The sequence below is a fragment of the Leptinotarsa decemlineata genome, unplaced genomic scaffold, assembly GCF_025532065.1.
Source record: "Leptinotarsa decemlineata unplaced genomic scaffold, Ldec_3_MD MMD2_tig00026340_RagTag_RagTag, whole genome shotgun sequence".
NCBI classification, from domain to species: domain Eukaryota; kingdom Metazoa; phylum Arthropoda; class Insecta; order Coleoptera; family Chrysomelidae; genus Leptinotarsa; species Leptinotarsa decemlineata.
The window spans coordinates 13,680,238-13,824,416 of record NW_027412694.1 but is presented as its reverse complement, the minus strand read 5'-3'; the positions used below and the strand labels follow the sequence as shown (position 1 = coordinate 13,824,416).

The 144,179-nt window shown below is 34.8% G+C and overlaps 4 protein-coding genes across 10 annotated transcripts in view; 3 read left to right on the top strand and 1 right to left on the bottom strand.

Moving 5' to 3' along the window:
* Positions 1-15,801, top strand: part of LOC111502042 (esterase B1) — an 84,790-nt gene extending 68,989 nt beyond the window's left edge. For 3 of the 4 annotated variants that reach the window (XR_012467547.1, XR_012467545.1, XR_012467546.1), the window contains 3 exons: positions 6,419-6,759; positions 6,812-14,705; positions 14,759-15,801. Coding sequence is in view for 1 of the 4 variants with exons in the window: in XM_023156007.2 (XP_023011775.2) it covers positions 6,419-6,729 (311 nt within the window). In the remaining 3 variants the exon portion in view is untranslated. Of the gene's footprint in view, positions 1-6,418; positions 6,760-6,811 lie in introns of all 4 variants that reach the window. The other variant, XM_023156007.2, reaches the window with a different exon arrangement.
* A 14,559-nt stretch (positions 15,802-30,360) lies between these two features.
* LOC111505890 (uncharacterized) lies at positions 30,361-73,372 on the top strand. 2 transcript variants are annotated; one of them, XM_074183636.1, is made up of 5 exons: positions 30,361-30,697; positions 47,911-48,528; positions 61,503-61,682; positions 67,444-67,834; positions 72,957-73,372. In XM_074183636.1, exons 2-5 carry the CDS (start codon positions 47,911-47,913, stop codon positions 73,253-73,255), a joined length of 1,488 nt encoding a protein of 495 aa, XP_074039737.1. In that variant the 5' UTR covers positions 30,361-30,697; the 3' UTR covers positions 73,256-73,372. The 2 variants fall into 2 exon arrangements, with proteins under 2 accessions (XP_074039737.1, XP_074039736.1); XM_074183635.1 differs by having other exon boundaries at positions 30,363-30,576.
* Positions 73,373-75,742: 2,370 nt separating this feature from the next.
* Positions 75,743-89,881, bottom strand: LOC111505891 (cilia- and flagella-associated protein 45). Its single transcript, XM_074183667.1, has 10 exons — positions 89,729-89,881; positions 89,480-89,675; positions 87,160-87,306; positions 86,894-87,046; positions 86,716-86,837; positions 82,961-83,210; positions 80,245-80,418; positions 77,396-77,548; positions 76,342-76,574; positions 75,743-75,890 (listed from the first exon to the last, which is right to left on the bottom strand). Exons 1-10 carry the CDS (start codon positions 89,788-89,790, stop codon positions 75,827-75,829), a joined length of 1,554 nt encoding a protein of 517 aa, XP_074039768.1. The 5' UTR covers positions 89,791-89,881; the 3' UTR covers positions 75,743-75,826.
* Positions 89,882-113,684: 23,803 nt separating this feature from the next.
* Positions 113,685-144,179, top strand: part of LOC111504205 (potassium voltage-gated channel seizure) — a 741,437-nt gene continuing 710,942 nt past the window's right edge. Inside the window, exon 1 of one of the 3 annotated variants that reach the window (XM_074183663.1) lies at positions 113,685-114,280. In XM_074183663.1, the coding sequence (XP_074039764.1) occupies positions 114,205-114,280 (76 nt within the window). In that variant the 5' untranslated portion in view covers positions 113,685-114,204. The remainder of the gene's footprint in view (positions 114,281-144,179) is intronic. The other 2 variants (XM_074183665.1, XM_074183666.1) reach the window with 2 other exon arrangements.

Below are 144,179 nucleotides of genomic sequence, written 5' to 3'. Positions count from 1 at the left end.
TGATATTTTCTATCTACACGCCAATAATAATACATTCAAATGTGAAATGCGATCCAAATATGAAATTGATCTGACACATCCAAATTCAATAGCAGAAATGATGGGGTTCGCTCATGAAATATTTCCACCAAATCAGATACATGAATCATCATTACCAATAAACATTACAACTGTGAGACTTATCCGCTTAGATTGCAATATAATATCTGGTTCATATATAAATGGTGAAGAATCCCACATTCTTTTCTCATTCGATATTGATGTTGAACCTGGCTACAATCTTACTAAAGAACCACACAGTATTATATATATGCCTGTCAGTCCAGAAGGTCGTCAATTGATTCACAACATTACAGTGCGTATTTTGGATGAAAAAAATAACCTTATCGATTTTGGAAGTGAAGAAGAGATTTTCATTATTTTGGAATTGAAGAAAATCGAATAACTGTTGTTATGGGTTTCATTTATAATAGACAAAATCGCATTGAACAATCCCAAACGAGTTGCACTATCAAAAAGAAAGGTGTGCATAAAAAGAAGCTCATTCCACAAGTGTATGCTAAACAGTTAGCACATAACGCTCTGTCTGTGAGTGATCTTAAATTTTTGAAATCGATTGGATTGAAAGTGAGAAAATAACAATGGTGCTCGAAACAAACAATGAAAAGTTGAATATATTCAATGAACCAGTGCTCGATCATTCTCTCATAAGTTTACATGAGCACACATATAAGCCCTATGGATCACCGCTATTCAGGAATTCGGATGAAATCAGAATTGCAATCAATAATCAAGATGTTATACTAGATATTGCCGAGAGCTTCATTTACATAGAAGGTAAATTCACCCCAAAGATGTAGCGAAAACATGCTATCTCTCGAATAATGCAATTGCATTTCTCTTTGACGAAATTCGTTATGAAATGGGAGGTGAACAAGTGGCTGTTGTTAGAAAACCTGGGATAACATCTACAATGAAAACCATGATATCATTTGGACAATCTCATGCTAACACATTATTGACATCTGGTTGGGGACTTTCACAATTGAAGCAAGATATCTTGGATACAAACAGTCATGTTTTTAGTGGAAAACTACCACTGAAATATTTGATGGGTTTTGCTGAAGATTACAACAAAAGTATCTTGAATGCCAAACAGGAATTGATTTTGATTATCGCTCGATCATTCAAAAACTCATATATAGGTGAGGTTGATGCTGATTTGGAAATAAATAAAATCGAATGGAAAATAAGGCATATTGTACCAGATGATAAACACAAGCTCAAACTTTTGAGTAGAATAAACAAAAGCGGTCTGAATGCCAAAATCAAGTTGGCGTATCGTATGTGGGACCTCTATGAACTACCATCATTACGTGGGACTTCTTCAGACATATGGGCCATCAAAACAACTAACGCATTGGAAACTCCTCGTTTTGTCATCATCGCATTCCAAAGTACTACCACATCTGAAGATAGAACACAAGATATTACAAAATTCACAACTGCTGATATCAATAGTATTCGAGTATACTTGAATTCTGAAGTTTATCCATATGAGCGTTGGAATTTGAATTTCGATAAAAAACTTGATGCTCCTGCTTATTATGCTTTTGAGAGTTTCCAGCGAAGTTATTATGATAAAGATATGAGTGAACCTCTGATGGACATTGGACAATTTAGAGAGAATCCACTATTCGTCATCGATTGTTCCCATCAACCGAATGCAACAAAATCATCAACTATTGATATAAAGATTGAGTTTGAGACGAGGAAGACCAAGTTTCCAGACAACACTAAAGTATATGCATTAATTTTGCATGATACAGTTTTAACATACAATGCATTGGATGGTTCAGTTCATAGCAGATATTGACACTTTTTTTTCACTCTATCATGTACTGTTTTATGATCTTTTTTTTTTTTTATTTGTAACTGACTTATATCATGTATTGTATTTTATATCATATTTATTGTTTTGTAATCATTTTCTATTGTATTTCATCAGATTTAAATAAATAAAACATGAAAATAATACAAAGTTTTTTATTTGACATTATTTATGATTCACAGGAACATACAGACTATCTAAAATAACTTCTTCCTCATAATCATCATTTTCGCGACCATCTTCAATTTCCTCTCGATTTTCATCATTCAATTCAAAGTGATGAATAATCCATTCTGGCAAGTATGGTTGGAGGCTATACAGGAATCTTCTTAGGTTCAGTTCAATCATAACCTCACAAAGTTGCCACAATTCCAATTCATTATCCAAAAATTTGTTGCAAACTTCTGCACCACTCCAATAGTTCTCAGCATCACGAAGGCATAATTCGATTTGTTTTTCATCATAGCATACACTCATATCATAAACGCTTGCATGTTCGGCTCCATCACCCAACACCTTCAATTTAGACGACAAATGTTGAACCGATGATTTGAGATCTACAATATCGACCCAATCTTGACTTGCGTACTGCATCCACATCTTTAAATGGTGGAACTGAAATCGAACAAAAAAAAAAACAATAAGCAACCTCCAATTTTTCAGTGATATAATACTCACATTCCCATTTTACTTGTAGTTACAAAGTGAGTGTATTCAACTAAGTTAGTAATGTTTATATTTCCATATAATTATCATCTAATATATGAATATTAATAAAACAATAAGAAATTCATTATAATTACTATTATTATTCAATCATATTGAATTTGACTAGAGTTATCGTTTTCACACCAAAAAAAACTTTGTAAGCTATGACCTAAAGAAATTCACTATAAATTATTACTATTATTCAATCATATTGAATTTGACTAGAGATCGCGTTTTCATGCCAGCAAAACTTTGTTGGCTCTGTCCTAAATACATCATCGTATATTTACCACCTGATGAGTTGATACAAGATATATCGTCATCACTGAATTGCAACGAAATACGTTTTGGTAGCCATGTTTTAAATAATTTATCATTGCTCACATCTTGCAAAGTTAATAAAATTGATTTACCAAATCGTGTAGAATAAGTTGACATATTTTTAATTATGTACACTTCATCAATTGGCAATGATGATAAGGCCTTTTGCTCTAGTATTTCAACCTCCTGTACAATCAAATTATTAATTTTATTCAAGTCTACTTTTGAAACGGACATGATGAAAATATATATGAAAATATAAACAATTTCCAACAGACAAATACACTCACCGTCTTCCTTCTATTACGAACTGAATAACACTCTACCAATTGCTAACTGCTGCAGATATATTCGTCTACTGATTTCATAGTGTGCCAGGCATTTCTTTTATATTAAACAGTGTGAGTCACCCCCACCATGAAACCGTGAAAGATTCACATTGCTAGTTGCTATCCACTAGAGATGCCTGACGTCACAGCCAAGCCCATCTCCCAACTTGATGCGATAACAGTTGCCGGTACGAGCAAGCAGTGGTCGTTGCGGTCTCGGAGAGGGTAGACGCTAGGCAAACAGTCCTCGGCTGCCGTTGTGTCACCATCGATAGCGGGGCTAGAGCGAACCTTCATCGCTTCAGGAGAGGTGAGGGCAGACCGATGAATACGCATTACTCTGCCACACGTCGTGGAGTGAACATGTCGCTCTCTAGCCGTTGAACGGTTATTGCTGTGACGTCACTCCACTACTAACTTGGTGCCCTAACACCGATGGAGCATTTATTACTTGGAGGATCTTCGAAGTATGCAGACGTATGTTTGTACATAGACAAACAAGCACATGATGAAACCCTGTACCGTGCATTCTCCTACACACACACATAAACACACAAAATCTCATATGAAAAAAAAATCTGAACGATCCATGCACCAGACACTTCAAGGTCACAACGCCTTGACTTCACTGCACAACAAAAAAAACTTCACCAAACAACAACCAATAAAAAAAGCAATTAATACGTCATAGTGGTGGGGGGAGGCCGAGAATCAGCTGTAAACAACTACTAGTATTGTATGATTTGTACTGGTTATTCCGAGTGGTTTGGAATTTATGCCAAAAATAACGCCAAAAAGTTGATCTATACAGTCGTCCCTATTTTCAATCAAAACTCATTCGAAGATTTTCGAAAAATGTAGTTTCTTCGTTACCAAAAAATAATTCAGTCACATTTTTTTTGACGCGGGGTGAATTGAAACTCGAAAAAATTGTTGATGGTTCATTCTATGGTTCATTCCCTTTGGAAAGCTTTCTTCAAAAATATTATACAGCTCCATATAGGTCAATACCTACCTATCGGTAGGTAATGAACATCAATAAAGTCTAGCTACCTTTCCTTAGAGGTACACAAACAAAGTCTAGTAATCCAATTAGGAAAAACCAAGCCATGCTCACTAATAATAATATAAAACCAGAGCCACATATTAGCATCGTAGTTGATGCGTTCATAACAACGAGAGCACCAACTCGGTCACTGCGACCGTTACCACATCGCCTTTGATAATGTCTACCGCAGTAGTAGACGAAACATCATACATAAAAACCTCCAGATCATGGACTAAAAGCCAGAAAATAGCTTTTACACCGAAATACTGTCTGGTGAACAATACCTGCATTGTCGTGGGAGTGAACTATTTTCTATCCCACTCGATTTCAGATGGTACGACTCCATCTTATACACGTCCGATTCGTTATAATTTTATCAATTGGTGGATTGGTAGATCTGGTGGCCAGTAAGACCCCCAGATTCATTCCGGTTGGTTTTTTTCTGATGTTATTTATTGGACCTGAAATATTGCCGCCCAATCACTCAAGCAGTAGTGAATGAGAAGCCTTCCATTGAAGTCTAGAGTATCGCTTCGTTATTAATGAACAACAACATTCAAATTTATGTACTGTTTCAAATTTCAATGCATATTGTGCTTTATTTTTAGTGTAAATCAACTAACAATTTTTCAACCATGCTGAGGTAGAGTCCCGATGGTGTTATGGTGTCTGGGTCTAGGGTTGGTCTAAAACTGAAGATGGAGTTTCCTTGAATTTAAAAATTCATCATCATAGGCATGATTCATATGAGCTACTCAGAGTCTTGTAGATCTCTCTTCTGGAAATTATTAATACTGACGTTAATTTGTCTGTAATGGAAACTTGTATCTATGTGTTTGAAAGAAAAGGTTGTGTTCCCATTGTGAGCTCTAATTTTACAATTGATACGTGACAAAAATACTGATTCCAATTTTCTCTAGCGCAAGGGCGAATTCCTTTCAAAGGTCCCAATATTGCGGGTCCTCATTTGTTTATTGTTTCACCATTAGACATAAAGAAAAGCAAAACGTTAAGGGAGTCTGAAATAGGAATTGAAAAATATTCAGCTCTCAATTTGTTTTACAGCGTTGATGATTATTCACCATAAGGGTATACGTATATGCATTTGCTGTGTTTATGCGTATGTGTGCGTGCGTTTGGTGTGAGTGTAGTAATTTGTACTTTCATTTTGTCATATATAGTTCCAATACCTACCTACCTATTGACAATTCCTGTTAAAATTTATTTCACAAAATTGTCAAACAGTGAAAAAAGTCCATCAATCGAGTTGTCGAGAATAGGTAGTGAGTCCAAAGTGAATGGGTCTAATTGACCTTTTACTGCAACTCGTATTATGGCCTACACTCACTAAAAATCGACCAAACAAGTAGCTCCTCTGGTGAGTGATATTGCAGACCAGATTTAAACCGCGGGGAGGTAGGCACAGAGTATGTGGTCTGCATCGTCTTCCTTACAGAGGCGGTATGATTTGCCTTCCGAATGTTCAAGTCTCTTGTCATATGATGATTCAGACGACAGTGACCTGTGAGTATAACGGTTAGGCACAGTAAGTTGGCAGTTTCCACCAACTTGGACTTTGCTCAGCAAGAGCCAAGGGATTTTGAAGCCGCTCGACTGTCTAATAATATTTTTATTTTATTGATTTATGTTGGTTTCTGCCAACCTCTCCACATACAAATCAATGGCATTGATTTCTTCTTGGAATATGGTCGCATAGGCAGGTTGATAACTATACTCTGGGTCTGACGTTGTATACAGCTGCATTAGAACCAGGTGTTTTTTGATCCATAAGAGGAAGCACAGCACTTTGTGCTCGAAATTTCCTTCTATAGGAGAAACCACTTTTTTTTTAAATGGATGAGGACTCTATGAAGCAGGAGGTATTTTATGATGTAAGGAGACATTGAGTCGGAGGTCATTTCATTAATTTTGTAATTAGGAGGTAGGTTCTACAACGATTTCCATGGGGCTAGGGGCCCATGAGGACTCTTGGTGTGGTGCTGGGGTACTTTTGAAAGGTGGAGGAGTGGAGATTGAAAAAATGAATACTGTCTCAGATTTTCCTGAATAATGAAGCGAATATTTGATAGTAATTCTGATCACATTCAATTATTTTTCAAGGTGCTTGTCATGCAGACGAATTGGGGTATCTATTCAAATCCGACCAAATGACCAATGTTGAAGCAGGAAGTATAGAAGACTTGTCAATCAGAAGATTCGTGAAACTGTGGACCAATTTTGCTAAATATGGAAATCCAACGCCAGATAAGAAACATGTGAACATCATATGGAAACCTGTAGAGGAGGATAAAATTCACTTTCTGAATATTGGGAAAGTATTGGCATTGGGAGAAGATCCAGAAAAAGAAAGGATGGAATTTTGGAAAGAAATATTTCAGTACAGTCCTGTGACAGAAAAATTATTACCTTAGTTGTTCATTCTAAGGAGAAAAATATTTCACGTAAATATATAGATATTTTTGTTTTATTTCAGGCATATCATTTTCGTTTCAGTGGTTGGAATGTAATCTGTTGAAAGCACCTTTTCCTTACCAGAACAATAATGATGATGATGCTAACTTGATCAGCGAAATGCGAGTCGAGATACAGCAGTTTTGTTCTCATGTGACAAGATTGAATTCAAATGTTAATTATCAGAATACAATCTGATATTTTTTGAATTTGCAAATATACAAATCTTCAATTGATAACCAATGAAAAACTATAGAAATTTTGACAATATTCGTTGAGCATATGAATGATGATATAACAAATCATGGGAACACTGGGAACTATATAATATTGAAGAGAACAAAAAACCACCGTCACTATTTCAATATACATTAGTGTCATAATTAACTCTTGTTGAGGAAATATAAAGGGCCTTTGAAGTAAGTTAGTTCTTCCCTCATAAAAAGTGTTACTATTTTCGTCAGCATGAAACAGTATGATCTATGTTTCATATTGTTTTTTGAATTGAAAATATTCTATAATCTGGAAAATAAACGAAGTTATCTTGAAAGGTTATTATAAACTCAAAAAACAATAACATACATTGATTTCTCCTCAAAAATGTGTTCCAAAAATGTATGGTACTATTAAATTCAATATGATTTTTTCATCTTTCACTAGTTGGAACTTCAGTTCAGACTACCAAATTACTATACAGTACATATACAGCAAATTCATTCATTAACCATCTTTTGTTGAATTTTCATATGCCCAAACTATCTCTTATTCTTCATTATTCAACTCTTACTGTTAGTTAGTTAGTTGAATCATTAAAAATATATAAAGCAAGTTGATTACTAGTGAGAATTGAGCCACCAGTGCTACTTTTATTGGTACTAGGTTAGGTCCGAAGTGAATGGGTTTATTCGCCCCTCCACCGCAACCCGCAAAGGTTTATTGTGGCCCATACCTATTGACACTCGACCAGCGTCTTAACGAAGCCGAACAGTTTGTATGGTGGGTGGTCTTTCAGGTCAGATGGTAAAAGTACGGCTCTGTCGAACTATTAACACCTGATTCTATCCCCAGAGGGGCAGGTATAAAGTATATTAATCATTTTCCAAACAGAGGCGACACACACTGTGTTCCGACAGTCTGAGTCCCTGTATATGATGATTCAAATGACAGTGACCTGTAAGAAGGCCTGTTAGATATAGTAGTTCATCCCTACTGTAGTCCAACAACTGTTTGGTATCAAGCTTCGAAGGGTGAATGAACGCCTTGGAGTGAACCAATCCTGGAAGATTCTACCAGAAGTTCATAAATCTTCTTACCATCCAGGTGTTCCATCTTTGTTTGGCAAAGCCTAAAGCGATGCCAATGACAGGTTCTGGTCTGATGAAGCTGCTTGCAGCAACCTCCTTTGCAAGGGGAGTCAGCAGCCTCATTGTCTTCCAGGTCAGGAAAGTCGTTTTTGGCAATTCACTACCTATTTAGACGCTCCTCGGTAGGAGCCAAGAGCTATTAACGCCGCTAGACTGCTCAATAGCGGGAGTAGTCTAGCGGCGTACTTCAATAGCGTAATTTCCGCTTGAAATTTAGTCGTATAGGTTCTTACGCAGGTTGATATATCTGTCCTGGGTCTGCAACTGAAAACACCTGCACCAGATTCGGAAAGTGTTTTTGATCCATCTGTGAACCAACAACTATCTGCTCTTAATATTTCCTTCTCCCTATTGGTACTAGTTTCATTCTTTTTATTCTTCATCAAGAAGCATGGTCCTGATGTCCAGTGTGGTAATAACCGGGAAAGTAGTTGTTTGTCGGCAGGCATTTACCAGAACCTACTGAGTATAGATGGGAGATTCCATTTCAAAATATTCATTCTCTTTTACGTATTTACGTCTCTCCGATACAGTCTCCAGGTTTATTTGATTTCTGGAAAAAAATAGCTTTATGAAAAATCATACTTCTTTTCCTAGGGGACCTTGTTCTTTGAAGTGTTTTGAATGAAGTATGATTTTTCAAATTTTTAAATACATATTTAACATTTGATGATAATTTTCGCGTCTGTGGTAAAATGAGCGTTATTTTTAACGTTCAATTGAAATCATAATAATGGAGTTACATTTTCATGGAACATTTCCTTCTCTTGAAAAATCATTCTGTCACACTCCTATAATTATAGTTTCAATGTTAATATCGAAAAAACGGAATACCTCATTTCTTCTCGATTATTATTTTGTTTATAACAACCCCAACTTTTTATCCACCGTAAAATGCTTCGAATACATTTTTCTAGGGCTTATTTCGTATCGATTGAGTTATTGCCCATATTTTCATGAGCTTTATTTTTATTTTTCACGTTTTTCAACTTGTTAATCGAACTGGAGAACTACGTTTATGTGTATGCGTGAGAATCTTCGAGTTAACACGAAGCCAGCAGCACATTTAGATATTGAGTTTACAATAATGCTACTAAAATTTTCTGATTGATTCGGCCGTTATTTGATGAAGATCCATAGTAATTTTATAAACTACTCCTCATGATTTGTGGGGATCAAATCGTGATGCGTAGTTTATGAAACTACTAAAATCACTACGGAGGCAACTAGAGCTACCTGCGCTGCGTGCCATCCGGATCCAGAGATACAGACATTGTATACAGAGATGAAAAATTTCTAGTATTCTGATACAAATCCAACAGAAGAAACGTTCACGAAGTCGCATTGTAATAATATACAGTGCATTCCATTCAAAACGAGCCACCCTGAATAACTTATAGTACAATGATTTGCAGGAAAAATTAAATGACACGTCAACAATATTATACAGGGGGACACATTTTGACATACTCACATTTGATATAACTTTCCATATCGCAACCCCAGAACATGTTACCAATTTTTTTGTTAAATGGATCACCCTGTATTGTTTCACATTATCAGATGTTCCATGATGAGCATATTTCAACAAAGTATAAAACAAATAATATAATAAATAATACGTTTATTATTTACCTCAAACCCACAAATAATATTAAGTTTCAATAAAAAAAAAAACTAGGTAAATAAAAGATGAGAGTTCAGTTTTCTTTCAAGACCAGGAAGACCCTCACTACATACTAAACTTAAAACTAAAATACACTTACTGAGTAGTATCAGTAAACAAGAAGACGAGAGAAAAGAAAAGGAAAAAAAAATAAACGAGAGAGAGAGAAGATAGGAACCCTTTTCATAATTTATTTTCACTTGTGAGGGCAGAGATTCCTTTGGGTCGTGAAACCGCTAGATTGCTTGACGACGCTGTGAGAATTTTCTTTTTTGCTCTGAGTTGGGAGATATTTTCAATTATTTATTCATTTTTGTAGTTCACGCAAACATACAATCGTGGATTTTTTCAAAGAGAAACACGACCTACTGTAGTCGGTTATCTTGTACGTATTATTATCTTATACGCAATATTATATGAAAAACTACGTTTAAAAATTTCCTTTCTATGTCGAGGAAAAAAAGTTTGTCGAGTATTTCTATCATGACTTTCTATATATGACTTTATCATGGATATATTTGGGTTGCTTGTATTTCAAAAGTTTGTAGAAGTAGCAAAGATTATGTAGTTTACGCCAGTTGGATATATTGTGCCATTCTATTTCTTTAATTTTATGGGAGATTCTATGCCTGCTTTTTATACCAAAAATAAGTCTCAAACAGCAGTTCTGGATTTTCTGAATACGCTGACTATACAAGCCATCTAAGCATGGTCATATACAATATCACAATAGTTGAATTGGGAGAGCACTAATGAATCACACAGCATTTTTTTCACATCTTGGCCTAAATAGTGTCTATGTGGGTAAATCATCTTCAAGCTAGTGTAACTTCTTTTCAACATGGTATTAACCTATTCTTCGAATCTTAATTTTTGATCTAGTATCAAACCCAAGTTCTTTGCACTCTCACTAAAAGGTTTTGTGTCATTTCCCATCCTCAGTATAAGATTATAAAATATGTCTTTCCTGACATTGTCATTACAGAATTTATTTTGAGTATAGATGTTCATCACATATGACTTTTAGTGATTGTAAGTCAATATTTATTTCTCTGTTAGTTTGCATGACATTATCTGGTTCAAAGGTTTTATATATCTGTGTGTCATCAGCATACATTTGGTAGTTACAGTGCTGCAATGTTGCAGTAAACATATGGTCTGAAGCCTATGGTTTGGGAGCTACAAATTATTTGAGTTGAAAAAGATTTACCCTGAATAACTTTTGGAACAATATTTTTCAAGAAAAATGATAAAAACACCTCAACAATAGTGTACAGGGGGACATATTTTGACATATTCACATTTTATCTAAGTTTTCCTATCGCACCTTCAGAGCAGGTCACCAATTTTTTTAAATGGATCAAATGTTTTACATTATCAGATGTTCGATGATGAACAGATTTCAACAAAGTAGAATACCACCCTGAATGAACTTCTGTACAATCTGTTACCTAGGTTCCATAGGTGTTTTTGTGAAGCATCCGTAAAAATAGTCTTATTTTGCCTAGTTAAGTTCAAATTCGATATTCTTCATTCTTCATTTTGTATTTGTCTCATTCTACAATAACGATTACCTACCAGGTGGAGTTGGAGTTGCTGTTTCTGTTTTTGTGAATTTTTGAGAAGCAATGGTTTATACGCTTCGAGAACGGATCGAAATAGTGAGTTTGTACTACCAGAATGAAAATAATGCTAGAGTTACTGCCCGTATGTTCAATAATAATCATGTACGACGTAAATTATTGAACAAATTTATCGAAACTGGATCTGTTAACAATAAAAAGCATAACCGTTCACGAGTTGTCAACGATGAAGCTCTTTGTACTGTAGTTTTTGGGGCACGATGGACTAATGGAAAATTTGCAATCTTTCACACATGTTTTCAGGATTCTTCATAAGTAAAATTTCATCCATATAAGATTAGACTAGTTCATGGATTGAACGAAGATGATTTCAAAAGACGTCTCGAGTTTTTTGAAAGTGTCACTGAACGGATCAACTTGCATCAGAACTTCTCATATAAAATTTGTTTTTAGAATGAATGTACGTTTAGTTTGAATGGAGAGGTGAATCGGCAAAATTCTCGATAATGGAGTGATACGAATCCTCATTTATATCGTCAAGTTCATACCCATCGACCTGAAAAACTGAATGTTTGGGCTGAATTTCTAGGCGACCACATCATAGGACTTTTTTATCGATGATAATTTGACTAGTGATACATATTTGGATATGTTGGTGAATCGAATAATTTCGTGCATCAATATGGCAATTGAGGAGGATATAAATTTATTCGAAAACGAAATAGTTTTTCAGCAGGATCGTGCATCTCCTCATTATGCAGCTCCACTGCGATCATTTTCGGATGATCATTTTCCTGGTCGCTGGAATGGCAGAAGAGGTCCTACAGAATGACCACCAAGGTCTCTGGTTCCCACTCCTGTAGATTTCTTTCTATGGGGTCATTTGAAGTGTATGAGAGACCGGCAATGAACGCTCGTTTGTATCATTGTATGGAAGTTGGTGGAAACGTTTTTGAACATCTACTACAAAACATTTTTTTCTTCTCATTGCCCAGTCATCAGATTTTGATCAATGAATTGATAAAAAAATCTCTTTTTATGATTTATTGCTTCCGTATTTGTCTCTAGAACGTATATTTCAAAATGTGGTCTCCTGTATAATTGTTGACCTGACATTGTTTCAAATGTTATTCAGTCGCTAGTTTTTAACTCAGATAATTTGTAGCTCCCGAACCATAAGCTTCAGACCATATGTTTTATACTTTGTTGGAATCTGCACATCATGGAGCATCTGATGATGCGAAACAATATAGGGTGATCCATTTTAAAAAAATTGGTGACATGCTCTGTCTGTGCGATAAGGTTAGTAACATCAAATGTGAATATATCAAAATGTGTTCCCCTGTATACCTACTATTGTTGATGTGTTTTTTTCTAGTTCGTTTTAAATAGAATGCACTGTATTTTTCGACAACCTTCCTATTGATTCATGACTAATATGCCATTAACAGTGATTTTTTTATCTGTGAAAAGAAAAATACTTGAAAGAAAAATTCTTCATAATTATAACAAAATATTCTTCAGAGGTCTATTTGAATGTATTTACTTTCCAGAATGAAAACCGAAAAATGTCAAGTATCTTCTGAAACATGTTGATTCAATATTATTGGATCCCAAACGAAAACATTTCGTGAGCCTCCTTTACAGTAGGTCATTTGCTATTGTTTTCTTCGACAGTAATGAGTAAATTTAATATTTCATGAATTTTTTCATCTATGAAACGTAGATAGTTTCTACAATTGAGGTTTATGGATTTTCCAACTTCATTCGATGATTTACGAGCCATTCAATGATTTTTCTTTTGCAATTGACTGAAAACACAATCGATAAGAGTGTTGATCCATTTGAAATTCCCACTAGGAAACACCAATTAGATAAGCTGGTATTATCGATTTAATGGGACAACTGTCGCCCTTGATACACTTTTGGAACGATTTACCTGATAAGATTACAATAGGATATACTTTGCTGGATTTTTTACATTTACGTGGTTGAACGAACCGTTATCGAAGTCGCATCGTAATAATACGAGTATATTTCTCGACTACCTTCCTTTTTGATTTATGATTGATATGCCGATAACTGATTTCGCCATTTTTTCAACTGGATACATTTTGATATGGTATTTTATACTTGATGGAGCATGGAATTTACATTGATATATATTTATGAACTTCGTAACACTTATATTTATATTAAAGACATAGTCCATAGCCCAAAGTGCTGATACCACTATTGCTATCTCGGAAACGGTAGGTCGTACAAGGACGGGAAAATGAAACAAAAGTTACCTTTTTTAGGAATGCAACACAATAGTATTTTCAGATCCATAAAATCATCAACAGTTTGTGAGATATTTGCAAAAAAATTGAAAATGACAGATTTTATATTTTTTGCTCTACCGCCTCCATTTTCAGTAATATAAAAAAAATGACAAAGGCACTTTTTGCTTTGTTTCATGTGCTTTAAAATCTGGGTCATCTCATTTTTCAATGCAACGTTTCGTTCATTGATTTCCATCATCAATATATGTTTTTTAAATACGGACCTGTATATTGTTTTATACATCTTTGTAGTCATTATAATTACAAATTCTTTGGTATATCCCAACATCTATATTTCCCGACGTTTCTTCCCGAAACCACATCATCACTATCATTTTTTATTAAGAGCTCGAATTTCCGAATGTTACTGAAATACAGAGTTCTCCTGTCGATAATGTCATTCATTGTTATTATAAATATTTGTATTCAGTGAAATCCAATTAAATTTCTTTCAGGGTGGTTTTCAAAAAGAGAGACCAATACTCTTTGTATCAATACCAAGCCATTCATAATTTCCAAACGTCTTCTGAAAATTTATTGCTTCTCAAAAATTTCTGTTTAGAAAATGAGGATATCAACAAAAATTAACTAATGAAATTATTGTATTAAAAAAGTCATAGATAATTTTCACAAGAAACATGATGAGCGATAATTTCTTTTTTTGAAGTAAGCCATGAAATACATGAATGTGAATGTCAAGTTGATTGTCACACACAAAATAAAAGTTATTCAAATCGTTGAGCGATTTTAAGGAAGAAATATGAATTTTTCCAATGACGAAAAAGTGGATATGCTTTTTGTATATTCGAGATGTGTGAGGGATGCTACCAAATCTCTGGCAATGTATCAGCAATTGTATCCTGTATGACGGACAACCAAATCATTGATACTTTCAACGAATCGAAAATACTTTACGGAATTATGGATATTTTGAAAAATCCGCCGAAAGAAAATGTACGGTTACAGAATGTGGTGGCGATAATGAAATCGGCGTTTCAGGTGAGTTCAAAGAAGATTCACAAAAATGATAAAGTGACATTAATTTGATTTAGGATCTATGGAAAATGAAAAAAAATGAGAACAAGGAAGTAAGTATCTCTGAGGGAGATTGCTCATAATTCGGCCATATCCACTATGTCTGTACGGAAAATTTTGAAGAAAAATAAATTCAAGCCTTATTCAGCCAGGAAAGTTAATCGCAATTAACGCACTTCAACAGGAGAAAAGTTTTTTGTAGATGGCTCATTGGAAAATTTTGCCAAGATAATGAAATTTGTAAAAATAATTGTGGTGTGATGAAAGTACCTACATTTACCAATAACGGATGGTTCAACAGGAATATACATTATCATTGACGACAAGAAAATGAATATTCACATAGAGGTACCAATTTTCAAGAGAGATATGGTGTTAACATATGGCTTGTTGTTCTTGATAATGAAACTATTGACCCCAACTTTTTTTAAACATCTCTGACCGGAGAATTATACTTAGATTTCTTATCAGGGACCCTAATTGAGTTATTAGAAGATTTGCCACTTGACCTCATAAGAAAATACGAGTATTTCCAACACGACGGAGCTCCACCACATCGCAAGAGAATCTGCAGATATTTCATCAATACAACTATGCCAGGAAGGTGGAGAGGAAATAATGGTCCTATTGAATGGCCACCACGTTCACCAGACCTTTCTCTTCTAGATTTTTCGTTGTAGGGCTTCATAAAAGTTCAAGTATTCAGAACAAATTTTGAAAATATTGAAGGATTGAAAAATTCAATAAGGAGTGCTTGCATCGCTATCACTACACATATGTTAGAAAACTGCCACAAGCACACTATTTCTAGAGCAATTATTTGTTTAAGAAATGATGGAATACAATTTGAACATTTGATGTGATATCACGTGAGACGGTAACTTAAAAAATGTAACGTGAGACATTCCGTTATGGTGTTCATTTTCTATCATTTATTATTTCGTTACATTTTCTTTCGCAACTGTCTTTTTTTCAATTTGATGTATTAACGATCCTGTTAACTATGTGTTACAACAATAGTTTGATATTTTATTTCTCATTAAATAAAAAAAAAGTTAAATGATAGAATTTTGATGATGTGGTTTTGGGAAGAAACGTCAAGAAATACATATGTTGTGATATTTCAACGAATTTATAATTATAACGACTACGAAAATGTATTGAAAAATATACAGATCCGTATTTAAAAAAAGTATATTGATGATGAAATTCAATGAACGAAACGTTGCATCGACCCAGATTATAAAGCACATCAAGTAAAGCAAAAAGTTATTTGATAATTTTTTGATATTATTGAAAATGGCGGTGGTAGAGCAAAAAAATAAAATCTGTCATTTTCAGTTTTTTGCAAATATCTCAGAAACCGTTGATGATTTTATAGATCTGAAAATACCAGTGTGTTGCATTCCTAAACCGTCCTAGTAGGGATCTACCGTTTCCGAGATAGCAATAGTGGTATCAGCTAAAAAATACGGCCTGTATATTTGTGAGTTGGAAATAAATGGCACCCAAAGTGTAGTAAAATAAACACTTACAGAGAAGAAGGATATGAGACATACTTAGGTTGAACCAATTGAATAATAACGAAGTCATACGTGGTGATTCAACACATAACCTAAAGAAAAAGCCTTTTATCACATGAACATTTAATTATACTAAAATCAATTTTTTCGATTCAGTTTGTACTACAAATAATCGATATGGAATTGAATCAGATACTATTCATAGGATTGCTACACATTATGGTATATGAAAAAAGTTAAATTTCACTTATATTGAATACTGTCAGCATCAATTTGTTCAAAATTACGAAATGAAGCATTCAATTAATTCATCACAGTACGACAATCGTGTCACGAATGAGAAAGTCATGCAATGTGGAAAGTTTCAATTGGAAAACCCTATTGATACATATAGATATACTTTATTATGTTTAAGAATGTCCAAACACGTATGAATGAGATTATTCGTTATCGAGTTTTGAAAAGATGAAAGTTAGGACCAGTAGGAAAATTGAATTTTCAATTGTGGAATCTATTTGAGAATGTTAAGATTTGTTCATTTATTTTGACACTACGCATTATTGCCTCAAGTTATTCCAAGGAGTTTTTCAATCTCAATTCTAAACTTATCAATGGAATTGCATGATTTAATTAGCCAACCTGAGCAGCTAATTCAATGAAGTTTGAACCAGGGCTTGAACTATCAATTGGAATCATAACATACAGAGCGTGAATCAATACTTATTAGGACAATTTGTATTGCGTATTGAAAAAGTACATTACGTACTATATTTATCTATTTCTAATGAATTTTTAAGATGACCTTCCATGCCACTCCCTTCCTGACTTTCCGTTACGTGAAATCTTTGGGTAAACATTTAGTATAGACTGTTCTGAAAACCTAAATCCGTTTTTAGATCGTTATGTCTTATTTGCTGAATAAATAAACTTTGTTGCAGTATAGATAATTTTCAGAAAAAATCGGTATATTCCAAACAATACAACGTGCGCCTCTATGGGTAACTGACCTGATATAATTCAGTTGAGAACGCATTAATTTATCTCGAGTTGAGGCAGTGCAATTCTTGGACGCGATAAAAGAATTAGGAATGGCGATAAAGGTACACCATACAAGGATTAGGAAATATTGGGTAAAAAACTTCCTGTATGATAAATTGAAAAGTGAATATTTTCAGAAGTGATTAGTTTTTTGGGAAAAATGGTTCTTAGTTTTCTACTTATCTATACTTGAAAAAGAAATGTGGAAAACTCACGAAGAGATTAAAAAAAACTACAAAAAAAGACCCATGATTTACACAGAAGTTTCAATCAAATACAAACTGGGACGAAAAACCCATCGAAACAAATACTTTAATATGTACATTAAATTACAGGAAACTAACTGTTTCCCATTCAGTTTCTACTTCAAACACTATTTATAAAATTGTAACAGATATCATTCATAGGAACGTCACACAATGTAACATATGAAAGAGTGTTGATAAGAAATATCACTTACACTGGAACACCGTCATGCTCAATGGTGTACTTCAAAGTTTCGGGACAAGACACCTACCTTATTACTTCATCAGTACCACTCTGGAAGACATTACTCGACGAGGCACTCATTTCTTTCATAATATTAGGACTTCTCTATCATTGAACAAACAATGTGAGAAAGTTCCAAAGGAAGTAAGAATAAACTACAGAAGTAAGTATTCTTCATGAAGATATCTAAATCATGAAAGGAGTTCCTTTTAGATGAAAAATGAAGAAAAAACTCCTTTCGAAGCAATTACTCCAAAATGATCATTACAGAATCGATTGAAATTGAAGCATTGACCAGATTTTGTCATTTTTGTAGAAAGAGAGATACACCTCTTATGTCATTGTTTGAAAAATCTTTTGAGATTTTCATGGTAAAAGTAGTGAAAAAAGACACTTGAAAAATAAATGTACATGAATTCCACATAATTTCATATAAACACAGTTCTCAAAATGAAAGAGTTTTTTAACAGTGAATTGCGAGGTGTATTGAGTCGCGTTTTTCTGATATGTACTTGGTGGAATCAAGTGTGCTACAGAGTCACACACATTTTTCATCTGGAGTTTATGCAGTATAAACAACATGTATATGCTAATGATGTACAGTTTCATTTCTATTTATATTGAATGTCCTTCAACATGCGAGAATTACGCTCAACCGTGACTCAGGTAATCTTGTGCTCATATTTTGAAACGAATTACCAAAAACTGCACCTCGACAGCAATCGAGAATCTTGGAGATATGAATAAGGTTCATTATCTGTATGCTTCTATATAGATAAGTCGCCATCAACGTATCTCAACCAGACTCATGGCTTCTTGGGAGGTTTATCAATAACAACATTTCAAAATCGTTTCATGTACCTATATATTGCTCATAGTACAGTGTGTCAATTTTGAAACTTACAATGGGCTATATCTCACGAACGAAAGCTGATATCGAAAATGCTTGAAACTGTTTCTAGGATAGTAAGGGGAACTGACATGAAAGAGAACTCACCCCCATCAACCCCCTAGGCCCCACCCACCAAAACTCAAAAAGTTTAAATTGCAAACCCCTACTTGCGATACATCATTAAAAAGGCTATAAAAATGATATCCAATGGTATAAATATTAATTGTACAGAGTGAAGCAATAATTGTGGAACTTTGGCTTGAAAGGAATATTTAATGAGGTTTTTGTTGAACTACAAATTTATTAAAAATGTCAATTAAGTAAATGTTCAAAGTGGGTTCCGTTGTTTTGTAAACAATAATACAGCTTATTGTCAAAGTCTGCACGAACTCTAATATCAGCCGGCTTACTATGACTTTTTTTATTTGTAATGCTACCTCCCGGACTATTATTTTGAATGATAAGTGTCCGTCGATACTTTTTCTGTTAAATAAAAACTTAATTTGCGGTTTTTGCAAAACAAATTGGAAAGATCTGTTTTTTGGGTTTTGTCAGAGTCAATAATTTTTGGTTTGTTTGAGACTTTTAAATGACATTAGTTTTCATCATTTGTACGATCTGTACTGTCATTCAGCTGTAGTTGCCAAGACGGTTTACAGTATACCTAGGAGCGTGGAGATAATTTTCATATTTGCTTCCCAGAACCAGTGTTATTTAAAAACAGCTCAAATATTTCAAGAAATGCATCCGGACAAAAGATTAAGTCACGTGTACGTCCACGATTTAGTTGAAAAGTTTAGAGAAACGGGGTTAGTGCAAAATAATAAAAGGAATGACCCAAGATTACTGAATGAAGCAACCCAAATTGAGGTCTTTGGAAATTTTGCAATGGAGCCTACTGCATCAACACGTCAAGTATCTGCAGTGACAGGACTTTCACATGAGTCGGTTCGAAAGGTGTTGAAATTATATAAGGTTCACCCGTACAAAACACACATTCTTCAAGAACTAGGCGATGATGATCCAGACCGACGAATTGAGTTTTATGAACTCATGAATGAAAGAATTCGCGTTGAACCGAGAATGTTAAGAAATATTTGTTTCAGTGATGAATGTACTTTTATGCTGAATGGTAATGTAAATAAACAAAACTGTTGGTACTGGAGAAATTTGAACCCGCATCGATTCACAGGTCACACTCAATATTCTGAAAAACTGAATGTTTAGGCGGGAATATTAGGCGATGCTATAATTGGTTCCTTGTTTATACTAGGCAATTTAAGTAATTTAAGTGGTGACATTTATCTCGATATGCTGAAAAAAACACCATCGAACCTTTAATTGTGCATGAATTAAAGAACCAAAGGGACGACCCAGATAACCTAGCTGTAGACGAATATTTGCTGCACTTTCAACGAGATGGAGCATTTCCTAACTATGCAGCTCCAGTTAGGTACTGGTTGGATACTAATTATTCGAACAAATGGATTGGAAGGAGAGATTCCATTGAGTGGCCACCGAGGTCACCAGACTTGGCGTCAACTGATTTTTTTCTGTGGGGTCACCTCAAGTCAGTTGTTTATGAAACTCAACCTGCGTCACTTGGGGAATTGCGAGAAAGAATTACGCAAGCATGTCGCGCCATTTCTAGAACAACATTTGCCAAAGTTCGTGCAGAATTTCAAAATTGACTGTATTATTGTTCACAAAACAACGGAACCCACTTTGAACATTCACTTCATTGACATTTTTAATAAATTTGCAGTTCAACATAAACCTCATCAAATATTCCATTTAAGCCAAAGTTTTATAATTATTGCTTCACCCTGAACAATTATTAGTTATACCATTGGATAGCATTTTCATACTATTTTTCATGATGTATCACAAGTAGGGGTTTGCAATTTAAACTGGGCCTAGGGGGTTGATGGAAGTGAGTTTTCTTTCATGTGACTTTGATTCACCCTTACTATCCTAGAAACGGTTTCAAGCAGTTTTCGATATCAGCTTTCGTTCGTGAGATATAGCCCATTATAAGTTTTAAAATTGACATACTGTATAAAAGTTTATGTTCGCAAAACCATTTGGTTCTATTATTTTCCCACACCAGAACTGAATACTGTCTTCAGACGCGCGTTCCACTGAACACATTTGTACCAGCCACGGGTTTTAATGGCTGGTAGTCTTCGCCTGATGATGATAAAGTTGTTAACAAAATGCACGTTGAGATGCAGTTTTTTGTTCTCGTATGTGAAAAGAGTTTTCAATAAACTCATTTTACACCAGAGTTTCCAATTCTTCTTCTCAGACAATCTGTTTGTTATGTGACTGTTCATGTTATATTGCTTACCGGGTTCCATGTGTAGATTCTGATGCCATAAAGAAAAAAAAAAACAATTATAATGGAAACTACTACATCAGATGAAGAATCAACCAAACATTTCGAAATATTCCATCCTCTAAAAAAAGAGAAGTGAAACATATACTTGGTTTTCTTGATTCTGATGACAGTGGCAAATTTTGGTATTCAAAACGTTGAGATAAGTATCTGGGTATTTAAATGAATATTACTGGAGTTTTTTCCCAACACCAAACCGTTATTTCAACACTTCGACACATGTTTCGATAACCAAGTGATCATCTTCAAGAGGAGAGGTTTAATCTTTCTGTTGAAGATGACCACTTGGTGGTCGAAACGCGTGCCAAAGTGTTAAAATAACGGTTTGGTGTTGGGAAAAAACTCCAGTAATATTCATTACTACACCAAAGGTTCCAAACAGTGCATCACAAGTATCTGAGTATTTACTCAGACTTCCTCAAGAAGTCAATGAAAAGCGTAAGTAATTATGTTCTTATATATTAATGGTCGTGTAATTGTTATATTTATACAGGGCTATTCAAATTCAAGTCTATCATGGAGATTTTGTGAACGGTAAAAGAGACAGAAAAAGTGTGTCGGATAAATTGTTAATAATATACCAAAAATCGACTACAGTCACTTTCGATTCCTTTTCTGAATCGAAAATGCGAATGCATAGATATTGAAAATCTGTTTACAAGAATACGAATGCGATATTGAATATCTGTTTACGCTGTTTCAGAATATGATCATGAAATTTTTGTATAGGATTTTATTAGATATGGATCACCCTCAACTGTGAAATTTCAAATATGAGTCTGTACGTTTTGAAGATTCTTTTAAATTTTTTTTATATTACCGATGATCAAATCATCTAAAAGAACAATTCGTTCAGGCTAGTCTCAACTCTCTACCTGTAGGTTTATGGACTGACACCTATCAGAAAATAACTTCCTTGGCTGATACCACGAAGGGCGTTGGATTCGGAGCACACTTGCAGACCGGTTTCGGGCTGTTTGGCCACTTGTCAGGGCAAGGTAGTGTCCATCATCAAGTCGATGATTTCCGATAACTGAAAATCGAATTCCTTGTTCTAGGTTGAAACGGACAACAAATAACAGGTTTGCCATCGTCCCGTTTCAGATAGAGTGACTGGGGATTCTGGAAGACTTGAAGTGTGTTCAAATAATTGAAAATCTATTGCGGCAGTTATATCGCCAACAGCATATGCAGGAATAACTTCAATGAAGAATCCTGCACTGACACCTGTCGGATATAATCCAACGCCTTTTGTGGTATTAGCCAAGGGAGTAGTTGTTTTCTGATAGTTCTCAGTCTATTAACTGACAGTGTAGGCAGTTGAGCCTGGCCTGAGCGAATGTTTTTTAGATGATTTGATTTATAGTTAGTCTTCAAGTATGCCGACTGACTATATGTGAAAAATTACCGATAATTTCAGCAAATTGATACTCATCATATAAATTTAAAATTTTTATTATTACGGCCCCAATAATTATTCAATAGGAGTTATTGTTTACTCTATTTATTTACCACAACTGATCCATATTAGTCTTCCTATTAGTATTCCTATATTTATGATTTTCATAGCTTCATATGTTTTGTTCTTTATGAAAAGTATATATATATATATATATATATATATATATATATATATATATATATATATATATATATATATAAAAATTAAACAATTTGTGGACACACCACTCAAAAAAGGGGGGCAAACCGCGGCCACGTGTTTCTGGCTATTGGCCTCATCAGCGCGGTGCAGCCAAGTGTGAAGATGGGAAACACTTGTTTGCCGAAATCAGGAAACAACACAAACGCACGGTGTCAACAACAGGAGCCAACCGCACATTTATGGTTCCAGTTAGAAGACCTAGAATTCCCAGGCTACATCTAACATGACCACGGAGGCAGCTATAGCTACCTGCGTGACATCCGGGTCCAGGATAAATACAAATAGAGATTTAATCGAGTGTGCATGATATAAATGAAAAATTAAACAATTTGTGGACACACCACTCAAAAAAGGGGGGCAAACCGCGGACACGTGTTTCTGGCTATTGGCCTCATCAGCGCGGTGCAGCCAAGTGTGAAGATGGAAAACACTTGTTCACCGAAATCAGGAAAATTGTTGACTCCGTGCGTTTGTGTTGTTTCCTGATTTCGGCAAACAAGTGTTTCCCATCTTCACACTTGGCTGCACCGCGCTGATGAGGCCAATAGCCAGAAACACGTGTCCGCGGTTTGCCCCCCTTTTTTGAGTGGTGTGTCCACAAATTGTTTAATTTTTGATTTATATCATGCACACTCGATTAAATCTCTATTTGTATTTATCCTGGACCCGGATGTCACGCAGGTAGCTATAGCTGCCTCCGTGGTCATGTTAGATGTAGCCTGGGAATTCTAGGTCTTCTAACTGGAACCATAAATGTGCGGTTGGCTCCTGTTGTTGACTCCGTGCGTTTTTGTTGTTTCCTGATTTCGGCAAACAAGTGTTTCCCATCTTCACACTTGGCTGCACCGCGCTGATGAGGCCAATAGCCAGAAACACGTGTCCGCGGTTTGCCCCCCTTTTTTGAGTGGTGTGTCCACAAATTGTTTAATTTTTGATTTATATCATGCACACTCGATTAAATCTCTATTTATATATATATATATATATATATATATATATATATATATATATATATATATATATATATATATTTCAAAAAAGAAACAATTAGTGGACATAACACTCCAAAAAGGGGGGGCAAACCGCGGACACGTGTTTCTGGCTTTTGGCCTCATCAGCGCGGTGCAGCCAAGTGTAATGGTGGGTAACACTTGTTTGCCGAAAGCAGGAAACAACACATATGCACGGAGTCAACAACAGGAGCCAACCGCACATTTGTGGTTCCAGTTAGATGTTAGATGTAGCCTGAGAATTCTAGGTCTTCTAACTGGAACCACAAATGTGCGGTTGGCTCCTATTGTTGACTCCGTGCATATGTGTTGTTTCCTGCTTTCGGCAAACAAGTGTTACCCACCTTTACACTTGGCTGCACCGCGCTGATGAGGCCAATAGCCAGAAACACGTGTCCGCGGTTTGCCCCCCTTTTTGGAGTGTTATGTCCACTATATACTGATCGCTAAAGTATTTTCGTAACCTATTCAATGATGCCAAATTTTGATATTTTGCCTCTTTTTAGCTCATTACTACGAAGATGTTGCTAAGCGATTCTCAGCCAATTTTTCTCTACGATTTCTAATAGAACTAAATCGCTGTCAAACAGACCGAGATTTGAGGTACTGGTGGAGACTGACCCATTATAAACGGTGCGTGGGTTGGTGGAAGAATTATGCTGCAGCTCCCACGCGAAGTTTGATAGTTCAAAACGTTTCGGATATTACAAAAATCTCGAAAAGTTACGTACCCCACGGTTTGAACGCTCGTCAGAAATTGTCACGTTTCGAAGCATATTCCATTTTGCTTTTGCGCAACCAAAACGATCTTTTTTTGGATCGGCTCCGTCACATGTCTTGACAAATGGATCCTCTACGACAAAAGGAGATATTTAGGACGGTGGTTAGATATCGATGAGCCACTCATGCACTTTTCAAAAGCGAAAACCCAACAAAAACAGACAATGGTTATTGTATGGTGGGTAGCGACCGATGTGATTCACTTTAAATTTCTGCAACCTGGCCAAACCAACATAGCAAAATCCAATTACGATAAAATCGTCGGAATTTACCGAAAATTGTATCTACAGCAGCCGGCACCGGTCAACAAAAGATGTCCGATTCTGCCCCATGACAACACAGGTTTCACAGTTCACCGGCCAAAAATTATACGAATTGAGCATTACCCACCATACCTATTTATTTATTTATTTACCGGCAAAGCCAATTCACAAAAACATATTTAACAAAGGGTGAAGAACCACAAAGTATTTTTGAATGCTCATGTCTAATGTCTAATTACAATTTACAATTTTACCGCCGGTGGCTAGGCGGTTCGACGCGATTGCTTTGTTCACTCACTCGAATTGACTGCCGTGTTGGTCGGTGGTTCAAGCCCTAGTCTGAACGATCGATTTTCACTTGCTATCGTGTCAACCCGTGTTAGGAATCACACGTTAAATGGTGAGACCTCGTTAATCCGTAGCTCGCACAAGTTTCGACTTCTGAGGGTTGTAGTTCGTAGGGGTGCGACAGCTGGTTAACGGAAAAACAGATTTCAAAACAGATTTAGCGAAATATGAAATTCAAAATATTATTGAATCCTTATGACTAGTGACTACATTACTGAACGATAAAACAAATCTGGTATTTATAAGGAAAAAGATGTAAGAAATCTGGTACTTACAAAGAAAATGGTAAGGTGAAGAAAAGCTCAGAAAACGCTATAACTTTTTCAATTGATTTTTAAAGATCTTAAGTGACACATTGAACAGGTCTAAATTATTACGATATTGATTTCCCAGCTTCAGAATACGAGAAATCGGACTTTTCCAAAGCATAATTGGTATGGAAAAAATTCATATGAAAAATACCAGGATTTCTCGTATTTTCTTGTTTAATATGAAAAGTTATCAGTTGAAGTACTTCTGGGCAGTTTATCTCACTATTTACTATTTTGAAGAGGAAAGTCAAGTTCATAGAAATTCTCCAATTCTTTCAATGATTTTATATTCATGTTGGTTAAGGATTAATTTTACTCATATTCATTTCGTGGACTATCAAAGTGAAAAGCACAATTCCTCAAAAATTTCTTTTGGACATTCTAAATCAAATCGATATTTACATTATAGTATAGGTCCCATATAACTGAACAATATTCAAGAATGGATCTTACGAAAGCACAATATAACATTTTTTTTTGTTGTATTTGAAAACTACTAGAAATTCTCAACACAAAACCTAGCATTTTCAGGCTTTTTGTCACAATTTCGGATTCTTGAAGATTAAAATTAATTTCGCCATCAAACTCCCATATCGCGAATAAATGTTTCTCTTTCAAGAGCTATATCATTCAATTTATATTCAAAGAATATTGGATCATATTGATTTGAAACTTATCGTTGTTTACCTCCAACAAATTATTTCTACACCGCATGGAAAAAGCTTCGAGATCTTTTTGAACTAATTAATTCAGTATCTTCCCGGCAAGTAATTGCTCGATACATTTTGAGATCATCCACAAACATAAGAACTTCTGAATATTTGAAAACAAACTCTATGTCTGATACAAACAAGTTGAACAGCAGTAGTTCCATATGAGATCCCTGCGGTATTCCTGATGGAACCTGAATGGGCGTAGATGTTGTATCTCCGTATTTTACAGACAGAGTTCAACCAGTTAAGTAGCTATTGATTACTTGCAAAATATTCCCGCCTATACCAGTAAAAACGGACAAAACTTTTCAAACATATTTAATGTTCAATTCTGCGGGGTAAGGTTATTTGATATCTTACAATAAATTGATAAAGTTCCACATTAATGTGCATCATTGCATATGCGTAAACGCAACCGCAGGGTATTCGTAACGTGAGATATGTTTATGTTTCGTCTTTTGCGGGATTTTTCTCACGAACAATCAACGTAAGTAAGGAATTGCCATTTACAACAATTGATAGCTGATATCATTATATATTTCAGGTCAGTTTTTGACATTATGGTTAGTTGTGAATGCAACAAAATTTATTACAGCAGATGTAAGGTCTGTTACTTGAACTTTTTTTTTATCACGGCTCACTAGCCCACATTTTCTTCTTTTGAATCGTCGCATCATACCGCAACACCAATCATAATTAAAATTACAATTCGTTCCCTTCAAGATCAAGACATTTAAAAGAATAGTTTCAATATAAGCACATCAGATCAAATTTCAAGTAAACGTATCTATGTTGAAATATAACAATGAACTATCAAATGATATAGTGGAGGGACAACGATTATTACATACCTCGTTTGTGCTGATATGATACCTCTCTAAAATGTTTGATTTCCATAGTTTTGATGTTGAAAATAGGTTTCAGTTTTACGCCGTCAAGTGTAGGTGGTGCACGTGAAAATTTTAGGAAAGTGAAATAATAACAGATATTGGTGGATAGTAACTTGTAAAAAGTTGTTGTTCAGTTTTCATATGATACTTTTTACGACTAGGATCTTTCTTAGCCAATCGCTGTTCAGAAAAATGGTACCGGAAAAAAACCTCATTATGCATTGGTGATTTCTGGCTTTTTTTCTGGTTTTTCTATAAAAAATATCAGTTATATTGCCATGCCGGATAAATTAGTTGGTTTGTGGAGTCATAAATGTAAAATTAACTTCCTACCTCGGAATTAGGGTTCAAAATCTGATCTCACTTTTACCAATCGTTGAACAAAATAATATGTAGGGTATGATGAAATGAATGAATGGTTTCACAAAAGCCCTACAGGAATTTATCACCTTTGCATATATTTTTTTTCGCTTTTCTGTTCCAATTTTTTGTACAGCTCGACGTTTGACTGGAAAAGATCGTAATTAGTATTTTCATCTTGATGAAAAAGTGGGAGTCTTCCAAAGAAAGGAAGAAGGCAATCAATTTCAGAATGAACTCTTCACAAAGATGTGTGGATCATGCAAAGAAGTAACTTCCAGATACAAAACTGGAAGATAAAACCCCCTCGGAACATCGTTTTTCATATAAACATTGAATTATACGAAAGAAAAACTACTCAAGCTGAGGAATAACGAGGTCTTTCTTTTCAACGTTTGATTCCAAACACGTGTGATTCCCAGCCAAAGGAATCTTGTTAAAAATGAAAGGAATGTATTTGAGGATAGAACAATTTTTCGAAGAAAAAAGTATTGGCTTTCTACTTCTCCAAAGCACTCCCGAACAACTACTTCAATATAAACATTGAATTGTACGAAAAAAAAGATACTTTCGAAAAAATCAGTTTCATATGAACATTATTAGTTTTATACCTGGATAAAATTATACGAAAAATCATTAAATTCATTAATAAAATAAGGCTTTATGCAAGAAGTTTATTTCGAAATCGATTGCCTCCTTCCTTCTTTTGGAAAATTTCCACATCTTGTGTATGAAAGTGAAGAAGTAGATTGCCAAAACTTTTTTTCCCAGTTTCAATTTCAGTACGTTATTTAATTTCAGTTTTGTATTACGTTAATTTTCTGTTTGTTATTTAGTGAATAACTTATGATTTTGGTAATGTAGCCCACCCTGAACCAATTGGAAGTAACTTCTGAGACATTCCCATAATCAGCTCAGCTCAATTGAAAAACAGTAATAATTCAGAGAAAAATCATCTTTCATATTCATTTGTTCATTTGGAAAACAGTGAATCAAACTGAAAGTTCAGATTTTGTGAATGTTAGTAGCATTGTTTATTTAATTCACATTGTGTGCACATATGTGTTCCTTTATGGATGCACTGCATTCTCTAGAAATTCGTATATAGGGTGTTCCAACGAAAACATGACCCCCCTGTAAGTCAGAAACAAATGTGCAATCAAAAATTTTAAAGAACACGTCAATTTTTATTTCTAAGGGTTAGCCCCTATTTTTTTCAATGGCATGGGGGGTCGAGTGATACATCATTTGAAAAGTCTTTTGTCCCTCTATTACTACTGCGATTTTTTCGAAATTGGTTCATTCGTTATTGTGAAATAAATTTTTTATAAGAAAAAACAGAAAATTTCATGTCGTTCAATTTTTAATGAGGAAATCAGCAACAATAATATCAGTGGAAACAAAATCAACGGATAAATTATTCAAAACGACCTCCACCTAGTTTCATACAATAATACAGTCTACTCTCGTCTATTTAAGGTATCCGGAGTCAGTTATCGGCATTCCCGAACAATTCTCTGTCGCAGCTCTTCTAGATTTGTAAACTCAGTAGAGCACACTTTCGACTTCAGGTATCATCACACAAAGAAGTCCATCGGTGTGAGATCAGGAGTGCATCATCTTGCTGGAATGTTATTTTCTACCAAATTGTCATCATTTTATGAAATTTGTTCAATCATAGGATCTACACAGTCTTGTAATATGTTAAAGTATGTATCTCCATTGAGATTACCTTCAATGAAGAATGGTCCAACAATATGATTACCAAGAATGCCGGCCCTGACATTCTTTTTTTATGGAGTTTGTGAATGTGTTCCCATCACCAAATGAGGATTCACATCGCTCCAGTAACGACAATTATGTCTATTCACTTCACCATTCAACATGAAAGAACATGAACACATGAAAAATATGTATTGTTTAATAGGTTTGGGTTATTGGTCAATTTCTGGCTGAACACTTCACATAACTGAAGTCGACGGTCAGGATCATCTTCGTTTGAATCCTGAACTTGCCTTATTTGGAAAGGATGGAATTTGTAGGCTTTCAAAATCCGAAAAACTAGTAGCTGATACACCGGACGCTCTTTATCTTCTTCATATCTGACAGTACGGGATACTTTATGTTTTCTGTCGTGAACAGAACCTGAAGTTCGAATTGATGGCTCACGTTGTGGTCTGGATGATTCGTATTATAAATTCTTGCAGCAGCTTTGGTATACCCATTATTTCGATAATAGGTTGTAACAGTTTTTATTCATTCTTCAGTAGAATAAACCATGTTGGAACACAGTGCACAAGGATGACTAAATAATAATTTCGTGAAGAAATGACAGTCGCCAACTGTTTATTTTTTGTTCTAACAACTATATTCAACAAAAACTACCAGTACAGAAAAAACTAACAGTGTCGTCCATTTTGAAAGGTTTATCAGTAATTAAATAAATTCTGTAAATCTAGAAGACCTGCGACAGAGAATTGTTCTGGAATGCCGATTTCCGATTCCGGACATCTTCAATAATGTAAGCCACTCTTCCAAAAGTAGACTGTATACACTTTATCCGTTGATTGTGTTGCCATTGATATTTGTTTTTGTTGACTTCCTCAATAAAATGAGCGACATTCAATTTTCTGTTCATTCTTAGATTCAACGTTCAACATTTGATTTCTCAATTTCTCATCTGGAGGCAAGTTTTCGTTGGAACACCTTGGGAGTTGGATAAATGCTATGTGGAGTATATTTAAATGCTGTTGGCAAACTGGTTTTCCCTTTATCGATGACGACTTAAAACCAAAAGGATATAAAAAATAACTGAAATAACATGCAAATACAAAACTTCATATTGTTTTTTTCAAGGCTCAATAATATTCGATATGAAACCTAATCTACAAAAACTCAAGAGATTACATCAACTCTCGCAGTAAGAATTTAACGTCTCGGTGTATTGATTCAGTTCCATTTTTCGTCCTACATTTTCGCCCGTGAGCAAACATATTAACTCTTCTGAATAAGGCACCTTATCTATAGATAGAGGATAGCATTGGATTGCAGCGTATGAGGTAGTGCCATTCTTTTCGCCCGCTTAGTCCGCAGAGGGTGGCGATCGGTGCGAGCTGATCGTTGTTTATCAGTGACATCAGAGCTGATATCCGCCAAGGTCAGTGAAAATATAATATATTTGGGGAATTTCACGTGCGCAATTTCGGAGCAATAAGACACTTTATGTATGAATATTTTTTTGTGAAGCAGCGTTGGGAATATCACGAGTATTTGCGAAGGTATTCTTTTAATTGTTTTTTCTTTAAATTTTGTGAAGCGGATTTTCCTAGTCTTTGAAAGGTCGCTCACAGCTGAATCATACAATAATATCAGTTGGAGAATTTGGTGGAGAAGTAGTGAATTTTTGATTTTTTAGACTTTCATTTCAATTTTTAGTTAGATCGATATATAGAATGACTGAAAAGTAAAAGTCAGGGGATTCGCCTTCTATGTAAAAATTTTATTCTTCCAATTTTTCAAAAAACCGAGAGGAGTTTTCTGAAAAATATTTTTCAATTGCAATTTTTTGTCCATTTGCCAAATTCCATTAGTGATGATTTGGATTTTATTCGAATCTTCTGTCAATTGTACCACATTAGTAAAATGGGATTGAAGGCATTCTACTCAAAACTTGCTTAGTTTGGACAAATCCTACAAATAAATTCGAAATTAAAAATTAACTTTGAAATTTGGCTGGGCTTTAGAAATAGAATGCGTTTTATTTACAAAATTCGCTTTATTCATAAACGTAATCTTCTTCAAGGGCCACATAATCATTCGAGCGCCGCTCCAACATCTCAATACCACTTTTGTAGAAGGATTTATCTTTTGCCTCAAAATAGGCCTTAATTTCACCAATAACTTCTTCAATCGAGCTGAATTTCGTATCAAAGAAATACAGGGTGGGACATCGAAAACTTGACATGGAGGTTTTGGGTACTAATCTTGCAAATCCGAAAAAACGCTCAGACAGATCGATTTTTATTGGGAGGGGGACAGTTTTTCCCCATTTACAGCGTCGTCACTTCAACCCGGAGCAGAGGAATGAACAACCCTTGGAATTTTAATATAGGGAATAGGGGGCGAGTCGAACATCGTTTGAAAGATCTTGGAATTCTCTGAAAAATGGTGTACATTTTTTTTTAAATTTGGACGTATTCAAAAAAGTTCTTTCCGATACTAAACTTTTTCAATATTGTTAATAGCAACACATTGTTGTACTCTACTGTTCAGTTGGAATGTATTTTGAACTCTTTCATTTGTTTCTTACGCTACTTTTCTGTTAATTTTTCAGTTCTTCGATGATAAGAGGATTATTACAATTGAGAAATGGTTAAAAATGCTGTTTCTATCTCTCATTCTTATGTTAAAAGTGATATCTACATTAATACTAGTAGTAAGTGCCGTAAAGTGTTGCTGAAGGAACAATGGTTTACATAACTGCAGAGAGGGTTGAGTTGATTGAACTATACTATGGAAATAGACGTTGTGCTGCGAGAGCCGCTGAATTATTCAATCAACAACATGGGAAGAATGTGTCGCGACAGTATGTTCGATTTAATTGCAGAATTTTGCGCAACTGGATCTGTAGCAAATAAAAAATGGCAAATCAAACCACCAGTAACAAATGAGGCGACACAAGTGACAATTCTGGGCCATGTTGAGCTTGACCATAACTTTGAGCATAAGAAAGTTAGCATTTGTTTCCGGAGTGTCACGAACTAGCATACGACGTATTTTAAAAACCCACCAAATTCATCCTCACAAGATTAAATTAACGCAAGAACTGAATGAAGATGATTTCGATCGACGCTTGCAACTTTGCGAGTTGTTAAGTGAACGAGCAGTAGAAAATCCACATTTTGTTTTCAACATTTGTTTCAGTGATAAATGTTCTTTTTTTTTAAATGGCACAGTTAATCGCCATAATTATCGCTATTGGGCTGATTCAAATCCTCAATTTTTCATGAAGTGCATACTCAACGTCCACAAAAATTAAATGTATGGGCTGGAGTTTTTAGTGACCGTATTGTTGGCCCATTGTTTTTGGAAGGCAATTTAACCGGTTAATGTATCTGAAGCTTCTGAAAGAAACTATTAATCCCCTTCTCACTGATTTTATTCAAAATGACCTAATTATCGGGAGAATCTGTTATTATTTCAACAAGATGGGGTTCCCCGCACTATGCTCTGCCTATTCGGCATTATTCAGATGAGACTTTTCCGGATCACTGGATTGGGAGGCGGGCCACTATCGAATGGCCACCCACTACGATCACCAGACCTTTCGCCGTTAGATTTCTTTTTGTGAAGTCATTTGAGAGGCAGAATTTACTGTACTCCTCCTGCATCACTCGAAGATTCACGGCAACGAATCACAAATGAATGTCGCCAAATCACTTCAAAAATGCTCCACAATGTTCGGGAACGTTTCTAGCAGAATCACTATTATTGCATGGAAGCTTGAGGTGCTAACATGCAACTTCAACTCTAAATTTATTATGGTTCGTCCAAATTGAAAAAAAATGTACACTGTTGTTTAGAGAATTCCAAGATCTTTCAAACGATGTGCGACTCGCCCCCAGTTCCCTATTAAAATTCCAAGGGTTCTTCACACCTCTGCTCCGAGGTTGAATTGACGAAGCTGTAAATGGGGAAAAAACTGTCCTTCTCTTAAATAAAAATCGACCTGTCTGAGCGTTTTTTAGGATTTGCAAGATCAGTACCCAAAACCTCCATGTCAAGTTTTCGACGGCCCACCCTGTATTGATGATTTTGAAGCCAAAATTGGTGACATTACTATGCAGAATACACATGCAGAGGTAAGGTTTTTGGGAGTATCTCTGGATGAACATCTCACTTGGAAATTCCATTGCCAACAATTATCTTCCAAACTGAATTCTTTAAAATATCTCTTAATTTACGACCTGTTCTAGAAGTCGAATAGGGACTCAGATATGGCATTTGCCTATGGGGCAATGCACCAGGTGCGAAAGATATTTTCATTGCACAAAAACGAATTTTGAGATGTATCGCAGGAGTTTCTAACAGAGAAGCGTGTAGAGCTATTTTCAAAACATTTCGTGTTTTGACGCATCCATGTCTCTTCATTTTCGAAACGTGTGTCCATGTTTTTAAAAATAAGAACACGTTTATTCGCAATTCGGATAGTCATGGTTCTGGAACATTCAACATTTTTATGTAAAATTAGCAAAAATGATAATAAATTCATGTGCTACCGATCATTTTGGTCTCGAAATATTCAACAATCTCCCAGAAGAATTGAAGTGTATAAATAAATTGTCTTCATTTAAACATGAGTTAAAGAAATTTCTAATGGAAAAATGTTTTTATAGTATATGTGATTTTATAAAAATTCATAATATGTGATTAACTATGTGTAATATAAATTTCAGTGTTAGTGTATTTTAACCTTTTTATTTTTCTTTTTTGATGAAAATTTTTATTTCATTTCAATGTAATAATTTACCTGCCAATCGACAATTCCAGTACATGTAAGCCATGTCGAAAAATGAAAATGAATTTTGATTGATTGATTGGTCTGCGAACAGCCAGTAGTCGCTGGGAGCCAACTCTGGCGAATATGAAATACGCAATACGAAGTTCATTTCATGCAATTTTGCAATCGTTTCCATTGATTTGTGACACTGTGCATTGTCCGGTGTATTATGTTTAAACATGGCCAAACACTGCTCAATATCAACAAGACGTTTTGTGTTTTTGTTATTATCATAAAATAAAGACTTGAAATTATTTGTCAGCAATCAATCGACTATATCGTCAGATTTTTAATTTCGTCCAACTTATCCATAATAAATGGAAAAAAAACCTACCGAAAAGTGGAAGCCTGAAAACACCTTGAAATTGATAAAAAACACTTTAAAAATATTACCAAAAAGCACTACTATAATACAATACTGCCTGTTTCATAAACAAATAGCAAATATTATGAGGAAACACTAAAACGATTCATCGAAATATTTTTCAGTCCCGGTCCGTCACGGCATACTGTCCGAATGATTAAATAAAAAACAAACGCAATCGTACACTGACGGAGACCAACTGCAGGCTAGCCTCCTCTAACGATATAATTTCTGGATCTAAAATTACAAATCGGGACGTATGGTTCAGTCTCGCGGAGCTTGTGCTCTTTAAAATGGTTGGAGGAAGGTCGGAGGCTTGGCTCCCTTCCAACATATGCCATTTATTATTTCGGGTTGATGGTATATTCGTTCATGGGCGGTGTGTTTGAGATTTGTTGATGCAGGATACAGTGTGGTACGTACTACGTAGTGAGGGATAGTGTTTTTCGGGCATATTATGTATTTATATTAAAAATTAATGGTAAAGTAATGATACCCAAGCATTTTTAGAGAAAAATTATCATAATTATTTGTCATTATCTTCTAATTTATTGCGATGAATAGCCTCAAATTTTATGAGGAGGTTAAGCCTCCCTTGCCTCCTCTGAGGAGCCGCCGCTGCTATTATCCTTACTTACTTTTAGTATTTGTTGGGACTATTTCGATAATGCTTTAGACATACTGAATATACGCAGGTCTTATCAAAAGAATCGATTACTTCTGAAAAGAAAAGAAACACTGACAGTTTTTGAGTTTTTTTCGATTCGGCAACGTCTGAAATCTCAGTTGCTCAGTTGAGCAACTTACAAAATGAAATGTTACTAGTGTTCTTGCTGTTGAACGCATTTCAGTGGGAATTTTAAAGTTGGTATGTTAGATATACAAAATTACCAAAAATGACGTCATTCTCTTCTTGACGTGAACAGCCCATAACACTTTTCAAACCATTGCTTCGCTTGAATGGTATTTTTTCCCATCAAGAAGCAGTGTTAAATTCAAACACGAAATTGTTTTTGATCCATTGTTTTGAAAACAACAAAAGTAGTGTCACTTCCAGCACAATAACTCACAAAGTTATTAGTGTGGTATCATGAAATTTCAACAACTATCTTTTGAAGCTCAGTACTAACTGAAAAGGCTGTGAATGCAAGACTAGCACCATCTATGTGTTAGTCCCGAGACTTTTCAACCCATGTATCGAAGTTTGCATATTTATCTGACGTTCAAGTTGAGAGGCTAAAACAACAATATCAAAAAATGGAAAAATAATACTGAAATTCATCTTATGGACGAATTATCACAATTTTTGTTGAAAACTTTAATGTTTTATGGAACACATCCTTTAGAAACATGCAGATAAATTGAACAAACAATAAAAACAGAAATGAAAATACAGAGTGTAACTGAATAAGTGTAAAACATTCAAGGAGGTGATTCCCCATCAAAAAAAAGATAGGATCTTTCATATAAAGAAACTTCATTGGAGCATCCCTTGTTAAGATACATCCCCTTAAAGAAAGTACATAAAATTTGTATAACAATTTTTTTCACAAGCACTGAGAAGTATCAACCTGACGTTTTGTACTAATAAAAAGACACTTAGCCAGTAATTTATTTGATTCACCTCATGGTTGTTAGGGGTGGAAAACGCAACCCCTAAAATGTATTTCCAATGAAAATTTTTGTCTAATTATTTGTTTACCATTTAAAAATTCATTTCCGATAGCCTGTTTCATTCTGAACAAAAAATATCTCTTGGGTTTTCTGCCCAAAATAAACCAGTTCGCAGCAAAAAATTATTTTACGAACAACTACAGAGATACATCGTCATAAATGCGAACTGGATTTATTGTTATTTTGTAGTTAGTACCTACATTAAACGATTAGAGTGTAATAAACAAAACTAATTTATTAATAATAAAACACACAACATGTAGAAATTATAGTAAATGTTCAATATGTCTACCGTCAGACATTACGCATGCGTCTAGACGTCGGCGTATTCCACGTCGGCCACGTATTCGCTCGAATATTCCTGGAGTCTCTCTGATTACCCTGTTTCTTAAGTCCTCTACATTGCGAACAGGAGTACGATAAACCAAATGCTGTAAATGGCCCCAAATAGAGAAATCGAAAGGATTGAGATCCGGGGATCGAGCGGGCCAGTTTTGTGGTCCTCCTCGACCTATCCACTGATTTGCATACATATGTTTCAGTTAAATGCTGACGTGCTACTTGACTAAAATGGGAGGGAGCCCCATCATGCATAAAAACATATCCCTTCTGACGCCCAAAGGAACTTCCTCCAGCAGTACTCTCAAAAATTGAACGTATGCCTCACCATTCAATTGAGGAGGTAGAAAATGAGGCCCAAATAAATCATCCCTAATAACTCCGAGACACATGTTAAGAGAAAACTGTTCTTGATGGTTAGTTTCAACAATAGCGTGAGGGTTTTCATCAGCCCATATGTGGTCATTATGAAAATTAATAATCTTGCCTCGAGAAAAACTATATTCGTCTGAGAATTCTATCGTCTTCAGAAAGTCACAATTTCTTCTAATCATTTCCAGCATCCAATCGCAAAATTCAAGACAATTCGGAAAGTCTCGCGGTAACAGTGCCTGTACTCATTGCAGATGGTAAGGGTATAAGAGTTGTTCCTTTAGAATTCGAAATATCGTCATATGATCAACATTTAGCTGGAAAGCTGAAAAGCTGTGGTGTTCGTACTTCTCGATGGCGACCACAATCCTGCCTTCTTTTGTCGAATGAACCATTTTCTCGTAATCGTTGATGAAGTCGACCAAATATTCTATGTGAAGGATGCTGCCGTTGAGGATACATTTCAGCATATCTTCTAGAAGCTTCTAACCCATTCCCCTGCGACAGAGCGTAAACGTAATGCATATCAGCCATTTCCTCATTTGTGTATGCCATTTTAATAACAAGTGAATTATTAAAGTAACAAATTGAGAACAGAACAACAACACACAATTAGTATTAATTCAATTTCGAAAATTCACAAACTGACAGCGTCATACCAATTTTATTGTCACTATCGCTAATAGTGACCTACTAGATAGATCAGTTTCGTATTTTTGCATTTATGACGATGTATCTCTGTAGTTGTTCCTGAAATAATTTTTTGCTGCGAACTGGTTCATTTTGGGCAGAAAATCCAAAAGACATTTTTTGTTCAGAATAAAACAGGCTATCGGAAATAAATTTTTGAATGGTAAACAAATGATAAGACATAAAGTTACATTGGAAATAAATTTTAGGGGTTGCGTTTTCCACCCCTTACAATCATGGGGTAAACCAAATAAACTACAGGCTAAGTGTCTTTTTGGTAGTACATAACGTCAGGTTAATTTCAATATTGTAACTGTTTTAATGTTTGTGAAAAAAATAGTTACACAAATTTTATGTACCCCCTTCAAGGGGCTGTATCTTAACAAGGAATGCTCCAATGAAATTTCTTTATATGAAAACTCCTATCCTCTTTTCGATGAGGAATCACCTCCTTAAATGTTTTACACTTATTCAGTTACACCCTGTATAAAATACAGAGCTTTGATGGGCGGAGGGTAAATAAGTACGAATTAAAAAATATAAATACTATAGCAAACATAAGTCTGTGAGTGTATCAAGAGTCGAAAGTATCATTAAAATACTTCTGAACTCTATAAGAGACACCATCAACTAGAAGCATTTTGACCGCTTTCTGAAGCTATTGTACCGCATGCAGCAAATAGACAGTTCTACAGGGTATTCAATAAACATGCAGCAAAAATTCGTGGGACTATTCCTTGGACCATTCTAAGGATATTTTGTCCCTTGATGATTTTTGATAGGTCGCTTTGTTTCGAAGATACAGAGCGAAAAGAATTTCGACGATAACAATTTATTACCAGAAATTACATGTGATGTTTCTTAATCTACAAGAACTGTTGAAAATAACTACCCTCCGCTAAGAAGCAAGAATCCAATAATCTTCTCACCAACTTTTTCAAAAACACCAGGATCATTTACGAGACATACTATTCAAATTGAATGTCTGTAGCCGTTTGTACTAATCGGAATGTTGTTGACAGGTACCAACGAAATTGTTAGATTTTTATCACTTGGTATTCTTTCATTTCGGCAACGTCAATAATTCTAAAATTACCAAAATAGTTATTGTCGGAATTCTTTTTCGCACCGTATCTTCGAAACGAAGCACCCTATCAAAAAACGAAGTATCCTTAGAATAGTCCAAGGAATGGTCTCTTGATTTTTTGCGGCATGTTTAATAGACACCCTATATATTCCTATTGTGAATATGGGTATTGTAAGAAGAGTGGAGCACAAATTATATTTCTTTATTGAAGAAATAGTTTCCAAAATGTATAAGAAAGCTACTGTTAAGATACCATGAGCTTTTAAGAGAGATTTGCACTTAATCTGGAAAGCAGCTTTGCACATGTATCGGACAGCCATTTTTCAAAGAGCAGAAATCATTTGAAGTAATTACGCTATATCGTAAAGGAGATAAAGTCCATCTCCTGGAAACGCCTTTTCAGTTGGTGGAACGCGCATCGAGAAAGATCTTCAGGCAACTTCTGGAACATGTTGTCAGGTCTACAAAATTTTCCGCAAGTGTATAGTTATCTTAGTCTGTATCAATATGCAAGGTTTGGACTTGTCTTTTCTTATTACATATACTCCCACTAGAGGTGTTCGACTGTAATTGTCTATCGCTTCAAGTCAATTGTTTTTAAAGAAAATGTTCTTCTGAGATTCAAAGACAACCTAAATCGCATCCTGTAGTATTCTGCTGAAATGCTTCAAAAAATTTTCGAAGATTATCCAAGTCGTGAGTTTCCTTCCTGATCAAAATAATGTATGTTCATCAAATGTTTCAGAAACATTGATATCGACTATTTCTTCAAATCTGGATTTCCCAATTGCGAAAATTTCACTTGATTTTCAACTGTCACGTATTATAACTGGAAAATTTCGCAAACAAACGGCATGTGATAGCAGCCCGTATGCTGCTTGGGTGTGTGTATGTGTCACGCAGTTGGACTTTGCACTTCGTTTTATCTTGGGAATTAAACTACTTTTTCTGTGGGACGCAAATTTGCAGACGTACTGTGTTAGTGATGCTGAAATGTTATTGAACTTCTCATAGTTCGTTGAAATAAAACAGTGTAATGTTAGCTGAATCAACAATTCAATTGATGTTATTGTTGAATGCAAATCGATAAAATAATATCAGTATCTTACTGAGACTCTTGTAGAGATCGCGTAAATTCAATTCATGAAGTCTATGTTTGATTATGTCAATAACAGATCCAGTTGACAGGAAGATGATGATAGTTCCCAAGATCATTTTAGAAGCAGTGATCACAAATGCTCTTATTCAATTCACTAAATATTAGCATCATAATATACCTTCATTTCAAAATTAGGTGATCAACAACCGATGGAAATGTTGGGAAAGAAATTACTACGAAGGATCTTCGAATTACTATTAGAGAACTTGCTGAAGATGTCGGCATATTGGTTGGCTCGTGTCACGCAATTTTTTCGGAAATTTTGTGTCGCAGCCAAGTGTTTTCAAAAATTGCTGAAATTTGACAAAAATCCGTTGCTTGTTCGTAATTTTTTGGACTGAAACAACCTTGTTAATATCCCTCAGCCACCGTATTCTCCAGATTTGATCCCCTGCGACTTCTTTCTGTTTCCAATATTGAAGAGATCCATGAAAGGAAGGCGTTTTGTGACGATTGAGGAGATTATAACCAAATTGCTGAGAGCTCAAGGACATACCGAAAAGTGTATATCAGGACTGCTTCAAGGATTGAATAAAACGCTGACATAAGTGTATTTCTATATGAAAAAAATATTGCATTCTCTGTTTTGTTATCGACTTGATTTCACCAACTTATCGTTGTCGATTTCATTTGAATTTCAATTCGATACCTCACAGGACATTATTGATATTATAATGTTATACTCATCGATAATATCATACTACTAATGTCGACTACTAATTATCTAATTTGAAATGGTTTTGAAATATAGTAACTTATGGAAAACTGCCATTTTTGTATCAAACAGACATAATGTTTGAACTCATTTTTAACTATAATGCTGACTAATTTGAGCAAATTCTTCATAAAATAATAGTTATAATATGACACAATGATTTGAAAACTTTCAAATGACAAACTTGTACGCTTAATGTTCAGAAATCAAAAATGGAAGATGCATTCAGCTTCCATCAACCATCCAGGCGAATTTGTTTTATGCTCAATTGATTATTTGAGATTGATATCTGTTTGACGAAAGATAATGTTGTTACTAATGGGTAATTAAGGTTCTATTGTGTGTATCACACGTAGATATGCGTGACGTACGCAATTTGTATTTCGAAACTTCTATATTTTCATTTCCATAGGAAACTTTTCTTCTTATCTTCTGTATGATCTGTCTTTTTAGACTAGTTCATTGACAATAACTAACCTCTTTCTGAAACTTACTACTACTTCATGCACGGCCTCTTTGACTTTTGTCCGATTTCCACAAAAAAGAAAACCCTATTTGGAAAAGCTACTCACAAATCAATTTCAGCCCTACATACCAAATTTCAACCCAGAATTCGAAACTTGATTTTTTTTGTCCGATTTTCAATTGATGGTTCCCAATAAGTAGTGTTGCCGCCGAGACAAGAGATTCTCGACTCTTGTCTGGTCTTGTCTTGTCTAATCATGTCTCGATCGAGACAAGAGAAGATTTTCCTTTCGAAAAATTTTGTCTCGTCAAGACAAGACATAAGGTCCTCTTGGACAAGACAAGACAAGACAAGACAAGAGAGGCTTCTCTCGACAAGAGAAGTCAAGAGAGGTCGAGAGAGAAATAGTATTATAGAAATCCAATTATAATATTCTTTTGATGCAAAAATATATGGTTCATTACAATTTTTGTATTTGATAATTTCGAATCCTGACAATTGGAGTGAATGAAGGTAATAATTTGCAAATTAAGTTTTAATTGATGCTTATTTGTTTATTGATACCACCAAAATACATTTATAATGTATTATATATTTTTTGGTTAATCATACCAGCTCAATTTCAGAAGTAGTCAACTGGTAGTAGAGCTGATGTAACATTTCTACATTTTCTAATAGGAAAAACTATAGATTTTCTTCGGCTCAAATGGAAATATACCAGATGCACATGGTGCATTTCATAATTTACATAAAATTTAAGATTTGTTAAATTTGTATAAAATATTCTTCAGAACACAGAAGGATTTAAATAAATAGTTGTAGGGTATTCTATTGAAAATTCAGATTTGGGATTGAGGTTATAATGGGTAATTGTTTTAGTAATAAAGTCTTCTATGGTAACAAACCAGTGGTTCATTTCTTTTGCAGATTTTATCTGTAAACACATTTCTATTTATTTTGATTTCTTTAATTATTATATTGTCAAATCTAGTAGCTTTGTTACGTAAGCAATAACTGATATACTGATAATATATTATTCCATATTTGTTTTAGAATCACTACCACCACGAGTGTATTGATCTTCTATAAATTTTTCTCTTGCAAGTTTTTTTTTAATTATTGACGTGATTCTTTGTTGATTTATAATTTTGCAGAGCATTTTCATCATCAATATAATGTTTTTAGAACAGAAGATATGGTTGTGCATTCCACAATAATTTTAAGATTACTGAAATTTTTGCAATATTAGGATTTTGTTGTTGAAACTATCATTTCCAGAAAAACTTTTTTCAGATTGAAACAACGATAATGAAACTGAAATATATATTTTAAACTTGAAAATAAATTATTAAAATTCTATAAAACACTCTGATTTAAGATAACACAAGAAAATGAAACACTATAAAATAAAATATCTAGATGAAATTACTTCAGTTTATGGGCCATCGAACAGGTGAACCAGGAGTTCAGACAGAGAAGACTTCTAGCTGACTCAGCATTCAGTCTGTTTCTATGTTTCCTTATAGTAAGGTCAGCTTTTGAGAAAAGTCTCTCTGCAGGCACACTTGTTGCTGGAATTGCCAGTCTCTAGCCATTTTTGCCAGTCGTGGATATTCAATCTCATGTTCTTTCCACCAGTGCAAAAGATTGGTTTTTTGTGGTGATCGTGACAAATCTAAATATCTATCAATTTCCGTTCTCTCTCCCTCTCTTTGAGACTGTTCTTTGTCAATGGAGCCATAAAATGAGTTCAGATTCTGAAAGTCTCCATTTTCCGAAGGCTCTTCTAAATTTTCCTCAGAAATGACTATTTCCGGTGGCTGAGCATTTTTATGCGCAAGATAGTTGCCTTTGAAAATTCTTTCAAAATTCTCAACAGAACTTTCTTTCATTTCTCTCCCCCAGCTTGTTCTAGAAAATGTAGCTACTTTGTGGCGGGGATCCAAGATTAACGCAGCACAATAAATCCAGTTAGCCTTTTTGTAATGTTTGAGCATCTTATCCCTACCTGATTTGAATGCACAAATGATTAATTCATCTGATTCTGTTCTATTTTGTTTTGAATCGAGTTCAAACATAAGTTTTTCTATATTATCTATCAGAATATTGAAGCCAACAATTACCGATGGTAGAGTTGGATAATGATCTCCACATAAGATGGTTGAAAGATCCTTGAAATATCTCAGAAAACTATTTACTAAGGTAAGAGTGTTTCATTCGTCATCTCGAATTTTGAAATTTTTCAAACATTCATTGTGGTCGCATAAAGGGTTGATGGCATTTTTCATCTTGAGAGCAAGTGAAATCATGTTAGAGGTTGAATTCCACCTGTTAGCCACATCAATAGACACAGCTGAATATTTCACGTTGAAAACTTCGCATAAATGTCTTAGATTATTAGAAAGCTGTTCAGATATTTTTATTATTTTCATTAGTATCCTCAAACGTAATACTGGCGAACTTGCATTATCAATAAAATCAGGATCTTCATCAGATATCTCTTCGTAGTCCCCCTTATCCTCTTCGAAAGGCACTTTCATTGATTGGAGAATATATTGTACTCCTAAGTTGAGAATATGCGCGAAACATCTGAAATGTTGTTCACTTGCATTGAATTCAAAATTTTCTTTATTTTCAGTTAGTAAATTTCCTAATTCCAACGAAAAAGTGGTATTTGCTGAAACGTTATCTACTGGTATGCCTTGTATTTTGGTTAGTATATTGTATTGTTTCATACAATCGTAAAATAATGAGGCGATATGTTTACCAGAATGTTATCCTATGGATGGAATGAAATCAATGACGAGTGAATGCATTTGCCATAACTGATCGATAAAATGGGCTGTGATGCCATAATAAGAATTATTGTTTATGGAGGTCCAACCGTCAATCGTGAAAGATATTTTTGATGAATTTTCTACCAGAATATTCATAACATTCTGCTTACATTTCTCAAATGTTAGGAGTACCTTCTCTCTCATCGAGGTGCGTTTAGGCATGACTACTGCTGGGTTCAAACTTTCAAAAAACGTCTGTGTTGGCTGGTCATCGAAAAAATTGAATGGTAAATACTTTATGGCTAGCCACTCAACTATTTTTTCATCCATAGGGTTTGTGTTACACTCCTATAACAAAATAAAAGTATTTCAGATTTGTCTACTCAGAATTCAAGAAAATTATCTACTTTTTTTAGCCATGATGTATATTCAAAAGGCGTGAATCATTTGTTGAAATTATATTCACTTGTGATTAAAACAATTCAAAAATCGAAAATGAAATATAGTTTCTAAAATGAGCTTCTTTGGGACATTTTGAAACAGTTTTCTGCAAGTGGCCGAATCAAAATACTTTTAAAACTGATAATAATTATAACAAAGTTGATACCTCAACACGAAAAGGGCATTTTATTTTTTACAATGAACAACAACCAGCTAATAGTCAGTGTATCTGAATTTTACGTTATAACTATGCTACGAGTATACCGTATATCAAAACTGAAATTCTTCTCGAATTTAATTCAATTATTTATTCGCACTGGTGAAAATTTCAGCAAATTCATTACGCGAGAAAACCCTATGAGAAAGTGAAAGCGTGAACTGCTAGTAAAATTGCATATGTATTCTCTGGTAGAATGTAAAACGATATTCATAAGAACTGCATGCAATAATTTGTGTTTTGGTTTCAACATATTTTGAATCATTTTCAAGCTTCAGACTGAATAAAAAATGATATCACCTACCCCCTTTTGTTTGTTTTCCACCTGGAACATGTTCACAATTGTAGGTTGACGGACTGGATTGGTGAAATTTTGTGTGAATTCATTTTTGTGGCATTTCTTCATGTGTCACTTGAGACCGCTAGTATTAGAGTTTTTCATTTTAATTTCTACATTTAATTTATTTTTCATGTACAGTATCCGAAACTGTTTTGTCAGAAAGTTTTCGATTAAATAATGCCTAATATACCTACTTATACCAGAATAATTCGAAGTTATTCACAATTAGTATACAACTGACATCACTGTTAAACGGACGAATCCAGTGCAGCGTTCAAGTACCCAAATAACCACTAAGTTTCCGTTTACTGCAAATTCTGAATACCAAGGACGTTCTCTCGCCAAGAGAAGTCGAGACAAGACAAGACAAGACAAGAGAGTGCCTGAAAAACAGGTCTCTTGTCAAGACGAGAGACCATTTTCTCTCGACTTAGTCAAGACAAGACGAGAGAAATCATTTTTTTGTCTTGTCTCGACAAGAGGCATCACTACCAATAAGAAGCTACAGAGATGATGGAATAGTCAAAATCAAGTTAATCGAATTTAGTCTCCAATTTTGAGAAATTTTTCAATTTCTTGTTATGAATGGTTGTGAATTTGACTAATTTTGGATGGAAAATCGTCATTCTCAATGTAATAAAGCGGCCTCAAGCTTTGTGTTTCAACAGTTTTCAATTTGGGCTAGAGACTCATAGTAACAAATGAACTATTTATACCCCAAAAGTCAGTTTGAAAGTGAATACGTCAAGCAGTAACAAAATGCCGAAAAATCTTCTTAATTCACGAGAAAAATTCAAATAATGAGCAATGAGCAATCTCCAAAAAATCCAATTCAAGTCAAAACTGAAAGAACATGTGAATCAAAACTATGACATATTGAAATCTGTCTATGAACTGGATTCCTAATCGAAGTTCTCTCTAGGCTATCATATAAACTACATCATATTGTAGGTAATATCTTGAATTAGTTGAACAATCCAATGTCACCTTCTCTTCGACTATTACTCTCTCTGTCCACCAGTTTGCCTTCCTTCCAACTATTTGTATCATTTGTATTTAACAATCTATCTATCAATTTGGAGATGGTGTTCGAAGTGGTAGACAAGTTGCTCAAGAATTCAACAGAAGACATCTGCATCGAAATCGAATCGTCCAGCTAATATTAATCCACATCAAAATCGAAGGTACTATGATGATGATAATGTCTTAGCTACAATTCGTGCAAATCTCCAAATCAGGTTACATAAAAGGACTGAGCAAATAAATTTGAGTACGGAGAAAATCAAAAGATTTCTGGTTAGTAGTAATATAGACGCTGAACTAGGATAAGTCCATCGAGTTCTTTCAACCCTTTGGTATAACGGTGACATAGGTACGTAAAGAGTTATCAAAAAGGCTTGAATGTAGCCCGAGAACAATGAAATGACGTAAGTTATTGTACACCCTTGTTAGTTCTTGTAGAGGATATCGTCAATGACCAGATCTCAAGCTTGGGACTACTCGATGTTATGTTGATGGGTCCAAACATGCTCTGCTACTCCTGATTTGCTGGTTTTCCCTCGCACAAGTAACATACACAGCGAGGGAAAAAAGCCGCTTAATTTCGTTCTTTACTGTGCACAAATCACTACATGAAGGACAGTTTGGCTTCAGACAGAGCTGTACCGCTGTTCAAGCGATACAAAGACTTCTGGCTGATAGAGTCGGGGATTTTAAGGCGAGTCAACATACGATGGTGCCTATGTGTGACTTGAGCAAGGCCTTGGACTGTGTTTCTCACACAATACTATTAGACAAACTACGATTTTACGGTATACGCGGTACTCCATGGAAATTATTTGAATCGTACTTGAATGGTAGGAGACAAGCTATTCTTATTGACAACAGCTATTCTGAAACCGAGAACATTCATTTTGGGGTACCTCAAGGTTCTATCTTTGGCCCACTTCTATTCATTGTCTATATCAACGACATATTCGTTTACATGTGTCCAATCAAATGTATTTGTTATGCAGATGATTGCTCCCTTTATGATTCTGGCAAGAAACTTGATCACTTGAAAGAAACTTCACATGATTTTTTAAAAAAAGCTGAAACATGGTTCGTTTCTAATTGTTTGAAACTCAATAAGAACAAAACTCAACATTTTGTTTTTTCAACCAACAATACGATTGCCAAAAATTCAAAAGTTAAACTACTTGGAATTGTTATGGATGACAAATTGAAATGATCAGCGGATATTGAGCATCTAAGTAACAAATTAAACACAACTCTCTTCATATTACGGAAACTGAGCAGATTTGCTAACCTGGCAGTTTTGAAAACAGTCTACTTTACCTTATTTCAACTCTTACATTAATTACGGTGTAACTCTATGGAGAAACGCTGTAGCCTTCAGAAACGAGCTTTACGAATAATATCTAAAGCCAATTATAGTGACAGTTGTCGCCCCATATTTGAATACCTAGAAATACTCATCTTACCGTGTATTTACATTCTCAATTGTTTGCTGGATATTTATAGAAATAAAGAAAAACCTCAAAAAAAATTATTCATATCACAATTATACAACAAAAAATTGTAACTTGATTCGACCAACTAAACATCGTTTATTGACTTCTGAATACAATACCTTAGACGTGAAGTTATATAATAAATTGCCAGTGCATATTAAGGACTAATTCGAAAATATTTGATGTTACACTGCTTCTACTCGACGGGGGAGTATTTGGAGGCCGGTATGGGATCATGGGAAACTACTTAGTGTCATAAAAAAACAAACACATCACTACAACACATGCCATTGGGGAACACTCTTCACCCAAATTCTAGAACAAACATATTACTCAAGTCACCAGTTGTTGCAATGAGCAAACTCTACAATATGTGAAAATCTCGACGTTTATTATAAACCTATTGATCAAGTTAAGAACCATGTTGAGAAACTTTTATACTCTAGTCAAAATACATGAGCCTAACTTGAAAGTTACTCTACCACTGTAATACAGCCGAATTATGTTTTTTTGTAATACACCTGAAATATGTTTTTACTTATCAGCTTCACGTCTGACTTATGCTTTTTTTTCAATTATACTCTCCTATATTGCTGTTCACAAGTTTTCACCTAATTTTTTGCTTAACTCTGCTAAATGTTTCCTTTATTTTAGTTTTTCATGTTTACTCTCTTCAGGTGAGATTTATTCCTGTTTAGACATAATTTTTTTTATTATTCTGTAATGTGGCTGAATGAATAATAATTGAATAATATTAATTATATTTTCAAATTCACAGATGGATATGACCCTCACATTTCTGATCTTCCTAGTAGTAGGAATCGCAAGCGCATCAGTGGAATCCCCATGTTTTGACGCCAGTCACGAGTGCCACTCCACGGACTATCAATCATATGTGGACTGTGTAAGGGGGCGCCACAAACGTTCTACCGATTGCAGCATCTCCTGTGACTCCGGAAACTGCAGTGACACATGCAATGAATGTGATTGCGAATCTTGCAACTACAGCAACTGTCAGTCGGGGTGTAACACTTGCTGCAATTCTTGCTGCAGCAATTACGTCTCATGCAGAACCAATCACTGTTGTCACAAGACTTGCCATGCACAGTGCGAATCCTCCAGCTGCAGGAGTAAGTGCAGAAGAAATTGTTTTGATAACGTTAGCCGTAAGAATGAAGAGTCATATTCCAGAGAGACTGTGATAGAAAAGGGAGGAGCAGGTCCAGTGGATTTGAAAAATGAAAATAAGCATAATATCACTACCATCATCCATCTCAACAATGTCATCAACAATACCAATGTAGTGGATATTCCCATTGTACTCAACAACACTAATACCCAGAATATCACATTATATAATCAGGAATCGTCTCCAATATCAGGTGACCCTTCTCAAGTAAGTTTTATCTGAATTATTGAGTATGTGCACTGACTGTTCAGAAAATGAGGTGAATTTTAATTTTTTTCAAGAAATATTCATTTATACATCAATTTCTATTCTGTTCCCTTCAGAATAGTGTCCCTATCCAGCGTTTTTCCAATCCTGAAGTAGTAATGATATGCACCTTTGGTGTGTTCTTGAGCTCTCTTAGTGATTCGATTTTCATCTCATCAACAAGAATAGAAATTGAGAAAACAACCGTAACGAGAATTGTCAGTTTCAACTTCAGGGACTAATCAAGTGGAAATAAATGGTATAAACGTGAAGGATTTTCTCACAATGATATCCTCGTTTTCTTATACATAAATTGTATTCTCTTTAGTATGCATACCATGTATGTATGTAATACAACACACTGATTTGATACAATTCAAACTTAGTGAAATTACTTTGTAGCTGACACTTTAGCAGTGTTACTCCTGTGATGCCAATGCGCCCCATATAGACCCAAATGAACCTTGATGAAGAAATAATGCTTACTATCCACTCTTACGTCACTTTCAACAATCCTGAGCCAGGATTCCAAAAAGAGGAGATTCACCAAGCGCTATTTTCAAAGTTGAGAATTCTTGAGGGTTCAAAATTCATACATGTCTGGAAAGTATTTCTTGTAAGCGAGTAGATCGTATAAAAATAAAACACAAAATGTTTATTCATGCCTAGCATGGAAGGTGGCCTTTGAGATGTCCGAGCTTTTCGGCAAGATAGACTTCAATTGGAAAGTTTCGACTAATTTCAATAAAAATCCCACGACAGTAGATAATTGTTTATCTCCCTTCAGATGAATTAATTTTCGTTTAAACAATACATTCTTTCAAATACGCATTGTTCTTCCCGTATCTGACTCAAAACCAAAAAACTGAGAAAGAGACGTTTTCTTTTTAAAGTCGAATGGCATGAACTGTTATTCAGTAAGACAGATGAATTGTTTGGAAAAAACGATATCTTATAAATAAACTTCGTGGATGTGAAGGTTTTATTTTATTGAATAGGGCATTCCAGCGAAGAAAGAAAGACTCGTTTCGTGTCCTGGCATGTGCAGGGTCACATTACATCATGACACGAAATGAAATGTTTTTGTTATATTTTAAATAAACTATAAACTCATGTGAAGTTTTATAGACAGTCTTTTCTTCATTATGAAATATACCGGGGTTTACTAGAAATTGAACAATTTCACAGATTTTTGAGGTAGCGATTTTGAAACCGTTACAGTTTTTCTGATTCAGATTACAATCAGCGTATGCCACTGACAATATTTTTGAGTGTTTTTGAGTACTTCCATTTTCAACACAAAATTTGATGCAAATTCCTCGATTTTTTTTCGATAACAGAAATCGTCGAACATGTCAAAGACTTCTAACTTCAAAGCCTGTCACCAACAAACTAAACATGCTAAACAGCTGAAACTGGGAACATATGTTCAAAACAGGTGTACCAACTTAAAAATTAAAAAAAATCTGATCAAACGTACGTAGTCTGTGAAATTTGAACATTCCCCTTATTTTTTAACAGTGATGTCTATAAGACGATAAACATATTTGCATTCTTTTTTTTTCTGATTGATTCCGCCGTTACTTGATGAAGATCCATAGTAATTTCATAAACTACACCTCACGATTCGATCTTCACGAGCTTCATTTGAAAAATATATCACGACATGTTTCGCTAACACAGTGGCTTCATCAATAGTGATTTGAATACTACAAGATGCTTCTTACACTAATATTTATAAATGGATCCTTCAAAGAAGGCATATTTCCACAGTTCCTCAAAACATCAGTTGTCATACCGATCTATAAAGGTGGTGAAGTGAGCTCTCCTAGGAATTTTAGGCCCATAAGACTCGTTAAGAAAAGAATGTTTGACTTTTTGCAGGCGTGTGATATATTGAGCATCAAACAGTTTGGATTTCAGTGCAATAAACACAACTGATGCAATTTTTTCACTTTTATATGAAATATATACTGGAATCAATGATGGGGAAGTTGCGGCGGCTGTGTTTTGTGATTTATCGAAAGCTTTTGACTGTGTGAATCATGAGATACTGCTGCGAAAGCTTCACCATTACGGATTCAGAAATAAGGCACATTCATAGTTTACGACATATTTATCTCGCTGCACAAAAGTAGTAAAAACAAAAACAATGTCAAGCTTACGTAATATACAATGTAGTGTTCCGCATGGATCAGTCTTGGGTCCAATTTTGTTTTTACTATATGTCAATGACTTGACGATGCTTGACATTTCAGGAAGTTTCACACTATTCGCCGATGATACCACCATGCTATGGCATAAAGATAAGGAAGCCGATCTTCAACAGGTCATCAGTTCAGATATAATAAAGGTTAAAGAGTGGTGCAACTTAAACCTTTCATCCTTCAATATATCAAAAACCAAGATAGTGTCCTTCAAATGCGCAGTATCTGATATTTCTATCAACCACTAGATCATTGAAAACAGTGTGTTTTCTCAAATTTAATGAACATGTCAAAAACCTGAACGAAAAATTGTCCTCTGGTTGTTACGCTGTAAAAATTGCTGCAAACGAACTAAGTTACACAATCGCAAAGTCAGTATACTACTCCTTGATAGAATCACATTTGCAATATGGTATCCCATTCTGGGGAGTGTGCAATGGAAATGTACTTCAAAGTGTTTTTGTTTTACAAAAATGAGCCCTGAGATACATCTGTAAATTAAAATTTCGCGATTCGTGTAGAGTTCACTTCAAGCAACATAACCTTCTCACGGTAGTGTGTATATTTATACTTGAAACAGTGTGTCTCATTCATTAACATAAACAAAATTTCATTACAGATAGTAGATATGCCATACGCCAAAGTGACCATATCAAACTACCTTTACCATATTCCACTCTAGTTAAAGACTCCATTATATACAGGCTGATTCACGGTGGATGGCACATTAGACGTTTCTGGTGAACCAGACAACGGATCACTTTGAAAATTTAATGGAGGGCATATTCGGACATTCTCTAGCCAACTAAAATATTTTCGACAATACGGTGTTGCCTCTTCTATTAGAAAGCAGTAGCAAGTTTGATTTTTCAAATGGAACACTCTGTATATAATATTATTTTTGGAATCTCCAACAATTGCCCGACAACTTTTCTTGATATTTCCCTATAACTATCTGTTACCGTTTTCGAAATAAAAATTGATTTCAATTTTTTTCTTCGAAAATCATGACTTCTAAAAATGCCGATATCTTTTAGTTTAGAAGTACTATGATGTCGAAATTTGGTTTGAAGTTAGGTGATACTTGGATACTTCCCACACGTCAGCCTAATCTCCGTTACTTCAATACAGGGTGGTAAAAAAATACAGTTTTTTCGTTTTCTTGAAAAAGTTGCTGAAATTTGATTATTTTCAATGGAACAACCTGTATATTATTGAAAATTCGGAAAGCTGCTGAAATTTGCTTTCTTTCTATGTATATCATACCTATACCTAACTAGTCAAGTTTCGGACTTATGAACATTTATTTGTGAAAATGTCCCTTCAGAATGGTATTCCCATTCGGTATTTGGTAAGCAGGCCATGATTACTATTTGACAGTAGCGTTGTGACATTCTCCTAATAATATCGACATTTTCGTCACTTCAGAAGTTGCAAATACCTTCAAAACGATGGAACAAAACCATTCAAACGAAGTTCTTATGAATTTGTTCATTATTTTTGGACAGTGTGACAAAATCATCAGCAGAACATGTAGAAAGTTCAATGAAATGTATCCGAATCTACCGCCAATGAACCTCAAGAAATTTATACGAATTCAGAACAATTTCAATATGTTTGGATAAACTTCAAAAAAGCACCAAGAAACTTGAAATTGGAAATATTGATATGAATAATTATAAAAAAGTAAAACAATCATGTGGAATATTTCAAAATATGTTCGAATCGCTGACCGTTCACTTCCAAGCACTTTAAAATGCGGGTGTTGACTGCTTTCGTGGTGGCAGATCTGATTTCATTGGGATCCAAATCTTCAAATGTTTGGGCAATCCTTTCTAACAATTCATCTCTCGAACGCACGGGTATTTTGTAAACTTTTTCTTTAAACATTCCCCACAAATAAAAATCTAATGGATTAAGATCGGGTGATCTCGCTGGCCAATTCCATGGTCCCAAGCGCCTCATCCACCGATCGTCAAATAGTCTATCCAGTTCTGCGCTCACTTCTCTTGTGCAATGTGCAGGAGCTCCGTCTAGTTGGTACCAACAGTTTCGATAATCTTCGAGTGGCAGATTATCCACGAAACTGTCTACAGTATTCTCCAAAATATTCAGGTAGCTTCTGGATGTTTATGACTCCTCGTATATCACGTACCTCAATTTGTTGTCCATCAACATGCAGAAGACATTAAAACTAAATTTTTCTTGAAATCCGGCTTCTTTTGTGACGTGAGGATTTTCACTGGACCAATAATTTGAATTGAAAATTCCTTCTCTCGAAAATTTCGATTCGTCAGTTCAAATAAGTTTATTTAAAAAAAGTGGATCTTCTTGAATGCGTGTCAACAACATTTCACAAAATTCTACTCTCTGTTGAGGATCTTGAGGCTTCATTGCTTGAATTTTGGTTAATTTATAATCATGCATTTTATGTCTTTGCAAGATTCTTTGAACCGATGAATATTTTATACCCAAATCTTCTTCAGCACTTCTTATCGATGACTCGGGAAATGCGTGAAAATATGCTAAGACATTAATCTGGTTGTCTTCGAAAGTTACGAGTCGAGTCAAGTTTCTTGGTGCTTTTAAAGTTGATCCAAATTGTTCTGAATTCGTATAAATTTCTTGAGGTTCATTGGCGGTAGATTCGGATACATTTCATTGAACTTTCTACATGTTCTATGATAATTTTGTCACACTGTCCAAAAATAATAAACAAATTCATAAGAACTTCGTTCGAATAGTTTTGTTCCATCGTTTTGAAGGTATTTGCAACTTCTGAAGTGACGGAAATGTCGATATTATTAGGAGAATGTCACAACGCTACTGTCAAATAGTAATCATGGCCTGCTTACCAAATACCGAATGGAAATACCATTCTGAAGGGAAATTTTCACAAATAAATGTTCATAAGTCCGAAACTTGACTAGTCAGGTATAGGTATGATAAACATAGAAAGAAAGCAAATTTCAGCAGCTTTCCGAATTTTCAATAATATACAGGGTGTTCCATTTAAAATAATCAAATTTCAGCAATTTTTTCAAGCAAACGAAAAAACTGTATTTTTTTACCACCCTGTATTGAAGTAACGGAGATTAGGCTGACGTGTGGGAAGTATCCAAGTATCACCTAACTCCAAACCAAATTTCGATATCACAGTACTTCTTAACTAAAAGATATCGGCATTTTTAGAAGTCATGATTTTCGAAGAAAAAAATTGAAATTAATTTTTATTTTGAAAACGGTAACAGATAGGTATAGGGAAATATCAAGAAAAGTTGTCGGGCAATTGTTGGAGATTCCAAAAATAATATTATATACAGAGTGTTCCATTTGAAAAAACAAAGTTGCTACTGCTTTCTAATAGAAGCGGAAACACCGCATTGTCGAAAATATTTTAGTTGGCTAGAGAATGTCCGAATATGTCCTCCATTAAATTTTCAAAGTGATCCGTTGCCTGGTTCACCAGAAACGTCTAATGTGCCATCCACCGTGAATCAGCCTGTATAACGGCTGCGAGATGCACAACCACCTTCCAAATTATATTAAAAATATACAGTCCAACACTGGCTTCAGAAAAGCTGTAAAAAGAGTTCTTTCTAATAGAACCTATTATAGTTTGGAAGAATATTATGCGGATATGATAGACTAATAATAAATATACCAAAATTTGACATTTTGATATCATAACCCTACTATTGTTTGTTATATTTTAAATTTCAAATGAGTGACTGATTGCTTTTTAACAATTCAATTTTATAAAGTAGTGACTACGTATACTATGCATACTGAGTATATAATTATCTAAATGTTCATATAATTTCATTTAATTTATTTTATTTATACAGGCTTAATCAACAAGATGTTATTCTTTGATAATAAAGCATATTTTGATTGATTGCTTGATATATACTACAGGTAACCATAATTGAGACTACCTCCAACAAATTACCTAAACCTCTACCTGTGGTAGGAGAGATATGCCTGAGATGGCATACTTTTTTTCTATACTTAATTACTAGTAGCACCTTGAAGTTACAGAATTGGTAAGGAGTGAAATGAACACTTAAGACACTTATTTGTCAAAACATAATTTTATTACTCCGAAAAACTTCATTTTTTTTTTATACAAATTAAAAAAAAATCTCCATATGCCATCTCATCAACACAATTGTTGGTGAGATGACATAGTGTGAAACCGCCTACTAAAGTTGGCATATATCGAAAACAAATACTTTTGTTGCTTTAGATTCGCCAGCGCATTCGGTCTCGGTCCATTTCAAACAAGTCTGACATCGTACCCATGTTTCTCCCGCACGGAAAAGGGAATATAATTCGTTACAAAATATACATGCAATAGGTTTGTTCTGGTTCTAACATCCCAAAACGTTTGGAAACTGCCCAAGACATGGTGCGTACAAACAAAAAATCTCAAACAGTCCGAAATAGTCTCGGACACTTGTTCAAACCAGAACGCTTTTGAGGAGACCACTGTGCCACCTATCGTATATATGAAGAGATGAAGACGAGAAAATACTATCAATTATGTCCATTTTGTTATTTAGCGTATCCCTATAGTCAGCTCAAATGTTATCTACCCCCAATCATCAATTATTCAAATCAATTCAATAAATAAAAAAACAGCCTCGAGAGCAAGAACGATTCGGGACGGTTCAAAACAGTTTAGGATCATTTCGCAGTCGAAACCAGAACAGAGGATTCATCAGTCCGAAATTATCCTCAATAAACCAGAACGCTCTATATCAACTGCGCATGATCCTGACGTTCTAGAACCTGAATTTCACAGAACCAGAACAAACCTAACATCATCCTTCGAATCGCTACTATCCTTTTCAGAGTCTTCTTCAGGTATTGAGACTTTTTTTGCAGCTCAGGTGGATTTCCTTAGTGCTTGCGCTTTCTTGTCTAGCTGCTTTGCTGAGTCAATATCTGGGGTGGTATTAATAACTCCATATTTTCTTCTCTGTGACGCCGACACTTTAGGTAATGGTGTCTCTATTTTTATCAAAATCATCCTTATTACTCATTACACGTGATGGTCCTGGAACAATGGAAACAACTTCTTGCGTCCGTTCTCGCTGGATACTTCGGCAGTAACATCGGCAGGGTAAAACATCCAGTCTGGAAAGACATTTGCATCAAAGGGGAAAATGAATGTTGTAGAAAAACCACTTGTTGCGTTCTTAACAGAGGCTACTTTCATATATGCTGGGCTGAAAATCTCTGCAACTTGGAGATGTGTTACATTCCGGCCTGGATGATTCTTCAACCATGTGGTGAGCTCTTGATTATAGTATGAACGAAAAGCCGAATAAAAACTCACGTCCAGAGGCTGCACCCGATGGGTACAGTGTGGGGGAAGCAAAACAGCACTATGCCACTTTTGCGTATAATATAACTTCCAAACATGAACAAAAGTAAGTTTTTGTTGCCATTAGCCATCCCATCCTTTTTTGTTTAACATCATCGATGGCTTGCTGCATATTTTGGTCGGGCCAGTTTTTTCTGGATGATTTTCTCTCGTACCGACCCATCACTGTAATAATAAATAACTATGTTTGGAAAGAAGCCATCAAATTAACAAAATAAATATGATTGTATGAGATGCATACATACTCGTATAAAAAGGCATACCCTGCCATCTCGTCCACACGAATAGTATGCTATCTCAGACAGAAATACAGGAAGATCCTTTTGCTAACCTATATTTTAGTAGCTTTGTTTTAACGACACCATAATATAGGATATACTAATCAAGCCACCAAAAAACATAAATACATATTGGGACTTACCTTAATTTCAAATAACTATCAATAATGGGTCAACTTCTAATCAGTTCATAAAAACTTTTATGAGGCAAAAATCGACTGACTAGCCCACTGCCTTCAAAACGAATCTGTCGCATGGCTTTTGCTCACTGTTGCTAAATGTTCGAGCATTGATGATAGTTTTCGATCAGAACAGCGCCAAATTTCTAATAGATGTAGATGAAACACGTGTTATGCCGTCTCAGCCAGTATGCCATCTCAGGCATATCTCCCCTACTTCTTCAATTCTGATCACCTGAAGCATATTACCGACTCTTACATCAATAATAATTCTTTCTCAGTTTTTCTAAGTAAACAAGTCCAATGATGGTGATCTATTCAAATCCAGTTGATCATTCATTAGAATGTTTGAATTTTCAAGTTTATTAATTTTCATTGCTTCCAAATGATTCAATTTTAAACCTTTATTTTCTATGTGTAAAATTTGGAACTCTCCGTTAAAGATATGATTTTCTTCTGAAAGGTTATTTTAATATATGTTGAACTTGTTTTCTTATTTACATAGCTCATATGATGTTCCTGGATTCGATTCCTAAATGTTCTGCCAGTTTGACCAATATATACCTTAGGACACGTTCCACACTTCAATACATATACTCCTGATTTCTCGAATTTGGATGGTTTTTCTTTATTATATTTATTTTTATTATAATAAAAATGGCAGAACATTTAGGAAACGAATCCAGGAACATCATATGAGCTATGGAAATAAGAAAACAAGTCCAACATATTTAAATCATTTTTTAGAAGGAAATCATATCTTTAACGAAGACTTCATAATTTTACACATCGAAAATGAAGGTTAAAAACTGAATCATTTGGAAGCAATGGAAATTAATAAACTTCAGAACTCAAACATTCTAATGAATAACCAACTGGATTTTAATATATTATCAACATTATTGAACTTGTTTTCTCAAGGGGGCTTTACACGCTACGATTAATCGTAGCATTTGATTGAACGATTCATCGCTCCAACAAATCGAAAGAGTAGAGCACTGTTTACACGCTACGATAAATTGTAACGATTTCTGGTCAAATGTCACTTATGTGGTCTTGCAAAGTCCTGGTCGTTCAAGAAATGAAGACGGTGGAAATACCACAAACAAGGTTTGTAGATGTCATCCGCACCAGCCCCAGATTTCTCGGAACTATTACCTTTCAGAAATTCTTTTTTATAAACCGCGTACACGTACACGTTTCACAACAGTGTTCTTATCTGCTGACGGAATTGGCCACGGTGATAGTGTGCCCGACTCACGATTGGAAGGCCGTGGATTCGATTCCCGCCTCGACCAGATATTTTTCTCGAGAGAATTTATCTGGTTGAAGCTAACACAACCGTGTTAGGAATCACTCGTTAAAAGGTAAGACCTCATTAGCCCTTAGCTTGCAGAAGTTTCTCAATTCCGAGAGTAGTCGTTTGTATAGGGGCGACAGCTGATCAACGAAAAAACAGATTTATAAAAACTCCTTGAACTTTTTGACTAGCTCAATATGAGCTAGGTGTTTTTCGTTCCTGTCGGAGTATTTTTTGCTCTTAACGAGACACAAACAGGTGAAACTTTCATGAAGATCTATAAATTCAAATAAAAACTCACGAGGTGTTTGTTTACTTGCATTTTCTGCCATGTTTACCTACAACAATATGTCACGAAACAACATTACATTGCAAAAGCAGATTGGACACTGAGTGAAACCGTAGCGAGAAATTAGTACAACTGTTACACGTTTCAACACATCGTTACGATTCCCAAAAATTGATGCCGGCCGGCTTCAACCATCCACTCCAACTCCAATCCCAATAAATCGCTACAATCTCCCGTTTACACACAACGATAAATTGTAACAATCTGATCGTTACGATAAATTGCTGCAACTTATCGTTGCATGTAAAGCCCCCTTTAGAAAAACCGAGAAAGAATTATTATTGATGTAGAAGTAGGTAATATGCTTCAGGTGATCATAATTGAAGAGGTACCTCAGGTAGAGGTTTAGGTAATTTGTTGAAGGTAGTCTCAATTATGGTTACTTGTAGTATACAGGGTGTAACTGAATAAGTGTGAAACATTCAAGAAGGTGATTCCTCATCGAAAAAAAAAAGATCTTTCGTATTAAGAAATTTCATTGGAGCATCCCTTGTTAAGATACAGCCCCTTAAAGGGCGTACATAAAATTTGTATAACAATTTTTTTCACAAGCACTAAAGGAGTTACAATATTGAAATTGACCTGACGTTTGGTACAATCAAAAAAACATTTAGCCAGAAATTCATTTTATTTACCCCATGGTTGTAAGGAGTGGAAAACGCGACCCCTAAAATGTATTTCCAATGTAACTTTTTGTCTTATTATTTGTTTACCATTTAACAATTTATTTCCGATAGCTTGTTTCATTCTGAACAAAAAATGTCTCTTGGGTTTTTTGCCCAAAATAAACCAGTTCGCAGCAAAACATCATTTTAGGAACAACTCTACTAGGTCGCTATTAGCGATAGTGACAATTAAATTGGTATGACGCTGTCAGTTTGTGAATTTTCGAAATTGAATTAATACTAATTGTGTGTTGTTGTTCTGTTTTCAATTTGTTACTTTAATAATTCTCTTGTTATTAAAATGGCAAACACAAATGAGGAAATGGATGATATGCATTACGTTTACGCTCTGTCGCAGGGGAATGGGTTAGAAGCTTCTAGAAGATATGCTGAAATGTATACTCAACGGTAGCATCCTTCACATAGAAAATTTGCTCGACTTCATCAACGATTACAAGAAAATGGTTCATTCGACAAATGAACGCAGAATTGTGGTCGCCATCGAGAAGTACGAACACCACAGTTTGAGGAAGCAGTACTCGATTTGATTGAAGAACAACCTACTGCCAGTACTAGAAAGATTGCTTTCCAGCTAAATGTTGATCATATGACGGTATTCCAAATTTTAAAGAAACAACTCTCATACCCTTACCATCTGCAACGAGTACAGCCACTTTTACCGTGAGACTTTCCGAACCGTCTTGAATTTTGCAATTGGATGCTGGAATTGATTAGAAAAAATTGTGACTTTCTGAAGACGATAGAGTTCACAGACGAATGTAGTTTTTCTTGGGACAAGACTATTAATTTTCATAACTACCACATATGGGCTGATGAAAATCCTCACGCTATTGTCGAAACTAACTATCCAAAACAGTTTTCCCTTAAGGTGTGGCTCGGAGTTTGGGGATGATGTAATTGGGCCTCATTTTATACCTCCTCGATTAAATGGTAAGGCATACGTTCAATTTTCAAGAGAAGTGCATCCAGTACTTCTGGAGGAAGTTCCTTTGGGCGTCAGAAGGGATATGTTTTCCATGCATGACGGGGCTCCCGCCCATTTTAGTCAAGTAGCACGTCAGCATTCAACTGAAACATATGCAAATCAGTGGATAGGTCGAGGAGGAGTACAGAACTGGCTCGCTCGATCCCCGGATCTCAATCTTCTCGATTTCTCTCTTTGGGGCAATTTACAGCATTTGTTTTATCGTATCGTTCGCGATGTAGAGGACTTTAGAAACCGGGTCATCGATGCGTACAGGGTGATCAGAGAGACTCCAGGAATATTTGAGCGAATACATGGCACAATGCGCCAACGTCTAGACACATGCGTAATGTCTGAAGGTAGACATATTGAACATTTACTATGTTTTGTTATTAAGGAATTAGTTTTGTCTATTACCTATTAATCATTTAATGCAGGTACTAACAATAAATCCAGTTCGAATTTATGACGATATATCTCTGTAGTTGTTCGTAAAATAATTTTTTGCTGCGAACTGGTTTATTTTGGGCAAAAAACCCAAGAGACATTTTTTGTGTAGAATGAAACAGGCTATCGGAAATAAATTCTTAAATGGTAAACAAATAATAAGACAAGAAGTAACATTGAAAACAAATTTTAGGGGTTGCGTTTTCCACCCTTTACAACCATGGGGTAAACCAAATAAATTACTGGCTAAGTGTCTTTTTGGTAGTACAAAATGTCAGGTCAATTTCAATATTGTAACTCTTTCAGTGCTTGTGAAAAAAATTGTTTTACAAATTTCATGTACCCCCTTTAAGGGACTGTATCTTGACAAGGGATGTTCCAATGAAGTTTCTTTATATGAAGGATCCTATATTTTTTTCGATGAGGAATCGCCTCCTCAAATGTTTTACACTTATTCCGTTACATCCTGCATAAATATTAGTGTAAGAAACAACTTGTAGTATTCATATCACTGTTGATGAAGCTACTGTGTTAGCGAAACAAGCCGTGATATATTTTTCAAATAAAGTTTGTGGAGATCAAATTGATTATGAATAGATATGCATCCCAATCCAATAACCCTATTCCACTCATCTGTGAAATAAAAATATATGTATTCCTTTCAATTACCAACAGTCAACACTGTGACTATAACAGAATAATTATCTATTCTTAAGGCGTATTCACATGCCTATAAAATGACAAATATCTGTTTATTGCAGTCTTTCTGAACTCCCTATCTTACAAGTACCTATTCAATAGGAAAAACAAATTATAATGAATAAAGTATCTTATCTTCTCTAAGAAAAATAGCTTACAAATTTAATTTAAATTTGAAAGCCACCGGTAGACAGCAGTTTCAGCCTGTTGAGCATCTTCAGTACAGGGCAGGCGGTGCTCCATAGAAGACAAATTGCGAATTATTTAAAACAGTACTTGATGAAAATAACTGCATAAACGCAAGCGAGACATATGTGAAACTCCTTATTGATCAGACGCCTATATTTATATTGTCAACTCTATAAATTTTAACACTCCTTACTGTCCTGATATTTTTGTGTTCTCAAAAATTCCAGAATCATTTTTAATTCAAGGTGGAGAAATGCTGTACAGTAATAGGCCCTCGACAGTGTGTTCAAACTCCGAAACCTCGTTGTTTTCACTACAGATCCAAACAATGCGGAGAATTCTGCACCGCATCAATAGTTCACAAAGAACAACAACAAATTTGCGAAGTAAACTATCCAGGTGCTCCTCCAAACTGCAGACAACAGGTAAGATACATTTGTGTTCAATTCATATCAATGTGTCTTAGAGTTATCTTTGGCATCAATATTTGTGCTTATGAATCAATTGAAGTTTTTAAAATATTAGGTTGTTTCGAATGTTTGATCCGTTTCAATGTCATGTATTTTTGAAGCTCCATATCATAATGAATAATCATTCTATTATGTCGTAGTGTATACTAATGGATAGTGATTTTTTTACTTACTCTACTGATGCTGTTACTTCTTTTCCAAATTTTAATTTACTACCTGTTCTCGTTTACCGATTTTCGGTCAATTTATCTCTACGAATTCAAATTGAACCTAAGCGCTGCCGAAACAGCCTGAAAAGTTAACCAGGCATTTAGCAAAGATGAGTCTCGAAGTGGTTGACCTATAGTAGAACGAGGATTTGAGGACACTGGTGGAGAGTGACTCATCACAAACGGTGCATACAGTTGTTGAGTGTTTAAAACGTATTGAGAAGGCCAAAAAGTTTTTTTTTTGCTTTTGTGCGACCAAAACGATCCTTTTTTCAGGTCGGAACGTCACGAGAGATGAAAAGTGGATCCTTTACATCATCAATCAAACATTCTCAACTAGCGTCATACCTTGGAAATGGAAAACCAGTAATGTAACAACAATTTTCAAAGCAGAAAAAAAAATCCCAAATTGATAACTATAGACCTATATCTATCATAACTACGCTAGCCAGAATTTTCGAACAATGTGTCAAAAAAGACTACTTGACTCATACCTATAATAATAACTGACAGCCAATTTGGATTCGTGAAAAATTCAAACTGGTAAAATGACATAATGGATTTTTAAAAAACCACTGTGAAGGCCATGGACTGGCCAACCAAATGCTTGGCCGTTTTCCAGGACCTGGCCAAGGCCCTTCGTAAGAGTTGACCATGAACTTAACATGAAAAAATTGAACAACTATGGTATTCGAGGCAATGCTTTGGCTTTAATGAAGAACTACCTATGAAATCGAATCCAACGAGTGAAAATTGGAAATGAAATGAGTGGCGAACTGACTGTATGAATTGGTATACTACAGGGGAACGTCTTGGGACCGATGCGTTCTCTCATTTACACTATAACAAAAATCAACAATCTCATAGGCGATGTAATAATATGCTTTGTCGATGATACTCCTCTAATTTACACTGAAATATCTTGGCATGAAATAAGAGAGACAGTAAAAACAAATTTACAAAAAATATACATGTGATTAAATAGTACTAAACTATCAATGAATGTAAACAAGACAAAGTATCTGACCTGTTCTCCCACCCTTCGTGATCAACCCAAAAACCCATAAAAATGCGTTTACTGCAATGTGATAATCAAAATACTTGCAACTGTCAGACCATAGAACAAACCACATCTATAAAATACCTCGGAGTCATTTTAGATCAGCACCTAAACTGGACGAAACATATCAACTTTGTAACAAAAAGGCTCAGATTATTAATGCCCACTTTTTATGAACTACGTGACATACTATCAAAAAAATCTTATAATACTCTATACCTTTCTTGTCAAATCTATAATAAATAAATAAAGAGAGTTATATCAAAAAACCAACATGTTAAATATTCATTCACTATATATTTATCCTTGCCTAATAAGAATATTCCATAAACGAGCAGATTTCCCGCAGAAACATTCAAGAGATACTCGATCAAAAATGAAACAGGACGTGAAAATTGAATTCTTCAATGAAACGGTCACCCAGAATTCTTTTTTCTTTTATGATCCAAAAATATTCAACATCTCACCTAAAAATATAAAAGATATAATAACATCCTCCAAACTATTCAAAAAAGAGGCGAAAAAGTATGTACATAATCACCCAACTTTATACTGAAATAAATACTTATAATTTGTATATATTGTGTATTATATAAGCACTTCACTTACAACACCAAAATTTAACAATAATACCACACTACGCGGTTATACCCCAATCGAAATGATTCGAATTATCCAATCTCATTTGAACTCTAATTCTCTGTCTTATCTTTCTATATTCATAAAAAAGGTAAGAAATCTTCACTTACCATTTGGATACAATTACATAAGATACACAATTGTTCAAATACAAACATTGCAAGCAACCAAAATTTTCGAGACAACACCAACACAAAACGACATAAAACAAACGTTGGTTGTTTGCAATGTTTTTTATATTTTTCAAATATGTATCTGATATGTCTGATGGTTTTTGAAATAGTAATATTATTAATACGAAAAAAAATACTTTTCGAGCCCTGAAGAATTCAATTGAATTCGAAACGTCGGCAAAAAAACAATTTTTATTTTTAGAAAAAATTGATTCTGTTACCTAACTAACCTTTTTTCAGTAAAATGATGAACTATGTTATATAATTCATTATTACGAGTATTTTGCCCTAGTCTATTATCTAAATCAATGAAAACTTCGTTCAAATTCAAAACAAAAAGTGCGTGTTTGAAAAATTGTTACAAACAAGTGCATTGTTGAAGGAATAATAGAAACTTTTTTGAATCTAATTGTTTATGTAAATTATACATCGTATACAATCGCATTTATTGATTAACTTTTAATTTTTGCTAGAAAGTAATATGAATGACGAACCATTTCTTTAAATCATTAGTTCAACTGAACTTTCAAACTTAGAAATATCATTCTTGAATTCAATTCATTTGTTTTTGACAAATATATTTGTTTTTCAATAATACAAAAGAGCCAATGAAAAAAATTCTTGATCATTGATTTCGTCAGGTGAAAATAAATATGCATTAAATAATAATTTTGGACGATTTTGCATCGATAATCAGAATTCCTGGAGAAATTGTTCGAATATTTCGTGAACAATGTTGAAAAAATAATTTTCCGAATAATGAGAATTGAAAATTTCAGAACATATTCATGTAGCTTTTATCAATGACAAAACAAAACAATCGGAACACTTAAAAAAAAGATGCTTCATTCTACATCTTTCATAGTTTAAATCTTCAATTATTCTTAACAAAATGGAGGATATTATCTTTTTTAATTCTCCAGCGGGTATCCTTTCTAAAGCTCTCAAAGAATAGCTCCAGAATTTATAAAGTTCTAATGGTTCTGAATATTAATATCTCCTAAAATACACCCTTCAATTTGAACAAGGTTCCTATGGCTGGTTTCAAATCAAATAAGTCAATGAATGTAATTATGCACTGTCATTGATGACATACGTAAATTAAACTCATTCATGACATATAGTCGTACTTAAATGAATGAACTGAGTGCTTATAATGTTATCAAGATTGATGCTTAAGAGGCAATAGGGCAAGTGTTTTATTCCGAAACATGGTATGTCCGCCATTGATGATGACAGTATTACATCTAACTGGAATTTTCATTTGTTTCATATACTATATTGTTCAGCAATCCTGTGAATAGTATCTGATTCGATTCCATATAACGAATCCCTGGAGTAGGTACGAACTGAATAGGAAAAAGTGTTTTTTGTATAATTCAATATTCATATGAAAGTTGTTATGTCGAAAGTTTTTTTTGTGTAATTCGTGTTTATATAAAAGAAGTTGTTTCAAAAGGAATGATTTTTCCATTTCGTGTCTGAATGTTACTTCCTCGCATGATCTACACATTTTTGTGAAGATTTTATTTTGAAATTATTTGATATCTCATTTTCTTCGGAAGATTTATACATTTTTTGTATAGCTCCACTGAAAAATACCCCTTTCATTTTGAATACTGCAATGTCATTTCATTCTTCAAAAAATATATGCATATACAGGGCTATTCAAATTCGTTCCTGTACATGGGGATCTCGTAAACGATAAGAGATAGAGTGTTGGTTAAATCATGGCAAAGTTGCGTATATCAGAGACCCATTCAATGATGTAAAGAAATCGAATCTAGCTCTTTTGGTTCTGGAGATATACAGGAAACACCAAAAAATCCCAAATTATATTTTTGGCAATATCTTCTTCATTCGCAGACATATTGAAAATCTGTTCACATTTTGCTATTGGCACTTGATGTGGGCTCTCAGAATATATCCATAAATCTTTTATACAGGGTAGACGTTCACTTCGTACTAAGATATTAAATTCAATTTTATATTTCGGAAAATTTCGATAATATTCGATTATAATTGTGTGAATTATTCCCTTTCAAATTACGGCCCTGGAAATTGGTTGACTGAGTTGAATGAAAACACAATAACAACATTCACGTCTTCCTATGTACCCTAGAGTTTTTCGAGAGTTTTTTTCATTTTTAGGTACCTATTCATATTTTTTCCATTGCTCTGAGCATTTGGCATGATTATCTGATACATATCTACAACAAAAATATATTATATATGTTTTGATGAGCAGAAAAGAAAATGGTAGCAATAATAACATCCGGAACGAACACTATAACTATAATGAAAATTGAAATGAAATAAGTAATTCATACACACAAAAAAATTAATTGTGCAATAAATGTTCGAATTGGATTCCCTCCATTTAGAGAAAAATAATGGGACAATAAGATGGTCTGCTAGATTACCAGATCTTACTATTTTAGACTATTTTCTATGGGGGACATTGAAAAATAGTATTTACGCTGGCAGAGAGATAGAAAATGTGGAAGACTCGAGATTGAGGATTTTGAATGATTTCCCAAAAATGCAGCATATAAGTGTATTAGAAGCAATGAATAATATGAAAAACCAAGTTAAGTAATGTCGGCAATCATTTTTTTGGGTACCTACACAAATTACTTCATTTCAATTTTGATTACAATCATAGTGTTCATTTCGGTTATTATTATTGTTTCAAATAATCATAAAAGGTTTTCTTATTCGAAGTTCATTGTAGAAAACGCTCAGAGCAATGGAAAAAATATGAATAGGTACCTAAAAATGGAAAAAAAATTTCGAAAAACTCTACGATACATAGGGAGACGTGAAAGTTGCTATTATGTTTTTATTCAACTCAGTCAACCAATTTCCAGGGCTGTAATTTAAAAGGGAATAATTCACACAATTATAATCGATTATTACCGAAACATCCCGAAGCATAAAATTCAATTTAATTCCTCAGTATGGTGTGAACGTCTACGATCCAAAAACTACAACAAAAAATACAGGTCCGTATTTGAAAATTCGAAGATGGGGGTGGCGCAAGTCAGATGACACCCTGTATTAAAGATTCGTGAATATATTCTAAGAGCCCAAATCAAGTGCCAATAGCAAAATGTGAACTGATTTTCAATATGTCTGCGAATAAAGAAGATATAGGCAAAAAAATAATTTGGGATTTTTTGTTTTTTTCTGTATATCTTCAGAACCAAAAGAGCTACATTCGATTTCTTTACATCATTGAATAGATCTCTATAATACACAACTTTGCCACAATCCAACCGACACTCTATCTCTTATCGTTTACGAGATCCCCATGTACAGAAACGAATTTGAATAGCCCTGTACAATATGTATCCATATATGTCACCATATATAATATACAATTGCAAGATAACAATAAATGTTCTTTCTTCATTTCCACCCTTCCTTAAAATGCCTCAGTATTTCTAATTCATTTGATCCGTACTGGTTCAAAAAATGTTTTATTATTTTCAACCCCTTTTCTATTGTATACTGATGACTGATTGAAAAATATCCACCTTGTAATATACAAATTCAACAAATCGTATGAATGAATGAAAACCTTAGCGTAATACTCTCACCAATAGAGAAATAACTGAATAATTTTTCCACAGGTTATCTACATACCTCAGCCTCAGCCAAAATGCGTTTATCAATCAGTTTGGCCTTATGTAGCCTGCGGAATACAAAAATCTGAAACTTGTGGTGGATGTTACTCTCACTACGTCGATCAGTCATCCACAGCTTACGCGACTTGCCCTTCTCAATGCTACGATCAGGGATATGGATTAGGGCCAATGTACAGGCAGGGCCCATTCTATCAAATGACGTACTCTCACATGCCTTGTTATCAATGCCTGGGGCTCCAGCCTCCCTACGGTTTGGAAATGACGGGATTTGGAAGTTACGCAGGAGCACCAGCTTATGGCGGTGTCCCAGGTTTTGTCGGAGTTCCAGCTTATGGAGGTATTTCCAGCCAAAGTGGTTTTCCTGTTTATTCACAAGGTATTTTTTTCTAACATGATTCATTCCTTTTCAAAATAGTTTTTCACTTTGCAGACAGATGTAAGTTATTGCATGAGAACCAAAACTTTTACTGAACGGTAAGATGATGAAATTTTGGACCTATTAATGACACAAAAAATCTTTTCGATACATTCAAATCGTTACACTTTTGTCGTTGTACGTTTCCAAGCTGGCGCTATAAGGAGTTGATCTCCTGAGTTGATAACTCATATCAAGATATGATACTTCATCTTCTGAAAACTCCAACTCGATTGTGGAAATGCGACTCGAAAATAGCGTTGTAGGCCTGTTGTTCATGAGCAGTGCTTGTTTCTAACCTGCATAACAGGATGAACCAAGAAAAGGGATCAACATAAGTCCATTCGAATTGACTCTAGTAAGATCGACCAAGAGGACCAAAATTAGGGGATGAAGACCTCTACAACTATAATAGAGGTTGAAAACCTTACTTAGAATCATCACTGATATAGGATCACTAGGATGGCGGAGCTACTGCTATAATCAAACTTAGCAGTATGCAAAAACTTTTTGTTTTAGAATAACCGAAGCAACTGAAATTACATTAACAGCAGAATTGGAAACCTTCTTGAATCTACTTTCTTCACATCTTGCAATGACGTGAAAGACAAGATTGGTTCAATTCAAACTGCAAAATCTATTAAGCCATAAGGGATCTGGCAAAATTTGAATTTCAGAATGAATAGAGGAACGAATAAATATCAACCAAGTTCTCGAAGGCAACAAAATCCTTTATGTTGAAGTCGCAAACCCTGAAGAGTGGATAATGAACAATAATTCGAGAAGATGCTCAACAAGAACATCTAGTATTCACATGGCACAAAATCGAACGAGGGACAAGATCAGGAATACTAGTTTAATGTGGGGAAAAACTTACATCACAGCCATGCGCTCCCTCAATGAACGTACTTATTCTAAACAATAGTATATGCAATCTTGTGATTTTGCAAGTCAATATTCCCACAGACATTGATAAACCCAAAAGTGAAAGGGATACTGGTCTTGGAATGTAGTGAAAAACTGATTAAAACTCGTGAACCAAATATATTGACTATTAGGTTCATGAACACTCAAAAATCATACCCAACGACCTGGTGTGGAACCATATCAGAAAACGGGTCGATAAGAGACAAATACTGTGTGAGGTACTCGAGAATATTTCTATGAAGTGACTATCAAGCTTTCACGGTAATCTCTTGAAACTGTTTGTAGTCTTGGATTTTGATGTCCCGGTCCGTTGATTTTTTTGATAACTTTTGGATCATATCTTCAGAGGTTTGTGATATCCCTTCCAAGGTTAGAGGTCATTGGTGGGCTCGTGGGCCTAGCTCATTTTATGAGCTAGCTCATTTTATGACCAATCAAGTGCGGATGGTTTGGCCAGTTCGATCTGCTTAGTTAGTTCAGTTGGCACAGACGTTCCGGAAATTCCAACTGCATTAATGTTCCGCGAAGTTTTGTAAATCTTCATTCGTCTTTTTGTCCAGTTGAAACTGTGGTCATATCTATGGATTTCAATTGCCTCACGAAATAAAAAGCTTGATGACTTTTCGAAACATTTGCTGCTGCTATAGCTTATTTTTCTATGTATTCTCTATTTACATCTACAAATATGTAAAGAGTGATCATCATAACTTTCCTCTTAATTCTTATTATCATGACTGCCCAACTCGATCCTCGAAATTTATTAGGCCTCCTAAACATGGAACTAGTATGTATGAGAGAAGCCCAATTTACAAAGGAATTCAATTTCTGAATCATTTGCCTGCCTGTATAAGATGGGAAGACAACATAAATGTTTTCAAAAGAAAGCTTTACAACTGTCTATGCGATGAATGTTACTATGACATATCAGTCATAACACTTGGTGTCCTGGGTAATTAATAAAAAAAAAATCTGTTTGAAATCTGTTTTTCCGTTAATCAGCTGTCGCCCTCATACGAACGACAACTCTCAGAAGTTGAGAAACTTGTGCGAGTTAAGGACTAAGGAGGTCTTACCTTTTAACGTGTGATTCCTAACTTAGTTAGGTCCGAAATTATTCCAATATTGTCCTTTCATCTGATTGTATATATTAAATATGCGCTGTTTTCTACTTGAATGTTTCAATATCATGTAAATATGATCTGGCTGGAATGAAAAATCCATTATTATTATTATAGTCTATTAATATTGAGCCACTTATGTACTAATATAACACTCAATTGTCCTAGTATCTACTTTGTCATATTAACATGAAATAATGTGAAACCCAGGGTTTCCTTCTGCCCTTTGCTGACCTTAGGTAATGCTGTACAATTCAACCGACACTCTATCTCTTATCGTTTACGAAATCCTCATGTACAGAAACGAATTTGAATAGCCCTGTATATTGTCTTGATGTCATATTCTTCAAGGAGGCGACCAATCTTATCGATTACTTTTGGGGTGAAGGGTAGAAAGGCATTTTTAGTTGGCTCTTGATTTGCCTTACCTCTAAGATTGACTTTCATTGCCATCTCGAACCACATGGCCTCAATCCAAAAATGTATGATATAATACTTTAACTGAACCACATGGCCTCAATCCAAAAATGTATTCTCTTGGCTATAAGCCTATTTTGTTTTATATAAGTCAAATATTAAAAATGTGCCATGTACTTATTTTGATACTTCCTGTTGCCTGACAAGTGAACATTGATGATGACGCAAGTCGAAAGCGCTTTGCAAGAATTTCAAAAATTATACACTTTTAAACAAAAACCTCTTTGATTCATCCATTCAATGGGTGTATTCAGCTTTCCAAATCTATATTTTCCGTGTTCTTGATATCCTTTCAGATTATTTCCGTTCGTTTCATCAATGTTGTGATTATTTTTCTTTTCTAATTAGGGTGTCGGTTTAAGCGGGCATGTGGGTCACCTTTCTATATTATTTGTGATCTGAATAGTTTCCGTCTCTTTCCACCAGAACATCCAGGAATGCTAAATATCTTTTAGCCTTGATCTCCATTGTGAACTGGACATTTGGGTGTTGACTGTTCAGATGTCCCAGGAAATCATTTATACTTTACTCGCCGTGTTTCCAAATGAATAATGTATAGTCGGCATATGAGTACCAAATACGTTAGCTACAATAGAGGTAAGGGGACTTCTCATGCATACCTCATCCAGTCTCCCGTAGAAATACTTCAACTTGTTAAAAAAATATTATCCTGAGTGGCAGACTGAACAGCTCGATGTGAATAGATTCCTGCTTAGTTTCAAGGAGTTCTTCAAAAACATCTTAGTGGAAAGTAAGAAGACGTAGAGCTGACTAGATGTCTCCCTCCTATAATCTAATTCCTTTGAGTTCATCACGACACTTCTCAAAGAAGTTAACTCAAATATTTTGGTTCCCAAAGAAAAAATCAAAGTTTTGAAAATATTTTTTTGACTATGATACTTGTTTGATATACAGTGAGTTTCAAAAAGTTTGCACCATATGGAAAAAATGTATTATCCATTTGTCAGAAAATTTTATTCTTGATGAAAATTTGTGCATTGTGGGAAACTTGGATTTGAGTTGTCAAAATTCTAAAATTCCGAATGGTGTACAGGGGACAACAAAAATAGAAATTTTGATCAGGAGTACCCTCATTTTCTTTCTGATGCTGAGTCTATAGAAGAGATGGGTGTCGAGCTCACAACTCCAACTGACCTCCCTGTAAATTTAGATCAGGAGCGAGTCTACAAAGGAGATGTATGTCGAGTTTACGGCTCTAACTGACCTCCCTGTAAATTTAGTTCAGGAGCGAGTCTACAGAGAAGATGAATGTTGAGTTTACGACTCCAACTGACCTCCCTGTAAATTTAGTTCGGGAGCGAGAGCTTCTCAAGTCCCCAACTCCTGATCCAATAACTGAACCTAAAAACAGATTTGGTGGTGCAGCCAGGAAACTACTGAGTCGTCTCCTCAAGAGCGGTGTGCCTTATAAAACCGCCTTGCACCAAATTCTTGAGCGGCGTACGCAGAATCTGTCTCAGGTGGGGGAACAAACCTCCATGAGCAGGTTAGCAAATGTTCGTGCTCAAGTGATGATTCACCAAAACCAGAGACAAAAAAGCCCTGTACGGTTGAATCTAAGGCATCGTCAGGTATAGCTTACGTGCAAAAACTCTCATATGGGAAGCTTGTCGTGGGTATCAAGGTGGAAATATTGCACCTTGAGTAACCGACTACCTCATTAACGATGAAACAGCAGAGCATATACTTTGTACCTGCCCCGCTGGGGACCGAATCAGGTTTTTAGAGTTCGGCAGAGCCGTACTCTGATCCGATAGATCACTCACCATACAAACTTATCGGCTCCGTTAAGAAGCTGAGTTTATTGGGTCGAGAGTGAATAGGTGTGAGCCACAATAAACCCTCGTGGGCTGCGGTGGAAGGTCGAATAAACCCACTCACTTTGGAACTAACCTAACCCAACCCTTATTTTCAACATTACTAAAAAAGTCTATTTATGGGACTTGTTTGAATTTGAAAACAATATTAAGATTTGAAATCACAGCCATCATAGCCAAGAAACCAATATGAATTCTGAACCAAGATGGGTTCAGAATTGATTCTTGTGGTACCCAATTTTCACATTTAATAATTTCGAAAAAAAACTAATTTCTCGATGGAAAACTCGATAATTGCTGAACGACCAAAATTGCAAACTTTTTCTAAAAAACATACAGATTGACTGATTTTCAAAAGAGAATCAACTATGAATAGAGAATCAAAATTCTCTTATAATTACCACCATTTAAGTTTGGATAAAATTTGGGAAGAAATATAATGATAATAATAATAAATGATTTTATTCAAAGATTACTCAGTACAAGATATACTAACCGAATGGCAGAATTCAATATCTGCACATGATAAACCAAGACAGATACTGATCTTTCATCCAACCACGATGTTTCGTTTTTTTTTCAACTGTCAGAATTGTAAAATTCACAGTCGATAATTAGGTATCATACCTTTATCGAGATCTCTATGCAAAGATACGAGTTTTTATCAATTCCTAAATTCAGAGAAATGGACTGAAGCTTTACTCAGCTGCCTTTTGATTTCAGGACCTCAATTACAATACCCCTTCGACCCAAAAGCCAATGCAAGTGTGCAACCATTATCAAGTGACGGGCAAATTATCAACCCCGAATTCGTTCTTGAGCAGATACCGATACCAATCAATCAAACCCCTCAGCTCGATAATATAAGAGATCAGAGAGAGATTGAAATCGAAGTGAACTATGAGCCACCTTCTGATGCCCAGGCTGAAGTGAAGATCAAGAAAAATGATATCGAGAAGGAAGTGACGAAAAATGAAACACTAGAAGTTTCTAACGTTGAAATCAACAAAACACTTTCATAACCATACTCGTTAGATTGTATGAAAGTATTGATCTTACTTGTATTCAGTTCTCTTTGTGAAATATTGTATAATTGAAAAAGATAATTTCTGACAATAAATATCAGCTATGCACCATGATTTTCAATATTCTTTAACTCCGGCAGACAGTAATCAATTGTAATAATTTTTTTTTGAAATTTGAAAATATATTTCAATATGAAGTAATAAAAATTGATTGGATTGATTCTAGTGGCGCATTTGTTTTTTTAGCTGCAGGAAAACCCGGAAAAACCTGCAGCACATCATCTGAAGATCTTGATCTGCCAATGATCTCTCTTTCATAGAATAAAATGTAGGGTGTCTCTAAATGTTTTAATAAATTCATGATATTGCCAGAATATTTAGTGACATGACTATCGTCAAACTTAAAACAGTCCGTTTCGTCTTTGACCAATGCGTGATAATGACCAGATTCAACTCCAGAACTCATTTATGCATGACTGCATAAATATTATAATAGTGGTCTGCTAGATCGAAGTGTTCATCTATTTTGAACTTTCGTAAGAGTTTGTTGCTTCGATCGGAGGTTGAGTCTTGTTTGAAGATCTTCAGTGGTAATTTGAAAGGGTTATAATTTTAGGAGTGACTAATTTTTTGAAAAGAAAGTTTTTGGCTTTCTTCTACTCCATCTCGATACAGAAAAATGTGGAAATCTTTAAAAGAAAGAAAGGAAGTAATCAATTTCAAAAGAAGTAACTGTTCACATAAATGTGCAAAGAAGTAACTTTCAGGCACAAACTGAAAGAAAAAGCCTTTCTGAAACAGCTACTTTCATATAAAAATTGAATTATACGAAAAAAAAAATCCTTTCGAAAAAAAATGCTTTTATATGAACACTGACTTATACAGAAAATACTTTTTTATACTCAGTTTGTATTCCAAACATTCATTATGAAAATGAATCAGATATCATTCACAGGGTTTTTACACAATATACTAAAACAAAATAAAAATTTCACTTACATGGAACACTGTCGTGCTCAGTGGTAGACATCGATGTTTCGCCGTAAGACATCTGCCTTATCGTCTCTTTTGTAGCAATCTGGATAACATACGGAGAAAAAATGAATGAAATATGTGTTTTTTTTGTGGGGCAACAGCTAGCAGTTTATATCTTTACTTTTAAAATATAGTAACTAAAAAAATGTGCGAACTGCACTAAGTAATGATTAGCATCGAGAATCGAATTATGTTACCGATAGAGAAGTTTCGCAAATCAACACAATTGTCTGCACTCACGCATCTTACAGTAGACGCGACGCGTAATGGCTTACTGCATTTCGTCAAGTTATTCTTAATGACTCGTCCAAATTTTTTTGTGTGAAAGACAAAGTTCACTTATATTAAATACTTGAAACGAAAATTGTATCATTCTGTGCATTGTGAAAAAATTATCAAATCTAATTGTATTTATGGCTGAGTATTTTGCATATTGTGGCTACCACATAAGAGGAAGATATATGATATTCCGGACTTTTATTTAGAACTATTTAAGATAAACAATCTTATGGTACATTATCTGCATGTAACTCCAACTGTATAGGCAGTGCACGCCAAAATAGCTCCCAGAGACCAAGCATTTTTTCGACTTACTCAATACTTATCGTTATACTCATTATGACCAAAATCACACAAAACATTTGTAAATTGTAGGTTATATGTTTTTCTGATGTACTGTGTCATCCTCAACTTGAAACATTTATTTTGGACAAGAAAATCTCCAGGAAATTGTTTAGAAATATCTATTTTATTTTGATATTTTGCGATTTGATATTATTGAATATTGAGTTTTTGTTACAATACTGTATAATTTTGAGTATTTTCGGTGATAACAAAAAATAAAAAAACGTATACAGGATGCTGTTTATTTATCGTTTTAGCAAAAAAAAATTCGTAGTTCCAATTTGAAAAAAAATGTTCCGCATTGTTCAATGCGGAACAATGTACTGATGGTGCATATTCAGTTTTAGGGGATGCACAAACTTTTATCAGGAATAACTTCTTGTCGAAAAACCCTTAATAAATAAGTTTCTCACATGGTGCATAATTTGGGGATGACACTGTATAAGCTGTATTTATATGAAGTTTCGCCTGAAACCATTCATTCATTTAGGCCTGAAAGAGCCACATACATACATACATACCTTTATCCATCCTCTCAAACTTTCACATTTATAATATTAGGGTATAGATATTCTCGACCTTTTGGATGATTCATTTTGAAATAAATTGCTTTCTTCCTTCCCACAATTAGTATCATTTTTTTTAAATATTGTTGATCTTCATCCCTAATGGGTATATTACATGTTAGATAATTAAATTGTACTCACTGTTGTATTCCAATTGAAACTCAATAATTCTGTGTCCTACTAAAATACAATCGTGTTGGGAACATAAGTGTAAATGTGTAAGTTGCGGATATTGCAATCAAATTGAAAGAAAAATAAATCGAAATCATCACAGGCATCTTTAATCAGCTATACATTCATTTCTATACGTGAATGAATCATCAGAAAAAGTATTTTTCAGGAATCATTTCTTCAGTTTCAGCTGTCTCTCGATATCACTTATATATTGTTCGGGGAGGTTATGTTCCCTGTAAGAAACAAAAGGTCGTGAAACACAAAACAAAAGTCATGAATTTAGGTCCGGTACTCTGCCCTTCTGTTGAAAAGGTGATTATTGAAAGTCTCCACTTTGTGAAATTGATTACGTTACATTACGTTACATTGAACTTTTTTATGGGTATATTAATGATCGTGTCAAAGAGGATGGCTTAGATTAATTGATTTTATAAAAATTCATAGAACAATAATAGGTTAACAATCTGTTCGAAATTGAATATATTCGATTGTCAATCTGTCATACCGTTGAATCAGGCTAAGATACGCCCTCTTTCAAACATGATCAAATAGTAAGTCATCGTATCGAATTGAAAGATAATTTCTGATGAATTTAATTGAAACAGGACATGAAGTACCGGGTCTTGAGTAACAAATGAACAATAATGCTCATCACTATAGAAGTGCAAAAAAATATAAAATTACTTCAATTTCTCCATTTTCAGTTTCAGATAATCTTCCACATTACGGTCTTTGACCTCAAATTCTAGCCTTTGGGCTTTTCCATCTTCGAACTTCTCCTGTTGCCAATTGATCCTTTCCCTTTCTTTTTCGTTTATTTGTTTCAGCAATTCTTTTCTGTGTTGAGCGATCTGCTCCTTTTTCTTTTTCTGTTCTTCCAAATCTTTTTCAAAAAGTTCTCTCTGCACCTTAGCGACCTGCAGGAATAATGGAGAATGAAGTCACCAATATTAACGAACTGAATTTCATTGTTTCAAAATGCATGTATGGGACTGAATGATTTGAAACACTTTCTTCTCCTGATTGGAAATCCACGATTAAAACCATTAGAAATGAAGTGTAATATATCATCACAATTTGGCCATCCTACTTTGAAAGTCATATTTGCGAAACCATGGGAACAATATTTTTTTTCGATAAAGTTTCAATTATGAAATATACATTTCTTCTGAATGTTTCAATATATTATCTAGATTGAGACCAAAAAATTCGCAGAAAATACGAAGATTTCTGAAAAATTATTGATATTACTTTGAAGCTATGATAATATTTAATTCATTATTTGAAATATCAATGATCCTCTCAGAAAAGCAGGACCTTGATATCTCTTCTGAAATTCACCCACAAAACATTTAATATGTCGAGACTGATTTGAAGAGAATGAAGAAATTTTCTGGGATCTCAGATACCAACATATTGAAGTTTGATATTGACATTGTCCCCCATTACTTTTTACCTAAAATTTATATTGAAACAAACTTTCCTTATTTTGAAAAGTTTTTCTTTTTCTTCAGAAAATTAGCAATCTTCTTGTTTCGAAAAACTGAATCAAGTAATTCAAATCATTCAAATTGAAATTTGAAATTGAAAAATTATTTTTCAATTCAAAGTATTTTTTTCGTATATAGATATTTTTCATAAAGGACCTACCGGTAATGGTGAAGGAAGAAAACTACTGAAAGTGTAGAAGGAATTAAATTGTTTCCGATGCTTCAAAATGCGTTGCAATTATTCCTACCTTCATGAAGTCTTCTTCATCTCTTGCAAGGGATACAGCTTGGGCTTTTCTAATATCTTCGATTTGTTTAGCTCGAGCCGCCCTCAGATCCGATATTATTTCCAACTTCTTCTTTGCAGCGACCTTCTCATTTTCTCTCCATTCTCGTTCTTTCTATAAAACAAGAAATTAATTCATATGCTAACAATCACCATTTGAATATTTTCCATGCTTTACAAGTAAAAGAAAAAGTATATAACAATTCAAAAACAAGCACTTTACCCAAACACCAGAGCTGCAATACTCTACTCGACGCTTTTTCCACCTACCAAGTTGGTATTTTCAGTGTTCTTATAGAAGTATTTGTTTCGAAAGAATTTTTTTTCTTTCGTGTAATTCAATGTTTATATAGAAGTAGCTATTTCAGGAGGACTTTCTTTCAGTTTGTGTCCGAAAGTTACTTCTTTGCATGATCTACACATTCATGTATATAGTTACTTATTCTCAAATTGATTACTTCCTTCCTTTCTTTGGAAGATTCTCTCATCCCCTTTTTTCAAAGCCAAAAACTTTCTTTCCCAAAAAAGGAGAAAGTAATTCCTAACTCTGATACTGGTCTCTATTCTTATCTATTAGGGATTTCAGGATAAACTTTTACTTAGCGACTCATATTAAGGATAGAAATTTTGGGGAAATCTCCAGTCTCCAGTTTCCATTCATTCTTTTGAGCGAAACCAGCTTTCTCTGGTCTCTGGAATCGGATATGTTCTGCGTGTTCTTTCAAACGAGCTTTGAAGGCTCGCCTAATCTGACCGATATATTTTTTGTCACAGTCTCCCAACTGATTCCGCATACATCCCCTACTATTTGAACTATTCAAAAATAGTTTCAAGTGAATGTCTCTTTGAAAAAGAGATATGAATAGAGACCGGTGTTAGAGTTGAAAATTTGTATTGTTCATCTCCTGAAGACGACAACTTGGTTGGTGAAACGGCGTCGAGTGGAGTATTGCAGTTCTAGTGTTAGAAAAAGAACTTGTTTTGGGTTCATTCTACGCTAGAGATTCCAGTTTTACCTGCTAACGGTTTGAAAAAAAAAACCATGAACTCAGTAAGTTTTTTCTGTTTTTTTTTCGATAATTCCGCAAAGTAGGCATTGGAGTTTCTGTTGATGAAAATGGTTATTTCGAAATTCATTCAACAAATACTGATGATGAACTAACAAGATAGGCTTTGATTTGTTTGCTCAATGAAAATTCAAATGAATTACAGTAAACAAAAAAAAATAGGAAATGCATGTTTCAGAGTAAGATATCAATATATGGAAAGACGAAAATTTTGGAAATGAAAACCCTTGGGCGAACTTTATGATATTTTCATCTACTTTTTTGAGAATTTCTTAAATTCATATGTAGCATTGAATAATATTTGAATTCAAAGAGGTATATTTTTAGGAGAGAATATTCTTTGGAAAAGATTTTGGCTTTCTACTTTTTCATATTTATTCAAATGTGGAAATTTTTGTATGAAGTTGGGGAAGTTGAATGCCAATATCTTATTCCCAAAAATAATCTCTACTTAATAATGTAATTTTCACAAATGACGAAATATCCTTTTGTACTGGATGTATAGATAATATCGAAAATTTTTGCGAAAATCGAAATCCATTCAAATATTTCTTCTGATTGATGATGAAAACTTCATGATTATTATCAATGTCAGTTACAATTGTGAATACTAAGGATTATGACAACCTCTGAACAAAATGAATTGACTTTGGATATTACACTTACAAAGTAATCCCATGCATTTGAAATTTTTATCACAAAATTTACAGAACACTTCAGTGACCTTTCGTCTTGTATAAAATTCTGATGGTTTTTTATTGTTTTAAAGTGTCGTGAACTCATTATATTCAATCAATATTTCAGTCACAGAAAAATTTTGTTTTTTGACTGAATTTTCAATGGGTTCAGTTGAGTGAAACTGAGTGGGTTTATTCTTCTCTCCACCGCAACCCGCAAGGGTTTATTGTGGCATATACACACTCGACCAAATCTGCTTCTCAACGAAGCCAATTTGTATGGTGAGTGGTCTTTCAGGTTCAGATGGTAAGAGTGCAGTTCTATCAAACTCTAAACACCTGATTTGGTCCCCAGCGGGGCACGCACTAGGTATATGCTCTGCTGTTTCATCTTTTTCCAAACAGAGGCGACACATCCTATTTTTCGACAGTCCGAGTCTCTGCATCTGATGATTCAAATGATAGAGACCTGTGAGAACGCCTGTTAAACATCGTAGTTCATCTCTATTGTAGTTCAACAACTGTTTGGTTTCAAGCTTCGAAGGGTGAATAGACGCCTTGGAGTGAGCCAATCCTGAAAGATTTTACCAGAAGTCCATAAGTCTTTTTGCCATCCAAGTATTCAATGTTTGTCTGGCAAAGCCTAAAGCGATGCTAATGAGAAGTTCAGGCCCGATGAAGTAGCATGCAGCACCCTCCTTTGCAAGGCAGTCATAAGCTTCGTTGCCTTCCAGGCCAGTATGACCAGGAATGCAGGCCAGAGACAATCTGTTAGGTCTTCCTATCGAGGAGAGTCGTTTATGTCAATTCGCTACCAATTTAGACGTTGTTCGTTAGTAGTCAAGAGCTTCCAACGCTGCTTGACTATCCGAGGATATTTTTATTGACTTGCGTATGAGGTTGGATTCTTCCAATCTCTCCGTACACAACTCAAGCTTGAAAAACAAAAGCATTGGTTCCTAATTTGGTTGATATCTCTATCCTGGGTCTGCAACAATAGATACTCAGTGAAAATTGAATGATACAATACCATGATACATACAAAACCACGAACTTCACTTTCTTACCTCTTCTTGCGATCTCAAAGCATTCAATTCATCCATTATAGCTTGATAATCTCGACTTTTTTCTTGCTGTGCTCTCAATCTCGCGATTTCTTTCTCTTTCGTTGCTCTTGATATAACCATTTCTTTCTCACGGGCCTCTTCTCTCTCTGCTTTTTGCCTCATAAATTCTTGGATCTAGAATATGAAAAGAAAATACATCAATATGGTTTGGAGATATTTTATGGGTTTTATCATAAAACAGTATGAAAATATTGGATAACGCTAATTCTTTTCTGAGACATTACTAATATATCTGACAAACCTCTCCATATTCCAGAGAATCCCTGTATAACATTCAAAATAGAGATAATGATTTCAGAAAACACTCTTTTTGCTTGAAGGAAATTTTTTAAGATAAATTTCTATTCAAGAAAATACTCTTATACCTACTCTTATACCCACTTTTTATCTTCGTATAAAAGACATTTGATCGACTGTTCTATCTTTGGAAAATTCACCTCATAATAATAAAATTCGTTTAATGTAGATCGCAACACATTAGCGGGAATATTTCTGCATTGAACTCATATTGAAATTTAAAGCTCATCAACATTATTAAAGGGGCGATCTCTGTAGACTTTTTATTTCAAGTATCCCCATAAGAAATGATCTTGAGGTGTAAGGTCTGGAGAACGAGGAGGCCATCGAGGATCGGTATTTCGTCCTAACCATTCATTACGAAATATCTCATTCAGCCACTGAGAAACATTTCTAGTAGGATGGGCAGGACATCCGTCATGTTGGAACCATGACTTTTGCCGTTCTTTTAATACCATATCATCCAAAAACTCTCCTATTTCAGTTTCTAAAAAGTTCAAGTACCTGTCACCATCCAAATTCTCACGAAAAAAAAGCGGACCTAGTAATTTATCATTTAATATATCACACCAAACGTTTCTTTTCTGATAGTATTGATTTTTGTTGTCAATAATAAAATATGGGTTGACATCTGACAACCATCTGCAATTTTGTGATGATAGAACCCCATTTGTTGTAAAATTAGATTCATCCTCAAACAGAATACATTGATGAAAATCTCGTTGTTCTTCTATTTCACTCTGAATCCAAATGGAAAAATCATATCTCAAACTGCTTGAAGTACGTCAAGCTGGTATTCTTTTGTGCATACAGGTTTCGTACGCTCCGTATTATGTTTATATTCTAGTGAGCCGGTCTATTTGAAATTCTTTAAAATTCTACTTACACTTGAATAGAAAATTTGTTTGTCTGGATGCTGCTCGTTGAAAATATTTGCAGCTTCGCGCATTGTTTTATAACCATCATCACAGATTAAAACTAATTCTGCCTTTTCAGTTAACGTTAATAATACTGGGCGAGGCATTTTTAATTAGGGACAAATATGAAAACGTTTTACAGGCAAGTTTCAAGAAGCCACACTATCAAACTACAGTATGGTTTTAGGGCGTATGTTTTTTTTTGTTCATGGCTATCCGCGATAGATTTTGGATTGTTTTTTAATATCTGTTCTAGTTGAGGCATTGTTGTCAGAATAAAAGAAATTTTATAATTTCATTGACAGTTTATTCATATGAACATTATACTCAGTAAAGTATTTGCCTCGTTAAAAAGAGTATCGTTTTATTCTAGTGTTTTGTTAAATACCGTTGCAACAAACATGAAGTTGACGGTCACCTAAAAAAATACAAATCCAAGTAAATTCTACAAATAGACTTTTATTTGATGAAAAATACTCCAAACTGATTTGATTGTGGCTACTTCAAATACATATCAAATCAAAATAGTAAAAATATGTATCATACGATGGTAATTCAAAATTTTCCAAATAGAAAAAAAAGTTCGAATAGCAGGCCATGACTTCAGATCTGAACATAACTTTTAATTTTAAGCAACTTTTCTCTTCAACATATTTCTATATTTTTTTGAAATAAGGGTACTTTACTTCTGAACGAAGTTTATATAGTGTTCGTCATAAAGCCATTTCAGGTACACTTGGTATAGTTTTGGAACATGCACCATCTTTTGACAAGAATTAAATTTTCTGAGAAATCGATGATAAAAAAGTTTCCCATTTGTTGCAACTTAGTGGACCACACTGCACATCGCTGTCTATCATCCTATCATTAGAGTCAGACACCTACTTTCATTTATGTATTTTTCTAAAATAGAATCATTGTGTCACGAATATATTACGAATAATTCAATATAATTTACAATAAATTATTTTTATTTGATGAAATTGGCCGATACTTCATGAAAATCGATAACATTTACACGTTAGAACATGCCTGAGACAGGTATTGTACAATGAAACACGTATTGCGATTTTGTAAACTATTCACTGGAAGTCTCACAATGAAGTGTTATTTGAACAATTTCTAATTCAATTTGAATTTTAATAAATTTTTACATATTACATACCAAATTTTTGTCTGAATTTTCACGAAATGCTTATTGGAAATTTTAAAAACCAATATTATCATTTATGCAACTCACCAATATCAATAATTTCGAAGCATGCAATATTTTCCATAGAGTTCTGTGAATTCAATTTAAAAATAAATTTCATCATATTTGTGCTTTCATACTATTTTCTTCTCCAATTCGTTTCCAACCTTTCAAAAATTATTACATTTGCAGATGATATTCAAATTTTATGAAAAATATTTTTTTATTCAATGTTTCATATGAACCTTACTCTCATGTCAGAAATTCTCTGCTCTTCTTCTCTTAAAGTTTTGTAGTGTTTTGCTTCATCATTCGCTCTTCTGAACTCTTCTCTCATTTTCATCTGAGTTTCTTTCTTCTTTTGCATTTTTTCTTCTTCGTCTTTTTGCAAAGCAATTAAAGCCTTATTCAACATTCTGCTTTCCTCCTCAATTTTTTCTGCTTCCAGTAATTGCCCAATCTCATTCTCTTTGATCTGTTGTTTGACTTCAACAACATACCTGAAAAAAATTAATGTCTTAACGTCGCAGGAATACGTGATGAGTTATTTGAATGATTTGAAGAATAATCAATAACGAATAAGGTGTTGATTGAAGAAAATGTGTATTGCTAGTATGAGGTCTTTCAATAGAGACTTCCTAACTTTGAAAATCAATAACGGCCATCTTGTTGAAGCTACATAATTTGTCAAATTAGTTTGTGGGCTGTTCGGCAGATCTGCTGAAATTATCGCCGCTATCGGTGAGAGTGTGCAGGAGAAACCAAAGCAGACGATTTGGCATCGCTCAAAAAAATCAGCTTTTTCTAGACCACAACTTGGCGAATTTTGCGTTCCCACTTGGGCCTCTATCCGTTCAAAATTCAACTGACCCAGAGACTGAAGATAAACGACCATAGACAACGACTTGTGTTCGCCGAATAGGCACTGAAGCAGTTGGTAACTGATCCTAATTTACATCGAAAAATCATCTTGAGCAATGAGGACCATTTCTGGATGGATGGTATGGGTTTTGGGCTGGCGGCGTCATCAGTCTATATTTTTTGACAAAAACGTTGGTCAGGACATCACCGTCAACGGCGAGCAGTATAGGTCGATGGTAACCAACTTCTTATGGTCTGAATTACATAATCGTGACACCAACGACATGTGGTTTCAACAGGACGGTCACACAGCCCATGCCACATTGGAAATTCTGCACGAGGCATAGTCGTATCACGTGGAGGTGATGTGAACTGGCCAACGAGATCATGCGATTGAACTCCGTTAGACTTTTCCTGGTGAGGTTTCCTCAAGTCGCAGGTGTATGTGAGTGAGCCACAAACCACAGCGGTTCTCGAAGCCAACATAACACATGTCATACCAGTAAGTGGGGAGAAGTACGAGTAGTATTTATACCCAAACCCGGTAGGATGGACTACACCTTACCAAAAGCATTCCGACCAATTAGTCTCACAAAAAGCTTACATGTAACTCTCACCTACAGAGTAGAGCAAAAAGAGAATATGTGCCTCATGAGCAATAATAAGACCTGTGTTAACATACTGAGTCATTGCATGGGGATCGAAAGTTTTACAAGCAACTGCCATACAAAAATTATATCAAATACAGCGACTGGCTTGTTTTAACATCACAGGGGCCATGAGAACAACACCAACCGCGGCAATGAAATTAATTACTGGTCTGACCCCTCTGGACCTGTACATTAAGGAGGTTGTGTTAATGAGCTGTATTAAGATTGCGCACGGCTGGTGTAAACCTCGAAAAACGAATGGGTCAATTGAGGCCGAGTCTATGGCTGAAACCGCTCACTGCGCAACCTCTGCTGCAGGCAACCAGTGATGCAACTGAACCCAGGTTTGTATTTAAAAAACCCTTCAAAATACAAATGAAACAGAACACAGAGTCGGATGCTACAAATGCAATGCGCATATATACAGACGGCTCAAAAACCAAAAAAAGGCTCAGGATGTGGAGTGTACTCCAGATCACTAAGCCAAAGGATTGAGTGGGGAATGAGAAAAAATACCATAACAATCTGCACTGACAGCAGACAATCCCTATTAGCCTTGAACAGACAACGTGTTACCTCAGGGCTAGGACTAGAGTACCACCAAGATTTAGCCAAAGCCTCGGTAGATAATAGCATTATCCTGAGGTGGGTTAAAGGGAACAACAGAAGTAAAGGTAATCGCATTACTGACTTTTTAGCCAAGGAAGCGACTGGATTAAGAATTTTAGGACCCAGTAGCACCTACGGCTTGATGACTTCGACAATTGCGTAACTAGCCAAATGTTACACCCATGCTGAATCCCTAAAAGATGGGATGGAATCAAATGATGCAATCTTACCAGGATCACCCTGGGCGACCCTGGGAAGCTGGCGCCGAAGAAATATTGGGCGATGATCAGGAAAAATCTACGCTTAATAGTAGGATTTCTGTCTTGCCACTGTCAATTAAGGAAACACCTCCATAATATCGGGCTAGAGAATACATATTCATACAGGATGTGTAAACAGGAAGATAGGACTGTCAGGCATATCTTATGCGAGTGTCCGGAGTTATCGTCAGTAAAAGAGTGTGTTTGGCGAGTCTTGGCCTACATCTGCCGATATAAAGGAGATGTCTCCCAGTTACCTGTCCACTTTCCTGGGAAGGACAGGATGGAGGATGACCTAGGACAACTACTCTGGAGGAAGTACAATGGGTCACATGTGGCCTGAATGCTGTGGGCTTACACTCACCCTCCCTACTCTACAGAGAACCCATGCCATGGTCATAAAATCGAACGTTTCGAATGCGATTCACCCAGAAAAGCTGTGGCGGACTTTTAAACAATGCCATGTCCCTCAGATAATGGCATCAATAGGTTTTTTCAAACGAATACAAATTTCAATGATATATCACACACAAATTAATTCATTTAAATCTAAAGAAAGGAATCGCTTGATGAATGACCAATTATGATGTCAATCAATTACCTGCCAGTTGAAAAACAAAGCCCAATCAAAACGCATTCGTGATGCAACAACAAATAGCGCTGTTTCAATCCGTTATAGGTCTTATCAGTGGTGTTAGGGTCAACCAAAAAAGCATTGCTGGATTCAACTCTTCTTGAAGGAGAAGCCTGAGTAAACAAGGAAGATGAGATTTCCTCCCACGAAGACGCAATATATGCGATCGAAAGGGCTGTCAATTTTCGAATATCAAAGATGAACGAGACTCCCCACGGCAGTCAGTTGCAAAGTCAAGCTTTGACATCGACTCTAGTAAAGATTCGTTCTCTATATTTTCATGAAATTTTCACTGCGAAGTAACTAGATGGAAAATTATATTGATGGTTTTGCAACTGACCGCGTTGAGAGAAGCCTCGTTTATCTTTGATATCCAAAGATTGAGTCTTCGGTCGATCGCATAAATGAAGTCATCGCAAGGGGAAATGACATGCTTTTTTTAGAGTGCTTCATTTTAGTCACTTTCGGACATCCGAACGGTATCTTGTGAAACACCCAAACTAATTTATGACACAGATTGATATCGGTTAGCCAATCAGGATGAGAGGAATAAATATCGGCTAAATATTCCACAAGGTTATGTTTGGAGGTCCAGAAAAGACTTACATGAAGCACCATAAGAAAAAGCATGGGATTGCGATCCAGGGAAGACATTGTACTTTTAATAACATTGCTTTCACTTTCAGGCTTGATCATATTAGATCAGCCGCCTAGCACGACTGATATAGATTCGAAACAGCAGTGTCTGGATTTGGAGCACAAGTTCACCTTTTACGATGATAAAAATATTGAATAAAATCATGAATTGGAAATATATTTTTGAAATCATTCAAAAAAACAATATGTAGTTTAGACTGGTGGGATGATTTTGATTTATCTTTCGAAAGTCATGTTCATGACATTTTCTCAATGAACAAACGACATTTTTTCCAAAATATCAAGATGAAATTGATTCCAATTAAGTAGAATGGTAATTATAATGTTTCAAAACCTTTGTTTCTTTTTATCGTCCAATTCCCTTTTCTGTGCTTCGATTTGTATAAGTTTCTGCCTCTGTTGCTCCATCATCATATCTAATCGTTTATTCTCTTCTTGCAATTGTTTCTCTATCAACTGGAAAAATATTCTTCAAGTTGCGGATTTGATTCAAATAATTTTTCGAAACTTGCCTTTTTTTCGGCTATTTGAGCATTTCTTATCGCTCTACATTTTGCTGCTAAAATAACGCCATTTGCCACTTTAACTCTGTCATCCTGTTCTATCATCAGTTCCTTAGAGCGACGAAGTAGGTACAGATTCTTTTTAGCTGCCTCCGATTCCACCTACAGAAGAGATTAATAAAAAATATAGTCGCTTCTGCTCTTTTTTTGAATGATATCCGTGAGGAGAAAATACAATGACTTAATACACTCAAGAGATATAGTTGGTTCCTCACCGTCTCTAATTTACTACCCGGGGCCGCTTTCTGTTCTTTTTGTGCCTTCAGTAGATTGTCTTTTCTCATCATGCTTTCCATCTGCAGCTGGTTCTTTTGCCGTTCTGCCTCCTCTATCATTTCGACTCTATCTTTTAGCGTCACAACCTGTAAAATCAAAAAAATAACTGAAAATATGTGAATTGCATGACTTGCCTCAATTCTGAAACAAGAAATAATTCCTTTTTCGTAAAAAAACAATACCATTTTTCATTTTCAGTGAAAATGCATTCAGTAAAAGGGCACAGAGAAATAATTTGAAAAAATACGGAAAATAACTTCTTACATGCATACATAAGAAGAACGCACACGTTATTTTTCAGATTTAAGGTAGATGTTGAGTGTTCGCACACACACACACACATATATATATATATATATATATATATATATATATATATATATATATATATATATATATATATATATATATATATAATATAATAATATAATGATATATATAATATATATATATATATATATATATATATATATATATATATATATATATATTGAAAGGTCAAATTTATTTGACTGGTTATTATATAACTATAAATCATTTTTGATTTGTGTATTTCAGTCAATATATTGATATATAATTTATAGTTATCATCATCATAACAGTATATCCCTTTCTAAGAATTCTTATACGCTATAATGGCACTTATTAATTAGTAGCTCCTTTATTTGTTTTTCAAATGGTTTACATGCAAATCTTTACTATCTTGAGGCAACGTATTGAATATTATGCCATTATATGCAAGTGATTTCTTAAATGACGATGTTTTATATTTTGGGATAGTTAATAAATGTCTATTTCGTGTGGCATAGTTATGAACTATTGATTCATCTCTCAGATGAATCAGATGGAGCAGAGCTTTATATATATAGATACACGGTAACGTTAGCATCTTATTCTTACAGAAAGCAGGTCTACAGTTATCCCTGGGTGCAATATTAAAGATAGTCCTACTTAATCTTTTCTGAACAATAAAAACACATTTTGCCCCCACAGAAAAACCCTACATCAATATATTTTGAGCCATATGTGCTGACATCATCTGAACTAAGCACGTCTTGGATCTGTCGTATTGCAAATATTGCTTGATTCAATTTTTTGCAGACGTGATCGATGTGGGACTCCCAAGACAAGGTTTTATCTATACACATACCAAGGAGATTGGCTCTTTCCGAGAGTTGGATGGTGTTAACATCCACTATTTTCCTTAACGCAAAGCCCTAATGGACTGTTCTACTTTCATTCAGCAACAAATCATGTCATCCAAGACTGAATTAATGATGTTTTCTAGCTCACCCGCAGTATTTTCGGAAACTGTTATGGTAGTGTCATCTGCGAATAGGATAATGGAATCTTGTTTTATATACTTCGGAAGATCACTTATGTAGATAGAGAAAAGCAGTGGGCCCAAAACGGACCCCTGTGGTACCCCTAGTACCAGTATCAGATACTGCATTATTCACAGTAACTACCATTTTCCTATCTTATCTGTATCTGTAGAGTAGGGAGGGTGAGTGTAAGCCCACGCACTTAGGCCACATGTGACCCATTGTACATCCTCCCGAGGAGTTGTCCTCCTAGGTCGTCGTCCATCCTGTCCTTTCCAGGAAGGTGGACAGGTCGCTGGGAGACATCTCCTTTATATCGGCAGGTGTAGGCCAAGACTCGCCGAACACACTCTCTTATTGACGATAACTCCGGGCACTCGCACAGGACATGCCTGACAGTCTCATCTTCCTGTTCACACATCCTGCATAGAGGTGTGTCCATTTTTTTTTCCTATCTTATACCGAACATTCACACGGAATAGAAGATAGTTATTAGTGTGGAGAGTGAAGTTATTAGTGTGTGAAGTTATTATTATTATTCCCATATATTCACTATATGTGTTTGAGAAAAATGTTTTTTTGTGAGTTTGTGGTGAATCATGTCATTGGGTTTTTTTATTCGAATCTGAGTTATAGAAAGTTGAATCCATAACGAGCACTTTTCCCAACTTTACGTTTCACTTTTTATTTGTAATTTTTTTTTTGCTACAGAATGGTATAAGTATTCAATTATCATAAGTGATATTTCAGAAGACATCAAAACATGTAGGATGTAATTTGCATACATGTGAGATATTCATATCTCAAAATTAAAGTCTTGGAGACTTTTAATCTCAGAAATGTCTTAGAACTTGCTCTGTAAAATAATTGACACTTGTATAACCCAAATTATAATCGATATTTATTGTATACTTCACATTATTCTTGGACTTACATGAGCTTGCTTTTTCAATCGTTGAAATTCCGACGTTCCAAGTATCGCTGGTCTATCGATTGGGTATCGATTTGGGACTATGAGATCTCGAGATCCTTCAGCATCGATAGTTTTTATCATCTCCTTTCCCTCTGTGGCTTTTTTAGGTATGTAATGGATCAGTGTTCCATTGAGACTGTGATTACATTGCTGGGGACTGAATTGCAATACACATTTATAAGATTATTCACATAATTACAAGCTGCTTACTTGTGTTGACCTGTTATTTTAGCCTGCTTGGCACGGCTGTGGAATTTTCCTGTCAGTGGCATTATTATTTGTCTAAAATAGTTTTAGTGGCCAGAACACTTGGTTTAAAAGTATGTCACAAGTATTGACAAAACTTCAAAAGTGTTTCCATAGCAATTGCCACCCTTTCAAGTCGAATTTAAGCTTCTAGAGTGTCTCCATAGATGTCGCTGGTATTTCACAGAACTACATCTGTCGCTGAAATAATGTACATTTGGACAATTAAAAACATATTGAATTCATCCAAAAGTAATCAAGAAAAATTTGCTTGTTGTCACATTTTGAAAAAGTGTATCTAGTGAGCGACAGACTTGGTTTTGCGAAAACGGATATATTCAAATAAAAGAAGAGATAGAGGGTATTCATTTGATACCTTCATTATAAACAGGAATTGAATGTTCTTGCCAGGAAACTATCAGGAGCCCAAAGCGCATTGAAATCGACGTTCTGATCTATGATTGTCCGAGGAGACATCTGATGGTTAATGCCTGAAACATGAGATGAATGATTCTTAAAAGTACATATTTTTTATCTTTCAAAGTTAAAAAGGGCTCTACCGAATGAGTGTAATCGTGAACCGCAACTTTCGTGTTACATTATTGATTAAAGTGAAGTATTTTTTTGTTGATGAGTGATGCTCAAAAGCTCAGTTTCTCTATTCTTTCATAGATGGCAGATACAGTAGTTTTGATATTACTTCCGTAATTATTTCGTCAGTGTTATCAAACAAACCAACTTAAATTATTAGTGAAAAAAGTAAGTGTAAAAAACAGGATATTCAAGATATATTTGTATTAAGCTTCAGAATGTATGGCTGATTGCCAATTGCAAACCAGTGTATTACTCAAAAAGATTAATGTGCCAAAGCAATTTTTCGTATTTTTGGTCGTGTTCTGCAGGTTTTTATGACTGAAGTTTTGTCTACCACTGCGGCGGACATTATCGAAGGCGATGTGGTAACAATCGAAGTGTTCGAGTTGTTCTCAACGCAGAAAGTGTAATGTTGTGATTTGTCTAGGGTTCTTTGGCGACCGTGACTTGTTTTCTCTCAATTGGCCTAAATAACTTTATTTATGTACAATTGGGGATTGGTAGCCAGATTTTATTATTGTTCATTGCCTATTCCTCTCTACTCAAATCATCCCAGGGTTTCTTTGGAATCTCCCAAAGTAATAGAAGGCAGAAACTATAGAGATTTTATCTGTTACTTTAGATAGATTATGATCATTCTTGTGCAGAAGAACTATCTTCAAATTTTTCAACATTGAGTCAACTTTGAATTCAAAAATCACGTCCCAAATTTTCCGATGATGATAATAATATAGTATTGAATGTTTCAACTATTTAATTCGTCTGTCGCTACAATTTTTTTTTATGAATTATTCACAAATTGTAAATAGTGATCTTTAAAAATATTTCACGTGTAGTAATTGAACTAAAGCGCTGCCGAAACAGTCCAAAAAATGATAAGGCATTTGACAAAGATAGTGTTAATAAACGCACCGTTTGACGTTGGTTTGTAGAGTGTCGTTCCGGAGATTCCACCCTCAAAGATGAGCCCCAAAGTGGTCGACCTACAGTGATTCAGGACGAGGATTTGAGGACCTTGGCGGAGACTGATCCATCACAAATGGTGCGTGGGATGGCGTAAAAACGAGGTGTCAGCTCCCATGCGGTTTTTGATGATATAAAATGTACTGGAAGGGGTCAAAAAGCTCAAAAAGTGGGTGCCCCACGATTTGTGTGATCGACAGAATTTGTCACGTTTCGAGGTATGTTCTTCTTTGCTTTTACGCAAAGTAGAACAGGAACACCGAATACGAATAGTCACGTGTGTTGAAAAGTAGATCTTCTACGACAACAGCAGACGTTCGGGACAGTGGTTGAACACCGATGAGTCACCCATGTACTTCCAAAAGACCATGATTACTTTATGGTGATAAGCGGTTGTAGAGATTCACCATAACGTTCTGAAACCTGGCCAAATCATCACAGCAGAGTCCTATTGCGAAATGTATCAAAAATTGCTTCAGCAGCAGTCGGAACTGATCAACAGAAGAGTGACAAACCTGCTCCATGACAACGTCCGTCCGCTCGTTCCACAAATCATCGTCCGAAAATTAAACGAATTGAGCGTCGAAGTTCTGCTTCACCCACTGTACTTTCCATACCTCTCGCCAATCGACCACTATACTTTCAAGCACTTAGATAATTTTCTCACCGGTAGAATGCTGAGCACCACCAAATTGTTATGCTGACGGAAGTGATAGTCTTTTGTTGGCAAAAGTTTACTGATTCAAATGGCCCTTATTTGGATTGAATAGAGTAAATCTATAGAAACCAACTTTAAATGTTCAAGCCCGTCTCTGTAATACCTACACAGTAGTTTGAATGGACTGACGCCTATCAGAAACCAACTACTCCCCTGGCTAATACCACAAAGGGCGTTGAATTATATCTGACAGGCGTCAGTGCAGGAATCTTCATAGAAAACTTCTTGCATACGCAATTGGCAATACAACTGAGAGTTGACCTTCAATTGTGGAACGGGCACACTTGCAGACCGGTTTCGGGCTCCTTAGCCACTCGTCAGTACAAGATAGTGATCATCATCGACCTAAAGTCAATGATATTCCATAATTGATAATCGGAATTCTTTCAGAGTATTTCATTCCTCGACAACTGCATATCCGAAATTTGCCCGATTCCTCTGAATAACGAAGAAAAACTTTCTCATTAGTCAGTGGGCTATGCTTGAGAACGTAAACAAATTTAAAGAAATGAATTCTAAATGTTCAAACCCGTCTCGAATATACCTACACAGTAGGTAGAATGGACTGACGCCTATCAGAAAACATAAACTCCACTGGCTAATACCACGAACGGCGTTGGATTATATCCGACAGGCGTCAGTGCAGGCATCTTCACAGAAAATTTTCTGCATATGCTATTGGCAATACACTTGCAGACCGGTTTCGGGCTCCTTAGCCACTCGTCAGTGCAAGATAGTGACCATCATCGACCTAAAGTCAATGATATTCCATAATTGAAAATCAACACTTTTTCAGAGTATTTGAAATCTCGAAACCGCAAGTGTGCCCGTTCCAAAATTGATGGTCGACTCTTTCAGTTGTACTGCCAATTGCATATGCAGAAATTTTTTTGTGAAGAATCCTGCACTGACGCCTGTCGGATATAATCCAACGCCATTCGTGGTATTAGTCAGTGGAGTGGTTTTTTTCTGATAGACTTCAGTCCATTCAACCTACTGTGTAGGTATATCCGAGACGGGCTTGAACATTTTAAGTTCATTTCTTTAGATTTGTTTACTGCCTTCAAGCATATCCCACTGACTAATAAGTAAATTGAGTAAGTATATACTGAGATATTACAGTTTGAAGTAGACTCATGACAATTATAAAATACCCTCTATATTGATAAATCGAGAAATCAGATTAACTGTCTATACTTTTGGATCCTACATGAATGTAAAAGTGGTGTTAGGCACTGAATACTGTGTTGGTAATGATATGACCATAGAATAAATTCGATTGCCACCAACAACGATTCATTTTTTAAAAAAGTTGTCCAATCCAGTCAAGATATCTCTCTTAAGTGATCAAAATTTCTGCCTCACTGAATATTACGAATCGATCAGATCAGTCGCTTTGGATAGTCATAATCTCTTGAAAAAAACTGTCAACTATGAAAACTAGTGCGAATCAATGATTGATGAAGTCTTACTTTTCAATGTGCGATTCTCAGTAGACAGTGGAAATCGCAGTGGAAATCGACCGTTCGTACGTCTAGTTCCAATGGTATCGGGAATCTAAAAAAATATCAATCCAATTTTAAAATCGGAAGTTGAAAAAGTTTTATCAAACAAAGAAGTTCAATTCGACTAATCATATAACTCGAATTATGTAATGTTTTCATTCAACTTAAATTATAATAATATTTTAACTGGTTTAGTGAACGAATATTTTTTAATAGAAAGGTTACTTGGGTAATAGGATCAATTTTTGTTAAAAAACAAATTGTTTTCTTTCCAAAGTTTCGAATGTGAATAAATTTTTCTTCAGGGATCGAACAGGAGTTTCTTCGTGTTGAAAATATAACTATTTTAAAAACATCAGGCATATCAGATATACAATAATAAAAACAGAAAGCACTAAATAAAATTTTCGAGAAAACACTGCAGAAAGACAAATATTTTGTTTGTTTCATGTGTTTGTGTAGTTTTGTTGTCTCGGAAATTTGATTATTTTAGTGTTTTTTTATTTCATTATTTATTTAGTATGTCTGATGTATCTGAAAAATTTATATTTTCAACACGAAGAAACTCCTTTTCAAGCCCTGGAGAAGAATTTAATAGAATTCGAAACGTTGGCAATAAAACATTTTTTTTTAAACTTGATTCTGTTACCCAATTAACGTTTTTATAAAAATATAATAATATGGTTGTTTACTAGCATGCAACCGATGTGAAATTTTTAGACTACATATTAAATGATCAATTGGTCTGTTAATTTTGCATCGATTGAAAACTGTTGTACAGTAAAGTAGCATCAAAAATCCCTTATTTTTTCTCACACTGCATAATTACATATATAGTTTATTATTTCAGATATTTATTCGTTTTAAAATTTCAATCTGGTATCATTCAGCACATTCAAAGAGTATTTTAACATGCCGGAATGAAACCTGTAAGATTCCTTGCCAACACGAGGTTTCTGCAATAGTGTTTTAGGCCGTTTGGTATTATAGTTCTTCCTACTTCCAATATACAGGGTGTTCCTTTATGATATGCGAATATTCAATGGTACAAATCCACAGTGAAAATAATGATAGGGTATATACAGGGTTTTCCAACAGGTACTTGACAACTTTGAATTTGATTTGTGAACGCACTATTTCACTGATCATCTAACTGTTACTTTCCTTTGTTTCAGTAAAGTCAACATTTTCATCATGGTAAAGTACACAAACGAATAACGTATGCAAATTATAAAAATGTACTACCGAAATTCGGAGTCGGTGACCACAACTTTAAGAGCGTTGACTCCAATTTTCGGTCGTTATGCTCGCCCTAGTAGACAAGCAATAACAAGTTTAGTGTAAAAATTTGAGTCTACATATTCATTGTGTGATGCTGCCGTGCTAGTAAGACAACGGGTTGGTCGAAGTGACCAAAATATCGCTGCCGTTCAGGCATCCGTAGTAAACGATCCAAATCAGTCGATTCCGCGGCGTTCTCAAGAACTGGGCATCGCCAAGACCACTTTATGGCGAATTTTGCGTAAAGGTATTGGTTTACACTCATACAAGATCAAACTGACTCAAGAATTGAAGTCGATGGACCATCTGACCCGACGTATGTTCTCTCATTGAGCCCTGGAGAAGATGCGCCAAGATGACGGATTTGGTGAGCGTGTTCTCAAGAAATGGACCAGTCAATTGGCCACCTCGTTCGTGCGATTTAACGCCGGTAGACTTTTTCCTTTGTGGCTACGTCAAATCATTGATCTATGCCAACAAGCCGACGACGTTGGAAGAACTCAGAGCCCACATTGAACTCGAAATAGCGGCCGTTGCGGCCGAAATGTGTGACCGAGTCATCGAAAATTCGGTCCAACGAATCGACCGCTGCCGACGTGCCCGTGGTGGCCATATGGACGAAATCGAGTTCCATTCATAAATGTTGCAATTGTGTTTCAAGTCGATCATAAAGTTTTGGAAATATTTCAAATGGTTTGAGTTTTATTTAAGTATGTTCCAGTATGTTCCAGAAATGTTTCTTTGCGAAGATACAAGGTGTTGAAGTTTCAAGAAAAATATGGAAATTATTCAGTATATAATTTTAGTAATATTTGATGAGCACTGACAGTTAAAGAAAAGTTATGTTTTTCAATAAACAAATGAACTTCAACAGTGGCGTGGGGCCGTGATTTGACTTTCATATTTCTGAAGAAAAAGATTATAGTCCTAATAATCGAAGTACTGATTATTGTCTCAACAATATGATTTTATTTCGTAGATGAATCTATTACGTAAAACATTCACACGGTTATTTAATCAATCCAGAAATAGAGAACTTGTTTGAAAATTTCGAATTTGTAATGAAAAATAAATTTCATGCATAATCTACAGCTCTCTGTGAAATTTTACATATCTTTGTAAATAGTATTTTTGAACTCAATGAACATATTGGTATCATCTATACCTGAGGCGTGTTCAATGTGAATTGATTTCTACCTAGTTTACGTTTCTCATACAAAATACTGATTTAAATTATAATGACCTCTTCCACCTGCTTAGTTTTAGATTCTAGGAACAAAGTTATTGATCAGGCATGTGTTGAAATAAAACCTCTCGAGTTTACGTTATATACTATTGATTAACAATGTCAACATTAAAAAAACAACTCGTGATGCAATGTTTGGCACCTTTGGTGTAGTAATGAATATTACTGAAGTTTTTTTCCCATGATCACCTTTTGATAGAAACACGTATCGAGGTGTTAAAATAACGGTTTAGTATTGGGAAAAAACTCCAGTGATATTCATTAGAAAATAAATTCAATGAAGAAAAATCGTTCGATTCTATTGGTCAATCAGTAGATGTTCACTATTCTTGAGTCTATTGGTGTCTAACTATTTCAAAAGAATGACATTCGAATATTTCCCTTCCGAATATAAGACATCATAGTCGTAATTGAATTCATTCCTTTCTGACAAAATAAGATTTCTGATCGTGGAGTTGGTCTTTACATTCAAAACAGTTTCATCCGCATTCATTGTTTTGGAAAATGTTCTCCTTTCAAGTTCAAATAACATTATTTTGCAATGTTTCTTGCCGATATTGTCATAAATAATTCCTCGACACATTCGTTTTAACGTAGAGGAGCAGTATTCAATAGCATGCTTGACAGACTATTGATTATTTCACTATCGAAAAGTGAGTTTCTTTGAACAAGTTGCTGTCAACAATAATTACAAGTTGGACATATTATCGCCTTCTTCCATTTCAAGAAGTTGCGACAATAAGCAATGAAACAGATCTATCCAATATCAAGCAACGTATATCACTAATAAATTGATGGATGTAGCCTTTTTATGTTTTTTACTACTTTTATTTGTAACTAACGTTACTGCAGTTTCATCCTATACGGACATTTTCAAACTTATACAATAAACCAACAATGGTTCATTACATTAGCCCTTATATATCACTTCTGTAGGTAGTAATAGAGGTACTTGTCTTGATTGAGTGCCTGAATTTATAGTTTACAATGTGGATGTGCCAATTTAAAAATCGGTGAGTAAACTAAATCGATTTGATCATTCAACAGGTTGCACCCCCAATGTTTATGCTTGTGAATTTCCAAGGATTATAAATAATTGAATTTGCAGCCTTTCTTTGCAGAGTGGAAAATTTCCGTACCATTTAGATTCGGAAACTTGTGGTTTCATGCCAAGGAATAATTTTTTCCTAGTCTGAAGGACCTTTCATGTTCAGCAAATCGTTTTTGAAAATTTCGGCCACATTGTCCCACATAAACACTATTACACTTCGGACACTTAAGCTTATAAACTCCAGATTTCTGGACTTGTCCACCTGATCCTTGGAATTGAAAAGGAAATGAGATAACCTGGCATGTGGTCTGAATGCCACTTCCACATTGTTATTTCTGAAGAAACCCCCAATTATCTGTGTTCTTTTCCCAAAATTTGTTGAAGTTACCTATTTCTTGATTTCTGATTTTTTGACCTGAGGGTATATTGATCTGTAAGTGAATTTCTGGCTTTATTTCCTGACTACCTTCTGGATACTATCTGCGTTGAAACCATTACTATGACCTATCTGTGTAATTATATAAATTTTTCTAGCTGATTAGTTAGCAGACGAAAGCAGTGAGAATGCTCTGTGCAATTGAATTGTAGGCTGCTGATTTATGACTATCTGGATGGAAAGAATCGCTTGGAACGGTGATGTCTGTATAGCTAGGTTTTCTGAACTGAAATTCATTCTGATTGTGTGTATTGGTCAGGTCTGAGAAATTTATCTGTTTCTCTATCTATGTTTCGAGTGTGAACTGAATGTTGCTATTGAGACTATTTATCAATATCATAAATTGGTTCAGCTGTCGAGTAGTATCTCTGAAATAGACGAGAATATCGTCTACATATCTGTTCCAAAAATGAATATGTTTTTTACCCAGGTCGGAATTTACTATAGCGGTCTCTTCCTTATCTTTTCTACTAAAGTCAGTGAATTTTTATGCTGTGAGGTGGGACGAAGTTGGTAATATTTTTGAACAACTTATTAAAACGTATTCCAAGTTCTTTTACCGGACTATTCATATACGATGTTAGTAGTATGTTAGTAGTATGTAGTATGTTAGTGATTCTCCGTTTCTCTGATTCCCTGAAAATGATTTCAGTATCTAAGGGGAAATTTTTCCGTTCATTTTGACTATTTTTCGTTGGGTCTTTCTTGATGACAGTAAGGTTTTTACCAAAGTTGATCATCGACCCACACTAGTTCGCGATCTAAAGGCATTCGTCTCCGGTTAGTTTTCTGGGGACCTATGTAATAATTATATTCAAGTAAAGTCATGATTCAATAAAATGTGAGATTAGAAAGTGAAAGCACCTGAAGGCTGGCTTTCGACCGCAGTAGATCAGATGTCAATCTTGCTGAAGTGCCTATCAACAGGTAGAGGATCGCTCCTGGAGGAGCAGGTGTTCTCAACACAGAAACTGTGTAGGAAATATTTTATCCCAGAGCACTCAACCCGGTAGGGGGCATAGGGGGGACCTACTTCAGTGAACCCACCAACAATAAGTTTCGTTTTTTGAAGAAGGGGCCCAACCAGCAAAATTGTTTTATAATTTCATGGTGCTGTAACAGTTTTATTTTGTTGGTATTTCATAATTACTTCCAAAATCCTAATTGATTATCTTAGACGAGCCGTGAACATAATAAAGTTGTAAGCAGTAGAATTGTTTTATAAATTTTTCATACATACGTTTATAAAATAAAATTATTGATATTCCGTTATAAAATAGTCACTAAATTATCACAGAAACGTTTTTACAACGTAGAAGTAAATTGATTTGTAGCAATTTTATATATTATTATATTATCTCCTGCGAGATTTTTATGATAGTTATAAAACTATTTCAAGCTCATTTTATAACTATTTCCCGTAGCTTTAATGAAATTATTTTATTAGAGTGCTTTCAGATACTATTTTATTTTCATTACCATATTGTCACTCCAATAATAATTTTCCAACTATTTCATAGTGTGGTATATTCACTACAATTCCAAAAAATAACTGTTATAAAATCAAATTGCTTCTGCTAATATATATTTGCTGTCACCAGCATTTGAGAAGAACCAGCTGACATTGATTTCAGATGTCGTGTAATGAAGTACAATTTTTTTCTTATTAGTCAGTGGGCTATGCTTGAAAACTGGCAGTAAACAAATCTAAAGAAATTAACTTTAAACGTTCAAGCCAGTCTCGAATATACCTACACGGTTGGTTGAATAGGCTGACGTCTATCATTAAACAACTACTCCCCTGGCTAATACCACGAAGGGCGTGAATAATAATTTTTTCCAAAAATTTTATAAAAGAATGGCGCGCTTGAATTTTACTAATAATAGGCAATATATTTGTCAATAAAATTTCATTTGCAATTAAAATATCAATCATTGGAGCACAAACAGTACCTTTAACATTTTCATAAGTACGAAAGTGAAATTATTGAAATGGCCCCAACGTTTTGATTTCTTAGTTTTTAGTTGGTGACATATCTATAATATTTTCCTAGTGTCCTATACAAAGTTACTTCTTGCGCATTCAAAAAAACATTTTGAACACTTTTTTATCCTATTGTTATCGTTTTAGACTGCATTATATTTTATAGAGCTTACTAAAAAACTGTTACAAATTTGTATTTAAATTATTTTATAGTAACTGCCGAAATGTTTATATAACTGGTTTTGGAGTGTTTGTAAAAGGCCTTACAAAATATTGATGAAGACTATAATCTTTTATAAAACGGTGCCAATTTTCTATTTATAGCTGTTTTATAAACACATTGAAAACATTTCTGGGACAAATTCAGTTTTATAACTTGTTTCTACGAAACGTTTTTACAACCATTATGAAATAATAAAATTGCTAGTTGGGGGATGACTTGCTTGAATGATATTCTGACTAATTTTATAAAGAAAATGACAAAACCTTAGTATTAAATGGATCAGAAGAGACATCGACTTCGATTTTTGTCAAAAATTTCATATTGTTCAAACGGGGAGATTTTGTTCTCGACGAGTAGAAGGCCATATAAGTACTTTTTTGGATGTAAACACCAATTTCACATTTGCAAACCATTGCAACCATTTCAATCACGACTATGGCGTGTTGCATTCAGAATAGAAAGGTTTGAAAGTTAATATGTTGGATTGCTTGCAAATCCGAAACATTCACACACTGAACAAAAATCATTGAATAATTTCCTTTTCTTGAAATTAGTTCATTTGAATAGTGCAATATTTTAAGTCAACACAGATATTTTTGTTTCATCACATTATCACATTATTAAATGAGTTCACCACTGAAATGTGGAATTATGCAGATAGAAAGAGTCATTTTAATTTTAATCATTTGAAAAAAGAAGGTTTGGGCTTTCAACTTCTGCATCATTATACCAAAAATGTCACTTACCTGGAATACTGTCAATCTCACCGGTGGACATTCGATGTTTCGGCATAAAACACTTGTCTTAAGTCTCTTCAGCATTAAATCTGTATAGCATTATGAGATGAAGCAAAAGCAAAACTAATCTATCCTCTGAATATACCCGTTTCAATTCAAATTCTAATTAGTTATGTATATAGAGCATGGAGTAGATGCCTGAAGAAGTCATGTTATAGTTAAATACTTGTTGCGGTCTTGAACACTGTTCAATGAAAATCTTACAAAGGAGTGTTACTTACGTTTTTATGAAAGTGAGGAGAAACTAGACTGTTGTTTCAATCATCCCCAAAAATCATACGCTTCACCAACTAGCTAATCAACATAAAAATCTATTCAACAACCTCTCCATAGTTCTAATACTGGCCGTTGATCTATTGAATATTTCGCTTAAGAGCATTTCGGTGTAAAAGAATTTTCTTTAGCGCAAACGCTACAAGGTTCTTTCTTGCCGTGGGAATTGGAGAACAGCTGAACTTGTTTCAGCGCCTCCTGTCGTTTTCCGTGGAAATTCTATCACACATGTGATTTCCATGGAAACTCATGATCCGAGGGCTGGAAGATGTTTATATAAATACTTTATTCCTATGAAGACTGATGAAAACACAAAGCCCCATTTCAAATAAAATTTTTGAATAAGAATTTTGGATTATATTATTATCTATCATGTATGAACGAAAATAACAAGTAGAAATGGTTTTTTCCGATAAGACATTGAGAAAATTCAATGATTATTTCAAGAAGAAGTAACTGAATATACTATGAAAACAAATATTTTCAATGAAATTTGTAACATCAATACCTACTTGTGATGCACTGTTCGAAACCTTTGGTGTGGTGATGAATATTACTGGAGTTTTTCAGAACATTTCAACATCCCAACACATGTTTCGATCACCAAGTAATCATCTTCAAGAGGACTATTGAACAGTTTATTCTTCCTCTTAGGAGTGATCACATGGTGATCGAAACACGTGTCGAGGTGTTGAAATATCGGTTTTCGTGTTGTGATAAAATTCCAGTAGTATTCACATCAATAATAATAATAATAATAATGATGATAATAATATTTATTCAATAAAATACATACAGTGAGAGGTTCACAAAATACTGATAAATCATTAGAATATATATTAAATGAATCCACTGCAAGAATGAATACTTGTGCGTAGGTATACAATCATAAAATATAATTAAATGCATATATATATATATATATATATATATATATATATATATATATATATATATATATATATATATATATATATATAATAGCACGGGGATTGAAACGGGTGTGCAGTCGGAGACAGAGAAAAATGAGAACTCTTTTTTCTGTTCAAGCTTTCGAGACTTTATTGACTCTTCTTCAGGAACTCTAGATGATAAGATGAAAATTAACAATTGTCAAAATTTGTTGTACATTACTTACGAAAGTTGAGGTTATGTATATGAAGCAAGCATGGGAAGAATTATTTTCTTAAAACACTATGAAACTGTGATGATTTATGAAACACTCATGATACTGGATAACAGGTTAAAATTGAGAACATTATAATAAAATGTGGATGGCACTAATAACATTAGATTGTTGTAAAATAAAATTTTTTAAATTTTTTTATACATCTTGTGAAAGGGACATGTCCAAGTCAACTGTCAATTGTCTTGTCAAAACATATTTTCTAAAATATTGGAAAAGGAGAAAAGATCCATGTCTGTGGTATGGAATGCAAAAGTGACTAAGTTTATCATCAGACAGGAATAAAGTGCTAATTGAAATTTGTGATGAATTTTTAAAAATAAATTGAATAGAATTTTGTTATGGTTAACATCTTGGAGGAATGAACAGTTGTCTTGTCATTTACAGCACATATTGAAATTGATAGATGAATGGTTGAATGTAATTTTATTTTTTGATTGAGTAAAAAGAATTTGAGAGGGTTTATTGACTGATATTTCCAATCATTATGATGTGCAGATTGACTTTTATTATATTGGATTGGTAGCAGGATGGTTGGTGCTTCTGTTTTGATTGTCTAAGTGAAGTAGGTAAGTATAGATTATACTAAGTCCTTCTATGTCTCTTCTAGAATTCATACTGAGAGGATTTTTGAAAATGTTTGCCATTTCTAGGAACTTTCTTTTGTGTAAGTTGTTGGATTGGTCTAATATTTTGACATTGTCATATGCAATTTTGTGGTCATGGTTGATGGAATGTTGTGCTAAAGTGCAACTATTTTTGTTGTTTTTTATATCACTTTTGTGGGCTGTGATTCTATCTTTGAGGAGTCTGCCAGTTTGGCCTATGTATATTTGGTTACATTCTGCACAAGGAATTCCATAAACTATGCCTGAGTTGTGTAGAGTTGGAGTTTTATCTTTTAATTTAGAAAAAATGTACTTTACTATCACTGTATTTTTTAATGAAATTGTAATGTTTTGGAACGGTTTGAAAATTTTTTTAATTTTATAAGATAATCCTTCGATGTGAGGAATGGAGAAATATTTGGAAGTCACAGCATTGTGTATGGGAAGGAGAGCATATATATATATATATATATATATATATATATATATATATATATATATATATATATTACAATGTAGGTTTTCACGGATGGTAGAATATGATGTGTTGTTCTTCCGGGTGTTCATCCGTTGGGTACTATTCGATAGTCCCCAACGGATGAACACCCGGAAGAACAACACATCATATATATATATATATATATATATATATATATATATATATATATATATATATATATATATATATATATATATATATATATATATATATGCGCTTTTGACAGCTGGTCGTGCTATCATCATCAAGGCTCTACTCAACGTGAACGTGTCAAACTCTTGTTTATCCTTTTATGCGATCCGAACGCCTCAGTGCAGTGTATATATACAGTACGCATACAGGGTGTAACCAAATGAGTGTTAAACATCTCAGGAGGTGATTCCTCATCGAAAAAAGATAGGATCTTTCATATAAAGAAATTTCTTTGGAGCATCCCTTGTTAAGATACAGCCCCTCAAATGGGGTAGGTACATAAAATTTGTATAACAATTTTTTTCACCAGCCCTAAAAAAGTTACAATATTGAAATTGACCTGACGTTTTGTACTACCAAAAAGACACTTGGCCAGAAATTTATTTGGTTTACCCCATGGTTGTAAGGGGTGGAAAACTCAACCCCTAGAATTTTTTGTCTTATTATTTGTTCACCATTTAAAAATTTATTTCCGATAGCCTGTTTCATTCTGAACAAAAAATGTCTCCTGCATTTTTTGCCCAAAATGAACCAGTTCGCAGCAAAAAATTATTTTAGGAACAACTACAGAGATACATCGTCATAAATGCGAAAATACGAAACTAATCTATCTAGTAGGTCGCTATTAGCGATAGTGACAATTAAATTGGTATGACGCTGTCAGTTTGTGAATTTTCGAAATTGAATTAATACTGATTGTGTGTTGTTGTTCTATTCCTAATTTGTTACTTTAATAATTCACTTGTTATTAAAATGGCATACACAAATGAGGAAATGGCTGATATGCATTACGTTTACGGTCTGTCGCAGGAGAATGGGTTAAGAGCTTCTAGAAGATATGCTGAAATGTATTCTCAACGGCAGCATCCTTCACATAGAATATTTGCTCGACTTCATCAACGATTACGAGAATATGGTTCATTCGATAAAAGAACGCAGGATTGTGGTCGCCATCGAGAAGTACGAACACCACAGCATGAGGAAGCAGTTCTTAATTTGATTGAAGATCAACCTACTTCCAGTACTAGAAAGATTTCTTCCCAGCTAAATGTTGATCATATGACGGTATTTCGCATTATAAAGTAACAACTCTTATACCCTTACCATCTGCAACGAGTACAGGCACTGTTACCACGAGACTTTCCGAACCGTCTTGAATTTTGTAATTGGATGCTGGAAATGATTAGAAGAAATTGTGACTTTCTGACAACGATAGAATTCACAGACGAATGTAGTTTTTCTCGGGACAATATTATGAACTTTCATAATTACTACATATGGGCTGATGAAAATCCTCACGCTATTGTCGGAACTAACCATCAAGAACAGTTTTCTCTTAACGTGTTGCTCGGAGTTATTGGGGATGATTTCATTGGGCCTCATTTTCTACCTCCTCGATTGAATGGTGAGGCATACGTTCATTTTCTAAGAGAAGTGCATCCAGTACTGCTGAAGGAAGTTCCTTTGGGCGTCAGAAGGGATATGTTTTTTAACAATGATGGGGCTCCCGCCCATTTTAGTCAAGTAGCACGTCAGCATTTAACTGAAACATATGCAAATCAGTGGATAGGTCGAGAAGGACCACAGAACCGGCCCTCTCGATCCCAGGATCTCAATCCTCTCGATTTCTCTATTTGGGGACATTAACAGCATTTGGTTTATCGTACTCCTGTTCACGATGTAGAGGACTTAAGGAACCGCATCATCGATGCGTGCAAGGTAATCAGAGAGACTCCAGGAATATTTGAGCGAATACGTGGCTCAATGCGCCGACGTCTAGACGCATGCGTAATGTCTGAAGGTAGACATATTGAACATTCACTATGATTTCTACATGTTGTGTGTTTTGTTATTAATAAATTAGTTTTGTTTATTACCCTTTATTCGTTTGATGCAGGTACTAACTACAAAATAACAATAAATCCAGTTCGAATTTATGACGATGTATCATTGGAAATCAATTTTAGGGATTGCGTTCTCCAACCCTTACAACCATGGGGTAAACGAAATAAATTACTGGCTAAGTGTCTTTTTGGTAGTACAAAACGTCAGGTTGAATTCAATATTGTAACTTCTTCAGTGCTTGTGAAAAAAATTGTTATACAAATTTTATGTACCCCCTTTAAGGGGCCGTATCTTAACAAGGGATGCTCCAATGAAGTGTCTTTATATGAAAGATCCTATCTTTTTTTCGATGAGAAATCACCTCCATGAATGTTTTGCACTTATTCAGTTACAACCTGTATAACTAACACATTCACACAATACAATTTAAAGCTATAGATAAAAATAATTTTAGTAATACTGAATAAATATGTCATCAATTATTTTCAAAAAGTATATGGATTGATAAACGAGATGTTTCAAATGTATGTTTAGAGACTAATTTTTCGAATAGAATATACCACTTGGAACTTTGAATATGAAGTGGTAATTAATATGATTGATTGATTAATATGATTGATTACTTCCTTTCTTTCTTTGGAAGATTCCCTCATCCTTTTTTGTATCAAGATGGAGTAGTAGAAAGCCAAAAACTTTCTTTCCCAAAAATTAATCACTCCTAAAAATATAACCCCTCCAATTCGAAGTGGTAAACTATTGAATACTTTCGGTCTCAGAAACTCATACGATTTTTTCCTATATATTTTGCAATAAGAGGTCTTATATACCGGTTTTTATTTCTCCTTGTATACATATGTGTTATTTTGTTGAGTTCCCTTTTTTCCTTGTATTGTTTAAGGAGGAGAGATTTATGAATTAGTTGTCTAGGATCCAGAATAACGGATATTAATGATTCGAAGATGAAATCTGTTCTACGCTACATTCGTTAACTTAACTGACTCACAATTTTCCAAAACAAAAATTCAGTTAGACAAGAAAAGTTTCAAGTATAACCTCAAAACTACTGAGTCATCAAAGAATTTGAAAATCTCAGGCAGAGAAACAAAAATTGTACTAATGTCTACAGCTCATAATAGTAACCTCAAACATAAAGCAGCTCACATAATGGAAAGTAGTATGTTAAATTGACAAAAACACAAATTCGAACAGAAACCTCTAACTTCAATAAAATTGAACATTTTTAACAACGATATCACGTTCACAAAAGCAAGCGATAGTAACACAGTCATCGCTATCCCTAACGATATTTACGATAACAAAACTTGTGATTTCATACAATACAGCAGTTTAGTGATTTCACCAAAAAGTACCATCAGTAAATTCAAATACATTACATCTAACCCACAAACTTCACCATTATATTCATTCATCAGATTTCACGAACAATTACAGACCGGTAGTACCGTCTACACAAATTTCTCTTCTAATTTCAGTATCTTAAACTCACATGAACTCCAGTATTCATCTTCTACCTAATTCCAAATTTGTTCCGTTCAATGTTACAATTTTATTACAGACGAGTTGTACAAATTCATAGATATACTACCTAAAATCATACAAACCCTTCAATTAATTGATATATCCTCACTCTGCTATTCACATGCATAAACCAATATTATTTTGAATTCACCATATATACCAACAAAGAAGGTCTCATAGTGGGTAATTCTTCAGTTCCCTACTAGCTGAAATTTTCATGAGCAACTTTAAGAAAACTATTCGTAACAACGAATTCATGTATTGGTACAGATAGGTGGACGTTTCAGCCTATTGCCCATTTTTTTACCATTAAGTCGTGGCCTTTTTTTTTAAAGATCAAAAAATATAATATAACATAAATCTTACATAACTAATTCATTATAACATTAAAACAACAGTATAAAAATAACATTTCAAAACGCTCAAAGGTGCGAACTTGTTTCCTCCTTTTCATAAAAGAGGATGTATGCATCCCCACTCACAAGCGATTTTGGTGAAATTGGTGACACGTGTGAATGATTGTATTCGTGCCACGTGCCAGTATAAGGATGTCTGCAAAATGCTGTATAATGTTCGCTGTAGGTAGATCCAGTGTGATTCAAAAGTGCATATAGATTATAACGACAAGGAGTCACATTCTCTGTTGCATAATTGTTCATATCTAATCCATCTAGAGGAAATTCGATGCCAACATTTAACTTGCCTCTAAATCTTTCTGTTTGAGAAAATCATCTAAAATGAATGACTAAAATACGGGGAAACTTATGGATCGATAGAGACTTTGTGCATTTTCTTCTCTCTCTGCAACTTGAACACGTCGGTTTTTCATGTCCATCCAAAGTTTTCTCTCTTGTGAAGAAATCCAAGCACTGTTATAAATTCAATTGGCCAGTTCTTTGTGGTATGGGGAGTGACAAATCCCAGAAAGGATCGAAGGTTACAGATGAGTCTCCACAATGTGTGCACTTCACCGTGGATTTTAATTGACCAACGAAATTATCTACAATCTTAGAGTTATATGTACTCAAATAAATCAGCCATGACTCTTGCGCTTTATCGCTGTCGCTCAATTTTTCGTTAATATCCGTTGAGGTCGGTTTATCATTCGTTTTCGAAAAGTTGGATTTATCATAATAGGCTTTGACTTTGATGTTTCCAAATGTGACTTTCAATTTGTTACACCCAACGAGATTTTGTTATTGTAGAAGTCATTAAATTTTTGGCGAAAAATGGCTTTCACGAATGAAGAAAAAAGAGAAATCATAAAAATGTATTACAAATACGACTTCGGAAATGTATTCAAACTTGTATCCCGAAAGAAGACAACCAAATCGAACTACGTTCAAGTGATTGGATCGAAATATCACACAAGTTTGGTTCGTTTATAAGTCAATGAACAACTACGGAGACAGACTCAACAATTGAAATTTGATAAATGAGGTGTGTATGAGGTAAATCAGACATTGTGTCCTTTTCAATGAAAATACAACTTTGAACAAATATCAATAATTAACTAAAATGTCAAGATGATAACCCAACTGTGCCCTTCTCCGAATATTATTCACTGCACGATTAATTTCCTTCCTCCTCAATTTTCCAAACTATCTAACAATACTGTGTTGAAGGTCCTCAATATTTTGATATTCCCTCTGACCATGAACTATATTTTTCAGTGTACTCCATATGAATATAACCGTAACACTCAAGTCTGGAGACCTTGCTGGCCACCTCACCGGCCCATTATTCTCTATCCATTTATCACCAAAATTTTCAGTCAGGTAATTAGATAGTGGTAGTGTGCGGTGGGGCACCATCATGTTGAAACCAGATGTTGTTATAGTTAGCCAAAGGTAGATCATGCAAATAGCCTTCGGAAATCGATATTGAAAATCGGTTTTTCTATTCAGAATTCCGTCAAATGAATGACGACCCAAATTTCTATCTTTGTAAATTACTGCCCACACGTTAATACTAAATCGCCCTTAAGGTCGATTTTCTCGGAACTGCCTGGGGTTGTTTATTCTCTAAATATGTTCGTTATTTCGATTGAATATCCCACAATTCGTGAAATTGCTTTCATCTGTCCAAATTACATTTTCCATGAAACAGGAAAATCAGGTCTTCTTATTAGCCAATTACAACATTCTAATCGCCTTTCGGGATCACCTGGATGCAATTTTTGAGATATGTGTATTTTGTAACATTTCAAACCGCTTTTTTTAAGATGTCGTCAAGCACTTGTATGACAAATATTCATTTTGGAGATAATTTGACGAGTAGATTTCCACGGGTTCATGTTTATCTGCAAATTATTCATTTTTATCGAAAAGGACACAATGTTTAACTTACCTCATACATACCCCATTTATAAAATTTTCCTTAGTTTCCTGGTCCATTTTGTTTCCGTATTTTTTCCTCGGCTTTTCAAATGAACCAAACTCTGTGAGATTTTTTCATCCAATAGATAACTCGAACATAGTTTGATGTGGTTTTCGTCTTTCGGGATACAATTTAGCCTAAATTTGTATCATATCTCTTTTTCCTTCATTCGTCAAAGCCATTTTTGGCCACAAATTCAACGACTTGTACAATAACATGATGTCATGGAGTGTAACAAATTTGAAAGTCAAATTTAAAAACATTAAAGTCAAAGCCTATCATGATAAGAAATAATTTTTTTCAATATCTTCAATGTTTCGAAAAAGAATGATAACTTAGGATACATCATTGAAATGGTGAAGTCTGGTTCTATTCAAAACAGAATGAATCCAATGTAGAGCTGATTGAAAAAATAAAGTTGATGATGATGGCCGGAAGACGAAACGTCGAATAGCAAATCTGGAAGCACCATCATGTAGCAGGGAAAATGTGGCAATGTGGTAGTACATTTCATTTTCGAATCCTTCGAAAAATAGACCCAGAAAAACAAACATTTTTTGAAATTTCTGTTTTTTTCGGATATCTCCGGTGATCCTCGGAATTTCAGAACTTTCGCAACGTCATATTGTCAGTAAGGTGAATATGCAACTTTGCCCCGATTCAACCATCTTCGTATCTCTCATAGTTTCCGAGATCCCAATGGTGAGGATCGAATTTGAAACAACATGTATTGTAAATTCAGGTACGTTTCCTAACGTTCTGAAATCGGCTGCGATTATTCGTTTATTCAAAAAGGTGACACGAGCAACATAGAGAGAAATTAAAAAGTTAAAAGATTCCAAGCCAAGTTCACGACGTTTCGTTTGTTAGTATCCACAATCGTCTTCGGGAGATGACTGGACTTATTCCATCAAGATCTGACTATTTATAGGTCATTCGAGTGCTTTCACCTATCCCCTCTTCCCTCTCTCCGCTTCATTGGTTTTAGCGGTACTGACCGTTTGGTGGGAGTTGGTCGCATTCTGTTTGATTATACATTGTTGGACAACATATATGTGGCTTCTTGGAATTTCCTCCTGAGCTAGTGTTCCTCCTTGTGGATGATTTCAGTTTGAGACCACTTGATGTTATGTTGATGAGTCCAAACATACTCGGCTATTCCTGATTTGCTGGTTTTCCTCGCTGTGTGTGTTTGGCAATGCTAACTTTCAATGGCCTCTTGGTTTTACCGGATGGTGTTCCCAGGTCTAAAGCAAGTTCTGATGTTATACTTGGACCCGATTCTTCTTATCCTTCCCGACAATCCTCTGATGTAGGGAAGTACAAGAACTGATTGTGGCGGCTTCTCTTCCTTATGAGACTCTGGCTGTCTTCTAGCCAAAGTCTATACCACCATCACTGGAGTAACCATTCTGTTGAAGGTAATTTTTGACGATGCCTAGTTTCTTTTCGAGACCCTCCTTTGTATTACAGAGCACGAAAGCACGGTCTACTAAATTCTTGATGAACCCTCTCTTAATCGATTGATGGTGGTTGGATTCCTGGTTCAGATACTGTCCCGTGTGACTGGGTTTTCGGTATACAAATGTTTTCCATTTAGTGTCGGCCCTCTTCACTAATACGCCTGAGAATGGCAATTCGTTGTGGACTTCCTTCTTCATTGTGAAAGTGATGGATGGACTTACGTTGTTGATGTGCTTCAGGAAGGTATCTAGTTCTGCATCTCGATGGTTCCATATTATGAAGGTGTCATTAACGTATCTCAACCAGACTCGGGACTTCTTTAATGGCCAGAGTATCAAACCACTACATATATATGTTGGCTATAACCGGTGAAAGTGGCGATTCCATTGGCAGTCCCTCATCTTGCGTAAAGAATTCGTCCTTCATTTGGAAGTAGCAGTTTCCACGAAACATTGTCAAACATCTTCCAACAAATATCAATTTATTTGTTGAAACTTTTAGCATACATTTCCAACAACAAACATTCATTCTTATTAACAGTGACTTACATTCTTACAACACTAGAAAAAATAATAATATCAAACTGAACAAACCCAAACACTCATATTACAAAAAATCTCTCATTAATGCAGGCTGCCGTTTTTTCAACAGTCTGTTGCCTGAAATGAAAAACGCAGCATCCCCGGGTGTTTTTAAATGTGAACTCAAGAAACTCCTGGCCAGAATAGGCTTTTATACTATTGAGAAATTCGAACCTTTTCTGTTTTGATAAAATATCATAGAATTTCATAATTTGAATTGATCATTATTGTTGTAACTTCGTATTGTTTCGTTTCGTCCTGCTGTAATTTTTGTTCGTCAACTAAATTTCATGAAACACAGACACTTGTCTTAACTATTCTGTCGTGCTGAGGAAGGAGGTCGTAACTGACAATTTCATCAAAATTGAGTTATTGCCATTTTTGGCATCTGCAACCACCAACGCAACTTCTGAGAAATGTTGGATACCGTAGCTATTCAGCTGAAGACACAAATTCAGTTTGAAATTTGTCGTATCTACAAACTATACTGACTTCACAATGCAAAAATGTCGTATCTGATATCACTAAGCAAAATTATCGTATCTACGATAACATTGACAGATTCGACAATTTTGCTTAGTAATCTTCGAGTACATTGGCAGATACGACAGACTCAATTGAAAAGGAAAAGGAAGGTCTATGATTTTCAAGACTTCAAAGAGTTTGTACAAAATGCTCATCCCAAAGCAAAAGTGATCGACATGAGTAGAAGTATTAAAAACTTTTTCGACTGGCCAGATCACACATCTTCAACAAAGCTGAAAAATTCGAATCCTCGACTATATATGTCTGATATCGTACATTTGAAGCTAAAAAGGGGTGAGAAGACCTTACAATACCGAAATTCTTTTGCAGATGATTTCATCACACTGAACTTTCTGAAAATCAGAAAATCAAATGAAAAGTGATCTGAGTTGTCCCTCTCCCAAAAAAAGCTAAGAGGAATATCGAAAGAAAGGAAGTATACTCTTCTGCGAAAGCTGGGATACGGATCTGTCGTGTGGAGTCCCTACTATCAGGTTCATATAAATTAACTAGAAACCCTACAGAGGCGCTTCCTAAAATATATGTCCTTTAAACTTGAAGGCACGTATCCTAATGTAGGAACACCCTATTATGAATTGCTTGTAACTCACAATTTTTTAGTCTTGAGGTAAAGCGTGAATATTATTCATTTCTTTTTTTATTCAAGGTCATAAACAATATCGTCACCTGCTCTCAACTGTTACATATGTTGAATTTTTGGGTTCCTAGACGGTCATCTAGGAATAGTGTTACATTTTATCTCAGAACTCCGCGTACAAGTATAATGAAAAAATCTCCAATTTATACAATGTGCGATACCTCTAATTCTGTTAGTCATGTCCTAGATATATTCAACTGCCAGATTATACAAATCAAAAGACATTTCTTAGCTAACTGACAGTTCTGTTTTATTTTTTATATAGATTCACAAATTACATTATGTAAGTACATATTTGTAAATGCCACTGTTAATCCCTATTCTGTAATTGGGTTCATCATGTAGAGAAGTGTATGAAATGAATAAATAAAAGCTGTTACCAATTCTACCAATCCCCAGGCGACAGTTCTGGGAAAATTTTCCTGCAGCGAACGGCGACTAGGAGGAGAGTAGTATTATTGATGATGAATAACTCCATGATAAGCGAAATTGCATCCCTTTTTATTCATATATGCATATAATAATAAGCAGTAATAATATAATATTTATGTTCCATTTTATCCCCTATATATTTGTGTTTACTTACGACATTTTGTATTGTACTTTTCGAATTTTTTTATAAAAAAAAGTCGTATTTGCATTAAGTTTTAGATTTTTTGAAATATCACAATGAAATATCACTGAAAAACTAACATCCACCAATATGTACTCCCACCCCGAGAATAATCAATTTCCTATCAGAAATGTGGATGGCATTGAAATAAGTCTCAAAATGCGATTATCTCAAAATGATCAATTCGTCAGTTACGTCCTTCTTCCTTAGCACGGCAGTATTGTCATCGGTAGGTAGTTGAAATGATCAATGAAAATTTTGTTTTTTGTTTTATTATTTTTGTTTTCGCCATCAATTACGTTCTCAATAGCATATTTCATAAACTGTTTAAATTTTGTTCATATATTTATATTTTTCACTAATGTTTCAAATGAAATTTCTCCGCATGCCTTCCACTACACCTGAGCAGATTTCATTGCTTAGATTGTGGAGGGTTGGAAACCCAAAAACATGATGAAACGGAACTATGAGTATCTGCACAAGCATTGCAGTTTCACACCTTGGCACTTTCATAATTCATACACTGAACTGAAAGTGGTCAGTACTAATATTGAATACATTCCGAGAAATAAATTATTTTGGCTCGTCTCGAAAGTATCCTTAAATAAATGAATAAGTATAGATCACTCAGTATTCAAGTTGCTACGACGAGATTACTTCGAATTGAATTTTTGCCAAAACTACTCCACCAAAAGTTGTAAACAATATGTAAAACACTAACTTCTCTGTCGCGTTGACCCAGAAATTCGCGTTGTCTCTGCCACGAATCGAGCTCACGAACTAAAATTTGCGCGCGCAGTTTTCCAAACGAGGGAGTAATTTTCCCGATCCACAATCGAGTCACCTTTGTACGCTATGGATTCGCACACGTTAAAATGTTTTTCGCCATCTAGGTGTCACAAACCGCTGTGATAATAGACTACTCATTCCGCAACATTATAATTTACGTTTAAAATCAAGTGACAGTGGTTTCATAAGCAGCTCTTTAGGAAGCATCACCGCAAGTTTTGCCTTACAAATGCCTTATCTTTCGTTCTCAACGAATTCTCAACGCCTGAATGTTTTTTACATGCTTTACCGAGTATTGTTGTTGTAAATGTATCGATTTTGTTTAACGCAATATTTGAAATTAGCATATCATACAATCTCCCAGATGTTTATTCGTAAAACTAACCGGCTTTAGTGGAGGAACTAGTATTTTTTTATTTTGGTGTACGAAGTGAATATGCAGTGTCAAGAGGATTGTTACACTTGACAATTTTTTTGTAAATTTTGCTGATATGCCAGTGAGGAGGGGACTTGTGGCACCACGTACTACACTCATTGAAACAATAATAAGGAAATTTGATACTGACAGTAAGTTTTTCAATTTTAATTCCACTCATTCAGTTTATTATATCTTTTTTACTTTTCATCTCAACTGGAATCAATTAAAAATATTGCCTGTTCAATCTTGAGTCAGGTATTTACTCATATTCAACAATTTTTTCATTCAATATTTGATATAATTTCAAAGGTTCTCACATATTTCTATATATTATATAACTCTGATAGTTTTTCGAAAAACATTATAAACGATTTATGAATTTTATGTAAACATAATTAGTTTAGTGGAGAACTGTAACTGTTCGAATTCTACGAGCAATTTATGGTGAATGAACCTATTACTGATAGTCTCGAACATAATGACATTTGAAGATTGTTGATTCCAAAACCAACAGGAGGACCTCTTGCTTTCCTCTTCTGCTTATATAACACTGACATTTCAGTTATCCTGATTTTCAGACACCTCAATATATTTTACTTGAAACTGTACTACCTACATGTGATTCATCAAACAATGAATATTGAAAACAGTTGTTTCAACCGTTGTTTGCCAAATTCTTTCAATATATGAGTTTTTAAGAGCAGAATTTTCACAGTTTTTTTTGAAAAAATAGTCGATTTAAGCAGAAAATATTCAAACGTATCACGCTACTATTATTTTGCAATGATTTCATTGAAATCACTGAATTTTTCCTATTCTTGGTTTATTCAATGCGTTTATCTTGTATCTATAAAATATGTTCAACTTTCATCCTGTGAAAACTTTTTGAAAATTTATTGGAAACAGTTTACAGTCAGTGAGACATTGTCTTTTTCTGTACCAAAAGTTGTGCTTTTTTGTTTACTTGATTCTCCAATCATATAAAAAGAATCCAAAACTTTCTGGATTGATCTTCGCTGAGAACCAAGGATGTGAAAAATTGAGCGCAAAAGAACTCGTAATTCAAAATCAGATGATGATATTTCCTCATATGTTCAACACTAGGTAATTAATGCAAGTGAAGCGAATCTCAGGGTTCCAATATGGTATTATTTCAACTGAGAACTCGTCTCGAAGATCATGAATTTTTGAAAATTCAAAACATTGTCCAATTTCTACCTCGGAATCGGAAAAGAAAGGTTTTTGGTTTTCTATTGCCCCTTCTTTGATCGAAAAATATGGAAGCAGTTGTTTCAGAAGGGGTTTTCCTTCCAAATTGTATCTGGAAGTAACTTCTATATATGATTTCCACATCTTCGCAAAGACTTCATTTTGCTCTATTTCTTCCTTCGAAAGTTTTCAACATTTTCTCTACAAAGATGTTGAAATAGGCAACCAAAAACTTGCTATCCCAAAAATAAATCTCTTCTAGAAATATACATCTCTCAATTTGAACATTTCAATTAATCACACCTTATTACAAACACAAATGTACGTTATGGTTGGGCATAGGTATACGCGACGCATCATACAGAACGGACCAGCAATGCTGAAAGCAAAGTCATAAACTCATGAGTCTAATCATGAGTAAAACTGATGTGGGTGCTAGGTCACAGAAAAATTGAAGGTAATGTGCTGATACTTGCTTTTCCCAGCTCGTAATCTTGTGGGTTTTCGGAAAACCACATTAGCGAAGGGATCCGTTGATGTGAACATATTGAAAACTTGTTCTTGAATACAGTTCCCGAACTGGGAAATGAAAAGTGAATTTTTTTTGACACATAAATATTGAACTACACGAAAGAAAAACTAATTTCGCCCTAAGACACTTGTCTTATTAGCTTTCCAATACCAAATCTGGATAACATGATGAAAAAACACTGAATTCATCCACAAAATTACAACTTCATGTCACGAATGAGTTCAATCTACTCATGTCAACGATGACTGTACATAATGGCATTCATTAGTTTATTCGATTGAATTTCAGTCTTAGGAATCTTGTTTAAATTGGGTTTATTTTTAAGTAGGTTGTGATTTTTTCCACTTATTATGAACATTCATTGAATGAACTAATGAAAATTGCATAGAAATTGGTTACCAAGAATATGAACAAATTGTTCCTTGATATCGATATTTATCAATAATTAATCAAGGCATGTGTCGAAATGTTTCGACAAACATATTTTGATCATTTTTTATCAATGACGGAATCTCAAAAAAATATGAATATTCTGGAAACAATACAAAATACACCTATATGCTGATGACCCCCAACTTTATTATAGCTTTCCTCCACAAATGACTGATACTGCTTATTGTCGAATAAATGAAGATCTCAAAGCTTTAACAGGGGCAGCCTCAAACTTCCCTCTGATTATTAATAATAGTAAATCTAATGTCATTGTTTTCGGCTCCAAAATCAATCGCAGTACTATACCTAATGATTTTGATGTTAGTATAAATGAAACGTCTCTTACAACTGTTCAAGAAGCAAAATGTCTGGGAGTTCTCCTAGGTGCCGATCTCAGATTTGGAAAACACGTCAATATACTCTTACAACGTGCATATTTCATGTTGAGGATTGTATACGGTCAAAGACATTTCTTTTCATCGAGGTTGAGGACAATATTATGTGAGGCAACAGTCCCTTCAAATTTCAATTACGCAGATGTTCTCTTTGGTCCACTTTTAACTAGTCAATGTAAATCAAATGTTCAAAAAGTTCAAAATTCTTGCTTGAGGTTGATCTATGGCATAAGGATATGTGGAAGAATTTCACACAAACTTAAAACTGTTGACTGGTTGAATATGAGTAATAGAAGAGTTCTTCATTCTGCATTCTTCCATAAAGTCATACTGACCAAAACCCCAACATAACTGCATAGAAAAATAACTCATCGGACAGATGTTCACAACCTCAATGTCAGAAATAAAGGTTTATTAACACCTCCTAGTTTTCGACTTGAACTTTTCAGACGCAGTTTCAGTTATCAAGTTTGCGCAATCTATAATAATATTCTTGAAATAATCAAACATAGTGGGCTTCAGCGATTTCAAATCAGATTTAAAAAATATTCATTTGAAAGTCAGTGATCTGTTCTATCATTATTCTCATCATACCATGCCTTGCTTGATTACACTAGAACGGATTATTTTATAATAATGCTCTTATAACACAGCAGAGACTTTTTGAGGTTAATTGGAAGAGAAGTTATTAACGATTCATCGGTATAAAAATTGAACTTTGCCTTTTCTTTCCAACTTATTCATATTTTTGTCCATACTGTTCATTAACTGTTGAACTTTATTAGTTGTAAACAATAAAGACATTTATTATCATTATTATCACAACTGATTATGGGAATGCAGGCTTTCACGGCTAGCGTCAATGTGTTGGTTGGTTTTCGGGTTTTGCCGTGGTTTTCTTTGGTTATCTACAAACGTTTCAACTACAACTGCGGCAGTCATCTTCAGTGCCATGGTCGGAGTACTTTTCTTCACGTGTCAACTGAAATTGAAATTCTTATTTCTGCCGTGTCAATTATAGTGCTGATTTTTCGCGCACTTTCTGTAATGGCGGGTTCAGGCATACTTCCCGCGCAATTTGGTTGAATTGACTTCCTTTTCAGTGTCATTGCTTTTCGAGTTTGAAAGTCGTGGATTTTTGGAATTTCTTCCTGACGTTTTGCTGGCGCGAGTGGCTAGCTTCTTCAGAGGTTAACCATCATGGCTAGCTGTCCGATGACTACCTTTTAGGCTTCGTAAAGCGTATTTATGCCTTGTCAGGTAATTAGTTGTATTTGTACCTGTATTTGTACCTGTACTTGTACCTGCACTTGTGCCTGTACCCGTACCTGCCCTTGACCCTGGAACAGTAACAAGCTTGCTGCCTGTTGTCCTGTTCGTTATTCTAGAATTTCTCAAAATGGGGTTCCATATTCGATTGAGGTTCACCGCTTCTTCTTTTCTGTTGAAATTCTCCATGTGTTTGTGGATCTCTATTGCCTCCCGTACCAGTCGGCTATGGTATCCCTGGTGTTTTCAAACAATATTATGTGGTCTCCTTCACTAAGTGCGGGTTCTGCCACAGCTGACTTGTCCGTTTGGCCCAGTCTGTAGTTCCTTTTATGCTCTTTTAGTCTTGTTCTCATGGATCGTTTGGCGGTTCCGATATATACCATTCAATAAGTGCACGGTATGCGAAATACCCCTGCTGCTGATAATGTGTCTCTTTTGTCTTTAGCCGACCTGAGGCTTTGTTTTATCTTCCTCGTGGGTTTGAAGACTGTTTCGATGTCGTGTTTGCCCAATAGTTTTTCGATTCTGTCCGTGACTCTAGGGATAAACTGTAGATATGCGCGTCCAACTATCTGATCCTTTTTCGCTTTCTGAACTGTGGTGCCCTTCGGTTTCATGGATTTTCTGGTCTAGGAGGTACTGTATCTATTCGATCTCAAGGTCACTCCAAGGTATTTCAGTTCCCTCTCCAGATGTTCTGGTTCACATATTCTCCGAGCCCGTTCCGTTAGAGTTGAGATGACTCCTCTCTTTTGGCTAGGATGGTGGTTCGTTAGTGCATGCAAGTATCTATTTGTGTGTGTGGTTCAGGAAACGGTTCAGGGCGTCTCTTCCATGTTTCCAGATGATGAAGGTGTCATCCACGTAACGTAGCCACAAGGTCGGCTTCAATTCAAAAGTGTCTATCGTCTTCCCTTCAAACCGTTCCATGAAATGATTTGCTATCACTGGGCTAAGTGAACTCCCCATCGCAACGCCATCTAGTTGCTCATAAAAGTTTCCCCCCCCCCACTTTGAAAGTAGCTTTCTGTGAGACATGCTCTATAGAGTTCGACGACGTCGAAAGTTATAGAGCTAACCCCCTCAGAGAGTCTTCCAGTGGGACATTGGTAAACAAAGACACCACATCGAAGCTGAAGAATATCCGTCGGCTCCAGCGTTAAGCCCCTAACTCGAAAAGCAATGACACTGAAAACCTCAGCCGTGAAAGTCTAAACCATTCTGACTTCGTTTTAGCGTTTTTCAATGCTGTGTGTCAGATCATTGGTAGATTTGTCCTCTCTTCCTTTCTGTTGAAGTTCTCTTGGTGTTCGTGTATTTCTATGGCTTTTAAATACATTCTTGTTGAATAATCATTTGACGTTGCTAGCTTCTCGATATTTTCGAAACGGATCTTGTATTCTCCGTCGGAGAGTCCATGTTCAGCGACTACAGACTTCTCGGTCTGTTCCAATCGACAACTCCTCTTCTGCTAGACTAGAAGCATTGGTACCCGCCTAGTCGAGCACAAGTGGATTTGCTGATTGCATTGTCCGATGGAGAAACGAGATCCTGTTCGGAAATATCGGGCGGCTACCAATGTCGAATAACTATTCAACAAGAATATATTTAGAAGCCAAAGAAATACACAAACACCAAGATAACTTCGACAGAAAGGAAGAGAGGACATTTCTACCAAAGATCTGGCACCGAGCATTGAAAGGCGCCAAAACAAAGCCAAGTCAAACAAATCGCTCAGGAAGTACCCGCAAACCCGCCATTTATTTATTCATTTATTGAGAAAATACATCCAACACGTCATGGGACCCAATTACTGGAGTACATAATACAAAATGAAAAGCTTAAATTAGTCCTGAAAAACAAAAATTTAACATAAAACATAATCTATATTAGCATTACATACCATGTAACATATCAGTTATGTACTGCATTATATTATATTTTCTAAAGTGAGAGATAACGGTAAGAAGACTATATCGATGTTTTGTAGACCATTGTAGCTTCTACACACAAAGGACAGTGAAAGTGCTGTTGTGAGTTAGGTACGTCGATGTAAAAAGTTATATGTGACCTGGAAGTTATAAGAGGAACGTTAAAATTCAATGATGAAAGTGAAGTAGAAGAGTCGATTTGATTAATTATGATTTTGTATATAAAAATCAAGTTGTTAATTTGGCGGCGTTTTTTAAGTGATGTATAGTTGAACTCTTCCAAGAGTAAATCATAGCTATACTCTCTTATGTGGTAAGAATCATGCTTTTTTAAGTAAAGAAATTTTAGAAACTTTTTCTATACAGCTTCAATACGATATATATATATATATATATATATATATATATATATATATATATATATATATATATATATATATATATATATATATATACTACTATATATATATGTCTACTATATATATATATATATATAGTAGACTCGGCCCCGATTGAGCCAGACAGACAGCCGGAACGAGACAGACAGCCAGGCATCCAACCGTGGTGTACCAGTGACGTCATCAGCCAGGCATACAACTAAATTGATAGTTCATTTTTCTGACACCAATCATGCAACTCAGTAATATCGTTTTGTAATGATATACAATCAAAGTAGCTTTTAATCTCCCTGAAAAATCTTCATATCAACAACAAACAGTAGTTTTTCAGAATTGATATTATCAGAAATGTCATTAACAAACAGAAGAAATGATAGAGGACCCAAGTTTGAACCTTGAGGAATCCCGGAAGTTGTATTAAATATAAACGATTTAATTCCTTCGTATTCCACAAATAATTTTCTATCACTAAGATATGATTTCAGCAGATATTGAAGGCTCCTAGAAATGTCATTCATGAGCAACTGATGATGAAAGTGCGCGAAAAATTAGAACTATAGATGAAAAGGCAGAAATGAGAGCTTCAATTTAAGTTGACACGTCAAGAATAGTACTTCGATCACGCCACTGAAGATAACTGCCGCAGTTGCAGTCGGAACGTTTGGAGATTATAACCAAACAAGACCACGGCATAACCCGGAAACCAACCAGAACAATACAACTGACTGTGTCCTATGATTACAAAATGAAACAACCAGAATTTAAAAACATGGAGTTTCTTCGAAATAGAACTGTTCTAAGGTCTCCCAACAATACGAGTATAGTAGAAAAGTGACAAATAATTGCTAGTTGAACAAATGTCGCGCTTTTTTGCATACCTTATGAACAAATTGCAGGTTTTTTTTTCAACTGTTATTATTCATCCCTGCATCTAAATGACAACTGAACGTTTTCATTCCTCAATATTCATTTGAAATTATCTTCAAAGTTTTTTTTATTCATGATATTTGACAACTTTCCCTACCTATTGAAATATTTATCATGATCGAGTTACCAATAATGTGCTATGCATTCGATATAAGTAGGCTGATGCCATTTAAATTTTTGGTGATGAATAATTCATATTTTTATCAAATAAACACTGCTTTGGAATGAGTAGATTTTAGATTAGAATATTATTGATATAGTCGTGTACAGGTCAGATGTTATATTCGTCAATTTTCTGATAGTTTTTTGATGGAACAGTCTCGACAACCCTCAAATTCGAAACTTTTGCGAGCTGAGAATTGATGAGTTCTTACGTATTAACATGGGATTCTTTCTGTTGGAAATCTGTCAGATAATTTCAGATAATAAGCTATCACCTCTATTAACGATAACCCTCTGAAGTCAAAACTTATGCAAGCTGAGGATTAATGAGGGCTTGTCTTTCAACGCGTGGTTACTGGACGGATCATACCAAATGCAGTGAATACTACCTTCCAATAAAAATTTTGGGCGCACAAAAAAACCAGCATGAAAATTGGGTGCTCGGGTTTCGATGAAGTCGACGAAGGCCGTTTTTGTCTGGCCCTTATTGGCGAAGGTTCCACTGGTGTGGAGTATGGTAAGTAACGTTTAATTTTCGGACGGTGATTTGTGGAACGTGTAGTAATTAATTTTTTTGCCGCGGTTGGTGTTCTCATGGCTCCTGTGATGTTTAAACGAGCCAGTCGCTGTATATAATATTCGGATTGCCGTTGCATGGCGACTTTCGGTCACCATGCAATAACTCCGTACGTTAACATAGATCTTATTAGCACAGTGTAGATCCAGGTGACCACACGGGGTGAAAGACCCCATGCGCGCCCCACTGTCTTCCGACATTGCTCATATGCTTTGTTTGTTCTACTCTGTAGATGAGAGTTTCATGTTAGCTTTCTGTCGAGGACAGTAACAAGGTATTTCATCTCTTCAGATAAGTTTAGTTTGCTTTTGAAGATTTTGGGAGGTTTTAAGCCTGACAAACTTATTTTCCTGGTGAAAAGGACCATCTCAGTCGTCTTCTTGGGATTGATCGACAGTGAGTATACCTTACACCAAGTTTCTATTAATTTGAGGCCATTTTACGCTTTATCGTACAGTATGCTCACAAATTTGCCGGTCTGCAAGATAACTATGTCATCTGCATACGCAATCCAGTATTTTTGAAGTGATTAAGCAGGGTATCCAGAACTATGTTCCAGAGAAGGGGTGATAAGACACCTCCCTTTGGACATCCCCTCATGAACAGACCTCTCACTGTGATACTTATTGCTCTAGTCGAGAGCATCTTGAGTATCCATTCTCCTACTGCCAGGGGTACATTCTTGGAGTGTAGTTGTTGGGTAATTGTTAGATAGTTGCTTTATCAAACGCTCCCTCGATATCTATAAATATACCCAGGGTGAATTCTGTGTTGTCCAATGATCTCTCGATTCTGCTACTCGCATATTAAAAAAGTCAATTTTAGCGGACAGTGCGGTACAGAGCTCTCTAATGAGACGATAGACATTTGAATAATAGACGTTTTAGTCGAAGTGTTTGGTTGTATTAATAGTGAAATAAAGTTATGTTTGATTATTCTACAGTGTAGTCGAATCATTTTTAAACTCACCAAGAGAAGGTAAGAGTATTTTGTATTTCTGGATGTATAAAAGAGCAGTTCAAACGTTCAATTACCTGAAGTTCTGAAGTGTTTTTCAATAGATCTACTATGACGTGAACAAGTACTGTTAACGAAAACAAATCGTCGACCTAAACTAATCTCCATGATGTAATATCAATAATGGTCTTCATTTTACGTGGCGAAGTTTAGCAAAGCGCTATTTTTCCACTCAACCACATTAGATGTGATTCTGAAAAATATATTTCATGTTGAATGTTAAATTTAAATCGCTATAAATATAACATTATACTAGTATTATACCCCCTTATATTTTCATTTTCCCCCGCCAAATATTAACGATGTGTCTAGGTAAGAACATGGACACTCATAGTCTTTAGCATCGTGAACCGCTTTCAACAATCCGTCTTCTCAGAGATAATCTGTAATTCCATTTGCAAGCCTCAACTCGCGTTTGGATGGACATAGTACGATCGATGTTAATTGAATGAAATGGTGTTATTGTCCATTAGTGATTTGGTTTCTATCACTTATAGATCTGTCGTGTGAGAATTTCATGAAAGCTATTCCCTATTGGGGACATTTCAGGAAATTCTAATTCACTCATCCACAAATCTTTGCGAATGTCCTGCTTTTTCATCCAGAGAAACAGTAATGCAAAATCATGTTTTTTCAATTATCCTTTCAACAAAATGAGCTCAACTTACATTTCTCTTCTCATTCTTGAGACAAAGTTATCGTTCGTACTTAAAATAATACCATGTCTTTTTACTTTCAGGAAAACTGATAAGACCATGCTGAATCCCGTGAAAAGTCTTAGAGATATATTTTCTATTTCGTTTTTCAAGAACAAAACACAATCACTACAGAAGAATCCTTAAAGCGCTCTCACTGCGGTGCCTGTGCGAAAGTAGCGATTCATATTGGATTTGAATCGCTGGAGATTAAAACCATTTGGAAAAACGTTCTCAAGAAGTAATTCCACAAAACGCAGCTATCCAGATGGAACAGTTCTTAAACAGTTCGAGGTGTACTGAGTTGGACCCCAAAACGATGAGCTGCCACAGTTCGATGAGTATTTCTGATATGTATCGCTCTTGGTGGAATCAAATATACAAAGTCACTTGAACACCTCCCATGAAAGTATCTATAGAAGATACCTTTCTTCGGTGTTCCAGGCTATCAAGGAAGCACGTGATATTCGCGTCTTCAATCAGGCGGATGGCTCTTCTCTGGATGGAATCCAGCAACTTCAGGTTATGTTTGGAGGCAGGGGACCATACATGAGAACAATACTCCAAAGAAGGAGGTCTGATCTGAGCTTAATAAAGCATCAAAAGTTGCTGAGGTGTGTACAGTTTTCTGGTTCAGGACAGTGTTCTAAGCTTTTGAGAAGCAGCCTTTGCAATTCCAGTATGATTGTGCTCAGATATTTTGGTGTCCATTTCAACCCCCCAACAAATTTATCGAAGCAGAAAGCGAAATTGTCTGACCTGACATTATTATATCCGGTTCAGAGACATTTATTTTCTTGTGGAAAACCGATGCCTGGGTTTTTGTGGCAGTGAATTGAACTTGGTTACTTTCATCCCAATTCGAAATCACTTCTAGATCCTCATTAGGATATGCAACCTCTTGCTGCCGGTGAAGATGTGCCTCCGAAGCCGATGTTCTTGAATACAAATGGAATGACAAGACAAGTGTGCTGTCGTCAGCGAAGCAATATATTGAATTCTTTTTCCAATAAGTCACTGATATACAATGAAGAGAGGGTTGGACACTGGATACCTGGGAACACCAGCGTTGATGGTGAAAGTATTCCATCGACGGTCACTTGCAGGGAATGTTCTTTCAGGAAGCTGAAGAGCGATACACACAAATGATCCGACAAGCCATAGCATCGAAGTTTGGCCAGCAAACCCTCATGCCAGACACGGCATAGGCCTTAGAAATATCAAGCTCAATAGATCTTGAATCTCCATATTTCTCGATTGCGATATTTCAAATATGGGTGACATAGAATAGGAGGTTGCCTGTTGATCTTTGTTTCCGAAAGCCATATTGATGATCGCCCAAGATGTTGAAGCCTTCAAATATTTGAGGATATGGTGGTTTACGACTTTCTCTATGATTTTTGATGTCACTGGTAGCAAAGCAACTGGTCTATAGTTATTTGGAAGATTGTTCTTCCCTTTCTGGAAATAGGCTGACAACAAGAAGAAAAAACCTCTTTCTTGTAAAACAGTTTGAAATGTCAGCAAAATACTGGTGCGAGTTCATTCGTTCTTAGAATATTATCAATAAACCACTCCTATGTGATTGAATTGGCCCATAGTTGATAAGAATGCATAAAATATTCAAGTAAAATTCAATTGTGGGATTTTGACTGGACAGATCAAGAAACCACAGCCCGCGTTTCACTATTATACAATAGCGTCAGTTTACGTGTTTATACGGTTCATCAACCATCATCCAAGCGAGAACACGCCTGATGGAGTTATTGTATGGTGAAACAAGGGTAGCGGTTTTGTAAACCGTTCAGTGAAAATTTCATTATGAAGTATTGCTATAATGAACTATTTGTAATCTAGGAAATTGACCGCTCCAAAGTAATCTGGCGACCCAATTGTTATTGGAATACTATACTGGATATACGTTTAAGTATTATTCTGAAATATACATTTTGAAATTTATGTTTTAGAAATATCTCAAGCCTGAGGACGAAATAGTACGCAGAAAGTCACACCTTAGGAATTTGTGAGAATTCGGGCATTTTTCCAAGTTTCAGGAGGGGTACTCAATTTTAGATCACTATTTATTACGAATGGTGTGATTGATTAGCCATATCTGATATGGGTATTGGAAATCAAATGCTTAATTCATAAAATATTCGACTGTTCTTCACATTGAATGACGATGCATGCGTGTTCATAACAAACTCTCAGTACATTGGTGTTTTATATCCGTGCCAACAAAATACACTAAACACAATATGATCTTCAATGATGAACAGTATCATTTCGACTGTCTGAACGAACTGATTGAACTTTCCCTTCTCACTCATCCCTAATTTATAATAATGCAAGGTAAGGTAATGTAATGCAGAGAGGTAAAGTAAGGTATCCGTTTTTTGACGTTCACGAAAAAGTAAAGTATGAAGAATTGCCATAGTGATATAGGTTTTGGTAATTTTTGGGTTGGCAGGAATGTATGAACAAATATTGACATTGAATTCCATTTCCATAATCTTGACACCAGCAATTATTCATATAAAATAAATAATAACTTTCATTTGTATAATATTATGGAGGGCGCATATTTTATATCATTAATAGAACAATACCCAATAATTTATGATAAAAAAAAATTAAAACAGATTAATGAAGGAGAAGGCATGGCAGGTGATTAATAGGGCTACCATAGGAGCAATGTCAAAGATATATTGAGACTAAAATTTTCCACAGAACACCGCAAATTTCCTTAATGATTTTATGGATTGTGGTCTTTCTCAAATGATATGCCCACGCCTCTGACTGTTGCGAAGTTTCTTGCGATAAATAACTGAAGAATTTTGTTAGATACAATTTACAATTTCAACAATTCACTTTGCTGAAGTATTAAAGCCAATTTCTCTTCTGCAGATATCGATCCATATATTTTTTTAACAATGAAGGCGCTAATAATTTCACAAAATGAACATATTTTGTTCATTTTGTGTAACCCTGAGTCTTTTTGCTTCTCAGAATTGGTCTAACATTAAACCTCCTCTCCTTTCGTTTCTTTCTCTTGAGTAAAAGATACACACTTATCATCGACACGATCACGGCCATTTTTGTATTTACATCCATCGAAAGAAAAATCAAATTTCACAATGTGACATTTAGGTTTATCTGGTGACATTACGTTTACACCATTCGGATATATCCGTCAAAGTTCGTAGTATGGCGCTTTCTGATTGGTCGGAGGTAAGAACGCAATGTAGAAAGTTGGAAATAGGTAGCCGACTTGTTACCTTGCGTTACTTTGCCTTACCGACGTTACCTTAACTTACTTTTTATCTAGAACGCAAGTGTGTTTTCTCAACGCTTCAACTTTCTTACCTTACCTTACCTCGTTACCTTACGTTTTTATAAACCAGGGGTTAGTTATAACTTTTTGACACCCGTTCTAAAATATTTGTTCCCTGTTACAGTCTGTATAGGTTATTTGTCATATTCTTCTTGGAGTAGGTTTGTTAACTGTGAACCAATATCTCAAATCTTTATGAGAAATGACGAGCTCTCTCTCCATCATACGGGCCGTTTTTCAACTGACCTCTCAATGGCTATTGAAATAGCAGTGGTGGTATCAGATGACAGAAAAATGGTATGCATAGTCTTTATTTTTTTATATTATTGGTGTCCTAAATATAGATAGTGAAGCATGAAGCTCGAGTCGACTCCTGCTATACTGAAGTTTATCAATTCGTTCCTAGATATATTGGCTTATTATTCAATGAATATGTGTCAGACATTTTTCCATAGATGGTTCATGTTTTATAAATGAAGGTGACGATCCTTCTGCAGAACACTCATAAACTTTTTCCTATGATTTATGAGTGTCGATACCATTCTTGGGTTCATTAATGCAGAGTATGGTTTTTTTTCAACGGCTTTATATTCGGGAAAGGGTTCAAAAATGTTTTCGTAGATTACCAATTTAGTTTTTGTCAACGTTTTGGACTTTATTGAGTCCATCATCAGAGATCTATAATATAATAATTTCATAAGGAAACAGTTTACATGTCAATACATATTGCAAATTGATATGGTTTTTGCTAATCTCATAATTTGTGAAAAAAATAGGTGGATTTACGAAACATTAGTTCATACATGATAATAAAACCATTGAAATATATATAACAGACAACATGGGTACGAAAACTAACTAAAATAACGACTAACTACATGAACTCATACAACCACAGACACATTAAAAATGAATTTGCTATCAAGGGAGACTACTGATGAGAATTGAACATTTTTGTTGATCATTTTTGAAATTATAAACGATAGAAAGATATCAGAGTACATAGGATGTAGGAAACATATTTATACTGAACTATTAAGAAATCCAATTGACGAATTGAAATAAGCAATGTTCAGTCCTTCTATGTCTCTTCTAGTGTCAACGCTTTTTTGTTTGAAAATGTGACTCATCTCACTAAACAGTGTAATAAAGGTTGAACATCTAAAATATTATGGTTTGCAAAGTCAAAACTTAGTGGTTTTTCCTTGTGTGTTCAACGAGGGCTGTTGGATTGGCAGTATTCAACTTTTTTGTATCTATTTCATGTTCAGGCAACCTGTTTTCAGGTAACGTCCCGTTTGTCCTACATAACATTTTGTTTTCTGCACATGAGAAAGATACAAAAAAGTTGAATATTGCCAATCCAACACCCCTCGTTGAACACACAAGAGAAAACAACCACAGTTTTGACTTTGCGAACCCTAATATTTTAGATGTTCAACCTTTATTAGGTAAGCGACTGTTTAGTGAGATGATTCACATTTCAACACTAGAAGAGGCATAGAAGGACCGAACAGTGCATATTTCAATTTCTTGAATCGGGTTCCTTAACAGATATATTTCTATTGTTTATAATTTTGAATAATGATAAACAAAAACGTTCATTTGTAATTAGTTGTCTCCTTTGATAGCGTATTTATTTTTAATGTGTCTGTGGTTGTATGAGTTTCATGTAGTTTGTCCTTTTTTTCGTTTGTTGTCTGGTTTTAATAACATTAATGAAATGATGTTTTGTGAGTCCACCTGTTTTTTTTCATTTATGAAAAAAAATTGATCCCTTTCCTAACTAATAAAGAAAAGCATGTGAGAATATTATTTGGATTACCAAACATCGCGAGGTTTAGCTCTCCCTGTTTGTTTGTTTCTGTCAAACATATTAATTGAAGTTTACCCCTTCAATAAATTATGTATCATTGTGAATCCAAGACAGCAGCATCTTGAAAAAGGCCTATTCCATATTGTTTCACAACTACCTCAATGTGGGGATAAAATGACAGGCCTTAACTAGTAAAATAGTAGAACACTTAGAAAAAGATGCAAATTTAAGATGGCCGTAGCTACAAAATGGCGGATTACATATCACCTTGTAATACTGAGGCACTAAATGAACTAAACAGAATGAGAAGAATCTAATAACAAAATTAGGAACTGAAACTTGAAAATAAAATAAGTGAAAAAAATTACATTGAACAATGTTAGGAATCACACGTTGAAAGGTGTAAGACCCCGTTAGTCCTTAGCTCGCACAAGTTTCGACTTCTGAGGGTTGTCGTTCGAAGGGGTGCGACAGCTGGTCAACGAAAAAACAGATTTCAGACAGATTTTTTTCAATAGCAGTCATCATACCACTCTCCTCAGAAATCTACGGTAATGATCAGATGAAAAAATAATCAAATTGCTGAGCGTATTATTCACATATTTACCCAGTTCACGCTATGCCCAACCATTATATTATTTTTTTATCTGATCAATCCCTCAGATTGCTGATGAGAGTGGTGTGATTATTATTTTTTTTTAATAAAACCGTTCGAATTTTTTTTTACTTGTTTCAGTGATGATTCTTACGCAATTACCGAGCGGGCAGTCGTTATTTCAATGTATACAGGCACATTGAGGGTTTTTCGACAAAAATTTATTCTTGATAAAAGTTCGTGCATTCCTTAAAACTGAACATGCACCAACAAAATACATTAAGTACAACACACATAATATACGAGGAGCCTTCAAATATTTAATTTTGGGATAGAAGTAAAGTACTCTTATTTTGAAAAATCTCGGGAAATGTTATTTAGAAAAGTAGTTCAGCATTGCTAACTATATCTAGATTTGAAGTTATGACTATCTAAGTGAAGATTCATTTTTTACCAATTTTTTTTAAATGGAGACTACGAAAAATTTTTTTTACCCAAACGATAAATAGACAGCATCCTGTATACGATGGTTCATTTTGAAAGCCTTCAATATTATAAATAACACAACACAACTAATTTACTCTTCACAAAAATTGACCACGGTCAATTTTTTTGAAGAGTAAATTGATTTGAAAGATTTTAGTGCAAAGTTATTTTAATTTTCTGTTAACACCTAAAATTACTCAAAATTAAACAGTATTGTAACAAGAACCTAATATTTAATAATATTAAATCACAAAACGTCAAAATGAAATAGGTATTTCGGAACAAACTCATTGATTTTCTGGAGATTCATCTTAAAACATTTATTTTGGACACTAAAATCTCCAGGAAATCAATGAGTTCGTTTGGAATTACCTATTTTATTTTGACGTTTTGTGATCTGATATTATTGAATATTGAGTTCTTGTTATAATACAGTATAATTTTGAGTAATTTTTGACGTTAACAGATAATAATAAAATAATAAAATAAATTTGCACCAAAAACTTTGAAAATGATTTGTTCTTTAAAATAATTGACCGTGGTTAACACCATAGTTGTGTAATTTGTAATATGACAGGCTTACAAAATGAACCGTCGTATACAGGATGCTGTCAATTTATCGTTTTAGCAAAAGATTTTTTTCGTATTTTCCATTTACAAAACATGGGTAAAAAAATTAATCTTCACTTAGATGACCATGATTCCAAATCCAGATGTATTTTCCAATCCTGAACAACTTTTCTAAATAACATTTCCCGAAATTTTTCAAAATAAGAGTACTTTACTTCTGTCTCAAATCTAATATTTGAAGGCTCCTCGTATATTACGTGTATTTTACTGTATTTTGTTGTTGCATGTTCAGTTTTAGGGAATGCACAAACTTTTATCAGGAATAACTTTTTGTCGAAAAACCCTTAATAAATAAGTTTCCCATAAGTGTCCCATACTTTGGGGATGACACTGTTTATGGTTTTCAATATATCTTTACATATTGCATTTTTTGTATACCATTTGAACCTTGAATTTTATGTTTGTTTTGGTGACATGTCCGTTCGATGTTTGTACTGCCTTCTATTTAAAAATATATCTTCCGTTCAATCCTCCATAGGTTGGTGGATTTTCCAGTGTCAAATGAGTTGATTTTGGTTTACGTTCCTCATTCATTCTATCGTCTCCATGTAAACCTTCTGGAAGATAACGATGGAATTTCTGGGCGTCTTGATGCGCATGACCCGTGAATCGAGGGGAAAAACTCTGAATTTGACTTTTTGAGGCGACTTTGTTCACTACTCTATTAGATCAATTTTTTTTTCAATTTTTTTCAACTTTAATTTTTCAATTCGTTATAACAAGATACTCAGATAAACATACATTATTATAACAGTTATCCTTTATTATACCAAGGGTTCTCCCAAGAACTCGAGGCTCTTGTTTTGTGCATCCCCTTGGAATAATTCAGGATTTTCATTAGGTAATTAAAATAAATGGTAAATCATATTATACATATCAATATATAAAGAAAATATACATTTTATTTGAAGAAATTCTTGTAGGAAATGATAAAATTCAATCAATGAGTAATTTTTTTTCCTTTGGAATTGTTTGTTAAATAATTTTTTTTTTTAATTTTTGGTTTATTATTTGTTTGATTTTTTTTTCTCTAATCTTACATTTGAGTCTTCGGAGCGGTCGATGTGGCAAGGATTCATGTCTTCATTCATATTTATATTACAAGGATGGAGTTCGTTCATATACACTTATATACATACACAAAATACACATATACAAAAATATGTCAATCTTCATCCAGATACACAACTAACTTTTAATCAACCATATGTAGTTGTCATAGTAACTTCACTAGTGTTTGATAGTTAAAGTTTATGAATTGTTTAATATCAGTTTGATATTTGTTAAACGAGGAGTTTTCTTTCAAACTGCGATCTAGTATATGGTAAAATGCAGGCCCGGAATAGAAAATTTTTGTTGTTTTTTAAAAGATGAAAATTATTTTATTTGAATTTTCGATTGATCTAGTATTATTTTATCTTTTCGCTATAGTAAAGATGTTTATTATTATACATCCATATCAGACAGTGATAAATATATGTATATACATCTTATATTATATAACTTGGTTTCTTTATAGAGCCGTTCTGTTGAGTAGAGTTTTTGTCCTGAGAATTATTTTTATTATAGTATTTTGCATGGCTTGGAGACTGTACGACTTGCAGTCAAATGTGCTACCTCACCCGGAGAAACAGTACTTAATAACTGATTCAACTAAAGATCTATACAGAGTGTCCCTGGACTTCCTCTTTTCCTCTCGGGAATGTATAGATGGGGTCAAAATATCACCAGTACTTCATATAACTTTGTTTCCTAAAATCCTTCAAGTGAATATTCAAAATCATCCAAATTTTGGTAATTGACTAAACAAATGAATTCCTTCGATGAGCTTTCATGCAGGAGTCAGTTGTTTTGCTACAAAGTCAGGAACGGACTACCCCCGATGGTCCACACCCCAAAACTTTGAAATGACAGATATTTTTCAATATTTTTCAACAAATTGAGGTTACTTGGACAATTTTATGAATAAAAGTACTCGTGTGGAAAGTCCATCGGAGCAACGAGTCTTGATAAAAATGTAGTTTCACTCGACGACATCAAACCCGCTCGTCCACCATTATTTGAAATGAATAATTATCAAAGCAGAAATAATAATGATAACGTTAATTCAACAACATTTATCCTTAGATGTCTACCATTATTCGAAAATATTAATTTTTAAGGAAAATGGAAATGATAGGTAAAATGTTCATAACGAATTTTTATAATGCAAACACGTTTAACTAACGAAACTGAAGAGCCTCAAGAGCAAACAGAAATGAAAAATCCGCTACAGAAACTGCTCGATATGACCACTTTCTCTCTCTATACATTTTCTTAGTCTGCGAAGACACCCTCTCTGTACTTGAAATAGCATTCCAGGGTCGTTTCGTATGGCTTCACAATGTAATGTTATTCTATTCAAGAATGCATCTCTTGTGTGAATAGGTGTAGCGTAAACAAAGCTTTTTAGATGCCCCCACAGAAAGAAATCCAATGGTTTTAAATCCGGAGACCGCGATAGCCATGAATATGGCCCACCTCTACCAATCCATCTATTGTGGAAAATATGGTTCAGATGGTCACGCACAATCAACCTAAATTGAGGGGGAGCGCCATTAAACCACATATCTCTTCGGGTTTGCAATGGAACATGTTCCAAAAGTCCATTCAAATCGTTCTGAATGAACTCCAAATAACGTTCACCATTCAATCGGTCCTGTAGAATGGATGGTCCTATAAGATGGTTTCCTATGATACCAGCCCAAACATTCACGTTGAATTTCCGTTGGTGTTTGGTTTGCAATATCCCATGGGGATTTTCTTCGGCCCATATATGGAGATTATGAGAGTTGATAACTCCATCTCTACTGAAACCTGCTTCATCAGTGAATAAAACTCGATTAATAAAAGTCATATCCTCTCTTTGCCTATCCATGAACCAATTGGCATATTCCAGTCGTGCTGGAAAATCTTGAGGTGTCATGGCATGTACCTTCTGGATGTGAAATGGGTGGAGCAGTTGTTCCCTAATTATTCTATGAATAGTGGACTTGGATGTATGGAACTGTTCTAATAGATTTCTGATGCTCATTGAAGGATCATCAGCGACGGCTTCCAAAATATTTTCCTCCAATACAACGGTACGTACAGTCCTAGGAGCGCCCTCACCACCTCGTTTTGGCAAAACTATACCTACAATAATATCGAAATAAAACAACGTGCTCAAATTAATTATCAATTATTACATACCTGTCTCCCTCAAGCTGCGATCGACACGCTCGAATGTTTCTCTTGACGGTACCGTTCGATTGGGAAAATGCTCGGAATACAGACGACGAGCTTCTGCAGCATTACAAAATGCTCGTCCATAAAATACATGCATATCTGCATATTCATTGAATGTAAACTGTTCGGCCATATCAAAAAAATTCAAAATATCCTATAGAATATTGACAATACAATGATAGTCATATGACAACGCACCACTCAACAAAACAAAATCGCATTCCAGTTTCTCATTTTTTATCAAAACTTTCTAAAAGGTTTTTTTGTCAACATCTGTGAAAGAAATGGAACATAATTATTCCCTGGATATTTTTCACCTGATCATGTGCAGCCGTTTTTGTAGTTCATTCGTTTGCTTTTTATTAGTATAGTAAATATTTTTTCCGATGTGCGTTTTTTCAGCTAAATTCAGATTCGTGTTAAAGAATTTCTCCCATAAAATTATAATTATCAGTGAAACTCCTCAACAGTTCAGCTGTGAAGAAGAATTTGAAACATTCGAATGTTGAGTTTCATGAGATTCAGATAACTGATCAACACGAAACGTGATTATTCCACACGTATTATGTACATACAAAATATGGAATGAATTCGATATTTCATAGTAGAGTAGCTTGTTAGTTTAAAAATACCACGAATCTACAGAACTTGATATTTCTTTTGAAAAAATATCTGCTATCACAATTGTGACTTAAACTTCCATATAGGTACTGTACTTTTTGTTTACGACTTCATTTTAGCATACTTTGTATTATTCCTGTTATAAATGTTGTTGAATTAACGTTATCAGTATTATTTCTGCTTTGATAATTATTCATTTCAAATAATGGTGGACGAGCGGGTTTGATGTCGTCGAGTAGAACTACATTTTTATCAAGACTCGTTGCTCCGATCGACTTTCCACACGAGTACTTTTATTCATAAAATTGTCCAAGTAACCTTATTTTGTTGAAAAATATTGAAAAATATCTGTCATTTCAAAGTTTTGGGGTGTGGACCATCGGGGGTAGTCCGTTCCTGACTTTGTAGCAAAATAACTGACTCCTGCATGAAAGCTCATCGACGGAATTCATTTATTTAGTCAATTACCAAAATTTGGATGATTTTGAATATTCACTTGACAATTTATCAAAGAAAAACATTTTTCATTTTGTAACTTCGAGGGCCCGTAACTTGGTTACGAAGACTTTTAGGAAAAAAAGTTATATGAAGTACTGGTGATATTTTGACCCCATCTATACATTCCCGAGAGGAAAAGAGGAAGTCCAGGGACACCCTGTATACCGTCTTTAGATTTTTACCCACATTTCTTTGATAACTTCTGCGAATGCTTAGATTAGAGCAGATGTTTGATAAACACGAGTTGCAAGAAGCAATTCACACTTGTGAGTTGCTTCTTGCAAGAAGCAAGTGTGCTAATATTTTTCAACCCATTATAAGCCCAAGGGTTTTGACTAGAATGATCACTGGTATACTTTTATTGTAGCTGTTGATGATACGTTCGCCACCAATTTTTTCTTCCGAGTAATTACGGATGCGATGACTCTTCTCATCATTATACCAGCGGGATGAGGAGTTTGAATTTCAACTGCTTGAAAGTGAATTGGGTAGATTCATGGTAGATGATGATTCCAGACATTGATAATTTCAGAAATTGTTCAAAACCTGCATCTAGGACATTTTCATACAGGTGTAGAAGGGCATGTTTTTTAATCTACTCCGATGAACATTTCAATATCACAGTGATATTGATCATTGTCATTATCTGTGAAAACTCTGACTATCCAAATAGATGGCATCGGTTTCGTTCATATGAATTCATATTTTCTGATATGAACAATTTTCTAATTTAATCTATGAGTGTATTGCGTTTCCATATCATGCCTACCCATTTATCATCATTAAAGATATAATACCCAAAGCGCTAACAATAACACTTTCACACTATTTGTCAACAACGTCAATAATAACGATACAAGATGAGATCATCAATTTTGAATTAATCATTTCGTTAACCTTCGATATTTTTTCTTTGATTAATCTGATTATCGTATTCATTTTTTCCATACATGGAATCATTGAATCACATTTGTAGCAGACTGTTTTCTAAAATTTGGCTGATGATTTCTCTGAAGGTTATGATGAATATTTTTATAATGAAACAGAAAATGACACAAGATGACAAAGTTACGGCGTTGCCAACATGTGAACTATTTCGAACTTTCAAATTTTTTTTCTGTTGATTTTATTGCTATCAACCTTACTAATAACTTACAACCAATGCAGAATATTTTGTTGGTTAATTTCTCCGTGGTAATCATAATTCTCTGTTATTGAAAAAATAATTACGTCTGCCCCACGAATAATCCCGGTACTGCATCCAGCATGAAGTTAACTATATTTTGAGTCAAAAAAAATCAGCCGGTGTATTTTTTTAAATTTTATTGTTGTATTCACCTTGCGCTACCAACTTTAGTCTTTTTGACACTCTTTACGTTGAAATTTTGCCAGGATCGCCCAATGACACCAGCTTTGAATACCCAAATTCCGTCCAAGAATACAAACTGGCGTGAACCCTCTTTCTTAAGTTCCATGTAATCATGTAAAAAGTGTATACGTTTCATTGCAATACTAGGCAGGTCCATCAAACCACGACATGGATCATATTTTTTGTATGTAAAACCAATTTTCTTCAGAATTTTTCATGAAGATGTCTTACAAAATTTGAAAAGATCACGTTCTTCCAGTTTCTCCTGTTTTCGCTGTTACGATGGATTGCTGAATACTTCACATCTATTAGATTTACTCGCAATGCGGTTTATAATAGTAATACTCAACTTCAAGGCATCTGCAACCCTCTGAAATGAACAATCGACAAATATTTAATCCAGCCCAACATTTATATATTCGCTGTATGATTTTTGTTCAGTTCTTATTGATGTAGGATAGGTAATTAATACAATTAATATAACTTACGTCTCTAACAGCAGTTAGTGGAAGTGAATGTCCTCCATTCTCATGTTCTCTTTCAAAGTACTCTATTAAAGACGCTAACATTTGTTGAGACTGTTTTGACAATGCTTTAGGCATATTGAATATACGCAGGTCTCATGAAAGGAAACGATTAATTCTGAAAAGAAAGACTGACCGTTTTCAAGTTTTTTCCATTCGACAAAGCCTGAAACTTTACTATCATTTGAGCAACTTTCAAAATGAAATTTTACTAGTTTCATTACTATTGAATGCAGTCTAATTGGGAATTTTAACGTTGTTATGTCGGATATACAAAATTACCAAAAATGACCAAAATGATAATATATATATGTTATATATATATATATATATATATGATATATATATATATATATATATATATATATATATATATATATATATATATATATATATATATATATATATATATATATATATATATATATATATATATATATATATATATATATATATATATATATATATATATATATATATATATATATATATCATATATATATATGTGTTAGGAATGTTAGGAATCACACGTTAAAAGGTAAGACCTCGTTAGTCCTTAGCTCGCACAAGTTTCTCAACTTCTGAGAGTTGTCGTCCGTATGGGGGCGGCAGCTGATTAACGGAAACACAGATTTTAAACAGACAGATATATATATATATATATATATATATATATATATATATATATATATATATATATATATATATATATATATATATATATATATATATATAAATAGATAAGTACTCTTTGATCATTCCCATATTGATTTCAATTTAAGAGCCACCGGTATACAGCTGTTTCAGCCTATTGGGCATCGTCAGTACCGGGCAGGCGGTCCTCGATTGAAGACAAAATGAGAAAAAACCAAGAAAGTACTTGATAAAAATAGCTGCGTAAACGCAAGCGAAACATAAGTGGAACCACCTATTGGTGTGACACCCAAGTCAACTTGCCAAGTTTTTATGTCAGTGTTGGTGGTTTGACCAATCAACCGACAACTGCGGTAGCAGAAATTTGGGAAGCTAACCTGAAATGCCATCGGAAAACGAATCCACATGTTTCTAGAAATGATATGAAATCTAGAAAGGTTAATGCAGTCAAGCTGCTGGAAAATAATTCCATGAAAATCAAAAAATAAATAGATAAGTACTCTTTGATCATTCCCATATTGATTTCAATTTAAGAGCCACCGGTATACAGCTGTTTCAGCCTATTGGGCATCGTCAGTACCGGGCAGGCGGTCCTCGATTGAAGACAAAATGAGAAAAAACCAAGAAAGTACTTGATAAAAATAGCTGCGTAAACGCAGCTATTTATTTTTTGATTTTCATGGAATTATTTTCCAGCAGCTTGACTGCATTAACCTTTCTAGATTTCATATCATTTCTAGAAACATGTGGATTCGTTTTCCGATGGCATTTCAGGTTAGCTTCCCAAATTTCTGCTACCGCAGTTGTCGGTTGATTGGTCAAACCACCAACACTGACATAAAAACTTGGCAAGTTGACTTGGGTGTCACACCAATAGGTGGTTCCACTTATGTTTCGCTTGCGTGGCCTCTGGAACAGAGGCCTAGTGAGTTGACGTGTGCGGTTTGCACCACTCACTCAGTCGACCGCTGTGTGAACCCGTGGTTCGAGCCGCGAGGCAGGACGATCGATTTTTCACTTCCTTTCGTTCAACACATTTTAGGAATCACGATTTCAAAGGCGAGACCTCGTTAGTCCTTAGCTCGTACAAGTTTCAACTTTTGAGGATTGTCGTTCGTAGGGGGACGACAGCTGGTTTTTTCAGATTTGAATTCGAAGGCACTCTCGACAGAATATGTGCTACTCGTTGGGGACAACGGACTGCAAAAACGGATCTCGTTCATCTCAAAATGAAAATGATTACAACTATCTCTTAATAAATATGTGAATACTTAAATTCGTTCGGTTTCGAAGTTACCGGAAAGAATATTGGAAAGTACTCAGCCACCATCTTGAAGAAAATAAAGATGGTTTAGTTGTAATGAAGTGACATTATGAAAACACCAATCTGTGTTATAGATGAACACTTCAATCTACCCAATAATATGTGTCTTTTTCAATGAGAGTGAGTGGGAGAGTATTTTGGGGACAATAAGTTTACATTTATTGATTGGTTTGAAAATTTCAATTAGATGGAGTGCCTTTATGGACAATAATTATGTGAAAACTGAAACCAAATAATCATTTTGTGAAGATAATTGAAAAAGTATAACAACAATAATTTTTAACGTTTGTTTGAAGGTGATTGACAATATTTCATGATAAATTTCATTAGTTTGGACTTCCATTGTCTACTATATAAAATGATTTGAAATCCCTGAAACAACTAAAAAAGAAGAATTAAAAATGAATAGCTGAAAATAACAATTATATTAAGCAAAATAAACCTGAAATGAAATAATAGTGAAATAAAATACAAGTAAAAATAGAACAATTGAATAAATAAAAAAATAAAGAAATTAAAAAAGAAAATAAAAATAAAAAATGTAGAGGTTCCAAGTCACGTTAGTTCACGACGTTTCGATTGTTAGTATCTACAATCGTCTTCGGGTGATGACTGGACTGATTTCTGCGAATGATGACTATTTATAGGTCATTCGAGTACTTTCACTTATTCCCGCTTTCCATTTTCCGCTTCACTGGTTCCGTGGGAGATGAACGTTTGGCGGGAGTTGGCCATTTTTCGCTTGATGATGGGTTTCCATATGTTGCGCATTTCTACGCTGGCTTGACTGAATACGTTATTGGACAACATATATGCGGCTTCCTTGAATTTTTTCCTAAACCAATGTACCTCTCTGTGCAAGATCTCAGCTTGGAACCACTCGATGTTGTGTTGTTATGTCCAAACATGATCTGCTATTCCTGATTTGCTGGTTTCCCCATCGCTGTGTATGTTTCTTGTGCTCGGCAATGGTTTCTTAGTTTCACCAACATAGGATTTTCCGCACTCACAGGGTATCCGGTACTTGGAATAAATTTTTCTTACCTTCTTCGATGATCCTCTAATGTAGGGAAGTGCAAGCACTGGTTGTGACGGGTTCTCTTCCTTGCGAGGCTCCTGCTGTCTTTTAGCCAAAGTCTTTTCTACCATCGCTTTGGAGTAGCTATTCCGTTGAAGATCATTTGTGGTGATGTCTAGTTCCTTCTCGAGTCCTTTCTTCGTATTACAGAGCCCAGTAGCACGGTATAATAGAGTCTTGATGATTTCTTTTTTAGTCGATTGATGGTGGTTGGATTCGTGGTTCAGATACTGTCCCATATGAGTGGGTTTTCGGTATACAGATGTTTCCCACTTAGTGTCGGTCCTCTTCACCAAAACGTCTAAGAATGGCAATTCGTTGTGGCTTTTCATCTCCATTGTGAAAGTGATGGAAGGTCTCACGCTGTTGATGTGTTTCAGGAAGGCGTCTAGTTCAGTATTCCCATGGTTCCATATTATGAAGGTGTCAACAACATATCTCAACCAGACTCGAGGTTTCTTGTGGGCTTCTTAATTGGCCAGAGTTTCAAACCATTCTATATATATGTTGGCTATGTTTTGGAGTGAGAAAAGAGTGATTTTCATATTCATTTCACGCCAAAGTTCCTCTGTCAAGTGATAAAGGAAACAGACAACTCCAGACATCTCAAACATCTTGTACATCATATTCTTGAGAATGGCGAGAGCGCTGGTAATCCCAAAGGAAGTAAAGTATACGAGTACAAAAAAGACCATTATGTAGAAAGGTATTCGAGCAAACAAATATTTCACCAATGGCAGTGAAAATTGTTGAACACTTGAATAAGGGTTCTGAGTTATTTTGAAATCGACTGACTCTATCAATCATGGTTAGTTGAGAGTGAATCTCTTTTTGCTGTATGAAATTTAAGACGGTCTGCATAGTGGGAAGAGAAAAATGATCAGTTTAGTCACACAATGTATTCAAAAAATGATTTTTGTGCTACTTTGCTGTTAGTTATATACTATGGAAAATTATGGAAATAGTTTTTCAAGGACAAGGAAAATACTTGAGGCGCTCTAAGAGCGGTACCTGTGCGAAAGTAGCGATTCACATTGGATTTGAATCGCTGGAGATTAAATCCATTTGGAAAAGCGTTCTCAGGAAGTTTAATCCACATACACGCAGTTCTCCAAATGAACAAGTTCTTAAGCAGTGGAGTTCGAGTTTTACTGAGTTGAACCTCAAAACGATGAGCAGCCACAGTATTTCTGATTTGTATCGCTCTTGGTGGAATCGAATATGCCAAGTCTCTTGGACATCTCCCGTGAAACTATCTATAAAAGAGAGACAAATATCCAACCTTTCTTCTATGTTTCAGACTATCAAGGTTGCAATTGATATTTGAGTCTCCAATCAGGCGGATGGCTCTTTTCTGGATGGAATCCAGCAGCTTCATTAGCGGCGAAGCTCCATGCATGAGAACAATAATCCAAAGAAGGTCCGGTCTGAGCTTTATAAAGCATGAAAACTGGAATCTTCGGGATCTTGGGATCAAAAGTACTGAATGATCCAAGAAAACCAATCAGTTTCTGCACCATTATCGATGTTTTGAATTATCTTCGTGTTATAAACACATCAGTCATTTATCAACTGTTACATTGACATTACAGACAACTTAATAGAGGTTCTATATAGTCATACAATTTAGGTCCTGTGTTGTTATTCGTCTCATAAAATTTGAGATACATTGAACATATCTTTCAACCTGAATCCATAGAATTTCGTTAATTCTTTTCAATTTTCGAATTTCCTCCAGATGAAAACTATGTTCACAAACTACTAATTTGAAGAATATTTTGTAGGGTGAAGACCAATAAGTGTCTGCATCATAATCGATATTTCCAATCATCTCCGTGTTATAATAGTATATTATGCAACGATCATGTAATGATGGTTATTGAGACACGAGCATTAACCGGGATACGAAACGAGCCGAAGGCGAGTTTTGTATGGTATATGCGAGTGTATTAATAACCATTACATGAGAGTTGCATACGCTATTTTTTCTAAACCCGATAAATAATGGAAAACTATAAATATTATATTTGTATTGAACAGTAATTAACTCATATTTTTTTAAAAAAACACAAACTTAATGGTATTAAGTTATCATGGATATATGAAAACTATAAAGATTCTAATTATATTTATATTGAATATAACAACTGTAATTAATCTGATCTTTTAAAAATATTGGAGTCGATGGTATTCCTTCTATATCGCTGTTTTCAGACATTTTGATAATATAGGTAGGTAATATGAAAACTGATTTTGACAAATAAAGCAATTAGTTACTTAGGTTAGAATCTAGGACAAACAAAGGAACAGGATTCTTGATTGAAAAATTATGGGTTTCTATTGGTTGATAATCTGTATCGTTATGAAAAATCTGTATCATAATGGATATCATTATGAAACGGATTATGGTCATATAAGTGTATTGTTAGAGTACGGGTGTAGAAAAATTTATTAACTGTCACATTGACACTACAGAAAACTTGATAGAGTTTTCAAATACTCATACAATCAATATCAAGTCGTTGATTGTTATTCGTTTCATAAAATTTGAGATACATTGAACATATCTCTCAAATAGAATTCATAGAATTTCGTTAATTGTTTCCAATGTGGAATTTTAAACCTATTGTCCAAGTTATAGTTCTTCGAATTATCTTTAGATGAAAAATAATCACTTACAAAATAAAACTTAGAAATCCATACCAAATTACTGAGTATATTTGTATGCGTTTCTAGCTTAAATCAATATTCCTTCTATGTAGTTGTAAGAAGATATTTCATAACCGCTAATTGTCAATTCCGAATCGAAGAAGTTACTGAGGTTATTTGTTCCAGTTTAACATAAAACTAGATAGTAATTTGTGTTTGAAACGGCTTTCTTCATCGACACCTGAAAGGAATAATTCTTGTTATTAAGTAATTGTGTATGTAACGTATCCTATTGAGTAATGTATGTCGCTGGCATCGTGATTCTTATCTACACTGAATTCAGTGGTACATTCTTATCTGCATTAGTGGAATATTTCTATATATTCCTAACGTGGATTAATTTTTTTTTTTGCTAAAAATAATAGTTCACGGAATTCTCGAACAGGTTGCTTTTTATCAGTATGGTATGTTTCAGTTTTCTTCAAATTGTAGAAGTTTACCTTCTTATATATAAAGAATATAGGATAGAGCAAATAACTTTTGTCTAATTTTTACTGGGTTTTTCATTTGTTATGATAAGTAAATTTGGAATAGTATAATAAAAGTCTATTTTTCTCAATTCAGTTGAGCCACATTCCCATATTCTCAAGAGATGTATTTGAGAAATCTAAATTCAATTGAAATTTTCGTCCAAATTGTTGGTAATGCTAGTGACTGTTTCGAACTGTTGCATTGTATAACTCATGAAATATATAGGGCGTTCCAATGGAAACTTAACCCTTAATTACTCGCGCTAATTTATTCGAACTTTTTCCCGCGTGGTGTATTTTGTACACCACCATTAATTTGACTTGTTTTTAGGTGAAATGAAAACGCAATTTGTTTGTTGGCGGTAATTTAGATTAAACAATGCAAATAAAGTATTTACGAACATTTTAATCATGTTGAAAACCTGACAAAAAAAAACAAAATCTATTTCAAAAAGCCTTTAATCTTCTGCTTCCTCATCGTGGCCTAAATTATGACAAGTTTGACATTTTATTACAGCTGTAGTATGTTCTTTGCATACAAAATTTCGACACAATGTACACCTCATTGTCGTCACTCTGTTTTTAGAGCGTCCACATAATACACAACGGCTCCTTATTTTTTGAGGTGGTTCTGCAGGAGTTACGTCTTCATTGGCTTGGTTATACTTGGACAATAAAAGTTTGATCCTCACTGGTAAGTTTTTCAATTTTGATCTTTCGGCAAGATGTTTTTCCATTAGAAGCAAAGCCATTGATTTCAAAAACGTTCTTCGATTTTTTGCCGGGTTATCAGGATGTGTTCCATTATATAGAATCTGTGCGTTCACTCCAGCTATGTTCAGCAAATGAAAGAAAATGCACAACGGCCATCTATTGGTTCTACGCGAAACTGAGTAATTTCCACAAAGCTGATCAACTGTGTCAACACCGCCTTTGGTGTCATTGTAGAAATGGATAACTTCTGGCTTATGTGTATTTGGGTTCACCGCATCATCATCGTGCATGGTTGAAATCAATATAACTGCCTTATTTTTCTTAGGAGCAAAAGAAACCATCATCAAATTTTTTTGAAAGCCAAAAAGAGCTGATTTTATAGCTCTATTTTTATGCGGCTGGAATTCAGATG

Bases quoted from the DNA above. Each gene is read 5' to 3' on its own strand.
- LOC111505890 (XM_074183636.1), top strand. From the start codon at position 47,911: ATGGATATGACCCTCACATTTCTGATCTTCCTAGTAGTAGGAATCGCA. The intron at 61,683-67,443 runs GTAAGATACATT...ATTTTTCCACAG, and splicing joins CTCCAAACTGCAGACAACAG to GTTATCTACATACCTCAGCC. The intron at 67,835-72,956 runs GTATTTTTTTCT...TTTTGATTTCAG, and splicing joins TTTTCCTGTTTATTCACAAG to GACCTCAATTACAATACCCC.
- LOC111505891 (XM_074183667.1), bottom strand. From the start codon at position 89,790: ATGCCACTGACAGGAAAATTCCACAGCCGTGCCAAGCAGGCTAAAATA. The intron at 80,419-82,960 runs GTAAGGTTCATA...TTCATATTCTAG, and splicing joins AGAGAATTTCTGACATGAGA to ATCCAAGAATTTATGAGGCA. The intron at 76,575-77,395 runs GTAGGAATAATT...TTATTCCTGCAG, and splicing joins ATGAAGAAGACTTCATGAAG to GTCGCTAAGGTGCAGAGAGA.